Source organism: Dysidea avara, chromosome 11, assembly GCF_963678975.1.
Source record: "Dysidea avara chromosome 11, odDysAvar1.4, whole genome shotgun sequence".
NCBI lineage: Eukaryota > Metazoa > Porifera > Demospongiae > Dictyoceratida > Dysideidae > Dysidea > Dysidea avara.
The window spans coordinates 23,679,827-23,789,977 of record NC_089282.1 but is presented as its reverse complement, the minus strand read 5'-3'; the positions used below and the strand labels follow the sequence as shown (position 1 = coordinate 23,789,977).

Sequence of the window (110,151 nt, the reverse complement as noted above, 5' to 3'; positions counted from 1 at the left end):
CCCGAGGGCAAGTGCGTATGTACGCACGATGCCCGAGGGCAAGTGCGTACATATCAGGGCACGAGGGCATCGTGCGTACATATCAGGGCACGTGCATACATATCAGCTAGGCAATGCACCCCCACAGCGTTACAGCCATTACATATACCACCTTCACACCTCACTTTAATGCATGACTTACAGTGTTGCAACTAATGTTACACTTCAAAGTAGCTTTTTAAAGTAGTTCTAACCCTTTCAAGTTACTTTTACAGTAGTTTTAAGCTGCTAAATTCACTTTTAAGTTAAATGCCTTTGATGTGGTTGGGGTGCCTTTAATGTGGTCTGGCATTTGTTCAGGATCCTCTGTGGTGGTTGAATATATCATTATTGTTACTATATCAAAGCTTCATATTAGCTCTTAATATAACACTAGTACTTACTATGTAAGGTTTTCAAAATGTATAAGAAACCTTATCACCACGAGACAGTTTTGATTGTGGGATTTGGTTGGTCTCAATTGAGAGCCACAGGAGGCTCAATTGTAGGCCACAGGAGATCACTGAAGCCCACAATGTAAAGTGGATGTTGGTCATATAGGTTTCATATACATTTTACTACAGTATTCAATAGTAAGAAGCATTAAAGCTGTACAGTTTGTGGAATGCAGTAATGAGTTGTCAGCACACTTTGCAGTGCGACATCTATATGTTGCACTGCTAAGTGTGCACATTTGTAGCATAAAGAATTCCTTTGATTTGAGGTGTCAAAGTGTTGCATAATGTAATAATGCATGGTGACAATTGGCTAGCTACATGTGCTAATTACTCGCAGCTTGTGTCAAAATCTGGTAACCGCAGTTGTATTGTGTCATTCTTTAAGCCTCGCCCCTAGAGGGACAAATTACGTCACGGTGGGGGCGACTAAATTTGTTAAAAACGAACGATGGTATGCAGCACCATAGATTATATCTGTGGACTATAATCTGCACCATAGATTATATCTGTGATAATCTGTGGACTATAATCTATGGCAGCACACTTCTTTGTGGCTTTATGCACTGATTAACTACATAGAGCGCCAGTTCATCAATACCCAGTGACCACAGTTGTGCTCTGCGTCATTCTTTAAATTCCGAGTAAAATTCTTAGAGAGCAAATTACATGGAGGCGACTAAATTCAAATTTCAAACTAGCCATTCTCGAAAACATGTTTCAATCTAAGCGAAACTTTTAGAGGCACATTGCCCTACATGCCAAGCGAGTATTGCGGAAAACAACAATCTGGGTTTCGACTGAGGACGACTGAAACTTCGTTTGGCGCTGAAATTACGACTGTAGTGTAGGATAATCATGTATGGTGAAATCGATGATGTGAATCTTGAGGCGATTGAGTGAATACTGAAGCGATAGCAGGGCAATCAATGTTTGGAATGCACAAAGGAACGCAAGGCATACACCTGCGGTTGCGTCTAACCGCATGCGATAAAAAATTAAAAAAATAAAAAAATATGAAACTTCCCCTTTGATGTCGGAAATCTCGATCACGAAACAATCGGCATGGATTTGCTTCACTGCTTGTGTGGTAGTTACTAGTGACACGATGAGTTCAACTCTAGAGTTTCAGAGCAGGGCCGGAGGAGGGAAAATTGAGTTGGTCAGGCCATTGACTATAATGTTGAAATTGCTACTATATACATGCCAATGAGAGAGGAGCTGTTGCACAGTGTGCGATGCACACTCTGCTAAGTGCGAAGCATGAACATTCTAGGGGGGTCTGGGGGCATGCCCCCATAGGAAATTTTTGACACTCAGATATGCAATTTTAGTGATATTTCACTGCTAGCTAGCTATATAAATATGCTCAAGCCTATCTGTTGTTCTTCAGACTTTCTATACTATGTATAATAAATAGACCTGACATACAGGGGACACAGCATGAAACTTGCTGTATGGTTCATTTATTTATAGCTAGCAATTAGAAGTTCAAGGGGGGTCTGGGGGTGCAACCCCCAGGAGCTACAGAATTTTTGCAATTTAAAGGCTTGAAAATGCCTTAAAATTTAAATTGATGCTAAATTTTAAAGTAAAACTAGCTAGCAACTTGCAACTTTCCCCCCAAATTTCACAGGGAACCCATGCAGCATGGCCCCCTTTAGCTTACTATACAGCGAACTCATACAGCTACAATAAAAAGCTACACAGCTACAAAAATACAGTATACTACTATACAGCTGTACTGGTTTGTATGAAGTGAACGGATCATCACGTAAATATACTGGTGGACTATCACGAGACCAATCAGTATTCGAAAATGGCGCGATGTGGGTGAGACTGAGAGTTTGCTCAGTATCTCGACAGGACGAGTGGGTAGTTGAAGAGGAGTGATTTCTACTCAACATCTCATCCAGATGGCCACCATGTAATGTATGGGTGTACAGCTTCTTGCCGCGGAATAAGCCATCTGCCGGGTTTGTCACTGCCAGCCCTTCGCCCAGTAAAACAAGCCAAGAGAGACAAGCCAAGAGAGACAAGCCAAGAGAGACAAGCCAAGAGAGACAAGCCAAGGAATGCTAATGATTATTTTATGAAGATTGAATTGTGATATAAGTGTGCTGGTTTAGAATCAAAGAAGGCACCTGCCTTACACGTGATAAATGCCAACTGTCAGCACACGTGATACTGTACGTAGAACCCACAATCATTTCTGTACGAACGCTAGCTATGCTGTACTGTAAGGTAATTGGAGGTACTATACGTGTAGTTCTGTGCTTTAGTTAGGCTGAGAAACTAGGTAACTACTCGTGTCATGCATTTTCAATAACATCTGTAAAATGTACGTAGCTACATGTAGATGTGATCGTCCAAAGATTGCATGAGAGTAATGTAGTTCGAGCTGGTCAGCTAGTTGGTTCAACTCCAGATTATTGGTCCGGCTCAGGCCTGACCAACCGGACCGTCTCCTCCGGCCTTGCAGAGGGGGTGAGTTACAGGACGGCCGAATTTGACAACGTTCGTTCCTGTAAAATCCTCACGTAGTGGTCGCGTCATTTATTGTCTGCGGCACGCGTTTCTGCTTTACTGGCCGCGCGACCATGCTATACTCAATGAATACAATACTCACATGGACAACAAACTCTAGCTACACAAACTATATTGTACGTAGCATTATATTATCATTTATACTACTGTGCACCAGTGAGCCAATGTTGTATGAACCCATGGAAAATCTGTATGATTCTTCTTATCGTGTAAGGTCTTGGCTGAAATAATAAATGCACAGCCACTGACTATTTTAACTTATAATTATATGCTTGTCAGAGTTCCATGTCTTCAGTTGTCTCATGACAGGTAGCTATATATAGTTCAGTATCATACCATTTGGTGTGTATATTCATGAACACTGTATTAGGATGCTAATGTGAGTAAGAGACTAGAGTCCTGACACATGTAGTAAGACAAGTTAGACAACAGCTGCTCACTGTTGTGTGTAATGTATAGTCTCGTCCACAGTCAAGAGCAGTCAGGTAAATACTCTAATAATGCAGTCAAGTGTGTCTGATAACAACAAAGCTTACACTGAACTTGACAGCCACTAATTGTAAACTGCATGCTCTACGTATATCTACAACAATTATCATTATCAGTAAAACAAATCTATTACTGGACTAATAAAAAGTACACAAACTAGATGAATAAAAATTGGAAATTTTAAAATGGGAATAGGGATCGCTAAAAAAACCACCAAACAAGAAGGGATCGCTGGGGTGGTAATGCAAACCACAAATCCCTATTTTGACTCATTTTAAAATGACTCAGGAGAGCATGTAACTAAATATTTATGACAGAGAGTCTAAATAGGGATTTGGGGTTTGCATTACCAACCCAGCGATCCCTTCTTGTTTGGTGGCTTTTTTCAGCGATCCCTATTCCCATTTTAAAATTTCCAATTTTTATTCATTTAGTATTATTATTGTTCATAATATTATTTTGTTTCACTCATGTACAGCAAAAGGTATCCACTTTTTTTCGCTAAAAACTATATAGCCATGCTTACTGAGTCCTTCTGCGTGTCCATGACCTATTAATAAGCCCGTATTCCACAGATCGCCGACCACCCTACACCTTGAAAATTTTCTAAGTTCTCTTCGGTGGGGTCTATTCTACGGAACGGAACGGAACAGAACGGAACGGAATGATGAACTAAACTGCGGAACGGAATGCTTTCTCAGATTGAAGCTTGCAACTTACCATTGCTGTATAAGTTATCAGTGGCACTTCCAGCAGGTAATCAAACGTACCCCAAGAAAGATAAAACGAATTTAAGGATCGATTGTGGGTTCTTGTTGGTTGTCATTAGTAACGAAGTACTAATTGTGGGAATAGCTGACTCAGTGTGTTCATCTTCGGATATATCAAGTAGGGAACTTAATGCATGACTTGTTTTTACTAGTATGTGAGTTATTTTTACTTACTTGACTTTAGAATGTACAGTCTGAGGCCCAGCCTTTCTAATCGGCATAAATCAGTATGTGTATAGCTACACTACAAAGGAAACAAGTATGGTGACAAGCTGAATCAACTCAGTCTAAGCAGAATCTAAAGGAATTTTGTGCAGTGTGTGAGGAGCAAACATTCAGATACCTCAAGGAGGCTATATTGTGTGAAAATCAATGATTCATTAACAGAGTAGTGGACTATTGTCAGATATCTCAGCCTGAGTACTGAGTTGAATTGTGGATGGGGTCTATTTTACAGAATGGAATGCTTTCTGAATCAACTTGCAGCTTGGCTAGCTGCTATCATTGCTGAAATTGCATTTTATCAGTGGAACCTCCAGGAAAATGGAATAGGATAATTATAAAACATTAATTAAGTGATTGTTTAGGTAATCATGACTTTATTCAGTCTAATAAACAGAATACATGGTTGATTGAGTGAGGTATCACTTTCAGAATGTTCAGACGACCAGTGATGAGATGCATGGATTTATCGAATTTTTGTTGTGGTTGGAGACATTAAATATCCAAAAGCAAACTGACTGTATAATATTAATTCACTTTCTTTATATTTTCTCAATTTTGAGCCTGTATACAAATAATTGAATTTTCCTTGTCAATAGAAATCCTAGAATAAGATGGAAGAGAAACTTATCTTTGTTTACCTATACTGTACAACCAAGAGTTCGTAATACTGATTTGTATGGGGGAGAGTGTCTAACTCTTAGTATGGCCTGTACAAACACCCTGCGTAAAGTTCACCTTTCATCAAATCAATGCCTTTACTGGGGGATAGAAAACTGTTGATTAGTGTTGCTGAAGAAGGTAAAGCCTTTGTTCTGAAATAAGGCCGAGGTGTTACTTTAAGCAGGGTGTTTGGTGAATGCATTCAAGTTAGACACTCTCCACCTTATTATGAACTCTTGGTACAACTTCAAAGGAAAATGAAGAAAACATACAGATGAATCAATAAAATCACTACAGTAAGGTGAATTACAGACTAGTGAGATCTTGGTTAATTAATGACAGTGGTTGGAGATTAAGTGTGGTAGCTTCTTGTTCTTGAATATGTTGCAAAGTGGAAGTACAAATCAAAATGGGATATCAATTTCATTATGAAAAATTTGTATACATAAATAATCTAGCATTACTATTGCATTTGTCCTCCACTTAAACATGCTACAACAGTACTAGTGTCAGTACATTGGCAGTGAGTCTACCTTGAAATTTCAACTCTAGAGTAGATCCAACACAGGACAGCCCGCACTGTAACAAATACATGTGATCCCATTGTAATTTCATGGACCAGCTGGACTGGGAATCACTTGAAAATAGACGAACAAATTTAACCTGTTTTGTTTGAAGTGAAGCATGTGAAATGTTACACTTAAGAAATCCTAGGATTCTTAGGTGGTATGTAATTAATGTGTGTTCCATTTCAGGTCTGACTAGATACATTGAAATTACACACACATCCTGGTCCAAATCACGTCTGCCTGGTGGCTACGGGCATGGTTTCACATGCGGCTTATAATAGAGATTTGGCTGATCTTGGAGTTTTGGCATTTAGCCTGATTCAAGGCTAGCAGTCAGACACATCCTTGAATTGTGCAACAGATAAAATCAGCTCACTATTGAATACGGCATTAGTCCACTGCACCAGCTGTAATATATAAATAACTCCATGCATACACTTCAGTGATGTTTGCAGAATATACCCTCCTTGCGGTCTGCCAAAATATTTGCTCCTCACACACTGCACAAAATTCTTCAAGTTTTAATTCAGCTGGCTCTTTCCTGTTACCAGTATCTTCCTGCTTGCTTTATTTATACACTGACTTATGACTTGAAAGACCGGCCCAGACTGTTTTCTAAAGTCTAAATAAGAAAAACAGCTCACATAAAGTTCCCTGTTCCCTTCCATATGGATGAACATCACTGATACAGCTCATCCCACAATAATACTTCGTTACTAATGACAATTAACAAAAACCCACAATCGATCCGTTAATTCTATTTATCTTATGTTTAATCACCCACTGGAGATGCCACTGCTAACTTATAAGGGAATGGTAAGTTGCAAGCTTCAATTTGAGAAAGCGTTCCGTTCCGTGGTTTAGTCCATCATTCCGTTCCGTTCCGTAGAATAGTCCCCACCTTCTCTTCGCCATTACACTATTGGCAGCAGCTTCGTATACTAAAGAAGCCGTATAACAATAAAATTACAGGATTCCGTTGTGTGAGCTCCTTGGGCTTTGTTGCAGCGTTAATCAAGTACTCAACAGCACTTCTTAGACTTAGAAGATCGCGAATAGCTTCTGCGTGGTGAGTATAGTCTACTTCCTGTAAGCGCACGATCGCGATTTACTACGAGCGACCATGCATACAAGCGCTCTCTCAGAGACATAACGAAGTGATAGCAGTGACACCAGAGATTATTCATTGTTATGAATATAGTTTCTATAAACCATATTTCCTTTCCACGTAAAGCCTAAAGTTGGGTGGAGTCAGTATTAGTGTTAATTAAAACTATTTGTGAGTGCCTTAATTGTCTGACCACATTGTGTAAACAATATGGCTTTATGCTGTTGATAACTCATGGTTTATAATAGACATTGCAGCTACACAGTACCTGACTTTGTTGTTGTGACTGATGTGTGTGCATGTATAGAATAGCTACTCTACAAGCTAACTGTATGAGTATGAAGTAGTGTGTGCCACAATTTATTTGTGGATGCCACATATTGTTCGTCGGAAGCCATATGCATTTATATACATGTTCACAACATAGATTTCTCACTGTGGTATACCCAATTCAATGGATACAATACTGAACAGCAAACTCTAGTTGAAAAACTATATTGTACATAGCATTATATTATAATTTATATTATACTGTACCAGTGAGCCAATGTTATAGTCCATGCACCCCCTTAAAAATCTGCATGTGATTCTTATTGTGTACAGTCTTGGCTGAAATAATAAATGCAAACCACTAATTATTTTAACTTATAATTATATGCTTGTCAGAGTTCCATATCTTCAATTGTCTTGTGACGGGTAGCTAGCTTAGTATCATACCATTTGGTATGTGTATATTCATGAACACTATACATTAGGATGCTAATGTGACAACAACGACTATGAGACTAGAGTTCTGACAACATATAGTTAGACAAGTTAGACAACACCTGCTCAACATTGTGTGTAATTCTGCCGTACAGCAATGTAACCAATGCCGTACAAGCTCTTTGTCCTTAAATAATAACCATCATCCACAGCCAAGAGCAGTCAGGTAAATACTATAATAATGCAGTCAAGTGTGTCTGATAACAACCAAGCTTACACTGAACTTGACAGCCACTAATAGTAAATTGCTCTACGTATCTACAACAATTATCATTATCAATAAAACAAATCCATTACTGGATTAATAAAAAGTACACAAACTAGATGAAAAAAATTAGAAATTTTAAAATGGGAATAGGGATCGCTGAAAAAAGCCACCAAACAAGAAGGGATCACTGGGGTGGTAATTTAAACCACAAATCCCTATTTTGACTCATTTTAAAATGACTTAGGGGAGCATGTAACTAAATATTTATGACAGAGAGTCAAAATAGGGATTTGTGGTTTACATTACCACCCCAGCGATCCCTTCTTGTTTGGTGGCTTTTTTCAGCAATCCCTATTCCCATTTTAAAATTTCTAATTTTTTATTCATCTAGTAATAATTATGAACTATAGTGGCACCCGTGCAAAATGCGCGTGATACTAAGACAATTGTTATGTCCTATTGTGTGAATACACTTAAATTTGAACATTACTAATGATCAAGGAGTAATCACATCATTACATACCAACAAAGACATGATTACGCATAGCTATTGATGTGCACGCATAATTTCCTCAATTGTGTGAGGCACTAACTTCTAGTTATAATGTTGGTGACCTTGTGCACTGGAATTTCTGGACATCTGTGCAGTACTCATGCAGAACACAGTTCTCATGAAGGTGGCGTATCAAGATGCGTCCCATTACAACCATGCACATACATGAAACAGATTAGTTTTGAGTGGCAGGGATGTACTCAACTTCATTTTGGCGATGATGCTGCATGAACTTACATAAAGTGTCTGAGTGTGTGGTATGAAGATCAGTTTACCAATAGTTGGTGAATCACCACAATTTGAGTAACTGAATTGTAGTTCCATTTCTACATCCTAGTCATGGTATTGTGATGTTTAATTATTGCATGACAAAGTGTGTATGCAGTACAGTATTGAGTATGAATATTCAAGCTTATCAGCTGTACTGAGCAAGGCCAACACAGCCATGTGGATTTGGATAGTTGTATTTGTTGCCTTCTGTATCAAGGTGCATTACCAAGATGAATCCTTCATATGAAGAGTGGTAACTCTAGAGAGGTTGAGAGATTGACTGAATGAAAATTGATTGTTGGTAGAGAGGTTGTGTGTGTTCTATTAGGGTATATATCGCGATGTATGTTCTATTAGAGTAGTTATCGCGATGTATGCTCTATTAAAGTAGTTCAACGGAGATAAAGTAATAGAGCTTCTAAGTTTCAGCTGTCCCTGTGGAGTTACCAAGGAGTGAAAACTTGTCTTGTGTCTCCCTACACATTGAATACTGCAACAGTAACTTCATGATGTTGTCCACGATTCGTAGCCTGGTAAGGTAGAGATGTATGTTCTATTAGAGTAGTTGAACGTAATCTTCCTTTCTTCCTCTCTCATGATGGTGAATCTACCTTGTGTAGTCCTGTTAGGTAGCCTGATTGGAGTGATCATAGCTCGTTAAATTGCCACACCCACTACGACTGTTTCCTTCTCCCTTGCAGTGGAGTTGCTGGTAATCCTCCGTTTTAAGTCTGTCTGTAGTCACTGACCTGTTTGTATTCGTGTCACAGTCAGCAAGTACTACATCTGGCGCACAGTGGTGTGGACCTCAGTGCGTCTATCCTTGTAGTGGACAGCATACCAGGGTGCAGAGTGTGTATTCCCGGCGAGTCTTCCTTCTGTAGTCTGTCAAGTAGCCTGATCATCACTAGTAAACTTGCCACACCCACTAAGAAACTCTCCTTTTATACTGGTGGGTGTGATAAAAAAATTTTTTAAGTTGCCGGATGATAGCGTACACACCAGATCACATGATCAAATTCGCTGATGTGATTGGTTAAATCATGAAAAAGTGATTGATCCTATTATTGTACGCAGTGGCTATTCGTCCGGCAGCCGGACACCACCTTTCTGCGCTATTCGTCCGGCACTTCCTGTTTGCACACGTGAGGGCTAACGTTGCGTTCAGGTTGAGGCGCACTATTACAACAGAAGAGTCTTGGTTGGTTCTTGGACGAATGGCCGTATCCTTCGAAGTTGGTGACACCTTCTCGTCCTATAAAGATTTGAAGAATAGTGTTGAAGAGTTTGAAAAAATTAATTTTGTTCAGCTTGCCCACAGGGATTCCAGGACATTGGCAGCTGCAGCTAAGAGGGCGCCTAAGGTAGTGGAGAAAGCAAATAAAGAGCTTGTGTATTACAGCATTGTGTTAACTTGTGTGCTTGGGGGAAAGAAGCACAAATGTGAAGGATCCGGTGTTAGACCAACACAAAAGTGAGTCCATGATCAGTGTCTGTAGTGTCAGTTATACAGAGCTCTCAACTGGTGGAAATCATTTTGAGCGAGAACATAAGTGAAAATGAGTGAGATTGGTATTAAAATGAGTGAGATTATGTAGAGGGCAGGAGACTCACCTGCATTGTGTGAATCACACTCCTAAATGGAAAGGATTTTGCCTCTAGAGGGTCTGGGGTATGTGAAAAGTTTGCAACTCAAGACATTCACTACCAGAGACATGTCCATGAAAACACAATGAAAAACTCATGAAATGTTAAATTTCATAGGTTGGTACCCATGAAATTTATTTTCATAGGACAACCACCTATGAAAATCCCATGAAATCACTTTTTCATAGCATTTTCATTGGAGTTTTTCATAGGGTTTTCATTGATTTGTTCTATGAAAATGCCATGAAAATACCATGAAAATCAAATTTCATTGGTACCAACCAATGAAATTTAACAATTCATAGGTTGCAATTGGGCTTGTTTTTTCATAGGATTTTCATGTACATGTCTCTGGTAGTGATTCTTAGGTGCAATTTTGATCGATAGTTCACAGTGGCGGATCCAGGATGGGGCATTTGGGGCAAATGCCCCCCCCCCCCCCCCCCTTCAAGAAATTGCATACAAGATCGAGATACTCTAATAGAGCAGTCAATTACTCTAATAAAGCAGTCACAATGTTCATGAGGCAGTGTAGCTTACCTATGAAGCTATAAATAGGATTTTATTTTACATAACAGACGTGATATAGTTGGTAAGGATAACTAGCTATTATTGTTGTGACCTTTTTTTTTTTTTTTTTTTTTTTTTGGTCTTCAACTGGTTTTCAGCAAGTTTTTTTTGGTCTTCAACTGTTTTTCAGAAAGGTGCCCCCCCTCTTTCCAAACTCTGGATCCGCCCCTGGTTCATGATTTTTGGACAAAAGATCAAACAGATTTTAATCACATACAGTAAGGGATTATATTGCATAATGTATGTATACAGTAGCTATTATATAATTCACTGTTTGCTGCTGTGTGCCCTGTTATATTCTGATGTTACTTTCTTCGATGATTTAAGCCACACCACTTCTGCAGGACTGCATTTATGACAAGGCTTTGTTTTGATTATAACAGATAATGACCTTAATGCAAACAGTAACTATACAGCATGGAAATGACTTAGTATATAATAATTGCATGTTTAAAAATAATGTGAAGTCAGTTAATTAGCTAGCTATAAGGTGTGTGCAATGAGTTCAATAATGGCTTCTGTTTACATGGCTTCTGTTGATCGTTGGTGGCTGAACAACCCTAACATATGTGAATATAACCATAACAACCCTATGATATACCTGTCCTTACAAGTGATCATGTGATGCTAAGAAACAGCTGCTTTAGTTCGAGATTCATGCTTTGAGTCAGAGAAATTAATTCGTGAGTTTAGAGGTGTTGTGAGTGAGAGTGAGATTTTGCTTCAATGCGTGAGAGTTGAGAGCTCTGGTTATACTCTGACCGAGTTTTTGCGTCTTGTGCATTGGCCAGAGGGTACATGACCAAATTTAATTGTGAAAATAGCCAATGGCTGATGGGTTGCTGTATTTGGTGGATCAACAGATCACGTGATGAACATATTATTCTACTACTCATTGGATTATTGTGTAATACTCTTGATATAGTAATTATTTTACTAATAATGACAAATGCTGCACCTTCATCGCTAAAAGGTCCACGCACCGTTTCAGATTTATGGATTTAGCTAGCTACGTAATCACAGATTAGCTAGCTACGTAATCACAGATTAGATCCACTACCTAGCTTTAAACACAAGTGTTTTTTATCATTATTTTTAGTCAAGAGGATGAGACTAGGTACAGCCAGCCCATACCACAGCTGTAATCCTACAATCATTCTATAATTTACCTTCTTTAGGCTTTATTCTCATGGAAGGAGAGTGTGCCGTGGCCCAGACCGCTGAAGTGAGTAAATTCACCAGCTTTCCTGTTAAGAATATTTGCTTCTATAAAGATTGTCAACAGTGCTAGCTTGCCAAGTTAACTTACTCAGGCTGTATCAGGAGTCAGTAAAATCCAGACTCCTCAAACACATGCCTATCCATGGAAAACGATGTAGCTACTTGTGCAGCACCAGATAGTGGACTATATAGACTATGTACTGTATACATAAGTTTAATATGACCGCCATAGCTAGCTAAATCCGTAAATCTGAAACGGTGAGTACAGTTGAGAAGTTAAAATGAAGTGAGCAGTGTTTTGTCATTATACTAGTAAACTAATTATTATACCAAGGGTATTACAACACTGACATTACTTACACATCTCCAATGAGCAGTGGAATATGTTCATCATATGAACCGTCTACCCGTGATCTGTCGACCAATGATTCGCCCAATACAGCAACCCATGGCCGACTGCAATTTCTAATAGTTTATATACCATGTATACTATTTTATGTTTCTGCTTTGCTGTATTTTGCAGGACAATCAAGCAAGGCTTCCCAGCTTCAGTGAAACTTTGCTTGACAGAAGATTGCCAGCAGCTCACAGTGTCTTATGTCAATATGAATCACAATCATGATGTCAATAAGGTTGTAACTGATGTTGATTGTGTTGGTTGTGTATGACAGCACTAATGCATAAACTACTGTATAGAGAGAAACTTTGGCAGGGGTAAACTTTTGTTAAATTGCATTTGGAAAAATAAAAACTTTGGCAAATTCAAGCTCATGCAATGTTTAGCTATAAAGAAGCTAATCTGAGATGCTATGAGTAAATGGCGGATTTGGCTAAATTGCCAAATTTGTCGAAAGTTCCCTCTATACGGTATTGGAGTTGTTGATACTATATACTTTTGTAACCTTTGGTTTGCCTGCACATTATTTATTTTGTATAGTAAATTGAATTACAAACATATTTTTAAAACTGGCCTTGAAAGCCTATGAAATAGTGTGCTGTGTATTCTAAACCACTTTGCATGGTAAATACGAGTTTGTTATGGATAATTACAGCTATTAAATTAAACAATTATAATGAAATTCCATTTTTTGCTAATAGGAGATGTACAGCCATTTACCGAGGTAAAGAAAGTTAAACAGTGCAGAAAAGGATGAAGTGAAATTGCTTTTGGAGATGAACGTGAATGAGAGACTAATACAACAGTACTTAAGCTTATAGGAGAAAAGATACAAAGCACTTAATTTAAGCACTTCTCAGCAGGATTGTTATATGCAAAATTGTAGTTTTGTTGTGTAATACACTTGTATGGATTAATTGCTAAAAAATGTAAAACAACTAATAATGTGCACAGACTAAAAGAGTCAATGTGTTGGAGTATGCAGTACTGCTATGGAGTCAACTAACACTAATTAGGAATGTTGCTATAACATGAACGACAAAACCACACTGCACACTTTGACTTCTGCTTTAAATTCACACACTTGAAATGATACCATACTAGGCAACTATCACATTGTATGGAGTCGTCTTCATCATCATTAATAGGGCGAGTACAACTGCCACAGTAATAAGCAGGATTCTTCTTTATTGCTTCCACCACATTATGTACAGCTATCCATCCATCCTGAGTAAAGTATTTCTTGCATGAATCCAAATGGACTTGGTCATCTAAACAAGATGCTGTAATGCGTTCCGGTAGAATTTCAACACCATCTTCCTGAATTAAGCCTTTTCATGCAAGGACAATCTCTGCATCACTAGGTTCCACAAACCACTGTAGAATTACTAGAATCCAGTACAACAATAATGTATAATATAATAATTTATGTGACCTAATTTTGGATAACCTACATTTTGCACACCATGTTAAAACATAGACAAACAGTATTTTATAAGGCCTCTATAATAATCCATGGGCATTGACATGCCTACAGCAGGGGCTGGAGCCCAGAGATTTTGAGTGGTCAGGCCATTCCACATGGACTACAATGGAGGTCATAGTCATGCACGCTACATTTTATTGATTTGAAATTTAAATCACATTATCTACTGTCTAAGCTAAGGAAGTCTGGGGGCATGCTCCCTGGGAAAATTTTTGAAAATACATGTTCTGAAATGGCATCTGGAAGCTATTTTACATACACGGTCTCTTTCTGTTTTTTACACCAAGAATATATCCAGGTAATTTTGAGCTATACTGTATACCAATTAATTCAATTTAATATATAGCTAGTAGCTAATTTTACTTTCATGATACAAAGTGAGTTTAGTTCTTTTGAGATACAGAAGCAATTTTGATTGTAATTGTTAATACATAAACATGCATTATCAATTAGCCTATTGTGCAATTCTATGCAGATGGTTCACTAGAAAGTAATTTGAAGACAATTAAAATGGATATAATGGCTTAGATCAACCAGTGTAATAAGAGTATTGGTATTGTATACCGAATGCTCTATTAGCCCGCACTATCACCATGACTGTTCTATTAGAGTATAATGGGATGACTGCTCTATTAGAGTATCTCGATCTTTTTGCAGATTCAAGTGGCTGAAAAGTGGTCCGGCCAATGCCGGACCGGCCTGACCGTGGACTCCGGCCCTGTACAGAAGTCCATATATGTGTATGTGCCAAAACGGTAGGTGTTACAAAATCAGGTCACATTAGTTGCTCACCTCTTTCTCTGTCAAGTGGCAACTTCTTTAAAAATGGCACAGGCTTGTCCAATCTTTTCTTCTTTCTAGGTAACCCAATTACAGTTTTCTCTGCCCCTTTTGGTCTGCCTCTCTTCTTCAGTTTAGGTGGCAGTGTTACATCTTGAAATTCTAGCAAACAAATTGTGTGATTTAAATACCAAACAGGTTTGCAGTTGAATTGAATGCTTGGTCTACCTGAATACTAAATAAATAGTGCATCTTATTGTAATTCACGTTTGATAATTGAAAATTAGTGCACAATTGTTGTGCACTGTCATAATCATCATACCGTAATAGGGTAAACATTTTTCATATTAAAAATTTACTAGATTTACATTATAGTTTTTCAATGATGTGTCTGACATTAAGACATTTTTGTTGGGTGTGGTCAGATAAGATGTATATGACGCACTTTTTGGGTGTACTACTGAAAAAAGGCACATGCTTAAATTAGTGCACACCCTGGTCAAAACATATGGTCAAGAATTCACTATATACGTACAAGTGCAATAGTGCTATACCTTTACGATTGGCGTCCAGTAGCACAGGTGTGCTGCTATCATTATTGTTAGTTGCTAATCAAATTCACAAATGGAATATAGAAACTGTGCTACAGTATGTGCCTGCTTACCATCATCATTGTCCTCTTCCTCATCATGACTCTGATAAACCTCACCACCATCTATAGTTACTTCACTACTGACAGGTGGTACTAAGTGTCCTTCACAAGTGTCCACTGTATTGCTGATTTGAACAGCTATTATCCAGTTATTAATGGCACACAGTATGTCAGAAATGTTGAAAACAAAAATTAGTTAATTTTTTGGGAAAGAACATAGGTGGCTGGAACCTACCTAGCTAGGGCATATTCAGAAATTCTTATGTTTTCTAAACATTGCTCCCATAAGTTTCTGGCATTTATGATCAGATTTACAAAAAGGTACCTTTTTCATACTCAAATTCTACCCATTTCTGAACTTTGAAGCTTCATAATAGGGCTGGGAGATAATTTAGATAAACAGATAATCTAGATACCTATTGTAAATTAGATAAAGATTTTCATTATCGAGATGATAGTAAATCTCTGCAATCTAGTGTATATAAACCACAGTCAGACGAAAAACTTTTGGAAAGGTATCAAATTAAATGAGCAACAGGTAAAACTTCTGACTTGATGAGGACTTTACGTCAACAAATATGTAAAACTGTGCTTACAAAAGTACATTATTATATCAATATTCGAGATAAAATAGTTGTCAGTTATTGAGGTAGAGATGTAGCCCTACTTCATAACTTTTTTTATTTTCCATGAGTGCAGCTAAAGTGTTTAGCTGAATTTTGAAACTAAGAGCAAGTTAATCAGTATAAGGAATCAAGTGTTACATCATTTTGTTTGCTGGCATGTACAATGTGTGGAAAAGGAACCTTTCACAAATTCAGTCACAATTTATAGTTATACACATGTATGCATAATGCAAAACTTCAGAAGGCAAAAATACTTTCCGCCAACCTTACATACAGTAATTTTATATAAAACATGCAATAACAATAATTTTATAATGCAACCGTATTAACCTCTGTGCTATCAAAATAGATGAAGCACTTACTCAACAGCTATTAATTCTTAGGGTAGTAACTTTTCTTAGGACAAAAAGTGCACTAAGTTTGAATGAGACAAATGCTAACTTCATCTACAAACATTAAAGGGTAAGCAAGCCACAGAAGTTTTTTGCTACACAATATGGTTACTTACACGGATTATTCTCATTGCGGAGTTGCTGAATATTCTCATCATCTTCATCAAAAACTATCACACTTCCACCATGAGCCCAGGCATCATGAACCTGCTTCAGTGTATCCATTCTCTTCATGAATTCATCCATTCCTTTACTTCTGATGCAAGAGAGGGTAATTTGTCAACAATTGCTTTGGCTTTCTGAAATTTCTGATGCTGGGTAAGTGTGCTACGACTAGTCCCCTGAACAGTATCACCAGAACTTCTATAGCTAACCTGCAGGTGCATTAAATGATCTAGGTATAGTACATGGTGTACATACCTCATACGAGCAATCTTGAACTGTTGAACTTTTGTTTTTGAAAATCTCCTTCAAGTAAGACAGCTTCCATCTATTGGCAACACCAACTTCAGAATACAGAGGTGACTTCTGCATATCACGCACCGCAAATATGTGACGACAAGGCAGTTTCATAGTGTTAGCAAATGCACATTGGCAAGAGCTAGAAGTCACTGATAAAGTACCTATGAAAAGCAAACTAACAATAATTGATGAAGCAATATTAATACCTTCACTGGAAGAAACTGTATAGAAATCACTTCGTTGAGTTAAAATTTTGACTTTTTTCCGCAATGTTTGTTGTTTCAAAATAAATTGGTAAGCATACGGTGTAACTAAGTTCACAAATTCATCTTGACCAGACTCAAAGACAACTGGCTTCTTCACCAATGCCATAACTGTGCCATGGTCCCGTTCATTCCGTAACACAGATAGCACTGAAAAAAACTGGTCAAAAAATCGTGAGAGGCTAGCAAATTTTGAGCAGACACTCTTTACTTTGCTGTTGATTGATTCCAACCTGTTGTTGGTTCTTTCACCAAAGGTAACACAAGCTGACTTGAAACATTCTACCCACTCATGCTTGATAACATGCCAGTTAGCATTATAGTAGTTGACAACAGATTTAGGAGCAGTTTCTAGCAAAGTGGCATAATGCTTTTCATACTCTTCTTCTGAACGAGAATAAGCCAGCTTTGTTATGATCTCTAAAGAGTAATCCCTTTCTCCAGGCCTTATCCCAAGTTTATCAACTGTCACTTCCCTCCGAAATGACCTTAAAGCATGAAACAAGCATATCTGTAATTGTACTCCTAGAAATTGCTCCTCAAACACAGCTCTTTCTGTAAAATCTTTGTCCGTAACTACAACACCCACTTTGCACCATGATGGGTTAACAGATTTGAAAGCCTTTACCATGTTGGTGATGGCTTCCTTGGTTTCAAGTGATGTAAGGAACAGTGAAACTATTTCGCTTTGTCCATTGCTGTCAATCACTAACAGTGGCATCCTAAGTTTATAAGTAGCATCAAAAAAAATGACTTCTGGGAAACAATTGAAATTGTATTTCATCATGGCATCTTGGAAAAACAGCCCTGTAAATACTTTCTTTTCATCAACAAATACATCCACAGCTGACCCTAAATTTAGGATAAATTGTTACACAATTATATAAACACATCTTTACATGCTCAATAAATTACAGCACACATCTATGATTTAATTACACTGTAAAACTAAAACAGCAAAAATAAATATACCTTCAAGCTTCCTTAAACGGCTAACTAAACTATCCAAATCATTCCCAGAACTACTTGAATTCAGTTCTCTTTGTACATTTGAAATGTCTTTAAGAGTGACAACTTTTCCAGAGCTGCTTAAGTGCTGTTGCAATAGTTTCTTGTTCGCTTTCATCCCCAAAAATACTTTTGCTTCAACTTTTTCGGTACTGTTTAACTGCCTTTGCCTTGGTAAATGGCTGTACATCTCCTATTAGTAAAAAATGGATTATCATTATATAATTATTCCATTTAATAGCTGTAATTATTCATAGCAAACTCGTATTTACCATGCAAAGTGGTTTAGAATACACAGCACACTATTTCATAGGCTTTCAAGGCCAGTTTTAAAAATATGTTTGTAATTCAATTTACTATACAAAATAAATAATGTGCAGGCAAACCAAAGGTTACAAAAGTATATAGTATCAACAACTCCAATATCGTATAGAGGGAACTTTCGACAAATTTGGCAATTTAGCCAAATCCGCCATTTACTCATAGCGTCTCAGATTAGCTTCTTTATAGCTAAACATTGCATGAGCTTGAATTTGCCAAAGGTTTTATTTTGCCAAATGCAATTTAACTAAAGTTTACCCCTGCCAAAGTTTCTCTCTATACAGTAGTTTACGCATTAGTGCTGTCATACACAACCAACACAATCAACATCAGTTACAACCTTATTGACATCATGATTGTGATTCATATTGACATGAGACACTGTGAGCTGCTGGCAATCTTCTGTCAAGCAAAGTTTCACTGAAGCTGGGAAGCCTTGCTTGATTGTCCTGCAAAATACAGCAAAGCAGAAACATAAAATAGTATACATGGTATATAAACTATTAGAAATTGCAGTCGGCCATGGGTTGCTGTATTGGGCGAATCATTGGTCGACAGATCACGGGTAGATGGTTCATATGATGAACATATTCCACTGCTCATTGGAGATGTGTAAGTAATGTCAGTGTTGTAATACCCTTGGTATAATAATTAGTTTACTAGTATAATGACAAAACACTGCTCACTTCATTTTAACTTCTCAACTGTACTCACCGTTTCAGATTTACGGATTTAGCTAGCTATGGCGGTCATATTAAACTTATGTATACAGTACATAGTCTATATAGTCCACTATCTGGTGCTGCACAAGTAGCTACATCGTTTTCCATGGATAGACATGTGTTTGAGGAGTCTGGATTTTACTGACTCCTGATACAGCCTGAGTAAGTTAACTTGGCAAGCTAGCACTGTTGACAATCTTTATAGAAGCAAATATTCTTAACAGGAAAGCTGGTGAATTGACTCACTTCAGCGGTCTGGGCCACGGCACCTCCTTCCATGAGAATAAAGCCTAAAGAAGGTAAATTATAGAATGATTGTAGGATTACAGCTGTGGTATGGGCTGGCTGTACCTAGTCTCATCCTCTTGACTAAAAATAATGATAAAAAACACTTGTGTTTAAAGCTAGGTAGTGGATCTAATCTGTGATTACGTAGCTAGCTAATCTGTGATTACGTATACGTAGCTAGCTAAATCCATAAATCTGAAACGGTGCGTGGACTTTTTAGCGATGAAGGTGCAGCATTTGTCATTATTAGTAAAATAATTACTATATCAAGAGTATTACACAATAATCCAATGAGTAGTAGAATAATATGTTCATCACGTGATCTGTTGATCCACCAAATACAGCAACCCATCAGCCATTGGCTATTTTCACAATTAAATTTGGTCATGTACCCTCTGGCCAATGCACAAGACACAAAAACTCGGTCAGAGTATAACCAGAGCTCTCAACTCTCACGCATTGAAGCAAAATCTCACTCTCACTCACAACACCTCTAAACTCACGAATTAATTTCTCTGACTCAAAGCATGAATCTCGAACTAAAGCAGCCGTTTCTTAGCATCACGTGATCACTCGTAAGGACAGGTATATCATAGGGTTGTTATGGTTATATTTACATATGTTAGGGTTGCTCAGCCACCAACGATCAACAGAAGCCATGTAAACAGAAGCCATTATTGAACTCATTGCACACACCTTATAGCTAGCTAATTAACTGACTTCACATTATTTTTAAACATGCAATTATTATATACTAAGTCATTTCCATGCTGTATAGTTACTGTTTGCATTAAGGTCATTATCTGTTATAATCAAAACAAAGCCTTGTCATAAATGCAGTCCTGCTGAAGTGGTGTGGCTTAAATCATCGAAGAAAGTAACATCAGAATATAACAGGGCACACAGCAGCAAACAGTGAATTATATAATAGCTACTGTATACATACATTATGCAATATAATCCCTTACTGTATGTGATTAAAATCTGTTTGATCTTTTGTCCAAAAATCATGAACTATCGATCAAAATTGCACCTAAGAATGTCTTGAGTTGCAAACTTTTCACATACCCCAGACCCTCTAGAGGCAAAATCCTTTGCATTTAGGAGTGTGATTCACACAATGCAGGTGAGTCTCCTGCCCTCTACATAATCTCACTCATTTTAATACCAATCTCACTCATTTTAATACCAATCTCACTCATTTTCACTTATGTTCTCGCTCAAAATGATTTCCACCAGTTGAGAGCTCTGTATAACTGACACTACAGACACTGATCATGGACTCACTTTTGTGTTGGTCTAACACTGGATCCTTCACATTTGTGCTTCTTTCCCCCAAGCACACAAGTTAACACAATGCTCACTGCTTGAAGTTTCTTAGTTTACTAGAGTGGTATATCCACAGTATATGGAACAGTTAATTGTTAGGAATTTTAGTAGCTTTTCAGTAAACCTGCATTCACTGATGTTTACTGAGAGTTTAAAATTTAGTAAAACAATTACGTTCCATATACTTAAAGTTACTGACATTTTACTATCAGTATAACTGGATACAACTACAGTAAAGCAGCTTAACAAATTAGTAAACTAAGAACCTTCAAGCAGTGGCTGTAATACACAAGCTCTTTATTTGCTTTCTCCACTACCTTAGGCGCCCTCTTAGCTGCAGCTGCCAATGTCCTGGAATCCCTGTGGGCAAGCTAAACAAAACTAAATTTTTTAAACTCTTCAACACGATTCTTCAAATCTTTATAGGACGAGAAGGTGTCACCAACTTCGAAGGATACGGCCATAGTTCGTCCAAGAACCAACCAAGATTCTTCTGTTTTAATAGTGCGCCTCAACCTGAACGCAACGTGAGCCCTCACGTGTGCAAACAGGAAGTGCCGGACGAATAGCGCAGAAAGGTGGTGTCCGGCTGCCGGACGAATAGCCACTGCGATTATCGCAAGTTTTGCTATATTTAAGATGTTGAACGATTACTTCAATCTGGATCACTCCAACTTTTTTACTTTCTCCCACAATACAAGAGGTCACGCATATAAATTACTTAAACCTCCTGCCCACCTTTCATGTCGGGTCACCTATTTTGGTACTAGAGTAATTTATGATTGGAACAATCTTACGAGTGATATTGTAGGAAATTCTTTATTAAATAATTTTAAATCAGCTATAGATAATTACTTTTATGACTATTTAACTGGCTACGATTACACATTACGACGACACCCTAATACCTACCTAAGTTTGCCCCCCGTGCTGGGTAAGGGACTGCTCATTACCGCACGCCCACAGCCTCCCCAACGGCTCACGTGACCTCAGTAGGCTTGGGTGAGACACGTGGGCGTCAGTGCCCACTGTACCCAGAGGCTGGGTTGCTATGCAATCCAGGCCTCACCCAAGCAACGGGGGTTTCTTTAATTTGTTTCAGTTTGTTTGTTTGCTTACCCTTTGCTTTGATCCCCAATCATATGCGCTCTGGATTCGGGTCCTGTCAAACACTTAGCATATTTCCCTAACTTAACTCTATGCATGCACCACCATTTTGTTCCACTGTGCTTAGCATGTTCTTAGCAACTTTTCCACAACACAGCAGCTGCTGAAACTGAACAATCAACTCTGCTGTCTATATACACCCCCTTTTTTTCATACCGTGTAGTTAACAACATATATTTGGAAATAGCCTTCTGAGTAAATGGACCTTCCTGCTTTTTGCGACACATGTACAGTACTGGTAAACTATTATCTAAATGAAGTGCCATCATTTAACATACTGTAATCTAGCTATCCCTGTCACTTTTATCTCAATGCTTATTTTCATTGTGTATAATATCTGTAGGATGATTTTGTAACGGTGGAATTTTGGGTGGCATGCGAAACATTCACCTACTTAAACAGTACGACCGTACCATTTGATACACAAGCACTCCTCAGTACAACTGGTTCATTACCTTTTCTACCGTACTGCACTGATTGCCTTGTCACCATACACCTGTACCAATGTCAGATAGTTACTTGTAGAGTCCAGTGATCATGTTACCGCAACTGCCCAGTGCTTTGAATGTCAAAGTGAAGAAATGTGCCCAGTGCTCTGAATGTTGAGGTGAGGAAAATCGACGGTACTCCCCTGGCACCAAGGTAATCTCATCTTGCTCAAACTTGTTAGGTTTGTTGCTGTAGATTCTCAGTAAACGGTCCTGGGTGCTTCTGCCCATGACATACTGGGTTCTAACCTGACTATTGTATGTATCTACACTTCGCTGTGTCCAGTAATTCAGTGTAACCTGTATTGGTACTTCCCACTACTTTTGCTCCTTGCACATTCGTTTGTGGTACATTTCGTCAACTTGTATGTGTTATATGGCTCAATACATTGATTTATCTAGCCTAGTTATCCACCATCATTATACTAAAGATGGAAAGAACACTGATAACCCAGTTGTATACTTAATGATTTCCCTCTTTCAAAGAACAGTATTGCATTTTCTATACACGTATGGCTTTAACCTGTTTCGCACCGCTCACCTAGATTGCTACCTCTCCATTTATATTGTCCCGAATTACTTTCGGCTTATGTCAACGACCTCAAACTAACCCTTGACTGCCCTGTCAAGAGCTGGAATTGCATGCACCGGTAAATAGTGAGTGGGCTTGACCTAGCACATGATGGCTAAAAGGGAGGTTGTTTATCGATGTAATAACTTTGCTGAAATTGTAGTGATGTGACGTTACGCACTGAGCCTACCTCCATTTACACTATCTGCTTGACTAGACAGATGCTATCAGCATCATGGGGCGAGCCTGTGTAGTTGTAATTGTGCTGTATATGATCTGGTGACTGTATGGCATTGTTTCTATTATGTAGGTATATAGTGAGGCAGTGGCCTTCATTATATACATTGGAACATGTTCCTTCAATAATGAATAACTACACCTCAACATTACCATGTAACTATTTGAAATACTTAGCTACATTTTGCTTACATACCACTGCATTTTTTGGTTGGAAGTGTCGGAGACTACACATTCGGATCAAGTGGTGAGTAATCTGGCGGCTCTTCATCACTGTTGTCACTAGGTGCCCTCAATGTCATCATCCAGTTGTAAATAGTCTGGATTATCACCGCGAAGGTGCACATTATCTTTTAGTCGCTTTTGCATTTCCACTGCTATCGAAGATCCAAAAACATGCGAGCAGCCTCCTAGCTGGTATTCATTCAAAGGAAGCAACCTCTATCCATTGTACTACAGGTCTTTGGAAAGTCGCCGTGACATTGATGAGTCAATGACTGACAGCAAAAACCGGAAGTTCAGTAATCCATGCCATTTAACTTCCGTGTAATGAATGATGACTGACAGTACAAATAAGCTCAGTAATCTACCCTGTTTAACTTTGCCATGACATCTACAATGACAAGTACAAATAAGGAAATCCCATAATCTACACCGTTAATTACATCTGTGACATTGACGATGACTGACACTACTTTGTATATTATTGCGTCCTTGTGTGACACTAAAGAACTTGTAAGGTTTGTTTTTCGTATTTAATCGTGAAGTTGCCATGTAATGAACGATGACTGGAAGTTTTCGTATTTGATTGTAACTTGCCATGCAATTGCTGATGACTTATGGCTCTCTCGCTAGTGTGGGGCTCGCCCCCAATAACTGACATGCATGGTAGGTAAATTGTCCTATAAGTCCAACATACATCAACCAATTATTGTCCAGATGAGTGCTGACTCTACAACGAGAGCATTACATGCCAACCAGGCACTGTGCAGCTTTTGAGTGTTACTGACACAGTGAACAGCTACTGTATCTACTTTTAATCTACTGGATGGACAAAATTGGGATGACGAAACAACTACCCAGGGGGGAATGTGGCATTACCATATCGTCCTGGGAGCTCATCTGCTCTGCTTGCACCTAAGTGATTCACACATTTTGATGCATTGTAGGTGATCACTATATAGCTTGCTGTCACACATGTGAATATCAACACTGAATCTACTCATTTTAGTATGCTTTTGGACTATTTGAAACTTCCAACCCCTTTACCAGGTCTACTAACTGGAGACTTCCAAGCAGTCGATGCTAGGGTGCAGCACTACACAATAGCAACACATGGCTGCATCATGCGATGCCTTGTAACTTTCATGACATTTATTACAAATCACAGCGTGCGACCCATTTTAGCATGATGGGTCACTGCTTTAGTTGGCGAGCGATGTCACGTCACTAGTAAATAAGCCAAATGATGAATGGAAGGCGACTTTTTCTCGCATGAAATATATTGAATACTTGTTGTCAGGTGTTTACGACTGATTATTGACTGTATACTGACTAAACTTTTGTACAAGGATCTCGGGTGAGACTAGGTTGGATTCTCATCACCCACGTTGTTTAACACTTCCCAATTTAGATGGTATTCGACTGCTGGCATGTTAGCTCAGCATGTAATCTTCGTTGGCCTTCCTGGCATGTTAGCTCCCCATATAGTTCACTTACTGTCTACTATGCTATTGTAGAATATGCTAACAATAGTACCATACATTAACACCGTCCACCCAAAGCGGTAGGAAAAGGGGAGTGTGGTAGGGATAGTCTTGCTTGGGTTTTTGACACATCAATGCATTGATGTGATTAACTTGGCCACCGGTTGCTACCTGCAGGATACTGGTGGACCTTCAGCATCCAAAATATGCAACCTTTATAATAATCATCAAATTCTAAATAAATGTAATTGACGACTATCACAGTTTAGATGGTCTTCTTTGACTGCTGGTATGTCAGCTCAGCATATAATAAACTATCTTCGCGGTTCAGCTGCCCTTCCTTGACTGGTGGCAACATGAGCTCAGCACGTAATCGACCATCTTCGCGGTTGAACTTGCCTTCCTCGACTGCTAGCACATTAGTTCAGCACGTAATCAACTATCTTCGCGGTTGAGCTGGTCTTCCTTGACTGCTGGCACGTTAGCCCAGCACGTAGTCAACCGGCCATCTTCGCGGTTGAACTTGCCTTCCTCGACTGCTAGCACGTTAGTTCCGCACATGATGATCTTCGCGATTGAGCTGGCCTTCCTTGACTGCTGGCACGTTAGTTCAACACATAATCAACCATCTTCGCGGCCGTGAGTGAGTTGAACTTGCCGCCTTCCTCGACTGCTAGCACCTCAGTTCAGTACGTATTGGATGATTTTCGCGGTTGAGCTGGCCTTCCTTGATGGCTGGCACGTTAGCTCAGCACATAATTATAATCGACCATCTTCACGGTTGAGCTGGCCTTGCTTTTGACTGCTGGCACGTTAGCTCAGCACGTAATCGACTATCTTCGCGATTGAGCTGGTCTTTCTTGACTGCTGGCAAGTTAGCTCAGCACGTAACGCTGCGTAATCGACCATCTTCGCGGTTGAGCCGGCCTTCGTTGACTGCTGGCACGTTAGCTCAGCACATATCCTCGATTAACGCTTAAGGGCCCAGCACCCCTATTATTTTTTGTCTAATTGTGGTTTCGATACCATCCTGCGTCGTTCGACCCTTTCACAGTCCCCGCCTTTATCTCTCGCTCTTTCGCCACGTGAACACAACTGTGTTGTCATCCCTCAGCCATATGGCTACAGGGAGAACCCTTTGAGGCGGGGGCTTCTACTTACCTCGTGACGGTTGGTGGCAAAATGAGTCAGTCTCGGTCCGTTCTTGTGAGGCCTCCACTAAGCTTCTCTCAGCCTGACTCCTATTTTCTTGAGCAGCGTCTTTGCTGACAATTTTCTGCCATCCTCTCTACTCAGTTCCTCGTTATCCGCTGTAGCCGACTTAGTATCTCACACAAGTGTCTTCCTCCTCTTGTTGTTATCGCTCTTTTACTGTACTGTCTCACTGAAAGAAAACTAGTTCGCACTTCTGCCTCGTGTATGCTTATTGTTCCGTGCACGTGATGCCGGATAGCCCGCCACCATTTCCGTCCTCTATTTCCGTGACACTTTAAAGAACCGGGCTACGATCGGCCAGTTAACCTGGCTTAAACTGCGTCTAACCCTCATAGGTTTATGTTAATGTAATAATTATATTCATAGTTAATTTTTGTTTATTGCATCTAATTTATGTATTGTACTGTATTGTATTAATGCTTTACAGTGACCAGCACATGTATGTATATGTATGTAATTGAATGGGTGTACAGGCTTCTAAGCCTCAACCCAAATCACAACCACAGATATTGCCCTGTGGTCAGGGAGATATGTGATATATAACCCTGTGATTTCCTTTGATCTGAGGTGTCAAAGTGGTATATACTATATTATGAACTCTTGGTGGTACTTCATAGCCAAACACTCGTATCTGGCTTCTTGTGCTATTGTAGTCATTTTTTAATTTTATGGGATCATCATAATGTAAATGTTTACTATTACAATATATCATGCTATCATTAAAGAGTTTCTATAATTGTGGGTGGTTGCATGAAGGTCTACAAAATGCTGTGACTGAAAGGTGATGCGCTGATGCTGGCTTTTTAAGTCAATACTGAAGTTTCACAGGTACTGAAGGGCGGGGGCGGGATTAGAGACGTACATGGATAATGTAGCAGTAAATTACTTCAACTATATCACTACAGCGGGTATGAAACAGCTGGCTATAGCTATGTATGGCCCTGCATGGGCCGGAGTCGTGCTGACGAGTTAGTCGGGAGAGGTGGGGACTATTCTACGGAACGGAACGGAACAGAACGGAATGATGGACTAAACCACGGAACGGAACGCTTTCTCAAATTGAAGCTTGCAACTTACCATTGCAGAAACTTCCCTTACAAGTTAGCAGTGGCATCTCCAGTGGGTGATTAAACATAAGATAAAAGAATTAACGGATCGATTGTGGGTTTTTGTTGGTTGTCATTAGTAACGAAGTATTATTGTGGGATGAGCTGTATCAGTGATGTTCATCCATACGGAAGGGAACTTTATGTGAGCTGTTTTTCTTATTTAGACTTTAGAAAACAGTCTGGGCCGGTCTTTCAAGTCATAAGTCAGTGTATAAATAAAGCAAGCAGGAAGATACTGGTAACAGGAAAGAGCCAGCTGAATTAAAACTTGAAGAATTTTGTGCAGTGTGTGAGGAGCAAATATTTTGGCAGACCGCAAGGAGGGTATATTCTGCAAATTATAAGCCTAGCTATGCATGTGAAACCATGCCCATAGCCACCAGGCAAACGTGATTTGGACCAGGATGTGTGTGTAATTTCAATGTATCTAGTCAGACCCGAAATGGAACACTCACATTAATTACACACCACCTAAGAATCCTAGGATTTCTTAAGTGTAACATTTCACATGCTTCACTTCAAACAAAACAGGTTAAATTTGTTTGTCTATTTTCAAGTGATTCCCAGTCCAGCTGGTCCATGAAATTACAATGGGATCGCATGTATTTGTTACAGTGCGGGCTGTCCTGTGTTGGATCTACTCTAGAGTTGAGATTCAAGGTAGACTCACTGCCAATGTACTGACACTAGTACTGTTGTAGCATGTTTAAGTGGAGGACAAATGAAATAGTAATGCTAGATTATTTATGTATAGTAACACCTCGGCCTTATTTCAGAACAAAGGCTTTACCTTCTTCAGCAATCATGTACTAATCAACAGTTTTCTATCCCCCAGTAAAGGTGTTGATTTGATGAAAGGTGAACTTTACGCAGGGTGTTTGTACAGGCCATACTGAGAGTTAGACACTCTCCCCCATACAAATCAGTATTACGAACTCTTGGTTGTACAGTATAGGTAAACAAAGATAAGTTTCTCTCCCATCTTATTCTAGGATTTCTATTGACAAGGAAAATTCAATTATTTGTATACAGGCTCAAAATTGAGAAAATATAAAGAAAGTGATTTAATATTATACAGTCAGTTTGTTTTTGGATATTTAATGTCTCCAACCACAACAAAAATTCGATGAATCCATGCATCTCATCACTGGTCGTCTGAACATTCTGAAAGTGATACCTCACTCAATCAACCATATATGTGACCGGATCTTGGAAAACCTACCTTTTTGGCACAAACTAAAAATGTGAGAAAACTCAACTGAAAGTTTCAGCAATTTTTTTTCAAACTTAATTTTTTGCATAGCTGGGTAAAGCAACTATTGAACCTTCTTGCTGCAAAGTTTCACACTCAATGCTTGTTCCTATAAGGAGATATGGGTCATTTTATCAGACCATGTAGTAATTTTACATGCGTGGGATAACAATTAACTTACAAATCAGGTGATTTGTTCAGATGATGAAATGTTTTTAAACCAAGTCTCTAGCAATGATACATGCTACTTAATTAAAGAGAAGGACTAAGAAAACTTAATTAAATCATAAGAAATCTCTTTATACAATTTAGATGGTGTGAATAGAATTATTTGTCAACAAAGTGATTTGTCACCATTTGTCATGCTTAATCACTCTCAGAACTGAATACATTACTCCAAAAGTTACTTTGTAATGTATAAGACAGTAAATTGGTCATATCTTTGGAATGCTTCAAGATATCAAGCTGAAATTTTAACACAAGACAGATAAGCACTTACTGGTTTATTTTAGTTGAAAAAGTGAAAAATGATATTTGTGCCAAAAGGGTAGGTTTTCCAAGAACAGGTCACATATTCTGTTTATTAGACTGAATAATGTCATGATTACCTAAACAATCACTTAATTAATGTTTTATAATTATCCTATTCCATTTTCCTGGAGGTTCCACTGATAAAATGCAATTTCAGCAATGATAGCAGCTAGCCAAGCTGCAAGTTGATTCAGAAAGCATTCCATTCTGTAAAATAGACCCCATCCACAATTCAACTCAGTACTCAGGCTGAGATATCTGACAATAGTCCATTACTCTGTTAATGAATCATTGATTTTCACACAATATAGCCTCCTTGAGGTATCTGAATGTTTGCTCCTCACACACTGCACAAAATTCCTTTAGATTCTGCTTAGACTGAGTTGATTCAGCTTGTCACCATACTTGTTTCCTTTGTAGTGTAGCTATACACATACTGATTTATGCCGATTAGAAAGGCTGGGTCTCAGACTGTACATTCTAAAGTCAAGTAAGTAAAAATAACTCACATACTAGTAAAAACAAGTCATGCATTAAGTTCCCTACTTGATATATCCGAAGATGAACACACTGAGTCAGCTATTCCCACAATTAGTACTTCGTTACTAATGACAACCAACAAGAACCCACAATCGATCCTTAAATTCGTTTTATCTTTCTTGAGGTACGTTTGATTACCTGCTGGAAGTGCCACTGATAACTTGTACAGCAATGGTAGGCTGCAAGCTTCAATCTGAGAAAGCATTCCGTTCCGCAGTTTAGTGCATCATTCCGTTCCGTTCCGTAAAATAGACCCCACCGTCGGGAGACACATCGTGGCGAAATTAAAATAAATCAGTGACTGCATGCTCACAATTAAACAAAGAGTTGACAGCACAGTGTCTATCAAATCAGCCAGCTCGCTATGGCTAATGACCTTGCCCACTTCCACACTGTTTGGGTTTGGGAATTGAGGCAGGTGCCTCACACCTCGACGTCATGGTGGCAAGTTTGAATCTTCAAAGAACACAAAAGCGATCTCATAAACTAACAAACAACTTTTAGCGAAATTAAATGTACAGATACATTGTGTATAAGGCCCCTGATAGCCGCAGCCTTTTTACAATACGACTTCGTGGTTGAAAGAAAATCGCTTCAATGGGATGCGATGACGAAGAAAATGAAAAAAAGAACGGTGCACATTTGAATAAATAATTTAATTAACGCATGGTAAATGGGTGGACGATGGAACAAACTACTCCAACAATTCGCCTGACTTTTTGTGTGGTAGTTACTCATTATACAAAGGTTACATGCCCATGGTTTCAAGGTGGAATCTTTTAGTAAGTCTGAGATTTTGCCATGCGGATTTCAAAAGATTGCGTAATCGATCCCTGATATAAATGACTCACAGTGGTGGTCGCGTGTTTATTACTTTGTGGGCGCACGCTTTGTGCTTCTTGGTCTCGCGACTCACCATAACTATGTGTACTGTATATACAATTTCCTTAGCTCACATACAGTTAGCCCTGCATGCTCATTATTTCACTATGATTATGTACTTAAAAGATGGCATAAGGATCATGTACTTTAAAGCACTATCGATGTAGAATATAGGACACTAATGCTTGGTTCCTAATATTATGTCACATTAGTTGTCCTGCATACAAAGCAGGTACCAATGCTTTTGTTTGTTCTTCACAGCACGTTACGTTGAAGGGAAGACTCACTGAATCATTGAACTACATTCCTGTCATGCATATGCATGATCAGAACCACAAACAAACAACTTTGGTGTTTTGCATCATTAATTTCAGCAAGGAAACCCCATACTTTTTTTAAAAATGACATCACCATGCACACTACATAACTACTTGCTGTTTAATGCTTGTTCCCTGTTCTTGGAATTACATGTTTAATGTTGAGATGGTCCTGCAAGTACGTAGGGGAGGTACCAGTGAAATTGAATGCCCATCATCTGGCAATTCGAGCATTGTTGTAGCAAATCAATATGTGCTTTTGTTTGTCTTTTATACATAGGGTGATAAAGGAACTGGTGTAGGGAAGGATCACTGAAAATTTGAGCTACATTCCTGTCAAAAACCACAGACAAACAATTGTGGTGATTCGCACATCTCCCTTAGCCCCCAGTGATTATAATCAACCTGGATTGAAAGCCTAGGTCATAGCTTTTTTCACTTTTGGGACCTTTTGATGCACCTTTGTTCTATCAGTTCCACATGGTTTTCAGCACTGGCACATAGACTGCCTTACATCATAGAGAGCTGCACTTTTGTGGTAGGACAGGTGAATTGCCAACAGAACTTGCATGATTGGGCAGGTACTACTGTGCATCTGAAAAATGATATTACTGGCACCATGCAGATACCAAGGTTTACACCAAGGAACTGTGTGTGCAATTGTTTGACCTGGCACAACTATTTCACTAATCCTGCTTACAACTTTTCACTCTAGATCTAGATCTGCTTAAAGGATCATACATTACCTTAAAGGTCATAATCATTCTGTAAGACATTTAAATTTAATTATGATGTTTAAACATGTTTTGTATGGCAAGAGGTACACTGTTAAAAAGCCTGAGTGCATTTCATACCAAAATTGTATGCATTGCATACTGAGTTGCTACACTAGAAGGTATGAAACAGATCTGCATGCATTACATACTAAAAATGTTAGCATATCACACTAACATATTGGTATGAAATATCATACCCTGTGAGCATACCATGACGCCATAGCTCAGAGATATGCGCCTCTTATATGGGAAGATAAGCGCCTCTTATATGGAGCGTTTATGAATAGGCGCATACAAAAGCATTGGATGCGAGATGGGTTTGGGAGCTTGTTAGAAACTCTCGAGGGAAAGAGGTTGAAGGATCATGACGAGTCGAGTAAACTGAAGCACAGAGTGAGTTCTTAGTATTTGATAAGCAACGGTTTCAGGAAACCATAGATTACAATTATAACTCCCGTGACAAGTGTGGGTTAAATAAACTCTGGTTCGGTTCTAAGCCTTGTTCCAAGCTCCTTTATATGTTGTGTAACTGTTATAGAGTTGATAATGAATACCATCTGTCTCATACCCCGACCCAGCTGGGCCATTTTCAGTCAACCAGCTTTGGCATCCAATGAAAGTTTGGCTGAATCTTAGTCAATCGAATTTAAATTTGATCCGTGTTGACTAACTTCATGTATGCCTCTACAATGAAACTGCATTGCTTTGGTCGCTCCAAATAAATTCTCTGTTCCAGTCCACTGCCTGCATCCGTGTCACTAATAATATTATAATTCTTCCGTTTTTTCTTGCATACTGAACAGTTTCAATTTTATAATGTGTCAGTGTGCATTGAGTCTCTACAAATTTACATTTTGTTCTACCTGCAACTTAATTTTATGCTGGCTATGTTCAGGAAAAGCTACCGATTTTATAATGGAAATGGACTGCTCGCTTGCATAAATGTATGCCCAGTGGAGGACGGCAAACAGAGTCTTTATTTAGAGTGGCCTTGTGTTTGGAGCAGTCATGCACTTTTGTAATATAAGTACATCTTAGCAATGGTGTAACTAGCCATTCAGCCCTTGGTAGCCACTGAAGTACTGCAGGTGAGTGTTAATGATACACCGGTTTCTGTCTAGTTACAGTACAGGGTAACTGTATGCAATCTTTTAAAACTGCATGTTGGCTATTTGCTACATTAATATAACTTGCTATTCTACTCTACGGCTTTCATTATACAAACAGGAGCTAGCTGGAGTTGGCTATAATAATTATTTACATATGCCTATAGGTAGACCCATTTAGATGCTAATAATGGTCCAGCCATTTAGTCAAATAAAATCAGTCCGGCTAGACCAGTTTGATATCCAAATTTGGTCCAGCTAATTACCTACATTCAAAACACTTGATTAACCAGATTGTTTTTCATGTAATAGAACTATGGACCAGTAACCTCAAAAGCAAGTCAGCAGATGTATACAGATATAGTTATTGTTTATGGGTTCATATATAGTGGTATTGAAATTTTAGATTAATCCTAAGATACACTGTACATGCTCAATTAACGTTCTCACAACTAAGCAAGTGCATGGTTGTACTGTCACCTAATGATATAACTCACTGATAAACTTTGTCAATGGCCTACCTTTACTACATTAATATAGATTTCAATGATAGCTGTGACTAGGGTATGTGTGCACGGTAGTATCAGGTGGAGGAGACTGTTCACACAGTGATATGGGTAACCATTTTAAATGATATTAAATCAGAATATGCTAGATAATATTGTACAGTGTGTGTGTGTGTGTAGGTGAGACTTCGGGTGCCTACACCTTCACTTGTGGGATATGGTACAGCCTCCTGCAGGGTTACTAGTCCTAGGATTTGCCTGCACTGACTCCTGTGCTTGTTCACTGGGTAGGCATGACCATACTAGCAAGACAGCTGAAGGCTTTGCTTTTTGTTTGCTTTTGTGTGTGTCCAGGGTTAGTTCTAGAAATGTTGCTCACCTGGTTTCAAGTTCTGAAATACAGGGAGTAGTTGCTTTGCTTATTTAGGTGTATATTTTCATGTATGGTTAGCTACTGTTTGACACACGTATGCATGACGACTGCTCTGTTGAAATGTATGATTGTTATTTTAGAGTAGCTATGCATATGTTGATTTTATCTGAATAATATGGTTCAGCGGCATCGACTCTACCTGATTAAATGGTTACAGACCCAAGGTATATTCAGTATCCTTGGAGAATGACTGTCGAGATTTCAGTTTAGATGGTGTCTCTGTGATCACATCGGTGAACTGATCCAGGAGACTGGAGGCTTACAAGTCCTCGTAGTTTCTACTTATGGAAATAAACTATCAAAAGTTAGTTTATATGCAAATAAACTTGTTTATATTATATTATATTGGTACGGAGAGTAAATTGAAGACAAAAGAGGAACTCTAGATCTGTAAAGACAGTTAGAATGCCTGTAGACACTGACAATGGTATTGTCAATAGTCAGGTAACTAAGAACTTTGTAACAGTCACAATGCATTTCTGCTTCTATTGCTTCATCAGGTGACAACGTTCTTAGGGTGGAAAATAAGAACAGATTGCATAGAGCTGTATGCAAATGTTGGAGTGGGTACAAATAAAGTTATTTCTTACCTCATGACATGTTATACTTTTCCTATAGTAATATAACTGCTGTGCTGACGTCATACCCACAGGAATAAGCTCCTCTTATCTGGAACATTTATGCCGGAATAGGCACTTGCAAGAGCGTCAGCATCAGGGTCTGGGGGAGAAATACTCGAAGGAGTAAGGCTTAGAGACTGAAGGATCATGAAGAAACGAGTTGACTAAATTGTGCTGGTATAGTAACAGGGTGAGTTTTTAGTATTCGATATCCGCGTAGAGAAAGTATATGGTAAAACCGAGGGTCACAAGTGGGATTAATAACCTATACATAAACAAAGATTCTAAGCCTTGCCTTTAATACAGGCCTTCATCTAGGAAATGACTCAAGGTGGGGGGATAACCATGAGTGGGCAATAATTAAAGATCCACGTGTTCATCCCTATGCACACTCCACCTAGGATGTATCTTACACTCTCAGGTGCATTGTTGTGTGCCTGAAGATGACCATGCCACTCCAGAAATTTTAGGCTTTCTTAAATTGCCTCTGGTGCATTCTTGAGTACCGTACGCAAGGAAATTTTGACGTCAAAAAATTTGACGAATTTAGACTTCAGCAGATTTGACGAATAAAATGTTGACGAAAATGAAGAAATTGTAGGCAAAACCTGTACTTTTAAGGGCGCTTATAAATATTTGACGAATTTAAATTTGACGAATTAAACTGATTCACGTCAAAATTTCCTTGCATACGGTATCTCAGAGTGAAGAAAATTTTGTATTTTTGTTTCAAATTGCTTATGGTGCATTCTCAATTATCTGAGAATAACATGCCATATTTAGACTCAAATTACTTGTGGTTGATTCTCAGGTACATGAGAATGCAAGGCCACTCCAGGACATTTTTGCATTTTAAACTCTCATAGGTGGCTTCTTGTGCATTCTCAGGTACCACATGTCTGCCATGAAATTTTTGTATTTTAGACTCTCGGATTGCTTCTGATGCATTGTTAAAAATTTAATGGGGTGAGAGTTTGTCAAGGGATGGCGGCAATGAAGTCCTGGTTTATATGTTGTGTGTTAAACTGTTTAGAGTGGTTATAAAGATTTTTTAAAATAGGTGTTTGCTAACATTGGTTCCTAGAGGGCGAAGTCTGCAAATATACATGGAAACAGTAGAGACAGTTAGAAGGAAGAGACTGGTAAGTTGTTTGAATTTGAATTGATTGCTGCAATAAAAATTTAGATCTGGGACAAAAATTGTTCCAGCTGGGTCATTTTCAGTCAAACCAAATTTGGTCAGAACTCTGGCATTCAAAATATTATTGATCACTGACCAAAACTGTGGACCTATCTTAGTCAACCAATTTTGTGTTGGCTAATTTTGGACAGGTGAAGCAGCTTAGAAATTGTGTATGCATACTTGGTCAGTGACCCCTCACTTTCATTTATTGTATGAGTTCCCTCATTTTGACTCCCTTAGGTCTTGCCATCCTTGCTTAAATCAACTAGTTATTAACCTGTTGGTAACTACTAAAATACCCATGTTTTATTGTTAGTATATCACCATAAAAATCAAGCAGTAAACTAACAGATAGGAACGTTTTGGTTACTGATGATTTACTTGCAGTAAACCAACTAGTAAATCAACAGAAGGGTACAGTAAAACATGGTAAAACAGCCTTCTTCAAGCAGTGACCATGAATGTTAATGATATACCATGGCCAGTTGATATCTAGTTACAATAACTGTAGCTATGGGGTACCGTATGCAAGGAAATGTTGTTTGACAAATTCATACTTCGTTAGATTTGAATTACAAAAATCAAGAAATTGTAGATAAAAGCATGTACTTTTTAAAACACTTATGGATATTTGACATTTAATTTTGACGAATTAAACCAATTCGTCAAATTTTTCTTAGATCAGAATTTCCTTGCATACAACGACTGTATGCGTGCTTGTAGCACTGTGCATTGACTATTTGCTCAACCATGGACTGAAGCAATGCTGCATTACATATGCAAGAGCTATAGTATGTTCACATTGAGCTGAACCCTCAAAAACATTTAATAACTCACAGATGCAATTACACACGATCTTGAAATTTGGCTCATTTGTAGTACTACTTGACCCGTTAAAAATATTTCAAAATCTTTTTGTTCAAATGTTTGACATAATATTTACAGCCAATCAAAATTTTCACAATACATTTCCTATGGGGAAGCCATATAAGTACAGTGTCCATTGCAGCCCTTTCCCGAACTTGTAGTGGAGCCAAACCATACGTGTCTGTTGTTGACACCTTTGCTGTTACCAATAATTATCTGGTTGGCTGAAATGTTAACTCTGTTGAGAAAAAATCCACTTTTAATTTTTAGCTGTTTTTCAGGGTTCAGCTCAACGTGAACATACTATAGTTGTTGACCAATTATAAAATTTGCATATGCTTAGACCATCAGTTTAGAATGCTAATAAATAATAATGGTTCAGCCAGAATAAATTTTGTTGAATGTAATCAGTCTGACAATGACTTGATCTGTCAAAATGACAGACCAACATGCAACATGGTTGGCCACTGGTACATGATACGTAGTAACAGTTTACATATATAGTGTATTTTTAAATGCCTATTTTGATAGGTGATAATGTCAGACCATTTTTAATTTGGTCAGTCATTGCGACTTTTGGGTTGGAAAAATGACAGATGACAGGCTGTTATTTTGAGCTCAACCAGTTAATTTAGTCTGGCTAGACCAGTTTACCTGGACTTTTTTTTGTCTGTTTGTTTCTGTGGCAGTGTGTCATGCACGCACGCATGCACGCACCACACATGCAGGTGTGTGTGTGTGTGTAGTGTGTGTACTGTGTGTCCAGGACTAGAAATTTGCTCACTGGTTTTGAGGTCTGAAATACAAGACCAGTTCTTTACCCATTCATACATACTGTATATTGGGAGAATAATTCATGGCAGAAAACATCCACAAATTGTCTATCCTTTCCTTGTCTGTGAGAAAATGTTTGCAAATTATTGTGTGAAGTAATTTACGGATTGGGCACACACCTACAACTAGTAAATCATGGATGCATACTTGATTGTTAAGGGAGGGCTGTGATGTGTTGCATAGATGGCTGTTTTTAAGCAGAGAAGCAGGTAACATTCGCAATATAAATGGGCAATCAGCCTGGGGGCACATCACAGTGAAATATCCCATTTCTCTTGCATGATTATATAGCACTGGTTTCTTTCTTACACTGTCACCTTACGTAACTACTGTCACTGAAGTTTATATCTCTGTTCAAATTGTGTCATGTTGTGCCTGACTGTAGTGTCACGCATACATAGCAGTTTAGCAAGTAGCTACAACAAATCTTTAATAGTATCATCCACTCATGCATTCATTATGCTTGTCACTATGTCAGTACTGCATGAACTAAGGTGTGAATCATATGGTGAAGGTTGGAGATTAGTACAAAGGCTTTTTTGGGAAAGAGGGGGGCATTTTTGTCAATTTAAAAACCTTTCATGAATGCATCTAAAATCGCAAATTCACAAACGTTATCTTCCGCGAATGATTCCCATTATACAGTATTATTTCCATGCATGGTTAACCACCATTTAACACCCATACTAGCACTTACGTAGCATGACAAATGTTTTGTTGAAAAGTATGACTGCTCTATTAGAGTAGCTATTTGGATATTTTGATGGTAAAATTATTTTTAGAAACTGTGGAAACACTCATTAAACATTTTTTGTGTGTATTATGTGGTGTTGTGCATGCAGAGTGAAAGCTATCTCATTTGATAGGAGCTGACACTGGATCATCGTCAACCAGTTGAAACAGTGATACAAAAGATGTATCTTGTTCTTGTATAACTTTGTATGAACTGTACTGTTTGCAATATTATTTCAGTATGGAGATAACAATAGAATACGTAGCTTTCAGTTTTGGTATCTTGTTGAGGCAAAGTTTCCCCGACCTGTGGTCAGTGTTTTTATGGATGTACTTGGACCATACGGGCTTTATGTATGATGCTGGCAACTGGCCCAACTAATGTGTACTCAACATACAGCAACTCTGTACACAGGTCTAAGTGAGGGATATTCTCTGAATCCCTTTCAACAACCATACGAAACTAAAAACTGTTTTCTCAAGGTGTTCAGTCTTTTATCAATGTGCTGTGTTGTGTGTAGTACTCATGAACTTTTTGGTTGTGTACACATACTGTGCAGATAACCACACAAATACAAATACATTGTCCACGAAAGTTAACTATATATGTTAAAATTGTGAAAATGAAATAAATGTATTGCAGTGTATATACATAGAGGTTTTGCAGTACACATTCCTTAGCCATGTATGCACTGACTAGTGGATTGAGGATTCTACATTGATTTTTAAAAGCACAAAGCGAGAAGTTTTACTGGGATATGCTAAAAAGCCATTGTAACAAGTGGCTATCTCTAGCAAATACGTATAATATTGACATGTAGCTATGAATTTTGTAATGTATTGTGGGTTTTGGTATGTACATTCACCCACAATGTCTGCGCACATATTATGTGAACATTCCCTGCAAAACCTCTAACGTGCATGTTATTTCCTACCAATACAACTGGAAGACGAAACACAAATAAAATCTGCACTATACATAATTCCTCCCATGTTTGGTAATAAGCTGATCGTTCACCAGAGTAGTATATATTCATTGCTGCGAATTTGCTGGATATGCACAAGCAAGTGCAAGGAGAGTAATTCTATTGTGTTAGTGTACTATAGCTATATTCCTGGACCAAGAATAATTAATGTTGGTCATTTCATTCTATGTGAATCACTACAGGATATTTGTATGTAACATGGGATTACGTTAGTTGACTAAAACACGTTGAGAACAATTTTTGATGTATACTGTCCAATGGTTTCATTGCACAGTGACAGATAAAAGGTAATGTTGGCCTATAGCCAAATGTAGTCTTGCATCCCATACAGTTTGTGTGGTAATAAACCATCTGGTCATTGTTGTACATTCTGTGACCACTGCCCATGCAAATGTTGGCAGACCCACTGTGCACTATATGATGACAAATATTCTTCACATTCTAAATGCAACAAACTATATAGTTAACAGTCTGTTTGTACAAAGTTTGAAAATGCCATGGGAATACTTGATTTCCCCACACAGAGCTCTCAAAAGTGCTGGCAAAGGAATATTATGGTATGTAGTATAAAAGTAAAAGCCACTTAGTATAAAAGTAATAGAACAGCGCACATATTATATGGTTATTAATATGCAATAAAAGTGTTTCTGTGAAAAAAGTAGGGCCATAGCTGTAGCCACTTATGATTATGAATACTGAAGAGTACAGTTATAACTGATATATTCGGGGAGGTTACAAATCACAAAATAAGAATTATATTATAGTTACCTAAAAATGTTTCCAGAGATTGAGATTCTATAGTGTCAATCAGTAGGTTATTCCAATCACAGGTAGATCTGGGGTAGTAGCTGAATTTATTAGTGATTTGTTCTAGTAAAAGGTATCTCAAAATGGAGAGAGTGGGTTTGGAACCACGTGGTAGCGAGTAAGCCAGGTTGGGATCCAGCTATAAGTAGTACCATTAGGCCACTTCAACTAAATCTTTGTTCTCGGGCGAAATTCAGCCAAATAAAGGTCGGTAAAATAAAAATAGGCTATTTTGCTAGCTGAAGAGTGATATTGCGAGTCAAGCGGTGGCTAAGCTACATTACGGTTGCTGTATCACTTGTGAGTAGGTTACGGTTGCTGTATCACTTGTGAGTAGGCAGCTATATGTTGAGATACTTAGTGTTACTTACTTTTTAAGAGCTTAAAGATAAATTTGCAACTCTTTCGTGGCGTTATCACTCTTTGCAAGGTGATCACGTGATTAACATAATTATTTTATGCTGAAAAATATAGGGTCGGTCGGGCCCGAGAAACAAAAGATTTAGTTGAAGTGGCCTTATCTCAGTTTGGTCAGTAAAGCAAATTTCTTCCAAATCTCAAATAACTAAACTTTCACAATTTATTGTATCATGAATAATACAATCTACTGGAGGACGTGACATTGAATTTACAGGTTTTTACAATTGATTTTGTCCCATTTGCAATAGAGTTTGTCACTTTTGCAGAATTCTCTTTTGCTATTGATTTTATCATCCTTAACAAGATTGGCAGCTGCAGTAAACACGAAAACAAGATTATAGCAAGTGCTTGACAATTTTGTTAAAGCACAACTGTTGTAAACAACTCTTTAATTCTTCTTATAGCTTTTTTAACAGCTTTGCCATTTTTGCTTAACCATTGGTGATGGGTGTGGTCACTCGCCAACAAACTAATTAACTTGAAGGCCTTTGGTATCTAGTGTCTCAAGTGGTATTCTCTATGGTAAAATGATCCACCTTGTGATAAGCGGCTAGTTTACTGCAGACGATGCAATTATGATGAATTCTTGTGCAAAAGTGACAAAATGTAATGTAAAAGCGATGAATTCAATCACACATATACATGCTTCACACATGAAATATCACATCAGATCAATAAAAGTGTTCATGACCCCCTGACCACTCAAAATCTCCAGGCCCTGACCCTGTACTGTCACTACAAAACGTGGGTTGGCTTGGCTGTATATGAAACTGTTTTGTTGCTGGCTTGGTGTTGCAGAAACACACAACCTTGGACCTTACAATTAGGATAATTCACTAGTTTTTCACTTTAATCCATAAAGAAACATTGTGAAAATAATAGATGTGATTCAGACTTCCGGACGTATGAATTTTTGTAACTTGACTTCGGAGACTGTGTAAAGAAACAGTGAAGGATGGAAGCAAGAGTTCATAACATTATGAACTCTTGATAGATGCTTGTCAGTATTATATATAAACATATAAACAAAGATTATCCAGCACTATATTTTGAGAAAAGTCAGTGACTAAGTACGCTTTAGTCGCCAAAAAGATTTCAGTCAAATGTGAATTTCGTCCCACCAGCCCGAATTAAGCTACAATACTCCTCAGACAATAATATTATGGGTATGTTATAGTGTTTAAAGACATACTTGTTCAGTGGCCAATTTGCAGTGGTGGTTTTCGAGATGCTAATAGAGCACCCCATGTTTTATACATCCATAGTGACCACCTAAGTTCTGTAAAACATCATGGCTATTGACGGACGTGAGTTTAAATGTAATGGCTTTCTGTAAATATGTGTTTCCAGATTCTTCTGAAACCTCTATATAAAATAGTGATCAAGAAGGAAAAATATTGATGATCACAGTTCATTACTCCAGTTGAAAGTGCATCACCCATCATCAACTGGCAGTGTGGAAGTGACTACCAATTGCAGAGTGACCTCAATCTGATGATGCAAACTTTCAACATGAGTACTGTATATCTACCTGGAATAAAAGCAGCATAGTGGCGGTAGTCCGCCACAAACTTGGCAGCGAGTGATTGTCTGGTAGCTCAGGTAGCTAGCCGACTCAGTTTATTTTTGCGTAGGCGCCTCAAGTGATGGTGAAGTGACTCTACATTGACAAGGAATCGTACAGTAGATAAGATTTCACATACTTGGAATCACAACTAACCTTGCTGTACTCACATGATTCGATGTTCCATCCCGTGTTCCATTTAATTGTCACCATCCCTATAACACTCACGTGAGGATGCTATCGACAGCTGCAATTTGTTAGCAACCGTTTGGACATACGACGTTGAGTCGAATATTCACAAACGGAGGTTGTTGAGTAGGGCTGTACTTAAAGTTGTCGGAGCTGGTGGTGCATGGTGTAGGCCGGTGTTGGACTGAGCTGCCGCAACTGGGTTGAACCATACCAGACTATTCGGTTTGTTTCATTATACTGATAATAATTTCTTGCTTGACTAAACTTTTTAGCAGGCGGCTACATACTGCAGTCGACCATGAACTGTACGAAGGCGCTCCGCAGGCTCCTGTGCCGGCGGGTCAGGGGGCCGGTTCAATTAACTGCCATTCTCTCAGTTCCGGCGGCCGGGGTTTACATACTAGCACTGATAACAGGTTGGTAACTATGTTACTTGCAGTAGCTTTTAGTTTTTATATAGGTATGCTGACAGAAAAGTGTTGACAGAAGTGACAGGTCAGGATGAAGTGACACCAGGTACGGACAATACAAAGGTGTTATCATGTCACATATCATATCCTTTCTAGCAAACAGCAATTAGTTCTAGTGACATGGATTGAAATACTGCTATATAGTCAGGATGGCCAGACCACCAAACATGGTAAGATTATGGAATGCTATGATTTATCAATCATTTTTTCTTCCCAGAACACCGATTTGTAAATGTATAAGACCAGTCTTATGCTATTAAGACACAACTGATTCAATAACAACAGGTATTATACCGTACAATTCTTATATTAAAATTCATAATCTATAATAATTGACAGAATTACTATACATTGCTTCTGAAAGAGATTTCAACCATGCATGGTAAGTACATTGTTTCTTGGCTTCATCTGTTCACAATGCATACCATAATGCCATAGAAACAACTGCAGAAATAGAAGATAGTGATAGCCGTATGCAGTTCCCATGGATGTCATTCATCTTAGATGTTCAGATATGCAGTGTCGAAACCTAGAACAATAAATATAATTAGCAATATTTTGAAATATGTATTTGTAATTGTAAATGGATGTTAATCATACCAAAAAAACAGTCTGCATTACATACAATGGCTAGAATGGTTATAATAATGCATTATGGATGTAGATCATACCGGGAATACAGTGTGCATTACGTACTATTGGTAGAATGGTCAGTAATGCACACAACAAATGGAATGCTCGGTGTGAGGAAGCATATCATCTGCAGTTTGGTGTGATATGCAACCAACTGTTTTAACAGTGTATAGCTATGTGTCACTATGAAATTGTGCTACGTATATGTACACCAACTATCATGTACTAGGTATTGCCTTAGTAGTTTAACTAACCCTGCATGTTCATTATTTCACTATAATGTAGTGGCATAAGGATCATGTACTTTAAAGCACTATCAACATGCATGCTACACAGCAATATAGGACCCTGATTCTTATGCTTGGTTCCCAATGTATTATTATGTCACATTAGTTGTCCTGCAGGTACCAGTACTCTTTACAGCACATTGGAGAAGGCACTGGTTTAAGACTTACTAAATAATTGAGCTGCATTCCTATCAACACCACAGACAAACAACTTTTACTTTTTAATAATTTTAGTATACTTGCAGGACCGGATGGCAAAAGAAAACCTCACGTTTTTAAAAAAGTAGCATCACCACTGATGCATGCTACATAGCTACATACGTAGCATTTAATGCTTGGTCTCTGTTTCTGGCAGTTATACATTTAATGTACTGTCCTGCATGTAGGGTAAGCACAAATGCTAGTGTTTGATAAATTTCCTCAGACCACATCTTTACTTTCTTAGAGACATAGCTTCGGTAAATGATCTGGTTCCAGTTTCAGCACCCAGGTGATGCTGACCCTCATAAGATATGTGCTATTGAGCAGTGTTCAGCGAGCATAATTGAGTTGAACTGGCTTCACTATAAGGCAAGTTTTAGTGACATTTGCATAGATGAAGCTATAAGCCAAAAGATGTTTCCACCAATATATGTCCACCTGCAGTGGCATAACCAGCATACCACAGCTGTGAAACATCCATTGAAAAGAATGTATTAAGGGAGTAATGGCCATAGCAAGAGGATCCACTTTGTGTTGTGCCTTCAACTATCTCCCCTTCTCCAGTAAAAAATAGTCTAGTAGGCATCCCATAGGTGTTCTTAAGAATAGTTGCAAATGATGGACACAAAATCGAAGTGTTATGCAGGGCACTTTGACGATTAACCTGGTTGAAGTCATTATTGGCATCAACCAGTAAAACAGCATCTGCGCTCTCATGTGCAAATGTATATCTCGTGGCATGGATGGCAACCTCTGCTCCAGCATCATGGCCAGCATCATGGCCAGCACAAGTCTCTAGTACACCGGCAGCCAACTGAATGGCAGTGTGAATACCATAACAAATGGCTTTAGCTACAGTTCTCCTATATAGGGCTTTTGGATGACATTACCAGGGCTAACAGTACTTTAAAATGACAGGTTGAGCTCAATTGCAGGGCTTTGACTATGATCACCAGGGCTCTAGTCTCCAGTCCTGGTGTGGCTATGCGACTGCCTGTGTACACAGATGTCATGCTACAGTGACTATAAGCAGTGATACAGAATTACTGAAGGACGAACATAACCCACTATGCCAGGAATATGCTTCCACGCCAGATGGAGCAGCAGCACCTTGGGTATGAAAAGTTTCCAATTTAACCATATAATTATGCAGTTAGCTAAATGGTCAAATTAAATAGGGTCAATTCATAGGATGGTACATCAGCATTATCTATTGATGTTTTGAGAGCAAACCTGTTAAACATTTTTTTGATCAAACTTTCTCAGACACTTTGATAAACAAAACCCATGCAGTTTTCATGCTGTATGTCCTTGCTTTAGATATAATTAACTCCCACACTCCCTTAGCTATATAGCTGACCGTACTAGCATACCAGTTGCAGTATACAATCATTATACTTTTTGGAATTGTATAATATGCATGTACATACTGTATAACTGCAGCAAAATCTTTAATAAATAATTTATCAGATGACCAAGAGATTCAGGAAGTGCATGCCATTGATCTCCTTGCAGGGAGGATGTTTGTCTGTCCTTCACTGACTGCAAGTAAAGTCCAGTCATAAATGATATCTTCTCTTCATAACCCACTTTTGCACAGTAAAAACAAACTAGTGAAGATCACTACTAATTTCTGCCACAATACTCACTATTTTTGTGTAGTGACCTTCACTACTCTTTTGTAGTGACGTTCACTACTTTTGTAGTGACCTTCACTACTCTTTTGTAGTGACTTTCACTACTCTTTTGTAGTGACCCTCACTACATAGTACTGAGTGAACGTCACTACATGGTAGTGATGTTCACTACAAAAGTAGTAGTGAACGTCACTACACAAAAATAGCGAGTATTGTGGCAGAAATTAGTAGTGATCTTCACTACATTTAGTAGTGACCTTCACTAGTTTGTTTTTGTGTATATATATACATGGCAACCAGCTAGGGTGCCGAACTCAAAAGCATTAACCTGTGCACGGTGCTTGGCAGTGTTGCCATGTTGTGAATAAAGTTTATACTCTTTGTCTTGTTTGTGAACCTGAAACAATCTATGAACTTTTGGCAATCTTAACTGAGCTACAACCTATTAGCTATTTCTTTTTTTTTGCTCTTTTAGCTAGCTAATAGTGCCCTACTACTAACCCAGAGCACTTGACCCAGAGATCCACCTATTTATACTGCATGTTGGCTTGGTACATGCTGGTTTTTGGAGGGTGACCATTGGATTTATGAACTTCATAAACATCTGGCAACACTGGTGCTTGGTTCAAGCATAGATAATAGACACCCCACCTATGGTTCAAGTCACATGCGAGCACGCTAGCAGGCGCCAACAGAGTACAGTATTGCTAATATGGACCAAACTGTTATGTCTAATGGAGATAATCTGAACATTTTAACTCTTCCTACTGAGTTACTGTATCATTTCGTTTTTGAGGTATGCCCGCGACATAGTGAAGTTGCGATATGTTTCAAGAAGATTGCGAAGGGTTTCACGTGAAATACCGTCATTGTGGAGAGACTTTATCTGGCCACATTTGGATAATAACGAGGTGCGTTGTGTGAAGACTGTGTTGAAGTCGTGCGGGCAGCACGTCAAGCGATTGTCCTTGCCGGATCACGTGATATCTTCCAAGTTGACATCTTTATTACGACCCTGCGTCAACCTTGTAGAACTTAGTATCCCAACAAGCAAACTGAGTCCTGACCAACTGATAACAGTTATGAAATCTGCAGAGAAATTACAAGGCCTTGATATTCAATGGACAAGTCAAATTTACCCACTGCTTGAGGTTTGTGGTAGACCGAAGGTACTGACAGTTAGAATAGGAGTAAGACAGTTATATTATTGTACACTTTCTTCAGGACTAGATTCATGGATGGATAAATGGGTAATGAATGGTTTTCAACCACAGACTTTGAAAATTACTGCACAAGATATTCCACGAAATAGTCCACTGAAAGATTTAGTAGAACACTGGTACCTTTTGAATCCTCATTCGCCCGCTGGTTGCACTGGCTATCTCCAAGCTTTTAGTAGTTTAAAAGTTCCCATGGATCTTTACTCCGCACTACCAGACTTTCAATTAAAGTTTGTTCAATCGTGTACCCTGCCATTTGTGAAACCCAGTAAGTGTGGATTGTTAGGATTGGAAGGAGATGATATATTATTGAATGACTACTAATGGTGGTAAAGTGCTACAAAAGGCAGTGATGACCAGTCTTCCTGCTATAGAACATAGTCACTTGACCAGAGACATTACTAGTCTAAGTTATGTAACACAATTTGATGCTACTCGGTGCAGGTCACTTGGAACAACTAGCCATGGCTTGTCCTAATTTGCAGCATCGTAACTTATTAGGGAATCATCAGTGTTTGGGGGAATTACAAGGATTACATGCGATATTTACTTATTGTAAAAATCTGCAAGGACTAAATATAGTAGAGATTTCCTTGTTGGAAAGTTATGTTCAGTTGTGGAAAATCTTGGCTGATATGAGACTGACCTATCTGGCCATTGAATTGAATGTATTAATACCTTGGACAGAGGAAGTGAATGAAATTATTAGTTTATTTCCAAAGTGTATAAATTTGAAGACATTAGAGGTACACCGTACTTGTTCTACTGGTCGTGAGAACCTCTTTTACAACTTATCAGTATTGTCAAGCTTTCCATCACTTGTTCACTGCTTTGTAGGCAATATTGCTTACGACATTGAAGTTATTATTAATTATTGTTCAAAGCTGAAATATTTTGTGCATTCAAGCTACTCTACACAATTTGCAGACTTGCCAATCATCCCAAATGAGAGCTTGGAACAGTTGTGCATAAAATCAGCCAAACCACTCACCGTAATAGTTTCTGATACCTTCCTGCAGTCAGTATCAGTTCATGGTGGACTAGTACATGTTGCTCTTTGTGTAGGTGTACTGTTTGCTGATGGTATTACTGCTTTGATAGGAAACTCTCCTAAACTCCTGACATGTCACATTTACACAGGCAGGATTGTAGCCTCTGACGACAACGAATCTGATAACAATGACATTGCATTGAAAGATATGAAGATGATACTAAAAAGAAAATTTTCTAACAGAAAGTTGTTTACCTGTGGAAGTTTTAATTTGTTGAAGAGCAGAGCAGATCAGCTATTTATCAATATTGAGAATTTGTTGATACGTCATACAGACATGTTTTCATTGTGGTCCACTGGTTAGGACACATTGTTTCGAATTATTGAATATTAACTATAATGTTCAAGTGACTATAAAATATTTAAATATTGAATACAGCTAGGGTTTTCCTGGGGTTCTGCACTTATCTAGAGACTGCAGCAGGAATGCCAAAATTAATATCACGTGCAGTTTTCCAGCACACACAGAACTACATAACTGCAATGAGTTTGTACAGTAGTTAAATTTAGAACTTTGGTTTTTCAGTAGTGCATATGGATCCAGCTGGTGAAATTGCTTTCAGATTGAAAAAAACTCTAATAGAGCAGCCACATGTACAGTGACAAACAGAACGAAGGGGTTGTAAATGTCATAACGTATTAAGAATTTCTGCAGAATCCTCTAGAATTTTAAATTTCCAATGCATGGCAAATAATTATAAGGATCAGAATTTTGGTCTGCATTTTGCACTTAGATTAGTCTCTGTGTGTGTGTGTCTGTGTATTTTGGCTATTAGGCCACCCCAAATAAATTTCCTGCTTCCCATCCACTGCCTGCATCTGGTTACTGTCAGCTCTAAATATTCCGTATTCTTCCGTTATTTTCCAGTTATTCTTGCATACTGACAGGCTTACTAAAAGCCATCTTGAAACAGTGTCAGCTCACATGTCAGCAGTGCTATCAAGTCGGCACAAACTTCACATTTGTGTTATTTTTGCACCTTGAAAAGGAAGGAACATGCTTTTGTGCAGCTTTTTATAGCTGTGCCAGGCAAATAATGGCTTGAAAAACTGCCAATCTTATAATGAAATAATGGAAATGGACCACCCACCCGCATGCAAATATGCCTGAGGTCAGGACGGGAAACAGGAAATATTTGGAGTGACTTTATATAATAAAGGCCGATGTATTATCAGAACTTACAGGGATTTACAAAGTGGCTCTACCATTGTCTAAATTATTTAGAAAGTCCATTGTATACATATATGGACATAATGTTGAATTCAAATGTGGCATTTGTTCAGTCAATATTGTACCCAGTGTTTGTATCACCAATAGAATCAAAAGAATTCTAAATTTTGAACCGCTCAGTTTAATGTCTAAAATCTGTCAGTAGCTGAGTCACTGAGGGCTAGCCTGCCTCTGCACTTCTGACCTATAATAGTTATACAGTTGGAAGTCCTGTTGGTTACACCACTGACATTGTGATGTAGACCTACAAATTAATCCATCTTGGATGGTATCTCTCATCCCATACACTCAGCTCACTGCCATCATCTTGGTATGGTAAGAAGACCATAGCCTATGCCTATAACGTAGATATAATAGCCCAGCTGCATGTTTGTACATGTGCAGTGTGATTTATAGACATCCTATACCTACGCAGTTACAAGTCTCAAACTTTGTAATTTAGAAACAATATTTCCAGCATGGTGGGTGCTATGGGGGGTAGATGACAGTGACACAGCTGATCCAATTGCAATGAAGGAAAGTTGCTTTTGTAACAGTCATGTTTGACTGCATCAGTTGACCAGTCACAACAGAAATGTTCACACCACCTTTTACACAGTAAAATCAGTGCCGGTGCGAAATGTTGGCATAGACTTTAATCCTCTGAGATATTTTGAAGGAAATGATTACTCTATTAGAGAGTTTAACTGCCATAAAGTATATATTATGGTACTGTATAGTGGAGTAAAGATGACGAAAGTTTGGGATTTAATGCCTAAAATATCACCCTAAAAATTAGTCTCACTCTGTAGAGTGATCTCAACCCTTCCACAGGTGCTTTTGGAATTCTATTACCTCTGGCCAAACATAGCCTATGGGCTTGATTTCTTGTCACATTGGCCCAAGATGTACCTTTTCATCAACTGCAGCAACTACAATGCAAGTATCATGGACTTACCTTTGTCATTGTTTGTGTGCCACCAATATCATGTGGTGTTGATTTGTGGTAAATGTCATGGCTCTATCACAAGAATCATGTGTATTTTCCCTAGTGGCTGGATTGACTGTTGAGGTGATTCTCATATTATACTGTTGTAGTGTCACATGGCCAAAAATGAGGCAGAATAATTACTTTGCTTCAGCTTTTCAGTAGCTAATAGGGAAATGCACACACATTCTGTTAGTATTCAATTGCTATAATGTCCATTATCACTGGCAGAGGTGCTTCTTGTATTGTTTCTTATGTGTGCTGTATAAATGGATGCATGGAATGTAGCTAACTGAAAACGAACTGGCTTCATTTTTTCAGTTCAGTAATTGGTAGGGCACCATTCTTTCCTTTATAGCTAATACACACTAGTAGTTCATCACTGTATAACCAAAAAATAAACAAACATTATGCACGGGGTATATTGCATAAAAAGCAATGAAGAGCTATGGACTAATACTACTGGATATTTAATCAGTGATGGCCAGGCACAAGTAGCTATATAGCCACAACCGTGGCTGTAGCAACAGATAGCTATGCACTGATCCCTACTCAAAATAATGTAAAATTCTGTTTTTTTTTCTTTTTTCTACACTTTTATTTAAACACCTTGGTCTAAACATAGATAGTAGAGTCTAAACTCAGAAAAAAAAGAAGCTAACTAACTAACTAACTAACTGCAGCATTACAAGAAATGGAGGTCATGAATGCTCTATTAGAGAGTTTTAAAACTATTTCAGCCTGCATCAGAGCATAGCTAAGTGTCTTTGATCTCTGCTATTACAGTCCTCTTATAGTGTAATGTAAGCTGACATATAGGTAAAATTATTCATTGCAATAATGAATCACATTAACAAAATGCCTTGTGAAGAAATTCAATGTGCCTTCGCAAGACCTCTTATGAATATATTTGGCACTTATATGGCTTTCATTAGTTAAATAAGCTGCTAGCTGACCACCTGTAAGGGAATTACAAGTATATGGTTTCCTGCTGAATTACTCTTAAGACAACAGGAGAAATATTTTTAAATATCATCAAAACTCTCTAATAAAGCAGTCTCAAATTTCTTGTAATGGGTAAGCAATTTGGCATAGCTCTTCATTTATTTATTTATTTAAAAACTTTTCAGTGCTGCTCCCCAGTGCTGCTGGAGCAGCACTGATGGTCCACTGGTATCCTGTAACAATGGGCAGAAATTACACTTAATAAGTAGCTAGCTAATTATTCCCTAATCTAATACATCATTCAAGCCGGAAGAGATGGCCGTAACTTGATTGCCCATGATTGCCATATTGCTACTATCTTCCAACTTCCCAAAAATTAATAGGCGCCTTTTGCCAAGATGTTAGTGTACATCAAAGTACTGTACAGCAGCTTCGATTATAAAAGCCACCTCACACGTGATGCATTGTCACTGTGGTCACGTGTGTTTGGAGAGAAAACATGTCGTACGTAACTAGCATGTTCGCTAGAAGGTTTAGCATCTTTGGATGCGCAACAGTAGCGACTACGTGGTTGTTTAATCGGAATAGAAATGGCTCCGAGTACATGGCAACTCCGATAACGGATGAGAAACTGTTGGTTAAGCCAGAGAAGATGGTGTTCAAAATGGAAAAAATGTGTATGGACTTGCAAAATCGTCTCTGTCGAGAGCTGGAGGCAGTGGAGACATCAAACAAAAAGTTTAAACCAGACAGGTGGCTGAGGAAACAGGGGGGCGGCGGGATAAGCTGTGTTCTGCAAGATGGAGAAGTGTTTGAAAAAGCTGGAGTGAACATTTCTGTTGTGCATGGCAAGCTACCACCTGCTGCAGTCAAGCAAATGCGCAGCAGAGGTAAAAACCTACCAGACAACCAATCACTTCCTTTTATGGCTGTTGGGATTAGCTGTGTCATCCACCCCACCAACCCAATGGTACCAACTGTACATTTTAACTATCGTTACTTTGAAGTGGACACTGTGGAAGAAAAGCAGTGGTGGTTTGGGGGAGGATCAGATCTCACTCCTTCTTACCTCAACCACAAAGATGCCATTCATTTCCACTCCACTTTGAAGGAAGCTTGTGATAAGCATGATGCTACCTACTACCCGAAGTTCAAGAAGTGGTGTGATGATTACTTTCATGTTACCCACAGAGGTGAACGACGAGGTCTTGGTGGGATTTTCTTTGATGACGTAGATACTCCAAGTGCTGATGCTGTGTTTGACTTTGTATCAAGTTGTGCGTATGCTGTTATCCCTTCCTACCTGCCAATAATTCGTGAACATGTCAATGATCCATTTACAGAGGAACAAAAGCAGTGGCAGCAACTTCGACGAGGAAGATATGTTGAGTTTAATCTTGTACATGATCGAGGAACAAAGTTTGGTTTGCTAACACCAGAAGCTCGCGTGGAGAGTATCCTAATGTCACTACCTCTGACGGCAAGATGGGAGTACATGCACACTCCCACAGAAGGCAGTGCTGAGAAGGAATTAACTGATGTTCTGAGGAACCCTCGTGACTGGGTATAACCAACTTGTGCAGTACATAACATTTCCACAAGTTAATCACAGCAATAAAAAATATACAGGTTTAAAAAAAATTGTCAAACATGCACTAGCTCACATAGTAGCAGTTACAAGTGTTAATAGCAGTGAGGTAATCTCAATAAACTGTCATGTTGCGTCTTGAGTAGCAAGAAGTAATCAAATCGGGTGTTAGTGTTTTCGTGCCTGTAGTTTGTACTCCTCGGGCTTTAAGTAACTGTCAACACAGATTTTAGCCATTGCTGATACATCCATGGGTGGCATCAAGTTGCTAACCGAAATATAAAAAGTGAGTTAAAAATAAAATGGTACAAGTGTATAATACCTTTCTCCTGGTTCAGACCACATTTCACAGTAGTACTTGATCTTTGGTTCTGTGCCGCTGGTACGGAGAGTGAATGCACAGTTGTTGTCAAACGTCCATGTAATTAGCTGACTGGCACGATCTGTAGGTAGTTTCTGCAACAGAAATGTCTCCAGCTTACAAATTGTCTAGTCAACAATTACATTATATAAATGAAATATTTCTGAGGATTTGTAGGGATTTGTGTTCAAGGCTGAAATGTGATACTGTAACCAATAGACACTTATACAAAGGCCAAGTGTTGTGTGTAATTTCTTACCAATTGACCAGTAAAGAGTCTTGTAGATGTAAATGTTTACATAGTGTCTGACATGGTACATGCAAACACACTACACTACCTACAGACAGACACACTTACTGGTTGTTTATCAGGGGTAGATTCATCATAGCCAACAGTGAGGTCCCTAACATTGGTCACCTTTACTTCATGATCCCCAGGGAGGGTGATACATCTCGGACCATACTGATGGGACATTAGACATAGTCACTGAACCACACACCACACTACAACATACCTTTACATCTCTCATGGATTGGAATATAGTCTTGATGCGTTCTTTTTCAGTACAAATGTAGTATGAGTTATCAGAGTGGTGTACTCCATACCTGTAAGTGGCCAAGTGTACTATACAGTTCTCTCAGGAATTTCCCTCATATAAAACACTAATTCTAAGAATGTTTCAACACACACAGAGTAGAGCAACTATGTACTGGAACTATTTCAATGCAACGTGGCAGATGTAAGAAAGGTGGTATAAGACTTTTGTAGAACACACTCTCAAGGGAATACTCATGATTGTTTTTCACTGTACAGCAGGTAATATATGCAAGATCCAAATCCCTATATTTTCGAGCAAACAGTGTCTTGTTAATAATGGTTTTGTCAAATTGCAATACATATGTAGAAACTGTTTGTGCCTTACGAACTAAGGGATCACAGTAGCTTAGCAAAAATTTGGACTTCACACGGTTGGCCTGCTCAACTTTAAAAATACATATCAATGCTGAGGAGTGGAGTACTTTGGTAGTTAGCATTTTTTGTGAGCACAGTACTTCATTTTTCTTTAGATTGTGCATTGGACTATTATAGTGGAGTAATGAACTACAAAGAGGCCCAGGCTGGCACACCACATCATTCAATAACAAAACATTACAAACAGTTACCAAGTAAATTACTTTCGATAAATCATTTCTATCTCTCCAGTAAAGTTTGTTCCCTTCTTGTAGAGGGTTGTGGCATACTCTGCAGCAACGGCTAAGCCACTGATACCATCCTTGTCAAGGACCATAGTACCATACATGAAGCCTAGAGGGATGAGACAATGGTGTAATGGAGAGGATAATATTCAAGCAACAGGCATGGACCAAGTACAGCAATGCAGCAGAAATCTTACACAAACTAAGGCACTTCAATAATTAGCACTATTCAAGTTAGTACTCAGAAGTACAAGTACTTGGCCACTTGCTTGTCATCAAGTAACACTGTTTACCTATGGCTTCCTCAAAAGCAAACAACACAGTGTGGCCCATTGCTAGTTTCTCACATGATCTGTTACCCATCCATTTGAATCCTGTCAGTGTTTCCTGTTGGGATAGAATTTAAACCCACAATAGAATCTTCTATATAGTAGAACAGCAAATACAGGCATGCATTTATAATACAAGATGAAATATTTTGAAATACCTCATGTTGAAATCCTTCAATTTTGGCCATGGACTGCAGTAGCCGTGACGATACCGTACTGTTTAACATCCACACAGTGTCACCTAGAATTTGAGTAACACATCAACAACTCTGTAGGTAGCAAGAACTACAATCTACTTGAAAATCCCCAAATGTGTAATGTAACCAGCCTAATCTAGCTACCTGTTTAATAAGGTCACCTGTCTAAACCAGCCAACTTGACAATCCCCAAATGTACATGTAATTTGAGTACAAAGTGGCCTGCCTAATGTACCGTACAGCATTTCAATTTGGGACTAACAGTGTATTATAGATCTGAATTTTGGATTATTTGCAAATCTTTATTTTATTTTTAATTTCTACGTTATTCAACCTCAAAAACATTCCCTCTTGAACTATTACAGAGTTACAGTACCCACCTACTTAATACTAGTGTTGCACCGATATGCATTTTTTTACATTTGCCGATACCGATTATTTGCCTATTCCTGTAACCGATATGCCGATATTTACCAACATTCTTCAATTCTTCAGAACAGAGGAGGAGGAGCAGAAAATCACCCAAAGTTTATGTATATAAACTGCATTTGTAATGATCAATGTAATTAGTTGCGTGGGCGGCCAACTTTTACAATGATTTGTATAGTTAAGCTACTATCTCCTTTTATGGAAAAGGAAGCCAAGTAGTTATAAAACAGCTAAGCCAGCTTATCAAACAGTGTTTTTAGTGGGACTCCAGACCCTTTGTGAAGAGTGATCAACTAATTGCATGGGCGGCCAATAATTATACACAGCCTATTATAGCCTTGCAACCATACTTGTGCAAACAAACAAGCCAAAACAGTTACAGCAAACCACTTACTGTTACATTCACCACCTTCTTTACTTTCACCTGTTCATTGCCGTCAATTTAACAATTGATTGTGGGTTTCGGTTAATCGGTAAATTATTTCCGCTTCGTAGCTGATACCAATACTTGTAAAATTAGCTAATATCGGTTGTTACTGATAATTCAACCGATTATCGGTGCAACACTAAATACAATGGAGCAATGTAGCTTTATTTATAAAACAGACCTTGAAAGAGTGCACCTTCTTTATCCAGCTTATTCTTATATCCATCTAATGCCCACTTGGCTAGAAGGGCACCAATTTCATTGCCATTAAAAATCCTCCAAGTTCCATTGACCTTTTCAGCAATGGCCAATCTATCACAGTCGGGATCATTGGCCAGAACTATACTAGAGCCGTGTGCATCTGCCATTTTCATAGCTAACACCTAAAGGAGTATGAAGACTTCATATTGACAGACAGAACTGGATAAGAGACTTACTAATGCACTCTTGCCTTCTTCTGGGTTAGGAAAGGTCACTGTCGGAAAATCAGGGTCAGGTTGCATCTAATGGTGAAGATCGACATAATAAATTAGTTCAATTAGTGACCCCATTAGAAATGACAAGTGATGACTCAGTAAGCTAAACCATTCAGTCACTCAAAAAAAAATTAGCAATAAAAATATCTATGAAGTAAGCTGTTGTAGACATTACTCACTTGTTCTGGTATTGATAAAAATGGTGGGAAGTCAAAAGCTTTGAAAGCAGCTGTGGCAAACTCCTGTCCCACACCATGGAGTGGTGTATATGTGAACTTGACTGGTGTGTTGGGATTATCCTCCCTAACAAGAACACAGTATTCGGTAAGTTACTTGGTCAATGTAACACATTACTCTTTACTTCTACAGCAATATAATAAGTTACAGCTACACAGTACTTATTACTTCAAATGAAAAGTAACTTAATATGTCACTTTCTGTAATAGTCAACTAGCTAGCTACAGTACTGGTCCCACTCATACTTACACCTGGGCTACTTTCCTTACTTTAGCTCAGCTATGTGCCAGCCGTGCCTATAAATGACAATACTGGACTCACACCTATAACCATTAGCTGTAATGTGTACTAAATATTACTATGCATTAGGTAATATTATTACTTTGTTACATTACTAAACAGAGTTATTCCCAACACTGACAATATGTACAACATATCATGTATAGGAGGTGATGATACAGTAACTTGTAGGAGGCTGTACTATGTCTCACAGGTGAAGGTGTGGGCACTCAAAATCCCACCTGGACATTTACCCACTATGCAAGACATGGATAGTTGGCATTGGTATCCCAAACAAGGTCTGCTGTTCAATGGTGACTGAGATGCACACACACACACACACAGCACACACCAAATGGTGAGACGCGCACACACACAGAGCACACATACACACTACACTACACACATTAATGCAAACATGCACACTAACATGTAGACTACACAATGACATTTACCCAATAACAAAAAAAAAAGCCTTCAGCTATCGGTCATGCCTACCCAGTTAACCAACACTGAAATACCAGTGCACTGCTCAAGTGCAGGTGGCTACATGTACTGTGTCTCACTGGTGAAGGTGTGGGCACCTGAAGTCCCACCTGGATCTTCACCCATTACATGAGATGTAGACAGTTGGCATTTGCTTCCCCAGGTCCCAAATAACAGCAGGGTATACTGGAGCAAGGTTTCTTGTTCAATGGAACAATGACAGCAGTGACGTGGGCAACATTGAACTTGGAACCTTCTGATTGCCAGGCCAGTGCCCCTTGTCTGCAACATCACACACGTGCACGCTACACACCCACCCACACTACACATATGCATTCATGCAGATACACTACATACACAGTGCATGTCCTATGCACACTACCCTACCCTAGTGTGTTTAGGGATTTTGCCCTGTCTGACTCTTCTGAAAATACCCTTTGCTCTGTTTAAGAAAGTCTTAGCATCATGTGTTAGGAAATACAATATAACAGTAGTGTGTCAAATTGGTTAAAGTGCTACTAAGTTCAATCTTTGCAAAACAAAACAAACATCCTGGGATATGGGGGAAGGGGGGTAGATCCCTTAAGCAAACTTAAAGGTTGATATCAGTAAAACCAACCAACAGAAATTTTTAAGCGCTATGTTTCTGCTTCACAGGTTTAAGCCTTCTCAATGGTAAAGTTTTGCACCCTCTAAACCCAAGAAATCTTTGAAGTTTGTTATGCACAAACACAACAGCACAGCATATAAGCATGGCAAGTGGGGGCCATGCCCTCTCCCTCTTAATAATTTGGCTAGCCATCTCTAAAGTACTCAACTGTCTTCTAACCATCATTGTTTCAGATGACTCTATAAATCAACCAACAATCCATAACACATTTACAACACCACTCAAATACAATGGTCTCACACAAGTATGAGCGATTAAAAAACTCACTATTTAAAGGGCGTGTCACCCATTTCATTTGCAAGTATTCATCCCATTTCGTTTGGGATAAATACTTACAAACAAAACAGGTGCAACGCCTTTTAATTGGCAAGGGTTTTAATCGCTTGCACTCGTGCAAGACAATGTTGCATTTGAGCAGTACCGTATTTGCTTACACACAACTGATCATAGGATAATAAACTTTGTACAAAGTCCATAACATTATTATCTATGTACTGACTCCTCAGTAACGCTTCAGAATGGTGATCATAATAAGCACATCTAAAATCCATATTATTAGGAATGTTGTGTGTGACTGACAAAGAGGTAAGAACTATAAGTATACACTTGATGGCATGATTCAAGCACAGTTTGCTACCAAAATACTCTGAAATTCAATTCCAGAGCATTAGTTTTATATTCTGGCCCACCCAACCATGAGGTACTTGCCTATGCGTTAGGGTTGGAACGAATGTACAAATACATCCTCCGAAGCTTCTTTTCAAAATGTTACCGAAGCTTCGAAGCTTTGTTGCAAATGTCATGTCAACTATTAATGACCACAATTGATGGTTCTTAGGGTGTACACTGTAGCACAAACTCCTACACTTTGTTATAGCTCCAGTATAACCATTGTTTAAACTACAATTACATCAAAAAATATGTAAATGGCAGCTTCCACAAGGAGTGATAATACTTGTGCAACTGGTTTAACATGTTGGTATCCATAGTAACGAAGCTTTGGTGGGATAAAAGAGCATCCGAATGTTATGAGACCGAACGAAGCTTCGAAGCTTCGAACTATTTGTCTCAACCCTACTATGCGTATAGCACACACACACACACACACACACACACACACACACACACACACACACACACACACACACACACACACACACACACACACACACACACACACAACACACGATTAACACACTATGCAGATAGTGCAAAGTCTGACTAAACTGTTGTGATAGACACATCTGCAAATGATGTAATGAATACAATATATGGGAGTCTCAGCACTTGCAATTCCATACAAAATGTGTATGCATACATGTTTTTACAAGCAATTTATTTGGTACCACAATGGTGGTGGATACCCACATTTTTTATCCCTCAGACATGACAAATTTCTTTAACAGTGATGGTAACATAGGATACTTCACTTCAAGAATAGCCAAATATAGCAAACACACATGCACAACCTCATTGTGCATTTCACTTAAAATTACAATGAAATTACAAAAAGTGCTGAAATCCCCTGTACACAACTATATAACCTCTGTACTCCATTCAATACCTGTGTTGTGCACACTGGGTCAAATCACTATAGTAACTCTTGTACACATCATCATAAGGGTCCAAACACAGGTCAGGGCTTGTCTTCATGATCTCTGTACTCCAAGACTCGGGCCACACCTCGAGATTATCTTCTATATTCTTAGCAATACCCTTGTCAATGGGAGGGATTATCTGTAAAAGCAGTATGACACTTACTGGCAACAGTAGGGAATTACAAACCTGTGCCCCATTACTCCAGTAAACTTTGTAGCCATTATCAGTCTTGGGGTTATGTGACGCAGTTACCATGACTCCTGCTACACAGCCATATTTCCTTACAGCATACGGCTAAAGTATCAGCATTCATTCACAGCGACAGGGAGGGCTAATGTTACTTACAACAAATGGTGTTGGACATATCTCTGAAAAGTGATACACCTTAAATCCTTTGTGTAAAAATATTGAAGCTGTTAGAGCTGCGAAGCTAAAACAGAAAGTAAACAAACTTCATGTTGTTTGTACACTAACATTTCACTATTGTGTCTAGCATCTCTTCCAATGGCTACCCCTCTTTGTTTAGCATCCTTAAATTCCTTCAGTATAAACTCACAGAGACCCTAGAAGGTACAAAAATGTATTGAAAGAATCTAAAACTTGGCGATATTGTACCTGGGTGGTTTGAATAATTGTGAGTTGGTTCATTCGACTGTAGCCCGCTCCCATGGCAGCGCGAAGACCTGTCACATCGTGTAATCATTGTATATTGGACCACGATACATTACCTGCTGTCCCAAACGCCATCCTCGAGCCGAGCCTCGCCCTTAATTCATCCTCATCGTTCGCCTCCTTTAGTTTACGAATCTCTTCTCGAGTCACTTCATTCTGGAACGCACGAGTAGCAGTTGTTGAATACTTACAACAAGGTCACCTTGTCTTCTCTCATCCATCGCTCTACGAGTTCCCTCGTGGACCCCATGCTTAAAGTGAGTCTCGTGATTCCCAAGGGATAGTCCAATTTTCGCGCGGGGAAATCTTGTGGCCATGGCTTGTGACCTCGCTTGTGACTCAATATCTCGCTCGAGATTTCGCTCAGCATCTATGAGTATTATGTTCGAATGAAGATATGATTACTAGTATAACCTTGAGTTTGTCGATCCAAGTCACTTGTAAGTTCAGGAAGTAACGTAGTCGTAATGCGAAGGTTGCTCAGGCTTAATCTTCTTGTTTTCAAGTCTACAACCAACCTTCTTCTCCTGTGTGTTGGTATCAAGGATTCAAACCACTGAAACCCGGCCTCTCTAACCGGTTTGTAAACCGGTTTATTGCCCATTCAGCTAGCTGATCTGGCCCGCTGTGAACACGTGTCAAGCTAAAACCTGGTAACGTGTTCGTGATGTAATGTTTAAAGTGTGTGCCTGTTTTGCTGAAATGGGAAGCATTTTATAACCAGGCACTAAATTTATGGTATAGATCATTGTTTATTTTATTTTAATTATACTGGACAGCCAGTAATTAATGATGTGTCCAGGGGGACCAGCCCCAAGAAAAATCAAATACACACGTACATGATTAGCTAATTACTTACATACATGCAATTACATTCACTACAAATAAATCGACTGATTCCAACTCAAGTAAATGGTGAGGTAAATGATTCCATTCATCAATTGTTCTTGGGGAATAACTAAATTTGTACGGATTAGTGTTTATAAATGATATTGAGAAGTGTAAATGATGATAAGATCTAGTTGATTGCACTAAAGTTTCTTGATTATAATGATCCGGGATTTTTAATCCTGATGTATGATGAACTGCCTTAAAAAATAATTTAAGCCAATGTTTGCCTTCTCTGTGCAAGTGACTGCCACTGAAGATCCTCTAAAGTAGAAGAAATGCTGTTTCCACTTTGCCAGTCATAATTTGATGTGACCCATCGTGCTGCTCTTCTTTGCACCATTTCTAAAGCATTGATATCTTTGTCGTAGTAAGGGTCCCACACACACAATGCATACTCCAGCATAGGTCTTACAAGGTGGGTATATGCCATGCATTTGACTTCTTGATTGCATCTATACAAGTTTCTGCGGAGAAAATTTAACATTTTTGTATTGTGTGTGGGATTAATATAAATCTATATTTTGGGAGAATTTTAAAATTAATGGAAATAGTTTTTATTTAGCATAGCCTTGTGCCGTGCTCCCTGAGGATCTCATAAACACTTATGTGCTGGGTCATTTCTTGCAAAGAGAACAACATTGTGGTGGCTATATTGCAAAATAATCTTACAACTCCACACAAACATATTTGTAGTAGAAAAATAACTGCACCGTTGTATTCCTTGCCTCCAGAAACCCTAGAAACAATCCAATTGTTTGATCAATCACTCGTACGGCAGCAAATTGATTGTGCCAACTCTCCAATGGAAGATTCACAGAGAAAATTTTATGCAAAAAATATGGAATTCTGGAATCACTATCTATGGTGTAGGCTACACAGAAATAGCAGAAGTATGCAACCTGTTTATGGGCTTTATGCGCTTCATGTGCCAAAAATCACATACGCGAAAGGGGCGTGAATTATGAAGAACATACTGTCCATGTATAAGTACATGATTGGTAGTTTGGATGACAAACAATTGCTTGACCTTGATCTTAAGATACCTGTGTGATGTTGTCAAAGGGTCTGTCACTTCTCAAAATCACTTGAAGCCACCTGTAATCCAAGTGCCGGACCTTGCACAGATTTAACACTGACCCTACACCTCATGCCATATATCATGTGTGTGAGATTTATAATTTATGCTCATGTGTGCATCTGTTACTCTAAGAGGTTATTAATTTCTTGACTGTCGGTCTAACATGATTTAATCACAAAAACGCTTTACATTTCAATCACACACAAGAATTAAAAATAAAGTACAAAACTAGTATTGAGGAATGAAGACTGCACACATGTTTTTTTTTTTTAAGTTTATGTTCAGTTATCTACCATGGAGGCTGATTGTTGCACATGACCTTCATGTATAAGACACTCAGTACCCTGTCACAGAATGTAAGGCTATAACCACTTCCATATTTGTCACAATGGTTTTAGAGTAAGTCACCAATACTGACAATGATAGTTGTTAAGTTACTAGACTAACCAGAATATATTTACAGCATAAAGTCTATCAGTGTGCTGCTGTACCCTCCACAACATCTTACAGTTGTACTTTTTTGTGGCTAGTCTTATTAACAGCCTATCCTTTTGTGCTCAGCTGGCCTCAAATTTGTAACACTTCTGTAACACACAGGCTGCATATTCCCCTAAGATTCCAGGGATGTATGACATAGTTTGCAAGTTTGTCAATAATTGGTCGTTGAGTGAAATACAGGGTGTCAATAAAATGGTAGTCATGGTGATAATTGGCTCTGCGTTTTCACTCTTAACATGACATTCACTTAAGAGAGATATATAATACTTGGTACTAAAGGTGACAAAAGTCTGCTGTATTGTATGTGCTATATTTTCCATACAGTACCTATTAGCTGCATAACTGTCTATGAGTCATACAGTATGCAGATAAGCAACAACCACAGAACTTAACCACTGAAAATTGAAGTGATTCAGGACTCAAAAAAAATTCAAGCCTGCACCAATTATGCCAGCATAATTTGAGGCATAATAGGTAGCCAAAGCATTGAGGCACAATTGTTGTGCATCGGTTATCAGAGAAGCTAAAACTTCTTGAGTGATACAGATTGGGATAGTGTGCAAACACAGTAAAAATCAGATTTATAGAAGGAAAGACTAGTATACTCTAATAGAACAGTCACCGTACTAATAGAATGTTCACAGATGCATTAGATACTCTAAAAGACACAGTTTAAATGGGCATACTTGGAATATAATGAGACACAACTGGGCATAATTGGAGCATAACGGGAAATTTTAGATCATTGCTTAAAAGCATAAAAGGCAATTTCAAAAGCATAAAAGGCAATTTCAAAAGCATGATGGACTCAAGCCTAGCTCCTAGCAAGACAACCAGGAAGTACAGTATGACACTGTTTATGCACTCCGGAGGCAAATACAGCACTTGGCTTCTGGCTTCTCCTCCTGCCCCTCAACACATCCCCCCTCATGTTATATTTTCTGTACATACATGTGGCAGTGCTTTAACTGTAACATACAGTACAATTATTCGGATAATAGGCCATACAGTATACTGTATGGAAAACACAGTACATGTTGGCACTTTGATCCCTCCCACACAGTACTTGTCTGTATATCTATGCTATCAGGTTAACTGCTAAGGTGCCCTGAAACCTAACCGGTTTGTAAACCGGTTTATAGCCCATTCAGCTAGCTGACCTGTGAACATGTGTCAAGTTAAAACCTGGCAACGTGCCTATTTTGCTGAACTGTTTGGAAATGGGAAGCATTTTATGACCAGGCACTAAATTTATGTTGAGTGTAGGCATAGTTACACATTAAATAAGAAATAGCAGAAGTTATCATAAGCAAACTGATATACAACCTGCTTATACTGCCAGAGAGTTTTATGCTTCATCAAATAGGAACCGTATTGCTATGGTTCATTGCTGTGTGACCTTCAACATGGTGGATTTTTGGTTGATCTTGTTACAAATGAAGTTAGCTGTCTACGCCATTTCATGCCAGTGACTGTTACAAAGCTTAGCAAGATAATAGGCCATCTACCAAAGAGTTACAATACTTTGCATACTTCAGCAGGCAGCTCATGTTGCCATGCATCTCCTGTTTGTGCAGGATATTTAACTCTTGGGCTTTAGCATCATGGGATATAGTCGATCTGTTGATATTTAATATATATATATTTTTTATGCAGCCTTCTTTACCTGTTACAATTACAACTAAAAGTATTATTTTTTTCAGTTATTGTTACTTTTTTGTAACTTGAGACTAGACTCCTGACCCCTGTACATGTAATTGTCGAATTATTATGACGTTTATCTCTCTAGTAGAAAGGGATGGGAATATTCTATCCACGCATAAATAAAGTACACTACATGATAGGTAGCTTGGATGACAAACAGAATAATCAATTCTGTAGTTAAATTTGCTTGCTGTTGTTATCCTTGATGTTAAGATAGCTGTGTGATCTTGTCAAACGGTTCAACAGTTCCTAAAATCCACCTGTAATCCTTCTGAGTAAATGCCTGTGCCCTATTTCTGACATCAAATACCTCAAATTTAGAGAAATACTTCTCTAGAATGGTATATGAGATTACGCCAACTGCCAGACCCTTACACAGATTTTAACACTGACTTTAAACCTCATGCATATATCTGTTACTCTAAGAGATTGTTTGTCAAACATGATTTACTCACACAAAATGCTTTACATTCCAATCATGAACCACATACACAAGTTAACAAAAATAAAGTACAAAACTAGTTCTGAGGAATGAATACACTACTGTACATGTGCCTTAAAAAAAAAAAAGTCTTAAGTTCAGTTATCTACCATGGAGACTGATTGTTGGACACGACCTTCGTGTATAATAAGACGTTCAGTACCCTGTCATGGACAAAACACATCACAGCGAGTAATAAACGTCTTCAAAGCACTCCCACATTTCATTTGTCACAATGGTTTTAGTGTAAGTCACCGATATTGACAATTAAGTTACTAGACTAAACAGAATATAATATGTGACCGTCTCAGCAAAAACCCGACTTGTTTTCACAAGCATGCGTATTGAGAAATACGAAATTTAAAAATAATTCGTAAAATTATGCAAGCTACAAAAAAAACTATGCAAGTTTTTATTGGGCCAGCACTTGAAGAAGGAAGAGTCAAATCGATTAAAACTATATACCATCTTATTCGCCTGTTCATGGAGAGTTCGAAAATCTTTGTTTCGTTTTTCTAGCTCCAACAGTATGCATGTCACGTGCATTTGTTTACGATGCGGTAAACGTAAACAAGATTGTCATCGTTTCTTCTACCAAACTGCCTTCATATCCATATGCACAAGTGTCTACAGGGCTAATACTATACCTTGGCTGATGTGCTGATCCATGGTGAACGTTTTAAGCCAAGTTGCAACATTGTAGGCTAATCCAAACGAAAGTTATGGCTGCGAATGTAAGCGCCTGCAGTTTATTTTCAGTATCGTCACTGTACAAATCGATTGCTTTGCTCTTCCTACTGTCTATTGCTATAATTACAAAACCACATACTACAGAAGGCTGAAACTGTGGTGGTCCATTCCTTGGACTCTGCTGATATTGCTGAGTGAATAATATTTTTTTTTTAAATTGTGTGAACAAGTCGGGTTTTTGATGAGACAGTCACATATAGTATATCTAATAAGCTGCTGTACCATCCACAACATCTTTTACAGATGTTTGCTTTAAAAGCTATTTTTGTGCTGCTCTGCATTTTCACTCCTAACATGACGTTCACTTAAGTGAGATATACAAACTTGGTACTAAAGGTGACAAAAGTCTACTGTATTGAATTGCTGAATTGGTCAAACCATAAATAAGCACCGCTGTGTACAGAAACTACAGAATGAGGGTATGTGTTAATGAGGTAGGACAAGTTTGGGTAGTTTTAGCGATTTACAATGCCACGCATGTGATCAATGGTGCTATCGGAGTGGGGTTGTTTTTGTAACATTCCTTACATAACTGCGTATTAGCCCATAATTTGCGTGGGAAGATCAAAGTGCTGCATCATACTACATTTTCCATACATTACCAATTAGTTGCGTAACTGTCTGTATGAGTCATACAGTTCAGCAACAACCCCACACAGACAGAACTTACTGATAGTCTGATCACTGAAATTGAAGCCATTCGGATACTTAAGAAAATTGTTCTGAGCAGGCCTGCTCCGATTGTGCCAACGTAATTTGGGTAACCAAAGCATCGAGCATAATGCCAGCACAATAGGCACAATTGTTATGCATTGGTTATCAGAGAAGTTAACTTCTTCAGATTGGGATAGTGTGCAAACACAGTAAAGTCAGATTTACAGCTACGTTGTGAAGGAAAGATCGATACACTCTAATAGAACAGTCACCGCATGTACTAATAGATACTCTAAAAAAACACAGTTTAAATGGGCATACTTGGAGTATAATGGGACACAACTGGGCATAACAGGGGAAACGTTAGATCATTGCTCAAAAGCATAATAGGAAATTTCAAAAGCATGATAGGCTCAGGCCTAGTTCCTAGCAAGACAACCAGGAAGTACAGTTTAACACTGTTTATGCACTCCGGAGGCAAATACAGCACTTGGCTTCACCTCATGCTGTATTAGCCCCTCAACCCCTCTAGTACTATATTTTCTGTACATACTTGTGGCAGTGCTTTAACTGTAACACACAGTAATTGGCTATACAGTATACTGTATGGAAAACACAGTACAAGTTGGCACTTTGATCCCTCCCACACAAAGTACAATATACATTAATACTGTATGGAATTAAAGCACCAAATGAAATGATGTCATACGTAATTGGTGACTAGCACTATTCCCTAATGCATTCAGTAGCATCACTTCACCGCTTACCATTCCACTAGTAACTCGTCGTGGTAAAGGACTGCTGTCGTAGCCTGGAGGAAGTACTTCAGCAGCAACAATAACAGTGACAGAAGTTACTTGGATGACTGAACTAGAAGACCTCTCAAAGTCTACATGACAATAATTATAACAATGACACAATATATTTTGACTAATTCATGTATACCTGAGGACACTTCTACAGGTGAGTGGGTATCATCAATTTGGACAGGATCGAACAAGGAATGATCTATATCATCATCGTCGTCGTCGTCATCATCACTGGATTCGCTGTTGTCATTAATTATGATACCTGTCCAACATTTCAACAAGATATGATATGCCGTACAGGGGACACAGCATTTTAAGACCATAATTGACAAGAATTTGGTGTGACTTAAGTTTAGCGAATCAGCATACAAAACAGGTTAACGGATAAAATTACTGTAGAGTGGATTTTTATTGCAAGGATTTCTAAAAATCGCCTGAAAACTTCCCTAAAATCAGGGAAATTTTCGAGGGAAGTGTCCCTATAATAGGGAAATACATTTTCCGGGAAGTTTCCCTATATTAGGGAACCATACTTTCCCAGGAAATCTTGCATTTTGGTCACTTCACAACATTAAAATTTGCAACATATTTCATTATGTGGAGTTTTGTTTATCGTGAGGTTTTTAGTACCTATAAAACTGTTGTGTTGGAACATTGGACAACAAACCAGTTGCCTTTTTATGTACATAACAACTTGCTGATCATATATAATTGCTCATTCCCTACACAACACATGTTTCATTGCTGAATAGCTGCTCTGTTCCTGGGATCTCTATAAATTAAAAAAGAAACATGGTTAACACACCTATTTCAGACTAACTTTCATTGAACACTCACTGTTAATGTCGCGAATTTGTCACCTCGCGAGATTAAGTATTGCATGTTTTTATTTTTACAAGAAAATTTGTTTGCACGAAATCCCACTATATGGTATGGTGAATTTGCCATACAGAACAATATAATTAAAGTTTGGCGAATTTCCTTAATTCACTAAATCCACCAAACTTTAGTCACACCAAATTTTCATCATTTATGGTATAGGGTCAGAAGTACAACAGAGGTGTACTAGGGTATGCTTTCCTTCAACCCACACTTAGTTTGATAAATGTGCTAATCTTGGTTCTTAATATTTGTAACCAGTCAGTATATCAAAAACCGCAACATTGTAAAATATAACTGTTTATTTCTATAAATAAACCAACAAACTGAACTGAAAGCCTGATATCTAATAGGTTGATCCAACTATTGGTACAAATATAGTTTAAAGTGCAAACTTGGGTGACTCCTCGAGGGGCCTACTGATACAGTTGAAACTCTAATAGGGTACAAGAGCTGTCAATGATTGTTCTATTAGAGTAGTTGTATGTTTAATTTTTTATACCATAAATGGGAAAGTTTTGCGGAACTACGATTCACAGTACAACTTTGCAGTAAAGATTAAAATTGTAAATAATTTAGTGGGAAAACGTTTTGGGTTTTGAAACCACAAAAAATGCCAAACTTCACCCAACTAAACTTTCCCATATGTTCTTTTTGTCTACTCAACTTGTATTTCTTTCCAAAAATGTGCTGCCTCAGTTTGAGGATTAACGCATTACAATATAATTACGGGGTTACTGATTGGTAGGGGAAGTAATAATTAGTTCAGTCGGTTGGTTTTTAGATACTTACCCACCATGGATTGAGCTCTCTAACACCTTTACATTGTCTTACTATGACATGTCACTTTAAGACTTTGTTAACATGTGTTGAAAACTACAAAAATGCAAGGAAACATTAATTTGTCCCTTCAAATTTTGTAGAAGATCCGTAGATCAATTTGTATGGTTCACAAAGGGTATCTGTGTTTCGCAATACCAAGTGAGTGTACTGCTTTCAAGTTTATATGTGTAACTCATGAATTACTTACTTAGTTCTCACCTTTCCTATCATCATGGTGACGGCATTGATGATAAACACAGCACAATACAAACAGTATCACTAGTGCTAGGACGCCAGCCACAGCCAAAAAATATCCAATATGTTTCTTCCAACCCACTGTGTTGTGTCCTCCTGGTATAGTAGGGACCATATCAAACTACTAATACACATACCATATTTGACCAGTTAATAGCCACTCCCAGATAGCAGTAGCCACTCCACAGCCTAGAATTATTGTCCTGAGAGCCACCCTTGGACAAGAACTGCGGCTTGTATCTGAATATACTCATACAACTGTTGATAAGACACGTTTGAAGCAGAAACCAGGCAAAGGAGTTGTTTTAAGCCAGGGAAAAAAAGAGAATTTAAAATGAATGACAGTATTGAAGGATGAATAAACAAGGTCAATTACTCATGAATCTGCTGTATAAATGCTGCGGGCTGCTGCCACACAAGCCATAGTAGCCACAGGGTTTTCCTTGCTGAAAGGTATAGTAGCTGCGGCTATTAACCAGTCCAATACGGTCATCACCAGAGAAGATTGGTCATACGTACGTATATACATCATGTGGGATTGCACAAGCCAAATATGGTGCTTGAAACTGGTACTGTTGTTTTGAAGTCCATTCATGAGAAGCATGCATAATGGAGCACTTGTTTCTTAGCTAGGAAACACACAGTGTGCTGGGGTAGGGGCTGTAGGAGCTCTGTGATATGTCATATATATACAAACAATTCGTACATTAGAATACTAGATACTGAGGTGTCAGGGTTGAGCTGTATCACAAGATGTTTGATATTGTATAGAAGTGACCAACCTCTTCTGCACAATCACCTACACACTACGTACCTTGCCTAAGATGTAGTGTTGTAGATACTTTATTAGAAATAACATTTTTACTGGATGTGACCATTGTTCTGTTGTAGTAGCAGTAACAAGTATAAGTGCCTTCATCTTCACTAGTGATAGTATTGATATTTAGGTTAGACACAATCAAGTCATCTACTCCAGGATTAGTGGTAGTAATGATGTTGTAGTGTTGTGTGTTCTTCACTGGTAAATTATCCTTTAACCACACCACTATTGTCACCTCAATAGGTGCTCTAAACTGACACTGAAGTGATATACTGTCATTGAGTTTAGCCTTGATGTGTTCCTTAGGATCATCAGTGACTTTTGGTAGGTCAAACACAGCTGTATGGATGAGCATATACAAGTTATAACATTGCAGCAAAAGACAAAGAAATCTTGCTACTGAATTGGGCAGCTGATTATGAGAAAACTGTTACAACTGATATGTGAAATGGTATACATGTAAACGAATGTGATTATACAGCATTAATACATTGTAGCGGGTTCTTCAGTGACTATTTCTCTTTGATCATATTTCAACACCTCCCAATAATGTTACTGGCAACAGGCATAACATAACTCCTTTACCTGCACGGTTTACTTAACAGGAGTCCCATCAGCGATTACATACTATATTAACAGGTTGCAATATGACTCAATTATCACACAACATGGGTATGGCACATGACATGCTGAGATGCAGTATTAATGTATACTTTATTTAGTTGTCACACTTACTGAGCTCAGATGTGTGTGAATATCTATTCCCATCAAGTGATTCCACACAAGTCAAATTAACATGATACATTGGAACACTTTGAATGGTCAACTGGTTAGTGAAGTTACAGTCTTCAATTTGATAAACACCAATAAGATATGGGTAGGTAGAGTTGTCCATTATGTCAGTTTTATTACTAGTCTGACCATAAGGTGTGATACTCCAATAGCTTGTGAGAGAAGCATCTAATGTTTTTAAGTTCCCTCTAAATTGACAGGAGAGCATAATAGATTCTCCTTTAACTGTCATGAGATTGCGTTGTGGTGAGACCAATATACCTGGATTCTTACACACAATAGGAGCTGAAAGATAAGATGTAAAGTGGCTTAATAACAAATCAAGTCCCCTACCTTTCCTTACATCAATGTACACAGATACAGAGTAGGTTTCACACTTATTACTAACAATGTTGGTATAGTTGCCACTGTCATCTTCAAATGACAACTCATATAGTGATAGTCTACTGTATAGTACTCCATCAGTAGTGTAGTTATCTACCACAGAAGTTGAGGGTAAAGGTCGGTGAAATCCTACCCACTTTATGTCACCACTGGACAATGGTAGATCACTGGTTATTTCAGTAACTAAGGTTAAATTGCTTCCCTCGTATTTCAAAATGTAAGGATTAAAGTTGTATCTTTTAACTGCAGGTGGAGTACCTATAACCAAAACATTTAGAGCAGTCAGGATCAGCCACATTTTCCCTTTTGAAAAAAATTCACCAGTTTCAAGCCCAGCCAACACTCCTTGACTCCTTAGTACTTTGGTTACAGTCCCAGTGTAATGCACAAAGTCATTACAACAAGGTTTATGTGTACCTGATGGGGTAGTGCATGATGGCTGCACTAGAGTTCTCGTCCTCCGAGAAAAAGGACTTAATAATTACCTCTGATAGGAGGTATCTACAAACTCTTATACAAATGCAGTTTTTGAAAAAGTTGTCAAGGTCCTAAAGTGCAAGTGTGACAGAAGGCATTTAACAAATATAACTGGAAGTGGACCTTGATACTGTTACCTAACTGTACAATATGGATGCCTTTGAGGCCAACCAAAGGTGCAAAGACCGTTTCAAGTATTAAGGAATACTTCAGGACCTTAACTAAGTGTCTGGATTATGAAACAGTTTCCAGTGAAACAGCTAATAGTGACCTGTTTATCAAGGTATCTTAATTTTCTAGTATGTACTAAGGGACAAGTGTCTGGATGTAGGTGTCCTGAAGTGTCCACATTCAACAGATCCCCACCCAGATACTGCTCTATATAGCTTCTTACCATTAGCTACAACAGTGACACTAGCCTTGTGCTCTTCTTTGCCAGAAGCTGCACAAGTGTACACTACCCTAGTCATCTTGGCCACCACAGTGACAGTGTCTCCATGTTGTGATTGGTTGGACCAGTACCAGGTGATCATGTTACCTGTGGTCTGGTCAGTATGACACATCAGAGTCACATCTTGGTTATCACACACTGTGTCCACTCCCAATTGTGGGGATGATGTGATGGTGACATTTGTTGATAACACTACACACACAATCATACAAAAGTTCAAAGTTGCTAGAATTCATCACAAAAACGTATACACATTAGGTCTAAGGTGTTCACAGTGTACTAACCAGCGGGTAAGGCCATCCAGATCATATTTCGTCCAGGTCTATATGGTGGATATCATCTGAATATCGGGGTCTGACCTCACATGTGCATGCAAGCCAACTAGAAACACAATTGTCACACTAAAGAAACTTACTGGAGCCAAGCTCATGTATAGAGGGATTGTGCACTACTGTCTGCAAACATGCATGGCACTAAACCCACTTATTGGGACTGTGTGTTGGGGGCTATCAGAAGCGTCAGTTGCTGTAGCTGCCTATAGACTCATGTGGATACTTACCTATTGTTAACTGTGTATACTTTTTGGTAGCTACTCATTTACTATGTCCTCTTACAGACAGTCCTTCCTATTCTGTATAATCTAGCTATGCCATGCTATAAATGCAGAGCTAATCTCCACTTAACTAGCAGAACTTGGGACAGCATCTACTATGTCTTGATCATTGCAAAAAGCTCCTTGAATTGTGCAATCACCATACTATAATTTATTATATTTTATATCTGTTGAAAGGTTTTCATGTCTTGTACACACTCTACACTCTTTTTTTACAAAGATACACTACCTTTATACATTAACTTTGTTTTTCCCTATAATTCCATGTACTGCTATGTCAAATGTAGAGTACCACATCAAAGAATTGTAAAAAAAAAAAAAACAAGCCTGGTTTTGGGGAATTGGTAGGGACCAGAAACATAAATTATAATTAACTTTGCACTGCCTAAGTCTACTTACATAATATTTCCTTTGATGTCTGCGGTTACTAAATCCAATAAAAACCTGTGGTGGGGTTACTAAATAGTTAGTAACCTGTGGTCTCGCCAGAGGTTGTTTACTACATTCTTCAAATGAAAATTGGCAAAGCCAAAAACAAAATGTCCTTACTGTTAGCCTACTTTCTTGACAAGACAGGCTGCTGGCATCATTGGCATTCAGCTAGGTGTTCAATACCAATGCCTGGCATGGTATGGCACTGACACTACAAACTTGAAGGATATGTCGAAAGGTAAGGGACTATATAGTATAATAGCGTTCACTTCCTGTTGCTGAAAAATGAAACAATTATTAGATCAACTAGTGGGTAGACAATTAGGCATTTTAGATTCACCACAATTTTTTTTTATCTGTGGTTAAAGTGTGTAAGCATACCTAGCTAGCTAACTGTATAGTACACTATTGTTCCCATAGCTTATTTCACTAGCTTAATTTTTGTTTTTACACAGCTCTGCCTATCTCCGAGATGTAGTTTCATTCTGCTGCCAATTCATCATTCACTGAATTTATTGACTTGTGTGGTGTTACTTCATCCATCACAGTCATAACCACTCAACTACCACTCCATGCTGTTGCTTCCAATGCAGTAATTCTGTAAAACAATAGACTACCAAAGCATGCTCCTCTCACATCAGTCTCTCTTCATCAGCAAAGCCTGAAATTATGGTCAGACATCAGCTGATTCTGAGCTAATGTCTGAACACTTTTAGAAAGTTTTGTATAGTATTATCAAAGGTTCATAATATAGTAATGGGAGAACTCTTGGTATTATTGAGTATGTCCAACCACATAACAGAACAGGATTCATTCCAAAACATAATTTCAGGCCCTACATCAATCCATTCCACCTTAACTGTTGATCATGTGATGATGTGCTTTAAATGGAAATTAATACTGATCTGGAGCATATGTAGTATCAGCTGATGTACGTCACAGTTTTTCAAGTGAACTTTATGAATCTCAATCTTGAGCTCAGCTCAATGAATAGTTCACTGCTAAGGTACACTATTATCATTCATTACAGCAATGGCAAGCAGGAAAAAAAGGGAAAAAAAGGTGTCACCGGCTGTCTTGGGGAAAATTTGGGTGCCCGCCCATTCTTTGCTATACTACTCCTTTAGATTGATATAAAGTTGTTTATTATTATTATTGTGTTCTCTTCCAGATCCTATTGTATGTAAGGACTCAGGTAGTCTGGCTGGACGACAAAAGAATATTATGACAGTCGTAGGAGAACACATCAAGCTTGAATGCCTTTTTATAGGAAACTTAAAACTTTTAAAGTACTCTTTGTATGTCTCTTGGGAAGTCAGCTATCCATATGGCCAACAAATTAAACGTATTATTGACAATTCCACTCATCCATATCAGATTTCTGTTTTCCAAACTTGTTTAAGTGATGATGGATCATGTTGTAAGTTTGTGGATCAGCTAACTTTTAAAGCTTCGTCAGAAATGAATGATGCAAATTTAGCCTGTATTGCAGCTATAGATGGAAACCCAGTATCACGTACTAGCAACATAAGTGAGTCTATTTCTATAGGGAGAATTATTGTTATGAATGTTTAGTGTACTAAAGTTGTAACTGATATTTTTCACAATTGATTTTGAGGTGTGACCACTTGTTTTTTATGTATGCTTCAAACTTTGCATTTGTCAAGACACGTGGTAGTGTGTGGTGCAGCCACCAATTCATAACTTAAAAGAAGTGGCCAGTTACTGAATCCTCTTAATAAGGGACTATTTGTTTGTATGCTGCAAAATTTCAATTTGTTTTTGATGATTGATTAACTGATGCCTTCAGTCAACTGAGACAAGTGTAACGGTTAAAGCTATGGGCTTTGGTTTTCACTGTATGACTGCCCAAGAGGTACCTTTCAACATACTGCAGTATCAAGAGTATCCCTCTCTATATTATAAACTCTTGGTAGTATACACATCATCAGCTTATTTTTGTACCCTTCTGTGTCTTATGTATTCTCACTGGCAGCGCAAGGGGTCATTTCGCAGTAAACCTTGTTCCAGGTGGTTGTAAAGCAATGTGTGCAAAGCATGCTGAACATGTGAAGCATGATTTCTCAGGGGGCATGCTCCTACAGGAAACATTTATCCCTCCGTGATCAATTCTGAAAGCAATTTTATGCACTGACTGCTATATTAGAACAACTGGCTGCTCTATTAGACTATTTTATCTTTTTGTAAATTGTAAACTTCTGAAAACTAGACTTGGAGATAATTGCTTCAACTGTCTGTCACAAATGTCGAGAAGCCATCACATGTTACCATGAATCAACACAGGTAAGCCCATGATGTGTATTGTGGTATGCCAAAAGGCACCTGTTTAGCTAAGGTGATGTCTAATAGTGAAAAAATCAAACCTATAAAGCCTTAACTGTTTTTGAGCTACAATTGTTTGAAGGCATCAGTTACTTAGTCAGTCAGCAGAAAGTTCCACTGAATAGCTAAAATAAAGTTTTATAGCAACCTATTGGAAGCATTTCAGGTCAAGACATACTGAAGGAACTTTGCTACACCTATAGTATGTTCACGTTGAGCTGAATCCTGAAAAACAGCTAAAAATTAAAAGTGGATTTTTTCTCAACCGAGTTAACATTTCTGCCAACCAGATGATTATTGGTAACAGTAAAGGTGTCAACAACAGACACGTACGGTTTGGCTCCATTACAAGTTCGGGAAAGGGCTCTAATGGACACTGTACTTATATGGCTTCCCCATAGGAAATGTATTGTGAAAATTTTGATTGGCAGTAAATATTATGTCAAACATTTGAACAACAAGATTTTGAAATATTTTTAGCGGATCAAGCAGTACTACAAATGAGCCAAATTTCAAGATCATGTGTAATTGCATCCATGAGTTATTAAATGTTTTTGAGGATTCAGCTCAACGTGAACGTACTATAACCACTGCCATGAGGTATTGTGAGGCTGGTTTCAGTATTTTATGTGAGGAAGTGCGAACTTCATTGTTCCCTAATTGCTGTATGATGATCTGTAATCAAAGTTAAAATTCTTTATTTTCCTTGTACTTGTCTGGCTTAAAATAACCTTAAGCCTGATGTGTAGCCCCCCAGGGCATAATAGCTCCACTATAAAAACATTTCAGCAAAAAAATAGCTGCAATTTGTAATAATGACAGTGCTGGCCTCCCTGTCATTACACTGTGTTATAGTTTACAAGAAGCCAATTTTGATAATCATCTCTGATATCCCAATATTAAAACACCTCGTATTTTGGGGACCATGCACTTTCCCTTTTCAATTGAACTGGAGTGTTATCATTGGGAAGGAGCCAGTCAAATTTCTGGTTTTATTAAGTACGTATATAAATCTTTGATATGTACAATAATTGCTGTGTTTGCATATAGCTGTCTTCAAATATCCAAGACTCAAAAGTCCCAGTCAACGTGACACTTGGGCTACACTGAATAGTACCAAAACACTGCAGTGTCAGATTTATGCACCTGAAATGACAGGGGTCACAATTATGATGTGGCAAAAAGATCACATACCAATAAACAGTTCAGAACACTATAACATAAAGGACACTGCTCCACCAGGTATTGGCGTTGTTACATCAACACTGACAATTGACAGTGTTACTGAGGAAGATGAAGGAACCTTCTCGTGTTACAGGTTTTTGCAATTGAATTCGGCGACTTTGCAATTGAATTCGTCCCGTTTGCAATTGAGTTCGTCGCTTTTGCAATTGAATTCGTCCCGTTTGCAATTGAATTCGTCGGTTTTGCAATTGAATTCGTCCCGTTTGCAATTGAATTCGTCGCTTTTGCAATTGAATTCGTCGCTTTTGCAGTTAAATTCGTCCATAACAAGAATGGCAGCTGGAGCAAACATGAAAACATGATGTAGCAGCTGCTACAAGAACTTGTTCAAGTACAACAGTAGTAAACAACTCTTTATAAGGCAATAATTCTTCCTCTACAGCCTCTCCAACAACATTCCAAACTTTACTACGCCATTCGCGATGGGTGTGGTCACTCGCGAGCAAGCTAATTAACTTGTCAGACAGCTATCAACTTCGCGTACTACCAGCTTCAATTACCTTCTAGTGTCTCAAGTGTAACTCTCCAAGGCATAAATAGTTCATCTCTTAATGAGCGGGTTGGTTTCTTGGAGCCGTTTTGTTTATGACGAATTGTAATGCAAACGCGACGAATTCTATTGCAAAACCGACTAATTCAACTGCAAAATCGACGAATTCAATTGCAAACGGGACGAATTCAATTGCAATACCGACGAATTCAATTGCAAACGGGACGAATTCAATTGCAAAGGCGACGAATTCAATTGCAAAAACCTGTATTGTCGTTACAGCGAAGCAATGGTTACGTCAGATAAACCTGTAATATCTGCTTTTAGTAATATTCATCTGCATATTGGAGAAGAAGGAGAAGGTATATATGTATATATGGAATTTTATGACCAAGAGTTCATACGTAATGCAGAAAGGATTATGAACTCTTGTAATAATGTACTTATGTAATACAGATCAGCATTGAAACCGGGTCGGGTCAACCGGGTCACATTTTCTCCGGTTTAAAAATTATCCAAGTCTGACCCGGATTGGATCACGTGAGAAACGAAATTGTTCGTTTGACGACGTGGAAACTTATAAACGCTATCGCGTAGCTCTTTCGTGAGCCACGCCCACTTATCGCGTTACAAACATACGCTCAACCACGCCCATTTATTAGTAAGTGCAGTATGTAGCACGAAACTGAGGGCATCTATGATGAGGGGTAGCTATAGTCTGGCGCCGCCCGCCCCTTCGCATAAAGTAAGGGTCTGGTGAAATACGGATACTATAGCGCCCAGATTCGGCGCTAGCCAATTAGTGCATGCCAATGACATTCACACAGAAATTTCCTTGGCAACACAATGCTTTTGTTCGAATTGAAATGCAATCATCTGACGTAACAAGCATTACGTGCGCTGTCTAATTGAATTCCTTTTGAAACGATTAGGTATTTGTATTTCACCAGACCCTTACTTTTTGCGAAGGGGCGGGCGGCGCCAGACTAGGGTAGCTATTGTTATAGGTGATGACCTTTTTTTGGTCTTCAACCTACAGCTAGGCTGAAGCTGCAATTCTAAAAGTCTGGATCCGCCCCTGTTTACTCAACACGAATCGAACCAGCTCAAAATGTAGTCTTGCTCGCTCGCTCGAGACTAGCCGAAACATAGCCCTTATCGCACGCCTCGGCTTTAATTAATCCGGATCATCCAGGTCAGCAGTAGTGACCCGGTTTCAAAGCTGGTACAGATCATACAAAGAAGATCACCACCTAATGAACAAACTTTAACAAATACATATTTAGCAATAAACTAATGTAGCAAAGGTATTGATTACATGTCACATGATTTTCTTTCCTTGTTTGAAACATAATGATCCCTATACTCTAATATTTCCATACAATGTGTTGTCAACTTGAAATTGTAGTGCAATTGATCATGATTGAAATACTGATCTATTATGGTAGACTAAATTGTTATAGTCTTGTGTAGCTGCATAGACTATTTTCCTTGCCCACATACACAAACTCTGGCTTTGTAAGACTTATGTGCATGCAGGCAAAGCAACCTGTGTGTTTAAGGACAGTATTAGAAGCATATATGTAATTAACCAACCCCTCTAAGCATAATGCAAAAATTAAAAGTTCCCATTTCAGCTACCACCTGAAACCATTGATGTATTTATTACCCCCCTTCCTATGTTAGAACCATAAAAAACATGGGATGAAGGAGGTCCATTATGGATTCCCCATGGTATAGCATAAAGCATATCGGATTCAAGTGACACCTAGCAGGAAAAACTAGCATTTTCAACACTTGCCTGAAAACATTAGTTAATTAATTGGCTAAGTTAGTCAGTAGAAAAGTCTATTCATTTTAACCTTATCAGTTGGAAGCATTCTGGGTTGTGTTGAGGGCTTGATTGTGCCCAGTCAGTACTGCTGAGGTATTGTGAAGGTACCATATTTACTTGGTTTGATGCTGCAGCTATACTATTAGCCTAGCGGCAAAAATCAATGTGGCTATTATTCAAGGATGGCCACTAATCAAGTGTGGTGTTTATAGCATAAAACAGCTCTTAAGTGTGATGCCTAGAATATCAAATAAAAACTGTTGTTATAAGAAGAGTATGCACTTATGTACTGACTTCATATTTAGTATATTTCAGCACAACGTGCACTAAAAGGGAGCAGCATATGAAAGGTTGGTTTCAGACACACAATTTAGAACAACTAGCACTCTTTCCTTACTGAAAATACCAATGTAGGATAGCCTACTTCACCTTTATAACTCAAAAGGATGAGCAGTTAACTCTTGAACAATTGAGGACTACAGATTCAAGTAATAGCCACAGCGTTTATGCTTATCTTTAAAAGCACAGTGCGGCTACTATTCAAATGCAGTGACTACAGCACACAACCAAGATAATCCAACAAAAGTGAATGTGTTACAATATAATACTCACAATAACACCTTGACATATTATTTTGAAAGCAATTAGCCAATAGAATTAGTATTACACTTGTTTGTCAAGGTCCAATGACAAAATAATCTGTAATACTAATTTGATTGGCTACAATACTGTGGTGTCTTTTTATTAGAAGTATATGTCCAACATGACAACTAGTGTTACCATAGTGATAGATGCCCCATGGCATAGCAACAATATGGCTACTCAGCAATGGTTGCTAAGGTAAAAGTCATTTTGAGATCATAGCAACGGATGCTACGTGTGATTGGTCTTTTGCAGTGGCTATTTTTTGAATTTCTGTTGCCTAGTAACAGTTGCTGTGTTGTCAAATTAATTTGCAATAGGACAGATGGCTATGGCATTAGGGATTAATAAAGCGAGCATTGTAAACAGGAAAGAGTAAAATAGTGCAAGGCGAAGCCGAGCACTATTTCCTTCCTGTTTACAATGCGAGAACTATTAATCCCGAATACCACAGCCATCTGTCCTATTACATATACAAATACGATAGTTTGAGGCTGGTTTGTCTAGTTGATACTTAATACTTTAGGGATAACCCCTACCGTACTAAGCAATGTGTGTTTATACTAAATATAGGGAGCAATGATTCAGAAGACACCACTACTTACATTCTGATTGCCGTTTGTGGTATTCTTGGTGTTGTTGGTATTGTTGTCATCATTTCAGTTGTTGTTTGTGTTATTAAGAAGAGAAACAGAAGTGAGGAGGTGTTAATTGTATGTTGTTTGTACAGTTTATTGTTATTTTGGTCAGTAGGAAGCAACCGTAATGCTCAACAGCCAGCACAGCGACAATGGCAAAATGGACATGGTGGTAATTTAATCAAATTTGTGCCGAAGGTACAATACCAGTTAGAGAGCCTGTAGAATCCACTTCAGGTACGTACATATACTAATATGCTTTGTGATAGACCATAGCTTAAACTTTTAAGTTTCTCAAGGATTTGTACATGTGACAATGCCACAGGCAGGTAGGAAACCTGCTTGTGTTGGCTATAGAATATTCAGTTGCATTGATTGATAGCTACAATTTAGATTTGATAATCTTCTGAATTTTTGTTCTTGAATAGTGGCTTTGATATAGTGTACATAGAGTAGTTGGTTTGCATTCATCATAAACTCTTACAATGGAACCTGTCATAATGGTCACCTGTATAGAAAGGTCACCTCTCTAAAAAGACCTCCCCTAAATGAGCTATTTAATTATATACTGCAGCTGATTCACCAGTTTAAACGGTCAAAAATCTTACCCCGAAGTGACTGTCTTAGATCTTATACAGGTTTCACTGTATTCATAAATACTTCAGAATAGGGGGTTTAATAGATACGATCTCTTCATTTACTGATCATATTAGTAGAGGATAGCATTTCGGCATTTCTGGTGAATGTTTGAGTCACGATTCATAAGATGAGATTGGAAACACAACTTGACAATAAACATCTTAAACAATCTAGTTGAGTAACTTGTAATAAATGGCTTTAAATGGTCTGCTTTTGCGTCTACTTCCTATACATTCATGCGACTGTGCAACTCGTCAATTCTGATTGGCCAGCCAATATTTTGGCTGGATTGCACTTCCGGGCCCAAAAAATTTGAGCATTGTCACCAGGCAGTGTTTGCGCAATAGTACAAGCCTGGCTGGGCATGAGACTATACTAGCACAGCACTAATGAACATGAATCCTCTTGAAAAGATGGGATAAAATACCCACGTATCCTTTAAAGTGAGCAGCCAGTCTAATTTGTGTTGGATGCTGTACTGGCATCCAACACACTATTAAGTTATACAGTATTTGTGGTGTGTTACAACTTTACTACTTGTTATAAATTAAAGTAACAAGTGGATGGCTTACTGTAGCTAAGTACAAATTAAATGCTTATGTTTATTATACAAGAAATGGTGTTTAAATACATAAAAGTATCAGTATCTGTGACATGCCTTAGGTAACTTACTACTAAGGATGCCCAAATTTGTAAAGCTGGAGGTGATAATGCTTTGCACTGATTACTTTTTCACTGCTCAATTAACCTGATCTGTTTAGGGACGAATGCTTGCCATTGTGACCCATTGTCCGAGAAGTCCTAGTTGTTTGTAGGTTCATTACAAGTGACTTACTGACACATGTAATGCAGTCTTCTTTGCCATTCTCAATTTTGTACTGCTAAAGTATTTATACTTGCCTATGATATCTATAATTACAATTTGACCTTTCACGATTAAGTTTCTGCAATACAGGATGATTGTCCTTGAGTTGTATGGCCTCATTACTGTGCTTTTTAAGTCTATGCCATATTTTTCTACAATCTTATGTAGATGTCTGCTATTTCTGAGACCCTCTATTGTGCTATGTAATCTGCTTTGCCTTCCATTACTTGATTGTTTTATATAATATATTTAGTCTGTCTTTGCTAGATACTGTGCATAATTGATCGTTTTCTGTTTCATGATGTTAAAGAAAGGAATTTTCTACAGATGTTGCTTTGTTACAGATTGTTTCAAAATTATTATCCAGATGGTATTCAATACTCACAGATGTGTGCATATGCATATGCTAAAAAATCTTTTGAGCTAATGACTGAATGACTAAATATGAATAGACTGAAAATGCATCTGACTGAGTAGACCTGACTTAAGTACTTTTATAACTTGACATGCATTACACTCAATTTTGAGTCTTGCATTATTTAAAATTAAAATTAATGTATTGTATGTAGGGCGTGGACCTTTTCCAAGGCATTCTGAAAATTCAACCAGTGAGATTGAGCCATTACTGCTCCACCCATCTCACCATGATGTAATTCCTGCGGTATGTATGAACATTAACAACATGTTGCACCTTGTGTAATAAATTAATGGAAAAATTATGCATTCAGTAAGCATAATTTGTTGGTTGATCTATCCCACAATTTTTTTTGTTTCACAAATCTGTACTGACACACTTTTAAATTGTTATTATATTGATTACGTTTGTGTTTTATAGGAACATTACAATATGGTGACTGGTCAAGCAAGCAACGATTAGAAATGATATGTGGTATTATATATTGATAAAGGAAGCAGCTATATATTGTGAAGAACAATGCTAATTGGTATTTTATATCTTTCAACTGCAACTGTCATTATATTAATGTATTTTTCTGGATAATGTATGTTTGACAAATTGCATTCTAAATGCATTTTCATAATTATATTAACTTTAGTTTCTATAATGACATGAATAGAAACATAATATGTACTCTTCTAAGATGCTAGATGCAGCATGTACTGGTCACAATTGCATTTAATCTTCCTCCACAGAACATACATACATATATCATGTGATAAACATAATGTCATATAATCGTTGCAATGCTCAAGATTGCATGTCTAATAATTATTGTGTTAAGTGTGACTTATAGCCCTAGGGCATTAGGTATGAATATCAACTACCTAATTTTGTGAAGGTTTTCAGGTTAGATGCCAGTGCTATATCTCATGATTTTATAGAGATGAGCAATAGTGGTGATTGATCGATTATCATGATTGTGAGTAACTATCATGATAATGGTATGGTAGCACTAGCATCATAAATAATATAATTATAAGGGTCAGAAAAGCAGTGTTTTTGACCTGTTTATAAACTCAAAACTTGTGAGGACCTGGCATCATTCCCAGCACCTGTTATAGTCCAACCGATACTAAAGATTTATTTTTGTTCTATGACAAACTTAGATCTAGAATTGCAAGGGACCAGAAGAGTTGTTGAGAAAACAAACTGATACTAGACCATGCAGTTAGTGGCCATGGCAATTACTACCGTATGCTCTCTAGCTACCTCATTGTGGTTAATGCAGTAGCAGGTATTTGGATCAGTTATTAAAGTTCTAGATCAATATTCACACCCGTGTGATATTGACTTTAAAATGTTACAACCACAAAGTAGACTACTCAATTGCACATATGCAAAAGTTACTTATATAACTTACTCACATGCAGTACTATTTAATATTTTACTTACATTTGGCAAGTCTTTTATACAAACTGGATGCCAAACGTCTATAGCTTTGTAGTATATACTTCAACATTATTGGATAAAACATGAAAATTAAATTTTAGTGGTGCTAGAATTTACATATTTAAATGCAATGTAACAATTTACAGGGCCAGGGCCCAAAGTCTGGCAGGTATTTTGCTATAAGCCACCTCGAGCTCGCTATATATAAGCACAAAATGCTAAATGACCCAGGCATTCCACAATGACTGCGGTAGTTAGCTATAGTTTTAAGAGGTGCTTGATGGAGGTACGTATAAATTCAAAATTTTTGTCATAATCAAGCTACAGGATAAAGGATGAAAGTTAACTAATGACTGAAATTGATATGCTCTAATAGAACAATCAAATGTTTTGTTAAAAAAGAATAGTGCTTGTTAATAATCTATTATCATAGAATGTATAGAAACTGTAGGCCCATAGCCAGGGGGGTTCTGAAGAACTGCCCTCTTGGAAAAAGGTTAGACATGAGGCTATTATGCTCCAAAAATTGAGCATTATGCTTTTGAGCAGTGCTCGAAAAATCACCTATTATGCTTTTGAAAATTGCCCATTATTCCCCAAATTATGCCACCATAATTGGTTAATAATATCAGTTCACTGCTGTATCAGGCTATTTTCATTGATGTTTAAGCTTAATAGTCTTCAATTCTTTAGCTGGTTACTGTATTAGAGTATTTCATTTCAATGTGACTGCTTTATTAGAGTAAATAATATTCAGTGACTGTTCTATTAGAGTTTCTGACTGCTCTATTAGAGTATCTCGATTTTTTTAACGGAATTGTGCAGTCTACAGATTTTCCTAATGTTTAATAAAGCTTTATAATCACCTCAAAATTCTAGCATAACTCCTGATTCCCACATATACCTATTATGCTCGAACTTATGCCGGCATAATAGCCGCATCCCTAAAAAAGGTCCACAATTTCAGTAAAAGGTCCACAGTTTTAGAAGTCCAAATTTTCAGGAGCAAAAGTCCATTAGCTACAGTTTATTAGATATCACTAATAAGAAGCTAAATTAAGTGCTCCGAGTAGCTCATTCAGTGTTTGCAATGCAAGATCGAGATACATTAATAGAGCAGTCAGCCACTCTAATAGAACAGTCACAATTACATTTTCTTTTAAAAGCTACTTAATTTACATGTAGATTGTCTAAACCGAGCATTCATTAAAATATAAGATTATGGTGGACAAGCCCCTCCATGCAGAGCCCACGAATAGCATCCATGCTTCAACTCCATGCAATGTGTAAATTTCATTGTTTAAGACACCCTTTGTTCTGCTCCACTGCCCCTGTTGATCATGGCAGAGCAATGGCGGATCCAGGATGGGGCATTTGGGGCAAATGCCCCCCCCCCCCCCTTCAAGAAATTGCACACAAGATCGAGATACTCTAATAGAGCAGTCAATTACTCTAATAAAGCAGTCACAATGTTCATGAGGCAGTGCAGCTTACTTATGAAGCTATAAATAGGATTTTATTTTACATAACATACGTGATATAATATATTTGGTAAAGGATAACTAGCTATTATTGTTGTGACCTTTTCTTTTTTTTTTTTTTTTGCGCTCTTCAACTTTTTTCAGCAAGGTGCCCCCCCCTCTTTCCAGACTCTGGATCCGCCCCTGCAGAGTGCTCAATCTTTCCCATTCTTATTAACTGTGACATTCCAATATAATACATTTAGACAAATGCATATGCAGACGGTATAATTACAGTAGCAGTAGATATATTTTTCTAGATGTCATCTGGTCTTCAGCTTACCTAAAAAATTGTTATTTTTATTAACTGAAATGCCACTTAATTCAACCTTTTAGCATCTATTTTCAAAATATTTCCTAGGGGGTGGGGGGGGTGGCATGCCCCCAGACCCCCTTAGCTTCAGCATGCTTCACATACTGGGTGCACACACCATAATATAATCTGAATTATGCCACATAAAAAGGTTCATTTTTCTTCTAAAAGAGCCTACCCAGATAAAAGTCTGGCTACATCCCTGAACTACTTTACTCAACAGTAAATTAATTATTGCTATATGCATGCATGCATCATCAGTTTGATTTCTCACACAATCCTGTGTTGATTGATTGTCTTTGTGACTTATGCTTATACAGGGACAGTACTAGTGGAGTAGGCCAAAGGCTATGAATAACGTTAAAAGTTAAGTTGCATGACGTTTGAAGCATAAACATAAATAATGTGAAAGATTTATAAAAAGGGATCATACAATTCTATGAACTTATAACTTCGCTTTCAAGATATACACAAACCTGTTTATCCATCCATTAAGCTATGTTGGTGCTCACTGCTAAACAAATTTCTAGGGAGTAGCCTTTTCACAATCAGAAGTTATCAATAAATGTCAAAGTTGGTAAATCGGTTGTGTGTGGAAGACCTTTTTCACAAATCCGGTCACAAATGCATGGAGGGTCTGAAGAAATACCCCAAATTTTTACATATATTTGTTAATTAGCTCAGAGATATAGTCCATTAGATTGTGTTGTTACACAGATATCAAGTGTACATACATATACATATATGCTTTGAAGCTAAACCCATGCAACCGGTGTTAAGTTGCTAGTTAATCTTCTCCAATGAGCCCATAGATCAGGAAGCTAAAAAGAAAAGCAGTCCAACTGTATGCAGCCATTGCACATGCTTCATTTCTTCAAAATAATCAACTACTGTATAATAGCTTAGGGATAAGGATTCATTTCAAGTTATTCAAATTCTATAGATAAAATTCCCAACTTATCTGGCCAGACAAACCATACTCTGCATATACATAAGCAGTCAAATACTTGCAACCTGCTAGTATGTACCACCTGAACCAGCATGCACCCTTTTCCTGGCTCTGGAAACACAATGTTTAGGCCTTGTATACATAACTACAGCAGTAAATATTAATTTTAGCAGTGGTGACAGAATGGTATATTATCTGCTAGACCATGCAGTTTACTTTTTGTGATTGTATTTTACTTTAAATAAGTGATTACTTGGAAACAGCAAGAAGCAGTAGGAAATGATGCACTAACTTATTCACACAAATAACCAATCATAATAATATTGCCCATCAGGAAGCCCGGCCCTTCTGTAATAGATTTGCAGCAGAAACACCAGACAGATTAACTGAAAAATATATATCATATTGATAAACAATTTGCATGGGATTTGAATAATTTCCTACTATGTTAATGTGATTGTAGAAAATGAGAAAAAGCTTTCCATATTTATGTCATAGAAATTGTTAATCGCAATAGATCTCCTCTAAGCCTTCGATACTGTAATGATGGTAAATTCACATAATTTAGTTGTTGATCATATTATATAACACAACAAGTGGGAATCATTCTAGTAGCTTATCGTTGTATGGCCTCAACTTTGTGTTTGTCCAGGACATAATGGTAACCCTAGATTGCATTGTCGTACTTGTATGCATATAGAAGCAAATTAATTTGAAGCGCAGCAAGTAATTTTAAGATTTTCTGCAGCACTAAGACATTAGCATTGTTAGCTATCATGTGCTTATCTACAACATAATCCAGGATGTTTTTCAGCTATGTACGATGAATTAGAGTGTTATATTAGTTAACTAAGTTTACCACTGCACTATAAGAATTTTAGTTCATTCAGACATTGTATACTCTTCATCTATAGTGCATGTTTGAAATGTTTTGTGTGTAATCTCAGAGGTAAAACACCTCTTCAATTAAAGTGCACATGTCATCCTATAATTGAATGCACTGTCAGATATACACATGTGATGTTATTACAAAGTAAGATGAACCCCTCAATACAAGATGGATTCTACTTAAAGAAGTCTTGTTAAATTCAGGGGCTCAGTTATAAAGTACTAAAGTTCATTTGCCAAATTAAGAGGTGTTTTTTACTCAGACATGACATGTATGCATGTTGCACTATTGATAAAATATTAAGTAGTTCCTTGAATTCAAATATATATAATGCATGCTTGCTCTTGGAGTTTATGTCTTACAGTTATTTAATTTACAGTGGAACCTCAGTTATCTGAACCCCTTGAGACCAGGGGTGGTCCATAAGTCTGAAAAGACCGTATCTCTGAAATTGTGTATAAACGACCTTAAAATAGTACAAAGAAAACTTTTAAAAAATATCAGTATTTCAACTACCCTAATATAACAGTCACTACTCTAATAGAGCAGTCATTTTCGTAGTTCGGTTAACCGAGAATCCAGATAAGTGGGGTCCAGATAACTGAGGTTCCACTGTATAGTGTACACATCATGGAACAAGCACAGCAACCTTTTCCAATTTGAGAAAGTAACCATTAACTTTGTAGAGATTCTTAATTTGTTTATACACAGACAACTGGAGTACATTATTTGCATGCAATTGCAACCTAACCTGTACATGTTACATTATTGGTTGTTATCATGTAATTATATTGTGTACTAATCTTGTATTCTAAGCTTCTAATAGACAAACAGCTGCACTGGTAAAAAGACCAAAACCTGTCTTGGTGATCTGCTATTACTCAGTCAAGGCAGTCCTGAGCAGCGAATGCCTGTGTTCAGAAAAATCGCAGACATTTTTTCTTGTCTCAGATTATCCCATTTTTGAATTAATGATGTATAAGCAATAGGACTATCAAACTATTTGATGAGTTACCACTTAGAGAGCAACTTTTGTGCTTGCTGTGTTCTGCTATCCATGCTTCCTGAAAAGTATCCTTACACTGCACATATACTTTTCATGATGGACTATTATACATTACTCATGCTGAGATCACATCTTTTACTAGTCTCACATGGCCAGTCCCTTTTTTCCTGCAAGCGGTCCACAAGAAAAAAGGGACTGGCCATGGAAGACTAAGTTTCTTGACTATAACCTCTCATTGGCAGCAGTAATAGATTTACAGAAAATTGTACAAGTAACACTCAGCTATATGCATGTAATATTAACACAAAGTTGTTAATACAATGTTAACAAAGGATTGTTAAACGTAGTATGTTAAGTAAACTATGATGTTTTGCTATATGTATGTAACAGTACTACTGTATATCATTTGATAATGTAGAATATGTTAACAAAGCAAGTCCTAATTATAATAAGTAGCTCCATGAAATGTGCACCAAATTAAAGTATACATACCAATTAAGTACTGTAATCACACACAAATACACATGCATGTTAACAGAGACAACTAGTGACATCAAGGAATTTTGTCTTTCTGTTACTTGATATAGTCACACAGCTACCAACCTACATATGTACAGAGAACAAAAAATTAAATGGTGAATATACAAGAAGTTGCTGTACTAACCTGGTAATGGCATAACCATCATCGATATCACTGTCTTCATCTTGTCCATCATCATGTCTATTAATAAGTGCATAATCTCTTCTGTGATGTCTTGTGCACCATCGCTTTAATTCCCAAACAATATACACTATCAGGCAAATTAACGAAGTTAACAGGATAAGAATATGAAAGATATTCATCATCCAAAGCGCATAAAACAGTAACTGGAAATTAAAAGGCTGATCTTTGTAATGAGTATGCCAAGTTATAAAGATCTCCATACACATTATACCAATGCAACTTGCAGGTATCAAGATGTATCGAATTATATTGCCAAGTGCCAAGTAGTTAACAAGAATTAGCAGGGGAGTGATAAAAAGCACCATAGTAACTCCGTCATCACATCCACCCATTCCTTGATAATCGATGGCCCCAGTCACCATTAGAAATAGTAGAGTCAACAAAATTACTCCATCTAAAATATTCAAACCTTTTCTTTTGTAAGGTTGAAGCCTGAGATGAATTACTAACATCAAAATGCAAAGAGCCACCGTAACCATGATTGGTGCATTTTTGACATAATCATGAGCAAACTTTTTGAAAGTGACAAACACAAAATCAGATGTTATATCAATGGCATAGATCACTTGACGACAAAGTAAATAATACGCAGCAAACCATCGGTAATCTTCTCTGTAACATCCCTGTAGTTGATCTATTACTGGCTTGATCGCTATCAACCTCAAGTTAAAATAGCGAATCAGATAACGTTGAAATAGTAAAAGAAGAGGCAAACCAATTCCAATAATCAGCTCACATAATATTGCCATGATACCATACAATATGTGACGATCATGAAAGTATTGTACGGTTGGAGATAAGTAGGTATGCCATTGTATGTTATTACTTAAACCTTCAAAAACAGCCAAAGGCTTTAACAACTGCACAGATGTATAACAGACAGAACTATAGGAAAACAACAACAGTAAACAGATGGATTTACTATTGACATATCTGCCAATCAATCGAGCTACTATTACATACCGCCTGGCTGTTATGAAAATGATGGCTACTAGACATGTAACAATTAGAGGGTGAATATAATTTATGAACACATGATCAATTGTCTCAGCTCCACCCAGACATAATTGTAAGTATTTCAGAAAGGGTGGTTTCAAATATCCAACATTTGAAAGGAAAGGAAGTGCTTGTAAACTAATGTCTACAAAATTTTGCTTTATGTATTGACTCTTGATGAGCATCTTTACAATTACTTCCAACACACTATAATAGAAAATGACACCATAGGCATATCCTGCAGTAACATCAAACTGGAAATGTAACAAGACAAACACGAAGGATATTACCAGACACCAATACAAGAATGATGAAGACAGCAGTAGTGCCAAGTTAGGCAGCCATGATGACTTAAAACACTGATCTAAAGGAATACAATCGGAGGTATCAAACTGAATAGAGTAATTGTTGCTGTAACATTCTCCACATGCCAAGCCTGACCAGTGAGTCAGACATTGAACACTGCTATCTGGATATGATTCATGAAATAGTTCTCCATTATAATACATGATGTTAAATGAAGTGTTACAATGACCACTAGGACAGTCCATGATGTAATGTTGGTAACCATTACTGAACCAATAACCTGAAGATATTGAAAGACCACCACAATCACAATGCAGTCCCATAATATGGATGTCAAAAATTGCAGCTTCCTCTATGATCGCACTTATGATTGCACAATCCAAAAGCACACAAACTCCTTGATGTAATAAAATATGTGCAATGTCAGTATTGCAGTTTGCATCCTGGCCCCAGTGAATGGGCACATCAACGTTTGTAATCCATTTCTTATTTTTGGAGAAATACAGTGTTACAAAAAGTGAGTCACTACTAGCATTCATAAAACCGCAACGAACAATACTGTCATTAGTTAAGGTGACGTTATGATGAAGACTATCAATATAATAATTACTTGTATTCTCCAAAGTTCCTACACAATTGACAGAAACATTAACTGGGCCAAGCAAGTTATCAAAGTAGTCAGTAATCACTACATCAAAGTGTAATTCATGCAACGAAAACTCAAATCGTTTTTGATTATTTTGGTAATCAAGAGTACTGTTAACGATCACAGCAATATTGCTAAAGTTCATTCTACATAACGACGAAGAAAAAAGTTTGTTCTTTAATGGTGTAACATTATTGGTACATACCTTGGAACTGACATTGAAGTAAGCAGTTACCAACCATACTAGCAGTGTTACTATTGGAACAATTTGCCTTCATCAACAGATCATAGTAATAGAAAATTAACTGATCATTTTTACTACTTTCTAATGTATCAACAAAAACAGCTCCTCCACTTGATGAGGCACCATTGCCTGTAAATGCTAAATCTGTTTGATTGATATAGGTGACATTGCTGTAACCGCTTATATAAACAGCCCCACCATTGTTAGCAGTGTTGTTGGAGAACAAAATTGATCCCTGCTTCACAAACACAGATGACCTATTCAATAAAATTGCCCCTCCATTGTTATCAGCTACATTACTATCAAACAGAAATGTTCCTCCATTCATAGTTACTGTACTACTGTGAGCACTAATAGCTGCACCATCTGAATCAACAGCAACATTTTTGTGAAATATGAGATCTTGCGAGAGAGATACATTACTGAATTCAAGATAAACTGCAGAATTTTTATTGCTAATAAAATTGGAAGACATTATCTTTAGCTGTGGCATTGACTCACTAGTACTAGCATATCCAATGCATTTCACACTGTAACCAGAATTGTTAGTAAAATTACAGCCACTAATAGTTATTGGGATAATCAAGTACCGGTGAGAGTTTCCAAACATTACCAATGCATCTGATGTAGAGTCATGAAAGTTAGAATTATCAATATCAACAGATGCTGCTTCAATATAGACACTACCATAGGTAAAGATGGCTCTATGTATACATACTGAGCTACTTGAATCGGAGGTAAGATTGATGCTGTTAAAGTTCTGAAAATGGCAGTTAATCATATACACATGTGCGAAGTTACCTATCAGTATTTCATTACATCTGTCCAATGTGACATTCTGAATTCTAATGCTGCCAAAATGGTTACCCACTAAACCGCCTTTATTATCACACTTAACAGTTGGGTTATTGTACCCCTTGATGGTGATATTTGAAACACTTCCAAACTGCACGTTATGAAGTAAATGTATGCTAGATGTTATCTTGATCTCAGTATTATTGCATGCTTGTTCTAGAGCTAGAGCAAGATCACTACAAGGACACTTTCCTTTAGCACAACACTTCATGGTGTCAAGACCAATATGACCGACAGTTATGACTTTCTCATTTTTCTGACCAGCTGATCCTTGTATTATTGGGTAGGAACAAAGAAACATTAAAGAAATCACGCCAAACATTTTGTTGAAGCTACCTGTATACACAAAATAAAATTGTACATCTCATTACATACAAATTAAGATTATACACCATGCAAATAGGGATCTGTTTTATCATACACTATAGGTAGCTAGTACTGTATATTAGGGATCATGGAGGTCACAAAAATACTGTCCAGAAATCAGACTCACAATACGTGAGTCTGGCAATGTTAGCTAAACCCAAAAGTGCCTTCAAAATGATCCAAAATGCTTTCAATAGAAATTTATTTAACTACTGCCTGCAGTGTTGGGACAGTTACTTTTTAAAGGTAACTCGTTACATATTACTTGCAACAGAACTATTTAGCTACAGTTACATATTACCCAAAAAATAAAGTAATTATAATCATACAGTACAATAGTTACTGTAAAGTAGGGACCACAAAGGAGTAGGCGTGGCCCACGGAATAATATCACCCAAAACAGCCTCAATTTTCCCTTACGACGATGAGGCAGTATTGGTTATGCACCTATCAATGTTATCCCCCACCTACCCCTCCCGGGCGTAGTGGGGGAAATGGTGGGGATTTGACTTTTTGAAAAATCAAATTCTCCACCCACTGGGGAACAACTAGTGGTCAAATCTCCATGTAGTATCGCTGGAATAAACTTTAGGAAACAGATTAATTTTCATAGCTCGCCGGCAAGCTAAAGCAAACGCCTAAAATTTCGAACGGTCAAATGCCCCACTAGTGGGGCAAAATTTCTGATCAAATCGGCGAAAATCCCCCACTAATCCCTTAGTAAGCCCGGGAGGGGGATAGTGGGGCTTAACATTGATAGGTGCATTATAATTACGTAAAACTAAGCCCAAAAAAACTTTCAGATCAACCCGAAACGCTTTCAACAAGTTGCTACGGAATTTTAAAAATTTTAACAGAATTTTCTACTGACTGATTGACTGACTGCCTGATGCCTTCAGACAAGCGTAACTTGATAACGGCTACGGCTACGGCTACGGCTACGGCTACGGCGGGCTTGATTTTTTCACTGTTTGACGTCGCTTCGGCCTGACTGGTGCCTTTTGGCATACCGCAGTATGTACAATACATTATTCATGGACTTACCAGTGTCCTCCTTTGTGTCCCATTCATGTTTGCTGACAGCGAAAGTGTCGACTTGGTGGTAGCACGTGATGGCTTCCCTTCGTAACGGAAATCGTCCGTATTTTCCGTAGCAGCTATTTTGATTGCAGAGGTGCTTCTCGAACAGTTCTTGATTTGTACTGCTCTGTAACGGGTCGAACATAGCGGACAACGAAGCGTAATGGATACTTCGCTTTTCAGACAATAAGTAATATAACTGGGGCGCGCGGCACCATTTCTGTCTTTTAGTATATGCGTGGATTGCAGAGGTGCATTTCGAACAGTTCTTGAAAAATGCTGTGTAACGGGTTTAACATAGCTGACAACGAAGCGTAAGGGTTACTTCACTTTTTAGACAATAAAATTAATGATATAGCTGGGGCGCGCGGCGCCATTTCAAGATGTGGTATGCGTGGGTTCACCAGTCATAATAATTATTTACAAAAAAAGTTAACAAACAAGTGCATAGAAAATTTGGAATTTTCGACTAGAGTAGGGACCATAGCACATCACTAAAAAGTACTGAAACAAGTTGGAGTAGTCCATGATATTAAATCACAGTAAAACAACTAAGAAGTGTTATATCCCTACTGTGCTCAAGATACCATAATGGAAATGCACAGTAGGGATACTAGGGATATAACACTTCTTGTGGCTGGTAACTAACTAATATAACTAAATACGCTATAAAAACAGGTAATATAACTCAAGTAACTTTACTTACAAATGTAACATGTTACCTAAGTAATATAGTTACTGTAACGAAGTCTAATATTGCATAATATTACTACTACAAGTAACGAAGTTACTGTAATCTCGTTAGTAATCCACTGAGTAACGCCTACAAAAGTAATAATCATTACATAACTCGCTACATAAGTAACACGTTACCCCCAACACTGACTGCCTGACTGACTATACTCTGCTCAAATACTACATCATCTTGCATGTGTGTGAGTGATTAAAAACTTGCTACTTTAAAGAGTGTGGCACCTGTTTTGCTGGTGAGTATTCGGGATGAATATTTGCGAGCAAAATAAGTGCCATGCCCTTCAGTTAGAAAGTTTTTAAATCACTTGTACGATGTTGTTTGAGTGGTACTGTACTTACTATATAATAGAAAATTTTGGTAGCAGAAAGGAGAAAATTTTGGTGAATTTGGCAAGTATAAGCATCGAATCAATTGCCATTTTTAAATAACAAACATTGTTCTTCATCACTTCATAACAGGTAAGTGAATATCGTTACAGCAGTTATTCAGCCTTCCCCAAGTATTCCATTGAATAAACCCTCTGTTGATATGTGGTCACTGCTTCAATACCTAGACTAATTCAAACAGTTCATTGAGTTTGAGAGACTGAGGCTGAACATTTATAGGGATGCAAACTGCTGAGTCAGTTTCACAAAATGCAATGATGGCAATATACACATTCTCTACACTAATTAAGCTGCTACCAAGAGTTCATAATTTTATAATATGCGACTGGATTTTGGAAAAACGATCCAAATCGCACATTAGAAGTTTCGAGATAAACGGTTTTAAAGCCGGCGGAATTCAAGCCAGCATAACTCTCCAAGGATAGCAAGCACGCGTATGAAACTTACACTAAAGATGCATCACTCTGTTACCTTTCAGACCACTTCCAGTACTTGTAGCTGCTTGTAGAGTTTCCCGCCAAATAAGATAGAAAATCTGAACTGTTGGACGAGCGAAGTAGTATCATGCACGAGTGCTCACAAACGCAAGGGGCCACTCGCGCTCAAAATCGCGTACGAAATTTGAAATTTCTCAGATTTTCGTAAAAAGTTCAAGGTGTGAGCTTGAAATTTCAAAATTAATTACTGAAGTTTCAAATAAACTTAATACTACCTTTTTGTGTTGCAATTATGTAAATCCAGGCAGTAGCTAACAGATAACAGGTAAGTGACAAACAGCATTAGCTATATATAGCCACAATACATTATTGTCTACATTGTTCGCAGAACCAGTCAGCATCTTCTTTAACTTCATCATTTGGAGATATGCATTTGTCTTGGTGAAACCATTCTTGACATTGCTCACAAAACACCATCGTTCCTCCATCATCTGGTTGCAAGGCCACCTCTCTGTTTCCCGTCCTGGACTCAAGCATATTTGCATGCGGGTAGGCGGTCCATTTCCATTACTTCATTATAAGATTGGCAGCTTTTCAAGCCATTATTTGCCTGGCACAACAATAAAAAACTGCATAAAAGCATGCTTAAGCTTGTTCCTTCCTTTTTAAGTTACAAAATTGGCACAAATGTGAAGTTTGAACCAACTTGATAGCACTGCTGACACCTGAGCTGACATGGTTTCAAGTGAGCCTGTCAGTATGCAACAATAACCGGAAAATAATGGAAGAATACGGAATAATGGAATATTTAGAGCTGACAGTAACTAGATGCGGGCGGTGGACGGGAAACAGAATTTATTTGGAGTGGCCTAAACAGACTGGACATAGTCTATAAATAACTTCGATTCACCTGTGCTCTCATATTACTCGTCAATCTTCTTTTTCTAACCACTAAAAATTCAGTCAAAATTCCATTTTCTAGTCATGATATTAAATATGCTGTACACCCTGGTCATCCCCTTGTACTTTTAGACCACCCAGAGTTAATTACTGCACGACTAAAATTAATATTTATACACTACTTGTATGCATACACAAAGGTATCACAGTACCATTAAATTAATGAAAACACCAATATATACTCATAGCTAGCTACAGTATAGGTACCTTAGTTGGCACATGCAGTATACGTACATATGTAGAATTATATAGAGCCATAAATGAGGTTACATACTGCCTTATAATTATAATAACAACCACAAAATTAAGCCTATTCTCATTATATAATTATAAAGACATGCTGCTTATGTCAGCACAGAGTGGTATGACTGTCACAAGTGCATGCTCAGTGCTGGATGTAAAATAAAAGGAATTGTACATAGCTAGCTTCAGTTTTTTTTTAAATTTCACATTTATAAATAGCCAATTTAAGCTAACAGCCCATGCACTTCCCTAGGTGAAAGCTACCATACACAGATACAAAATCCAGTATAGCTAAATTTATATAGCTTGCATACCTCTTGAATGAATGTTAGCTATTAATATACTAAAGCTGCAAACAAATCAGTTGTTCCTTGTGAGGTCCACTGAAATCTGCTATGCCTATAAAGACTGAAATCTGAGCTGTAAATTTCACTGAAGCAGTAAAAAAATGAATACACTACAGAATTTTGGTTTCTGCGATGCCTTATAATATTATGTACAACACGTAAAAGATTTCTATTATGTAATAGCTTGCATAGACTTGGGAAAACAAATGATGTTGCGATTACGGGGCGTGCGCTAATAAAAAAGTCCGTGTCAAAAATTTCGGATTTTACTCCAAATTTTAAATTTCGAAATTAATTTCTGTGTGGTTGTACGAAATTTCATAGCGTGAGTGGCCCTTTGTTCAATCGTCATTGTTACGCAGAAAACTTGTTGACCACAAAACGGCTTGTGCGGTGATCACGTGACAACCCAGTTTCCTGTATTGCGTAATTTTGTGGTTGAGCAAGTCTGTACATACATAACGAGATTGATTCACATCCGCCATGTGTTTTTTGATTGGAGGACGACTGAAGTTGGATTACGACGAAAATATGGCCCTTTAAAAGGTAAATCGCCATCTAACACTGTTCAGAATTCAGCATTACAATCACCCGGGACTTCAAGGCATCCCTCTGCATCGATGCAAGTATAGTTTGAAGGTGAGTAATTTGTTGTCTTGCGCGGAATTGCAATATATGGTTCAAGGTTGAGCATAATATTTTCAAAAGTGGAGACTGGCATGTGATACCAACCTTATAGCTTCACACTTACCTGTTGTCATATTCTGGTGTATTTACTGCTGTTTTGATCCATTTTATAGTAGCTTCAGTGGTTGTGATTTTGCTCAGAAAATATTTATAATTTCTCTTTATAGTGTAGTGATGTCATTGTGTTATATAATAATTATCATCCTTATTGCTTACAATGTGATAAATAAAGCTGAACAGTGTCCAAACAAATCTATTTTTAATATAACATTGGTCTTACATTTTGTTATCTGATTGTCATGTTTCCGAAGTATTTGTTAATTGTGACTTGTGATGCCAGTACTTGCCATGTTATATAATAATTACTGATTTTTCTAGTTAGCTAACCCTGAAAATGCATTGGGTACCTGTATATACTTAGTATTACACAATACACACAGTTTTATTTGTGAATCACTTGCTTTATTCATGTCATATTCTGAGTGGTCAGTCTACAAAGAAGTGGCCACTCTTGAGAGGTTTTACCTAGCTCATATGCTGTTCTCCATGAAATAGATATGTGGTGAAAATTTCGTGTTATTAATAGTTTCCTATCTAGATTGATGACACTTTGAATATTGTGTTTGGTGCCATGCGATATACATAAAAAGCATTGAAAATACTGTACACAAAATCATCACACTGTCAACTTCTTTTGCTTATATCTTTTGATAGGAACCACCGATTGAGGTGGGGTTTACACTAAAATGACCCTGAAAAATAGCACAATATTTGTCATACCAATGAATGCATGGAATGTTAATTATTTAAGTTAGTTGGCTCTAATTGAAGGTGTGTGGTCACAAATACAGCTAGCGTAAAATGGGCGTGCCCATTGTGGTCTCGATCAATAATACGTAGAATAAAGAATGGGCATGATGTTGTGACCTATCGTGGAGTACCAGTACCTCCGTACGGTAGCGTAGTCTAAGTGTCTTAAATAATTTAGTGTGGCGTCTATTATGCTGCTTAAAGAAAGTGTTGATATGGAAAATTAACGCCTTGATATGGTTTTGTTGGATGAAGAAGACAAGCAACCTGACTGAAGATAAAAGAAAAGACAAGGCGCACAGGGCGTACACTCGTTGGAACCCCAAAAGGCACATCCCACCGGTATACCGGTGAGTTTGTTGTAGTGGCGTAGAATGGTGACCGTGCGCTGCTTCTTTTGGACTCTAGGCTTGCGACTGTAGTGAGTGAGTGAGTGAGTGAGTGAGTGAGTGAGTGAGTGAGTGAGTGAGTGAGTGAGTGAGTGAGTGAGTGAGTGAGTGAGTGAGTGAGTGAGTGAGTGAGTGAGTGAGTGAGTGAGTGAGACAGTGAGATGAAATTTCGAGTTTTGACGATTTAAAAAAATTCTATATTGCCGGCCGCCAGTAAGCGTTTTCTTGTTTTTAATGCTACATTTGATGCTAGATGGACTAATATTATTCTGTAAAGGTGATTTTCGTCGCGTAAGAAGTTTCTAAGCTAGTTTTTAAAAGTCGATATTTTTGGCGGCACGCGTCGTTTCAGGGGATTCCTACTTAAACAGTACTACCGTACTGATTGATAATCATTGCCTCTAGCAACCTGAAATTCCCATTATTTTTAGGTGATGATGTCTAAAGTAACTTCTCCAAATTTTGAAAGGATAGCATATATATGTCATAAGATGACATTTTGAAATTTGTGGTTTTCCTATGCATATCTATGTGAGAGGGCTACAGTTGCCCCTTCTGGGCAATCACAAAAATGAGGTATTTCAACATATGCAAAGACCAAAAATTCAAAAGTACATATATCTCGATTATTTTTACATACTTTGTAAGTGTGAATGTCAACAATAATCTCTCCAAGTTTTAAATGGATAGTATATATAGGTCATAAGATATGACATTCTTTGAATCCCATGATTTGTGTGATTACCAAGAAGGGGCAACTGTACGTGTTGCCCCTGCATGTCATTGACAATGTATGGGAAAATTACAACTTCAAAATGTCATACCTCATGACTTATATATGCTATCCTTTTAAAAACTTGGAGAGGTGACTTAAGACATTGACACCTACAAATAATATAAAAATTAGGTTGCTAGTGGCAACGGTTGATTTTTTCATTATTATGAAATTTGTCTATTAATTGTTGTACTTGTAATGCTCAAAATCATCTGTTATAATTATTGTGTTATGTATGACTGATAGCAGTAGGGATTTAGGTATGAATATCAGGAATATCCTGACTGCCTAATTTTGTAAAGGTTTTCAGCCAATGCTATAGCTCATGATTTCTTAGAAATGAGCAATAGTGGTGATTAATCGATTATCATGATTGTGAGTAACTATCATGATAATGGTATGGTAGTACTGTATTAGACATCATGAATATTTGGACTTTTCTGGCTAACCCTAAAACCAGCCTCACAGTATTCCTGGTTCCTTGACAGTATTGGTTAGGTATAATCAAGCCCAAAAGTGCCTTGAGTACAACCTGAAATGCTTCCAAAAAGTTGTCATAAACTTTAAAAGCATATGTGACTGGATTTGCAAAATGGGGTCTTCCACACACATCCAATTCTATGAACTTGGAACACCATAACTTTGTGTTCAAGAAAGATACAAGCCTGAAATGTTCACCATCCATTAACCTATGTTGGTGCTCACTACTGACCAAATTTCAAGGCAATAACTTTTCCCAATCTCTTGAGTTGTGAATTGTCAAAGTTGCTAAATTGGATGTATGCGGAATACCCCTTTTTGCAAACCCGGTCACATAATATTTAGTGTAATTTTCTGACTGACTGACTGACTGATGTTTTCAGACAAGAATGGCTAAGGCTATGGGCTTGATATTTTCATCTCATACTGAAATAATGGCATGAAGCTAAACATGATTGCACAATGTGATTGCACTCCTCAATATCAATTATCAAAATAGTGAAGTGGCCATTATGTTTCGATTTTCAGCCTGATACACAGCATTGCAGAAAAAGAACACTAGGAGAAGGACCTCTGCAAATCCAGTCACAATGGAAAACTCAGACAATTCCCATCAAACATAGAGAAATCAACATTATGCATTGCTACCAGCACAAATCTACACCTTGCACTGTCAGCAGTGGGACACAAAGGAGGACACAGGTAAGTCCATGATGTGTGCATTGTATGTATGTCAAAAGGCACCTGTTGGGCTGAGGTGATCCCTTACTTATTTCTATGATCCCTAGTCAAATTTAAGATTCTTTTTTCCTTATACTTCTGTAATCATACTATCATGATAATTATGATGTTGAGCAATAATTATAACGATTATTTAGTTGTATCTTTTTTGATACTGTCTAATTTCTTTGTATATTTCACAATACTGTGAATTGTAAAAAAAGTCTTTTAAAGCTTAATTATTTGTATAGCTATATGAAAAAGTGTACAAGAAGGATATGGACTGGTGTACAATAATATACAGCAATCATCTTGCCAACACAAATCTGTAATCTTTTATCATACAGTATGATAGTAACCATATAGTAGGGACCACAAAGGAGTAGACGTGGCCCATGAAATAACATCACCCAAAAACCAACCTCAATTTTCCCTGACGACGATAAGGCAGTATTGGTGAAGTAAAACTAAGCCCAAACAAGCTGTCAGATTGACCCGAAACGCTTTCAACAAGTTGCTACGGAATTTTAATTTTTTTTTATTCAACAGAATTTTCTACTGACTGATCATGAGTAAGTAAGTAAGTAACTGACTGATACCTTCAGACAAGCATAACTTGATAACGGCTAAGGCTACGGGCTTGATTTCTTCACTGTTCGATGTCGCTTTGGCCCGACAGGTGCCTTTTGGCATACCGCAGTACGTACAATGCATTCTTCATGGACTTACCAGTGTCCTCCTTTGTGTCCCATTCATCTTTGCTGACAGGGAAAGGTGTCGATTTGGCATGAGCACGTGATGGCTTCCCTTCTAAACGGAAATCGTCCGTATTTTTCATAGTGGCTACTTTGATTGCAGAGGTGCTTTTCAAACAGTTCTTGATTCGTATTGCTGTGTAACGGGTTGAACATAGCCGTCAGCGAAGCGTAATGGATACTTCACTTTCAGTCAATAATTAATAAAATTGGGGTGCGGCACCATTTCTTTTGGTATTCATAGATTGTAGAGGTGCTTCCGGAAAGTTCTTGATTCGAAATGCTGTGTAACGGGTTGAACATAGCTGACAACCATGCATAATGGATACTTCACTTTTCAGGCAATAATTGATATAGCTGGGGCACGCGACGCCATTTCAGATGCGATATGTGTGGGTTCACCAGTCATAATAAAATTATTTACAAAAAAAGTTAACAAACAAGTACACAAAAAAATTTGGAATTTTCAACTAGAGTAGGGACCATAGCCCACCGATAAAAAGTACTGAAACAAGTTGGAGTAGTGCATGATGTTAAATCACAGTAAAACAATAAGAAGTGTTATATCCCTACTGTGCATTTCCATTATGGTATCTTGAGCACAGTAGGGATATAACACTTCTTATTGTTTTACTGTGATTTAACATCATGCACTACTCCAACTTGTTTCAGTACTTTTTATCGATGTGCTATGGTCCCTACTCTAGTTGAAAATTCCAAATTTTTGTTGTGTACTTGTCTGTATAAAGCAGGTCTAAAATGGCATCACACTAAGGCGTACTGATAATATAGCTATACTGCAATATCAAGTAACAATATCATTCTGTTTATGAAATATTGAAACCACTCAGAAGCAAACATGATGATGTTGAAGAAGTTGAGGAAGGTGTGGACAACAACTATAACATCTGTGATACAGCAATAACACAATAACAGTTTTGCAGTGTTAGAAAAATAGATACATGGTGTGTGATTTGTATAATTATATTATACATATATGCGAGGTTGAGTGTCTTTGATAACTTCTAGTAATATCACGAAACTATCATTATTGTGATATAAAAGTTACTATCAATCATGATTATGATAGTTGTACTTTCAGTCACCTCTAGAATTTTTGTTATGGCAGAACCTGTTAATCAGGACATTTGAAAATGAGGACACCTATGTAATCTGAACACTTGGTAATGGTCCCAAAGTATCCCTTAGAATGTAAACTGACCTGGAAAATCAGGGCACCTTGATAATCAGAGGACACTTTGTTGGTCCCAAGATGTCACTATTTAGTCTAACACACAGGTTTCACTGTATAGTTGACAAAAAACGTTGTCCAAAACTGGCAGGTTTATCTCATTTTGCATTCTGTTATACATGACCTAACAGGAACATTATAATTTATATAATTGTTTCTTTTAAAAAGCTGTAGCTAATAATTTATCTGCAACAACACAGTGAGAATAGTCTAAAATACTATCTCTTGCTCTAAGTATATTCTGAAATGTTTCTGGAGAGCATGTCCTCAGACTCCAGCCAAATGGCATCCATATCCTAGCTCATTATTATTCATTTCCAAACTTACCATTACTCCCACTCTCTTGCTGGCTGCACTACCCCTGCTAAGAATATAAGGGTCAGAAAAGTAGTGTTCTCTTTTAAGTTGTTTCAAGTATGTAGTGTGAGTAATTTTGTGACCTGTTATAAACTCAAAACTTGTGAGGACTTGGCATCATTCACATTCCCAGTGTCAGTTATATAGTCCAACTAATACAAAAGGTTTATCATTGTTCTATGACAAAACTCAGTAGTTTAGATCTAGAATTACAAGGGAAGGGATACTAGACCATGGAGTTAGTGGCCATGGCAATTATTACCAACACTTAAAATGCATGCTCACTAACTACCTCAGCGTGCTTTAATAATGCAGTAACAGGTATTTGAACCAGGGTTTAACCCTTTAGATCAAACATGCACACTTAAAATGTTACAGCCATAGACTACACATGTGCAAGAGTTAACTTACTCACATGCAGTTATTCTACCTTCATTTGACAAGTCTTTACAAACTGAATGCCAAACATCTATAGCTATGTACGTAGTATATACTTCAATAAAATATGAAAATTAAATTTCAGTATAATTGATGCCATGTAACAATTTACAGGGCCGGAGCCCATGCAGGCATATATTTTTCTAAGCTACCTCGCTATAATATATATGCACAAAATGCTAGGTATTTCACAACTGCAATCCGCTCTAGTTTTAAGAGGTGCTTGGAGATACCTTAATTCAAATGTTTTATCATAATCAAGATGTACGTGTACCTTAAAGACAGGCATAGAGGAATTATATAAGAGTGGAGAAAAGTGCTTGAATTCTTCAAAATACTGATTGTTTCAAGAATGACAGTTAGCTAAATGATTGAATTGGATATCCTCTAATAGAACAATCAAATGTTCTGTTAAAAGAACAGTGCGTGTCAGCTGGAATTAACCTGTTACTCCATCATTGTATACCAATAAAACAATACAAAAATATTAATGGTGATGTCCCCAGCAGTGAATACATGCCAGACTAAGAGTGGTGCCATATATCAGTTACACACATATAGTACTAAAATGTGCTTGATGCTTGCTCATGATCAATTATTATATAGAATGTATTTGCACCCTTTTGGCTGGCTCTGGAAACCCAATGTGGAGACCTTGTATATGTAGCTGCAGCAGTAAGTATTTAGCAGTGGTGACAGAATGGTATGATATTATGTCTTAGACTATACAGTTTACTTTTTGTGATTTGACATGGACTGAATATTGCATTTTAAATTACTGAACAGCAGGAAGTGCATGCACTAACATAATAGTGTGAAACAAACACATGTATACTTGTATTATTGATAAATATTATTCATTTGCAATTTGAATTCAAATATATATATAATGCATATTCTTGAATTCAAATGTTCTTGGGGCTTATATCTCACAGTTATTTTATTTGTAGTGTACACATCAGGGAACAAGCACAACAGCCTTTTCCAATTTTGGCAAAGTAATCATTAAACTTTGTAGAGATTCTTGATTTGTTTATACACAGACAACTGGAGTACAGTATTTGCACATAATCGCAGCCTATCTTGTACATGTTGCATCATTAGTGGTTGTGTATCATGTAAGTACCAATTCTGTATTGTAATACAGCTTTACTGGTAAAATTAATAGACCAGAACCTGTCTTGGTGGTCTGGTATTACTCAGTCAAGGCAACCCTGAGCAGCAAATGATGATCTGCCTGTGTTCAGAAAAATTGCGGACATTTTTTCTTGACTCAGATTATCCCATTTTTGAAGTGATGACATATAAAACAATAGGACTATGATGTATCAAACCATTTGATGAGTTACCACTTAGAGAACAGCTTTGTGCTTGCTGTGTTCCGCTATCCATGCTTCCTGAGAAGTGTCCTTACACTGCACATATACTTTTGATGATGGACTATAGTACATTACTCTGAGGTCTCATGTTGAGACCACAGCTTTTACTAGTCTCACGTGGTCAGTCACTTTTTCCTGCAAGCGGTCCACAGGGAAAAAAGAGGCTGGCCATGGAAGACTAAGTTTCTTGGCAGCAGCAATAGATTACAGAAAATTGTACAAGTAACACTATATGCATGTAATATTAACACAAAGTTATTATTACAATGTTAACAAAGGATTGTTAAACGTAGTATGTTAAGTTAACAATGATGTTTTGCTGTATGTATGTAACAGTACTTCTACTGTATACCATTTGATAAAGTAGAATATGTTAACAAAGCAATTCCTAATAAGTAGCTTCATGAAATGTGCACCAAATTAAATTATACATGACTAGTACTGTAATCACACACAAATACACATGCAGTTAACAGAGACAATTAGTTTTGTCCTTCTGTTACTTGATATAGTCACACAGCTACCAACCTACATATGTACAGAGAACAAAAATTTAAATGGTAAATTTACATGCAGTTGCTGTACTAACCTGTTAATGGCATAACCATCATCAATATCACCGTCTTCATCTTGTCCATCATCATGTCTATTAATAAGTGCATAATCTCTTCTGTGATGTCTTGTGCACCATCGCTTTAATTCCCAAACGATATACACTATCAGGCAAATTAAAGAAGTTAACAGGATGAGGATATGAAAGATATTTTTCATCCAAAGATAATAAAACAATAATTGGAAACTAAAAGGCTGATAATATTTGGCATATGCATGCCAAGTTATAAAGATCTCCATACACATTATACCAATGCAACTTGCAGGTATTAAGATGTAGCGTATTTTACTGCCAAGTGCAAAGTAGTTAACAAGAATTAGCAGGGGAGTGATAAAAAGCACCACAGTAACTCTGTCATCACATCCACCCACTCCTTGATAATCGATGGCCCCAGTCACCATTAGAAATAGTAACGTCAACAAAATTACTCCATCTAAAATATTCAATTCTTTTCTCCTGTATGGTTGAAGCCCAAGATGAATTACTAACATTAAAATGCAAATGGCCACCATAACCATGATTGGTGCATTGTTGACATAATCAGGTCCAAGCTGAGGGTAATAAGTGAACTTGTTGAAAGTGACAATCACAAAATCAGATGTTATATCAATAGCATAGATCACTTGACGACAAAGCAGATAATATGCAGCAAACCAGCGGTAATCTTCTTTGTAACATCCTTGTAGTTGATCTATCACTGGCTTGATTGCTATCAGCCTCAAGTTAAAATAGCGAATCAGATAACGTTGAAATAGTAAAAGAAGAGGCAAACCAATTCCAATAGTCAGCTCACATAATATTGCTATGATACCATACAATATGTGACGATTATGAAAGTATTGTACAGTTGGAGATAAGTAGGTATGCCATTGTCATATATTATTACTTAAACCTTCAAAAACAGCCAGAGGCTTTAACAGCTGCACAGATGTATAACAGACAGAACTATAGGAAAGCAACAACAGTAAACAGATGGATTTACTGTTAACATATCTGCCAATCAATCGAGCTACTATTACATACCGCCTAGCTGTTATGAAAATGATGGCTACTAGACATGTAACAATTAGAGGGTGAATATAATTTATGAACACATGATCAATTGTCTCGGCTCCACCCAGACATAATTGTAAGTATTTTAGAAAGGGTGGTTTCAAATATCCAACATTTGAAAGGAATGGAAGCGTTTGCAAACTAATGTTTACAAAATTTTGGTGTATATACTGAGTCTTGATGAGCATCTTTACAATTACTTCCAACACACTATAATAGAAAATGACACCATAGGCATATCCTGCAGTAACATCAAACTGGAAATGTAACAAGACAAACACGAAGGATATTACCAGACACCAATACAAGAACGATACAGACAATAGCAGTGCCAAATTAGGCAGCCGTGATGACTTTGCAAAGCACCGATCTAAAGGAATACAATCTGAGGTATCAAACTGGATAGAGTAATTGTTGCTGTTACATTCTCCACATGCCAAGCCTGACCAGTGAGTCAGACATTGAACACTGCTATCTGGATATGGTTCATGAAATGGTTCTCCATTATAATACATAATGTTAAATGAAGTGTCACAATAACCACTAGGACAAACTGTGGTGTAATGTTGGTAACCATTACTGAACCAATAACCTGAAGATGATGAAAGAAAATTTTCGTTGCAATGCAGTCCCATAATTTGTATGTTAATGTCAGTGTGAGTTTCAGCTATGATTGCACAATCCAAAAGGACACAAACTCCTTGATGTAATTTAATATGTGCAATGTCGTTATTGCAGTTTGCACCCTGGCCCCACTGTATGGACACATTAACATTTGTAATCCATTCGTAATTTTTAAAGAAACGCAGTGTTACATAAAGTGAATCACTATTAACATCCATAAAATTACAACGAACAATACTGTCATTGGTCAACGTGACGTTATGATGAAGACTATCAATATAATAATTACTTGTATTCTCCAAAGTTCCAACACAATTAACAGAAACATTAACTGGGCCAAGCAAGTTATCAAAGTAGTCAGTGATCACTGTATCAAAGTGTAATTCATGCAATGAAAACTCAAACTGTCTTAGATAATTTCGGTAATCATAAGTACTATTAACGATCACAACAATGTTGCTAAAGTTCATTCTACATAATGGTGAAGAAAACAGCTTGTTCTTTAGTGTTACATTATTGGTACATACCTTGGAACTGACATTGAAGTAAGCACAGTTACCAACCATACTAGCAGTGTTACTATTGGAACAATTTGCCTTCATCAACAAATCATAGTAGTACAAAATTAACTGATCATTTTTACTACTTTCTAATGTATCAACAAAAACAGCTCCTCCATTTGATGAAGCATCATTACCCATAAATGCTAAATCTGTTTGGTCAATATATGTGACATTTCCATAACCATTTATATAAATAGCACCTCCATTTTCAGCAGTGTTGTTGCAGAAAAAAACTGATCCATGATACAGTTGCATATAACCAAGTATATAAACAGCCCCACCATTGTTAGCAGTGTTATTGGAGAACAAAATTGATCCCTGCTTCACAAACACAGATGACCTATTCAACAAAATTGCCCCTCCATTGTTATCAGCTACATTACTATCAAACAGAAATGATCCTCCATTCATAGTTATTCTACTACTGTGAGCACTAATAGCCGCACCATCTGAATCAACAGCAACATTTTTGTAAAATATGAGATCTTGTGAGAGTGTTACATTGCTGAATTCAAGAAAAACTGCAGAATTTCTATTGCTACTAAAATTGGAAGACATTATCTTTAGCTGTGGCATTGACTCACTAGTACTAGCATATCCAATGCATTTCACACTGTAACCATAATTGTTAGTAAAATTACAGCCACTAATAGTTATTGGGATAATCAAGTACCGGTGAGAGTTTCCAAACACAACCAAACCATCTGATGTAGAGCCATGAAAGTTAGAATTATCAATTTCAACAGATGCTGCTTCAATATGGACACTACCATAGGTAAAGGTGGCTCTATGTATACATACTGAGCTACTTGAATCGGAGGTAAGGTTGATGCTGTTAAAGTTCTGAAAATGGCAGTTGATCATATACACATGTGTGAAGTTGCCTATCAGTATTTCATTACATCTGTCCAATGTGACATTCTGAATTTTAATGCTGCCAAAATAGTTACCCACTAAACCACCTTTATTATCACACTTAACAGTTGGGTTATTGTACCCCGTGATGGTGATATTTGAAACACTTCCAAACTGCACATTATGAAGTAAATCTATGCTAGATGCTATCTTGATCTCAGTATTGTTGCATGCTTGTTCTAGAGCTAGAACAAAATCACTACAAGGACACTTTCCTTTAGCACAACACTTCATCGTGTCAAGGCCAATACGACTGACAGTTATGACTGTCTCATTTATCTGACCAGCTGATCCTTGTATTATTGGGTAAGAACAAAGAAACATTAAAGAAATCACGCCAAACATTCTGTTGAACATTTTGTTGAAAGCTACCTGTATACACAAAATAAAATTGTGCATCTTATTTAAGATTATACGCCATGCAGATAGGGATCTGTTTTATCATATACTAGGTAGTATTGTATGGGATCATGGAGGTCACACAAAATACTGACCAGAAATCAAACTCATGATACGTGAGACTGGCAATGTTAGTTAAATTTATAAAAAATATTTATAGAGAAATTTCTACTGCCTGACTGACTATACTCCGCTTGAATACCACATTGTCTTGCATGAGTGTGAGTGAGTGATTAAAAACGTGCTAATTTGAAGAATGTGGCAACTGTTTTGTTTGTGAGTATTCGGGACGAATACTTGTGAGCAAAATGGATGCCACACCCTTATATTAGCAAGTTTTAAATCACTTGTACGATGTTGCAGTTGAGTGGTACCGTATATACGTTACTGTATAATAGAAAATTTTGGTTGGAGAAAGGAAAAAAAATTGGTGAATTTGGTAAGTATAAGCATCGAATCATTTGCCATTTTTAAATAACAGACATTGTTCTTCATCACTTCAAAACAGGTGAGGAAATATTGTTACAGCAGTTATTCAGCCTTCCCTAAGTATTCCATTGAATAAACCTTCTATTGATATGTGGTTTTAGGATAATATAGTTAGGTGGACAGGTCATTTATGTCCACACACATTTCAGTTTTGATTGTTATGATCTACTCAGCACTCTATTATCGATGTCACTGTTTCAATACGAAGAAAGCAAAACAGCTTCTATCTAATTCAAACAGTTTGTTAAGTTTGAGGTACCATCTTCCAGGACCTCATCTACAAATTCTTAAGGTATATAGCAAATTGTTAGAAAGTTGGATACTTGAGGCCCCACCTAAAACACAAAGAGCAGTCTGGACATGAGTACTAATAATTTTAATAAAATTAGACAATTAGATTCAACCGCAGCAAAAATTTTATCCTTGGTCCTCCATATAGAGCAGCTCAGGTATTATCGACCAACATGAGTTTTCGGACGCGATATTTCCTAGAAGAGCATTGAGAGAAGAGCACTATTATGAAGACCTACGAATACAACCTCTATGTATAAAATTTGAAAGGATTTGGTTACGTATATCATGTGGCTGTAGTGACCTTCGAAAGCCACTGTCCAAAAAAATGGATGCTCAGACAAAGTAACGTTTGTTCGGACTCCTCCATCTCTACCCTTCCCATGCAACTTATATGCTATTGTGCGGTAGTGATTGGTAGAGCTATCCTTGAGCTATCCAGTGATATAAGTAGATTAGATTTTTATCAGCTACAATTGCAGCTATTGCCCTTTTCCCAGATGTTGTAACTTGACAAATCATCGGACGCAAAAATTGCAATTATAATTCCGGACACAGCAACTTACTATGATTATTTTGGCATTTTTTGAGTTTAAGTAAAGTATAGTGCTAGCTAAGAAACATTTGAAAACAGCTATTTAGGCACCTGTGTAGAGTGATTTTTTATCAATTCAAGTGGAAATTGTAGCTACTTCATATAGCTACAATACATTAGGTCTAGAATTAATAGCTACATAAAATTGCTCAAACTTAATAATTTTATATATTTGAACTTACTTGAGCTTGAGACAAGGGAGGTCAGAAATAAACCACAACTAATGCACCCTTAGATAGTCTGCATATAATTATCTAATCCAAAACAGCCAAGCTGTAAAAAAAGTGTGCGGCCCTCAAAAAGGCTATGGTGAAAAAAGATGTGAAATCCAAGGTGGCGGCCAAGAAATGGCTGTGATGGTAGGTTAATGGTAAAAATTTTAATAACAACAATTCAGGTGAATTTTTGTGCCGCTTGGTCTTGGCAAAAAATTCACCTAAATTGCCATTATTAAAATTTTTACCATTAACCTACCATCACAGCCATTTCTTGGCCGCCACCTTGGATTTCACATCTTTTTTCACCATAGCCTTTTTGAGGGCCGCACACTTTTTTTACAGCTTGGCTATTTTGGATTAGATTTCACTTCTCTTTGTATTTGTATACCCCAAAGCCGGTTTTTTAACCTGTCTTTTTTCTTTACCACAGGAAGAAGAAAAGATGAAGCAGATGTACTTTAAATATTTCTGATTTTATCAGTAAATGTACAAATTATATATATGATACATATATTTATTACAGAACTCTCAATGGTGGTTTCTTTGTAACTGAACACTCTAC

The 110,151-nt window shown here is 37.7% G+C and overlaps 6 protein-coding genes and 6 long non-coding RNA genes across 19 annotated transcripts; 6 read left to right on the top strand and 6 right to left on the bottom strand.

The window, feature by feature from the left end:
* Positions 1-9,919: 9,919 nt before the first annotated feature.
* On the top strand, positions 9,920-13,429 carry LOC136239222 (uncharacterized). Its single transcript, XR_010693382.1, has 3 exons — positions 9,920-10,111; positions 12,599-12,707; positions 13,174-13,429. It is a non-coding gene; the product is annotated as an uncharacterized lncRNA (long non-coding RNA).
* On the bottom strand, positions 12,995-17,841 carry LOC136239220 (uncharacterized). The gene is made up of 7 exons (XM_066029948.1): positions 17,077-17,841; positions 16,829-17,031; positions 16,525-16,782; positions 15,403-15,528; positions 15,293-15,346; positions 14,751-14,900; positions 12,995-13,860 (listed from the first exon to the last, which is right to left on the bottom strand). Exons 3-7 carry the CDS (start codon positions 16,652-16,654, stop codon positions 13,808-13,810), a joined length of 513 nt encoding a protein of 170 aa, XP_065886020.1. The 5' UTR covers positions 16,655-16,782; positions 16,829-17,031; positions 17,077-17,841; the 3' UTR covers positions 12,995-13,807.
* LOC136237780 (zinc finger SWIM domain-containing protein 3-like) lies at positions 16,659-17,854 on the bottom strand. The gene is made up of 3 exons (XM_066027993.1): positions 17,077-17,854; positions 16,836-17,031; positions 16,659-16,782 (listed from the first exon to the last, which is right to left on the bottom strand). Exons 1-3 carry the CDS (start codon positions 17,852-17,854, stop codon positions 16,659-16,661), a joined length of 1,098 nt encoding a protein of 365 aa, XP_065884065.1.
* A 2-nt stretch (positions 17,855-17,856) lies between these two features.
* On the bottom strand, positions 17,857-20,584 carry LOC136239219 (uncharacterized). 2 transcript variants are annotated; one of them, XR_010693381.1, is made up of 4 exons: positions 20,441-20,584; positions 18,803-18,911; positions 18,106-18,334; positions 17,857-17,985 (listed from the first exon to the last, which is right to left on the bottom strand). It is a non-coding gene; the product is annotated as an uncharacterized lncRNA (long non-coding RNA). The 2 variants fall into 2 exon arrangements; XR_010693380.1 differs by lacking the exon at positions 20,441-20,584 and having other exon boundaries at positions 18,803-19,391.
* Positions 20,585-31,648: 11,064 nt separating this feature from the next.
* On the top strand, positions 31,649-38,132 carry LOC136239040 (uncharacterized). Of its 2 annotated transcripts, none has more exons than XR_010693325.1 (7): positions 31,649-31,985; positions 33,762-33,801; positions 33,848-34,081; positions 34,138-34,200; positions 34,256-34,447; positions 35,318-35,399; positions 38,008-38,132. It is a non-coding gene; the product is annotated as an uncharacterized lncRNA (long non-coding RNA). The 2 variants fall into 2 exon arrangements; XR_010693324.1 differs by having other exon boundaries at positions 33,718-33,801.
* A 3,324-nt stretch (positions 38,133-41,456) lies between these two features.
* LOC136239234 (uncharacterized) lies at positions 41,457-42,939 on the top strand. 3 transcript variants are annotated; one of them, XR_010693385.1, is made up of 7 exons: positions 41,457-42,064; positions 42,118-42,258; positions 42,303-42,358; positions 42,409-42,482; positions 42,530-42,597; positions 42,652-42,694; positions 42,751-42,939. It is a non-coding gene; the product is annotated as an uncharacterized lncRNA (long non-coding RNA). The 3 variants fall into 3 exon arrangements; XR_010693384.1 differs by having other exon boundaries at positions 42,115-42,258; XR_010693383.1 differs by having other exon boundaries at positions 41,459-42,258.
* An 8,017-nt stretch (positions 42,940-50,956) lies between these two features.
* LOC136239528 (oxygen-dependent coproporphyrinogen-III oxidase-like) lies at positions 50,957-52,108 on the top strand. The gene has a single exon (XM_066030272.1). It carries the CDS (start codon positions 50,984-50,986, stop codon positions 52,052-52,054), a length of 1,071 nt encoding a protein of 356 aa, XP_065886344.1. The 5' UTR covers positions 50,957-50,983; the 3' UTR covers positions 52,055-52,108.
* On the bottom strand, positions 52,072-60,010 carry LOC136239524 (phosphopentomutase-like). The gene is made up of 18 exons (XM_066030266.1): positions 59,846-60,010; positions 59,634-59,801; positions 59,488-59,587; positions 59,375-59,442; positions 59,234-59,322; positions 59,105-59,189; positions 58,946-59,053; positions 58,725-58,897; positions 55,668-55,791; positions 55,450-55,515; positions 55,194-55,395; positions 54,118-54,200; positions 53,924-54,017; positions 53,610-53,739; positions 52,949-53,039; positions 52,792-52,896; positions 52,395-52,528; positions 52,072-52,340 (listed from the first exon to the last, which is right to left on the bottom strand). The coding sequence occupies exons 2-18, from the start codon at positions 59,799-59,801 to the stop codon at positions 52,241-52,243; spliced, it is 1,920 nt and encodes a 639-aa protein (XP_065886338.1). The 5' UTR covers positions 59,846-60,010; the 3' UTR covers positions 52,072-52,240.
* On the top strand, positions 59,703-69,559 carry LOC136239529 (uncharacterized). 3 transcript variants are annotated; one of them, XR_010693510.1, is made up of 3 exons: positions 59,703-60,084; positions 69,316-69,396; positions 69,449-69,559. It is a non-coding gene; the product is annotated as an uncharacterized lncRNA (long non-coding RNA). The 3 variants fall into 3 exon arrangements; XR_010693509.1 differs by having other exon boundaries at positions 69,379-69,559; XR_010693508.1 differs by having other exon boundaries at positions 69,316-69,559.
* LOC136239525 (titin-like) lies at positions 64,015-71,926 on the bottom strand. 2 transcript variants are annotated; one of them, XM_066030267.1, is made up of 8 exons: positions 71,120-71,894; positions 70,198-70,506; positions 69,808-70,149; positions 69,067-69,411; positions 68,217-68,348; positions 66,433-66,558; positions 66,255-66,376; positions 64,015-64,247 (listed from the first exon to the last, which is right to left on the bottom strand). In XM_066030267.1, the coding sequence occupies exons 1-8, from the start codon at positions 71,382-71,384 to the stop codon at positions 64,182-64,184; spliced, it is 1,707 nt and encodes a 568-aa protein (XP_065886339.1). In that variant the 5' UTR covers positions 71,385-71,894; the 3' UTR covers positions 64,015-64,181. The 2 variants fall into 2 exon arrangements, with proteins under 2 accessions (XP_065886339.1, XP_065886340.1); XM_066030268.1 differs by lacking the exons at positions 64,015-64,247; positions 66,255-66,376 and having other exon boundaries at positions 68,206-68,348; positions 71,120-71,926.
* A 7,599-nt stretch (positions 71,927-79,525) lies between these two features.
* On the top strand, positions 79,526-81,906 carry LOC136238539 (uncharacterized). The gene is made up of 3 exons (XR_010693019.1): positions 79,526-79,650; positions 81,487-81,578; positions 81,753-81,906. It is a non-coding gene; the product is annotated as an uncharacterized lncRNA (long non-coding RNA).
* A 5,771-nt stretch (positions 81,907-87,677) lies between these two features.
* LOC136239007 (uncharacterized) lies at positions 87,678-107,361 on the bottom strand. The gene is made up of 3 exons (XM_066029742.1): positions 106,647-107,361; positions 88,108-90,320; positions 87,678-88,046 (listed from the first exon to the last, which is right to left on the bottom strand). The coding sequence occupies exons 1-3, from the start codon at positions 107,256-107,258 to the stop codon at positions 88,031-88,033; spliced, it is 2,841 nt and encodes a 946-aa protein (XP_065885814.1). The 5' UTR covers positions 107,259-107,361; the 3' UTR covers positions 87,678-88,030.
* Between the last annotated feature and the right edge of the window lie 2,790 nt (positions 107,362-110,151).

What these genes read in the sequence shown, in the direction of transcription:
- LOC136239220 (XM_066029948.1), bottom strand. Translation starts at nt 16,654, where the DNA reads ATGGATGAATTCATGAAGAGAATGGATACACTGAAGCAGGTTCATGAT. An exon ending in GGAAGAGGACAATGATGATG is followed by an intron (nt 15,347 to 15,402) that starts GTAAGCAGGCAC and finishes GAATTTGATTAG; the next exon opens with CAACTAACAATAATGATAGC. An exon ending in ACTGGACGCCAATCGTAAAG is followed by an intron (nt 14,901 to 15,292) that starts GTATAGCACTAT and finishes TTTGTTTGCTAG; the next exon opens with AATTTCAAGATGTAACACTG.
- LOC136237780 (XM_066027993.1), bottom strand. Translation starts at nt 17,854, where the DNA reads ATGCCACTGTTAGTGATTGACAGCAATGGACAAAGCGAAATAGTTTCA. An exon ending in TACAGTTTCTTCCAGTGAAG is followed by an intron (nt 17,032 to 17,076) that starts GTATTAATATTG and finishes TGCTTTTCATAG; the next exon opens with GTACTTTATCAGTGACTTCT. An exon ending in TCAACAGTTCAAGATTGCTC is followed by an intron (nt 16,783 to 16,835) that starts GTATGAGGTATG and finishes ATGCACCTGCAG; the next exon opens with GTTAGCTATAGAAGTTCTGG.
- LOC136239007 (XM_066029742.1), bottom strand. Translation starts at nt 107,258, where the DNA reads ATGCCACAGCTAAAGATAATGTCTTCCAATTTTAGTAGCAATAGAAAT. An exon ending in ACTTCAATGTCAGTTCCAAG is followed by an intron (nt 90,321 to 106,646) that starts GTATGTACCAAT and finishes GTCAGTTCCAAG; the next exon opens with GTATGTACCAATAATGTTAC.
- LOC136239524 (XM_066030266.1), bottom strand. Translation starts at nt 59,801, where the DNA reads ATGCTGAGCGAAATCTCGAGCGAGATATTGAGTCACAAGCGAGGTCAC. An exon ending in TGCTTTTGAGGAAGCCATAG is followed by an intron (nt 53,740 to 53,923) that starts GTAAACAGTGTT and finishes TCATCCCTCTAG; the next exon opens with GCTTCATGTATGGTACTATG. An exon ending in CTACCCCTGATAAACAACCA is followed by an intron (nt 52,529 to 52,791) that starts GTAAGTGTGTCT and finishes TTTCTGTTGCAG; the next exon opens with AAACTACCTACAGATCGTGC.
- LOC136239528 (XM_066030272.1), top strand. Translation starts at nt 50,984, where the DNA reads ATGTCGTACGTAACTAGCATGTTCGCTAGAAGGTTTAGCATCTTTGGA.
- LOC136239525 (XM_066030267.1), bottom strand. Translation starts at nt 71,384, where the DNA reads ATGATTGTGTGTGTAGTGTTATCAACAAATGTCACCATCACATCATCC. An exon ending in TGTCACTGTTGTAGCTAATG is followed by an intron (nt 70,507 to 71,119) that starts GTAAGAAGCTAT and finishes TTTTGGTTATAG; the next exon opens with GTACTCCACCTGCAGTTAAA. An exon ending in GACGAGTTACTAGTGGAATG is followed by an intron (nt 64,248 to 66,254) that starts GTAAGCGGTGAA and finishes TGTCCATGACAG; the next exon opens with GGTACTGAACGTCTTATTAT.